The sequence below is a fragment of the Talpa europaea genome, assembly GCF_964194135.1.
Source record: "Talpa europaea genome assembly, chromosome: 6".
Classification (NCBI taxonomy): domain Eukaryota; kingdom Metazoa; phylum Chordata; class Mammalia; order Eulipotyphla; family Talpidae; genus Talpa; species Talpa europaea.
The window spans coordinates 13,931,929-14,049,485 of NC_140072.1; the positions used below are offsets into that span (position 1 = coordinate 13,931,929).

General features: G+C 51.8%; 2 protein-coding genes across 6 annotated transcripts; one reads left to right on the forward strand and one right to left on the reverse strand.

Annotated features, from left to right (window-relative positions):
• Window positions 1–8,833: 8,833 nt before the first annotated feature.
• DRC1 (dynein regulatory complex subunit 1) lies at window positions 8,834–40,490 on the forward strand (the record flags this gene model as incomplete). The annotated part of the gene is made up of 17 exons (XM_084236062.1): window positions 8,834–8,988; window positions 15,536–15,623; window positions 17,727–17,839; window positions 19,455–19,638; window positions 20,480–20,617; window positions 21,581–21,667; window positions 22,203–22,325; window positions 29,746–29,885; window positions 32,519–32,653; window positions 32,984–33,216; window positions 35,399–35,511; window positions 36,250–36,339; window positions 36,777–36,863; window positions 37,618–37,788; window positions 38,788–38,921; window positions 39,212–39,314; window positions 40,434–40,490. 17 exons carry the CDS (start codon window positions 8,834–8,836, stop codon window positions 40,488–40,490), a joined length of 2,151 nt encoding a protein of 716 aa, XP_084092188.1.
• A 1,348-nt stretch (window positions 40,491–41,838) lies between these two features.
• On the reverse strand, window positions 41,839–112,619 carry OTOF (otoferlin; the record flags this gene model as incomplete). Of its 5 annotated transcripts, XM_084236053.1 has the most annotated exons (47): window positions 41,839–42,019; window positions 43,550–43,650; window positions 43,753–43,931; window positions 44,034–44,275; window positions 44,413–44,511; window positions 46,210–46,298; window positions 46,681–46,823; window positions 47,484–47,644; window positions 48,178–48,348; window positions 48,442–48,569; window positions 48,895–49,032; window positions 49,377–49,511; window positions 49,629–49,765; window positions 50,599–50,665; window positions 52,620–52,754; window positions 53,084–53,113; window positions 53,922–53,992; window positions 54,498–54,660; window positions 54,774–54,935; window positions 55,396–55,515; window positions 55,699–55,860; window positions 56,508–56,642; window positions 56,991–57,115; window positions 57,225–57,414; window positions 57,789–57,941; window positions 58,278–58,394; window positions 58,544–58,634; window positions 58,751–58,851; window positions 59,405–59,525; window positions 59,611–59,791; window positions 60,259–60,367; window positions 60,732–60,955; window positions 62,215–62,401; window positions 63,007–63,193; window positions 64,001–64,160; window positions 65,090–65,174; window positions 65,599–65,661; window positions 68,923–69,054; window positions 74,387–74,441; window positions 74,902–75,028; window positions 75,892–75,965; window positions 80,576–80,620; window positions 84,529–84,710; window positions 85,604–85,703; window positions 89,506–89,594; window positions 100,763–100,821; window positions 112,541–112,619. In XM_084236053.1, the coding sequence occupies 47 exons, from the start codon at window positions 112,617–112,619 to the stop codon at window positions 41,839–41,841; spliced, it is 5,985 nt and encodes a 1,994-aa protein (XP_084092179.1). The 5 variants fall into 5 exon arrangements, with proteins under 5 accessions (XP_084092179.1, XP_084092180.1, XP_084092177.1 ...); XM_084236054.1 differs by lacking the exon at window positions 80,576–80,620; XM_084236051.1 differs by lacking the exon at window positions 80,576–80,620 and having other exon boundaries at window positions 53,922–54,052.
• Between the last annotated feature and the right edge of the window lie 4,938 nt (window positions 112,620–117,557).

Below are 117,557 nucleotides of genomic sequence, written 5' to 3' on the forward strand. Positions count from 1 at the left end.
AAAACTGAGCAATTAACTGTTTTTGAATACTATTGGACTCTGTTAGTGCACTGCCCACTGTTTCCTGGGTTGGCTGCCATCTCAAATGCATCGTGAAAGCCCTCTTTGTTGTGTGGGGAGAAAGCAGCCGAAGCAGGACTTGGTTCCAAGTAGCTCTGTGGGTTCATGTCATGCCACTTACCATAATATTTCCAAAATAAAAAAGGTATTTTAGGCTTATGCATGATGTTTTGGGGTGAGGTCACACCCCAGCCTTTTTCCTTGCATAAACTGAGCTGCATTTTGGGGAGCAGCACACATATTTTCTGTACATTTCAGAATAGCGTGCCTTAATCAGGCCAGAGGTTTGCTTTGTGTTTCTGCTGACCAAAGTTACCTAGACCTGTGAGAAGCTTCTTTTCAGGTTATGGTATGAAAAACGTCCTTTCCTGCTTGTCAGAAAATAATTTCCCTATATTCAAGGGGAGCATGGGATAGAAAACTCTAAAAATACCTGTATAGAGTGTGTTAAATTTTGCCCTTTATGATTCTTTAATAATAATAATTATGTTCTTAGTGCACTGCAGTTTTAAATGATCACAATTAGAATTGTCATTCTTCCGCTGGTGCAGAATAGATGTAGTCTATGGGTTTTAGTTTTCAGGTTAAGACAGTAACTTCCAACTAAAAAACGAGATAGTTTTCGTTGACATTTTAATAATATCATGATTAAAATACTTTTAATTTTAATTTTAAAAAGAAATTAATTGTTGATAATGGTCTAGAATGTTTTAGTACTACTACTGACAAATCATTTAGTGTAATAGTTATGGGGAGGAAGAGTAGATGCCTAGAGTTGCCCACATTCTAAATAGATACCAAAAGAGTATTGATGATGGCCTAGAGCTTGGGCAATGGGGAGTATGCAAAGAAAAAAAAATAGGCATAGTATCCACTTTAAAGGGAAGAGGAACTCCCCTTAGTATTCAGTGTCCTGTGAATTTGAAGGTCTAAGTGTTCATTTTTCAAAGAATTAGTTTATTTCACAGTCAGTCAGAAGTATTTGGAATATACTTTTTCTTTCCAGAGTAAACTTTGATTCTATAACATAAGAATGAAAAGATAACTGGAAGGTATTTGACTTAAAGTCTTCTTTTTCCCTTTATATTTCAACTAGAAGCCTTTTTGTAACTTTTCCTCTTCACCAGGGTTTTCTTTTAACTAGCCGCCACCTAGGACAGAGCTAGCCCCCTAGCTTTGTGGCTCTTAGATATTTCCACGTTTGAATAACCTCAATGGCCTCAGATCTCTTGTCTAGTCCAGGACTGGGAATATGCCAGAGAGAACAAAGGTAAAACTGGGTAGACTAGAATTTCTGACTTTGGGTCCCCACATAAGCCAAAGACAGATAAAGAAACCTTTGTGTTGATTCCTGTGTTGAATGAGAGTAGCCTTTATCTTGACCTCAATTCTAGACTCGACCGAGTACTCTAAGAAATTTGTGAAATCAGTCTAGAGTTTTCTTTGTCCTATGAGGTATCTTTGTAAGGTAGCATGCCCTTTCCTGAACACCCTGTGGGTGAGGAACTTACTGCCAGTACTTGAACCTTCCAGGAAGAATTTAAATTAGTATGCTGCATTTGAAGCACATTAACATGTGCATTTAAAGTGACAGTTTTAACAGTAAAATGGTATTAAGTTCATCATTGTGAATGTTGAAAGTGATGCTCTGTACATTTTAGGAAACAAGTAAATTTCTGATTTTCCTTTATTGATGATGTAATCCATGTGATTTGCATATTTTACTTTTCCTCTTTGACAGTGGTACAAATGGTGGGCAGTTATTTTAGGGTATTGGGAAATCACAGTTGTCTAAGTTTTCCAGAGAAAGGGGCAGTAGGTTTGCTTCTTCCTTACTTGGAGCTATGGGAAGTGGTTTAATTGACTAAGTCATCTCCAGTGTTTCTGGAATATAAAAGAAATGTAACCTTTTAAACTGCATGCTAGTTAATTTGCTTTGCTATTTAATAGAAAATATGCAAGGGATAGTAATCTAACTGAGTTAATATTTAGGGTAGCAGAAGATCTGTTATTTATAGCCCTCTCACAGGTGACCAGAGAGAGGTGGATATAAAACACTTGGTCAAAAAGGCTGGGATCCCAGAACTGGAAAGTGGCTTGACTCTGTAGGAAGGTCCATTTGGACATAGCAGAATCACTGTTTGTTCTTCCACAGGCCATTCATGTTGTCTTTTTTTTTTTTTTAAGATTATTAATGCATATAAGAGCTGGGGTACAGGCCAGTGATGTGGGGGGTGAGGGGGCCCACCAGAGACAGAGTGGGGAACAGTACAGGCAGATGGACTGAAATACACTGTGGAGGGGTACAGCCGGTGAGACAGGAGAGGTCTGCTGCGCCATGTGGGTTGCTCCCTGGCCGGGGATCTAACTTGTGCTGCAGAGGGTGTGGATTGCTTCATAGTGCGGTGCTTAAGCCCTTGCACCACCAGGGAGGCCCCATTCATGTTGTCTTATTTGTAACACTCATTATTTGAGAGCTGGGCTAAGTCAGAGTTGTTTTTAAAGCTGTTTTTAAATGCTGTTTTTAAAGCACATCAAGTGTACTGTACATAGAATCCCTGCAACACTGACATCAGATGGCTTTGGAGACACACTCAGTGCCTTCTGGCTCTTTGTCTAATTTCTTCTCTTGAGCAATTTCTGTGGGTAACAGTCAAAATTAGAATCGATTTTAGTTTTTCATTAAAACATAATTTACCATGAATTCTAGATTCTAATTTTCTTGACAAGCACTTTTTAATCTCTAAGGAGTAAATTCTTGATCAGGAACACACTTAGTCAGTACTTGATCTTACTAAGCAGGTTATGGGAGGAGTCTTTTAATTTTGCAAGATCTGTGAGTGCCGCATTATAAATTTCTTTGAATCACTGATATCATTCAATTATCAGCCTTTGAATTTAATAACTACTAAGGCTACCTGTAATATTAACTTATTTGTATGTGTTTTATTTAGATCCCATTAGAACAGCCATTCAGAAGACAAAGACCCAGCTACATGTAGTGACTTACTCATTCTGAAATGTGCCAAGAAAGCCAAATTCAGTATTAAACCCCAAATTTCAATTTTTTTCAAGCTATTTTTAAAAAATAGTTCTTTCTCTGGGTAAAGGGAAAGGTAGTAAATAATTGCTGGATGTATAAACTCCCTGTGGCCACTTTCTCCCCTCCCCCTCCCATCTAATATAATAGATGAAATTTGTAGCCAGTTGTAGAAAAAGAATTGATTCTTTTCTGAGTGAAGTTTAATGCCCTGAGACTAAATATAGGTGGCAGGAATCATGGCGGATCAGTTATTGGGTTGTTCAGCTTGGCCCTGTTGCAGTTTGCTCGCGCTAGAATTCTGAAACAAAAGGATTTCATCCCTTCTCAGGTATCTAGAAACACCACCACTTGAGCAGCTGGAATACGTTTACTAAAGTAGAATATATTAGAGAGGAAGAAAAAGAGGAGCACAAAAATCTTATTTTCCCTGTCAAGTAGCTTAATTGAACATACTAGTAATTGGGTCTGTCTAGGACTTGCTGAGATCATAGTAAATAATGTATTATTTAATCTGGTTTTGTGTGGTGTGTGTATATATATATATCTTTAATATGTATACATATATACTCTTTGCATATATATGTATGATATATTCATATATACATGCAGTCTACTCTTGATTATCAGCAAAGTGGTAAGGCCTCATTAGACTGTTTCTTCTTATTGACTTAATCTGCATGTAGCCCCTAACTCTGAAACCTCTTCCTCCTCTGGTGCCACTCTCTCTCCTACTTCCAGTTTATCTCAGTCCTGAAGAAATCTGTAACTTTCTATTTCCCTTGTATCAGGGATTGTGTGAGCCAAAAACTAAGCTTTTGAGAAAGATGGCTGCTTCCACCAGGGTTGAGGTTTCTGGGTCTAATGGACGACGGGGCCCATTCTGGCCAGAAGGCAACTCTGAGAGCCCTTGTGTTCCTAGCCTTGTCGGGGCAGAGGAAGCAACCTGACTTGCAGAAACCGGCTTCACAACTTGCTTAAATTCCTTCACTGGGATGTGTCAAGTTGTAGACAGTTTGATGTGCAAATAGAGCACACTATGCATTCCACTGTCCCTTTTTGCCTCGTTGGTATTACTGTTCCCCTTTGCCAACTCAGATAATCAAGACCTGACTGTTTCTTGCCACTGGATTCTGGAAGCCTTGTCCTTTCAACTGGATTTATGTTTATTTCTGCTGCTGTGAAACCCAAAAGTAATACAGTAGGTTTTAATTTAAAATTGTTTAATTCTATTATTGATAAATATTTATTGTAATAAAAGTAAAGAGTAATTTTTAAATCCTTTTAATTGTTTTCAGTTTGTCTTCTTTGTTTTTCCTTGGCAGATGAAAAAGGGGAGGGAGCTATGGGGAGAAAATGACCAGCCGCTTGTCTCAGGGTTGCTGGTTATTTTGGAACAAAACATGAAGAGTTTTTTTTTTTGTTGTTGTTGTTGTTCAGAAGGATCAGCTGCTGGGCCCTAGGTGCTATAACCTGTGACTTATTTCAGAAAGTCCTCGGCAGAGAGAGGACTTTGGCAGGTGTGGTTGTGGTTTTATTCAGAAGTTATTTCCCCATACAAAGAAAGTTAATGTATGGTGTTAATTTTCCAGGCTGATTCCACAAAATCCCAGGAAGCCCATACTTAGACCACCTAAACTATGGTTTACATACGAGCTCTCATTAAAACTCATTGTTTTATCTGTTTCTTACATTTTTCCTTCCTTTCAAAATTTCTCCAGTCTTCCCAAGCTTTTAATGCAATGCTTGTTGCTTAGTCATGTTCATTTGTGCAAGCTTTGACCCAGGATAAGCTGCTTGTTTCTCTAACCCTCAGTTCCCTCATCAGTAAAATGGAATTAATAGTATTACCGCCAGGTACTTGTTCTGTTATGAATAATGCATGTAGAGTACGTTGCACAGGGAGTGGTCGAAGTAGGTGCTCAGTTTCTACGAATACTTTGTTCTATATTTTTTACCTCTAAACTTTTCCTAAGCCACATGACCTGCTCATCCTCCACTCTCCTCTGCTCTTCCCTTGTACTTTTTATAGGCATGAAGGTGATGGTGAGGCTGCTCCAGTGCTAAGTAGAAATGAAATATAAGATTGCCTTCTGAGACTCTTAAGTAGAATTCATCCAAATTAGAAGATGATGGGAGTAAACCAAGAAATTGCCTAAATGTTTGATGGATCTGCACACTTCAGGCCAGGTGATTTGCTGTACCCACTTTGTGGATGTAGAAATGATGTGATTTGACTCAATATGTTAAACCTAATCACTTTGTCATTCTTTTTCTGGAAAAAACTGTAGTTGAAGGTAGATGGCCAGATTGTAGCATAGCAAAGGAAGCCTTATCTAACTAGAAAGTTTGCATTTAACACCCTAACTTTGCCCAGTTACAGGGGTGCCATAACCCAAGGACTCAACTTAGCTAGTTTTTGTGGCAAATTATACCTGATGTGGGCCTCTGGATGCATTATAGTCAATCATACCCCATCTAGAAACTTCCCAATCATAGTTTGATCCTCTTTATAGGTCAGCCACAGAGATGTGCAGGTCACAAGTCATACACATACAAGCCCTGTGTGACAATTGGGGTTTCTACCTAAAATTAGTGTGTTCTCTGCATGCTTCCCTCTTGAGAGTCCATTCGTGTCAGTTCTCAAAAGGCGATCAGCTTACGGAGTACTTCCTACAGCTAAGGACCAGACTCTGGAGACCGGTGGTCATCAAGGTGGACACCTACATCCTTCCCCAGCTCTCTCTCATATGTGACAGCCCTGCTCTTGCCTGCCACCGTCTCTTTCATAGGGTCTCCTAGTACCACTCTTCAAAAAAAAAAAAATAAATAACCTTTTTATTACATCAAAGGTGATTTGTGTGTTTTGTAAACTTTTTTATAGAACAGAGAATAAAAAATCACCCATAGACCCAATCCCCAGAGGTATCCACTGCTGGTGTTCATCCCCTGTTTTTCTTTCTTTCTTTTTTTTTTAAGATTTATTTATGCATACAAGAGCTGGGGTACAGGCCAGAGATGTGGGGGGTGAGAGGATTCACCAGAGACAGAATGGGGAACAGAACAGGCAGACTGATCAAAGCACACTGCTGAGGGGAGCAGCGGGCGAGTCAGGAGAGGTCTGCTGCGCCATGTGGGTTTCTCCATGGCCGGCTGCAGAGGCTGTGGATTGCTTTATAGTACGGTGCTTAATCCCTTGCGCCACCAGGGAGGCCCCCCTGTTTTTCTTGTGAATAATACATACTGCCTATATTTTAGATAAATCTGGGGTCATGCTCTATATTTTGGCTGCATCTTCCTTTCCTCGTGTCGTTTATCTTAGATGATTTTCCACATTACACATTCATTCCTAGTGGCTTCACTAGATCCACTTTTTTAATATTATAAATAACTTAAAAAATATTTGTTGATAAATATCGGGTATTGTGTTTGGCACTTGAAATAAACTGATGAAATTTTGACCCAGAGCTACAGTTTCACAGAGCTACAATCTAGACCTGTTGTCTCTCTCTAGGATAATTCTTTTAAGTAGATTTGTCTAGTCCATGAACATGCTCATTTAAACTATTAATAGATACTGGGAAATCATTGTAAAAAGGTGACTTTCCAGCATTGAGTGAGTTCTTTTTCATGCCTGCGAAAAGATTTATTACTAAGAAACAGAGACTGGTTGTGATGAGACAGGCCAGTGGCTGGAAAATGGCTGGTGAGACCCAGAAAGGAGACTGACTTTGGGCTTTTAGAGTGGCCAGGGATGGGGATGGCATCTGGGATGAGGTACTCTCAGCACATGGTTGGACTCTCCTGCCAGCACCAAAGGACACCGAGCTTTTTTCTTTTCTCTTTTTTTAAGATGCCCAGGTATGGAGCAGAGGCTAAGAACTGTATAAGGCTGAAAAGCTGTGAGCAGCACAGTTAAAAAAGGAGCCATATTCCTTACCACAAACACTGCCCAGAACCATGGTATCTGGGAACAGCATTAGCCCACCTCTTTGATCACCTTTCCTGGATTTTTACGGTCCCTTTGCTCTCCCACCCATCTCTTGTGCAACAGCTGATTCCCACTGACTTCTGGCAGCCTACTCCCAGCCATAGGAGGCACACACTTGTATGCGTTTCTCTTCTCACAATGGCTGGAAATGTGAGCCAGAATCTGGAAGAGTTCGTGGTCAGAACTACACCTTCTCTGATTCCATGTCCCCTAGGGAAGCTTAATGCTTGAGGTTACAACTAAAGGAGAGAGATTTGACAGAGGTCCCTGAAGCCCAGAAGCAAAAGCCCTACCCCCTGTCCAGGCTGGATGGAAGACAAGGATGCAGGCAGCTGTTCTGCTGTTGGTGGTTCCACGATTGTGGCACTCCTAAATTTCAGACTTGGTAAAATGAGTTTGAAAAAACAACTCCATTTGCCTCTGGGTATGTCATATTCATAAGGGGCTTGTCTTTTTTATCCTCACAATTTGCCTGTGATTTGAAATAGCATCACATAACAGCTGAAAAAAAATCATCCTCAAGAAGTTGTGGCTTAACCAAGGTTGCAGGGCAGATCCAGGGCCTGCATTTTCTTACTCCTCCAGTGCCCTGTCCAAGTTTCTCACAGGCCAGTGGGACAAGACCCTGGCAAATGGTCTCCGTGGTTTTTTTTTTGGTTTCTGTTTTTTAAGGGATGTAAGGTGATTCAACATGAACTTTTGTTGTTGTTGTTGTTGTTGACAGATACCAAAAACAAACCAAAAAAATTCAGGAAAGAGATCCTTTTTTTTTTTTAAAAAAAGATTTATTTTATTTATACAAGAGCCAGGGTACAGGCCAGATGCGTGGGAGGGTGAGAGGATTCACCAGAGACAGAGCGGGGAACAGAACAGGCAGAAGGACGGGAATACACTGCTGAGGGGAGCAGCGGGCAAGGCAGGAGAGGTCTGCGCGCCGTGTGGGTTGCTTTCTGGCCGGCTGGGGATTGAACTTGCGCTGCAGGGGCTGCGGACAGCTTCACAGCACTGCGCTCAACCGCCTGCGCCACCAAGGAGGCCCGAAAGAGTTCCTTTTCAAGGCACAGTGTTTCTTTGAGAGTTTGTGCTTCTGTTCTCTTAATTTTCAGGCCTTCCCACTCGCCTGCCTCTTTTTCCTCTGCTCTTCCTTTGCTGTTTCTCTAAGCACTTGTTGCAGGTGGGGGTGGCGGGATTGCCTAGGTTTCTGCTGCAGGCGACAACATCCACCTGCTGGACATAATTCCATCAACAGCGGGGCAGGTTCACTATCAGGACGCATAGGGGCCCGTCCACAGAGTAGGACCTCAAAAATGAGCGAATGACAAATGGAAGCAAAAGCTTTCCAAAGAAGCAACAGGCTCAGAGCGTACCTATCCCGTCCCCTCCAAGAGGGAAGGTCGCGCGCCTGGGGGGAGCTGGTCAGTTACACTTCCTGGGTATCATTTTAAGGACTATTCACTTGCTCAATGAATGATGGATTAATCACCAGGGTCGGAAAGCCAGGAGCCACAACGTGGCGCACTTCTTTCATCTTGGGGCTTCGTGGGGTCCCAGTCCGCGCCCCCCCCCCCCCCCCGTCGGCAGTGCCTGAGGGGGGAGTCGAGCCCAGGCCCGGGGGGCGGGGCCGAGCCTCGCGGCGGCGCCGGCTGCTGGTCAGGTGACCGCTGTTCCCTGGCAACGGCTTGTTGCTAGCAACTGGCCCCAGTCGGGCTGCGGGGTCAGCCTCGGAGCGTCAGGCCTCTGCCATGAATCCGTCGGGGCCCTTGGGCGTCCTGGACGAGAAGCAGGAGGAGCACGTGTCCACCCCCATCCTCGGGCCCTCCATAAACTCCGACAACCCGCAGGAGCGGATCCAGGCCCGGCGCCTCCGCATCGCGGCGCGCCTGGACGCCCGGCGGCGGTGAGCTGGGGCCCCCGGCCCGCGCCTGAGGAGGGGGCGTCGGGGCGGGGCGAGGCGGCTGAGGAGGAGGGTTCCCGAGGGTGACGGTCCCTGCGACCACGGCCAGCGAGCCCCGGTGTGAGGGGGCTGAGGTAGAGAACATTCCTTCCAGAAGTTTCAAGCAAAGTATGGGACCGTGGAACATTCAGCAACAGTAAAGTCAAAGATGGAAATAATCTTTTCGTTTTTATCGAGAAAATGTTTTCCTTCCTCGCTCCCTCCCTCCCTTCTCTCCATTCATTTAGTGGCCTTCAGCTGTCACTTCTGCTGGCCTCAGTGGCCTCTGCAAGGGGCCACTCCAGTGTCCACCATGGTGCCAGGTCTTCCCCACCGTGATGCGGGAGTCTCTCAACTTGCCATATGTTAATCCAGATTCCACTTTCAGGGCCAGACCAGGGTCACTGGCTGAGTCCGTGGACCCAGTGGCCCCCCTGTCAGCAGGCCTGGGCCCCTGCCTGCCCTCCGCTGCTGGGGGAAGGACGTGATGGTCCTCGGTGTCTGGGCATCTCCCCTTCCTCAGCTCCTGAGTCCAGCCCGGGAGCCAGTGACCACAGGCCCCTTGGGAAGGACGGGGTCAGTGAGGCAGCGCATGCACCATGATGTCGCAGGGACCTGCCACCTCGTAAGCCACTTGATTCTGAGTCTGAAAACTGGCTTAGTTCAGGCACTGGGCAAGGGATGGTGGCTTTCTGTCAGAACACCCACTCCCAGGCTGGTGTTTTTCTCTTGCTGTTTTCTCTGGCCAGCGTGTGTGAGTTCTAGGCATGCTGGCTGCGGCTCCACTTTGCCGTGAGCAATGTCATAATCTATTAACCATCTTTGAAAGCCTTTGTGAGTTAAGCCCTTCGGCTGCCCCTCTGACCTTGGCGTTGTGCTGGGGATTTGATGCCAAATAAGACAAAGATTGTCTCTGCCCTCAGGAATCTTCTATTGTAATGAAATAATTGCCTTCTCTGTTAGAGAGTGGTACATATTTTTAAAGTAAAATGATTTGTGGAGTGTTTTGACGCTCTCTCTTGTTCTAATGTCTTGCTTCCTACCTGAGATGTTTGAGAAATTTAAAAACAAGCATTTCTAACACTTCCCAGAGAAAAACTTCAAGGCAATTTATTAAGTGCAAAAAAGAAATATTACTTATGCGCAAGCATATTTTTTAAAAACACCTTGTGTACTGAAGCTGTCTTACATTGTACTATGCCTTTCTGCATGTTCAGTGTAATAGCTTTTATTGTCCACAAGCTTATTGTCCATAAGCTCATACCCCCCAACCCCCCACAGGGTAAATTTTCAGCTCTTATCTTTTAGCTCTTAAAAAAAAAAAAGCAAAACTGAATTAGAACTTGCATCCAGTAAAGTCATCTTTTAGTGTCCAGTCTGTTGGTTGTGTAACCGATCAATATAGAGCAGTTCTATCACCCCATTGCTTCCCCATTGGAGTTTGTCCCTCCCACTGTCCTCAGGCAACTGCTGATGTTTTCAGGCCCTCTTTTTATTTTTAAGTTTATTTTAAAATCCAGAAAAAAAAAAAAAAAGAATGGATAAAGACTATGGTCAAAATGGCACAGCATATTCAAAGGCCTGGAGGTAGAAGGGAGGCTCTTTGCTGTAGGAATGAGACCAGCCCTGTCTGGTGGAGTCCGGTGAGCTGTGCAGAGGATGACGAGAAGCGTGACGCTGCAGACAGTGGCCAGGTTGTTGACAGATGTGCAGTGTCCTGTAGGTGCAATGAGAAAGCGCTATAGGGGCTAGCCTCGGGAGTGACTTGACCTGTTTTGTACCATTTAGTTGAGTCTGGTTGCTCTTTGGGCACTGGTCTGGAGGAGCCAGGGTGACAGTGAGGAGACTAATCAGGAAGCACTTGTATCAGGGAAAGATGCAAGAACTCTCACCTGAGGTGAGAGATGAGGTTGGTTTGGATTAGTCAGTGGTGGATTTGGAGAAAAAGCAGTTGTACTCCAGACAGTTTAGAGTTGAAATTCACTGATTGATGGATATGCTGGTAAAAGGTGGGGAAAACAAGAATGACTTGGACAGCTGGAGAGATGGCAGTGCCTTTTATTGAGATGGTTAAGGCAGTGAGGTGGGCGTAGAGAGGCAAGAGTTGAAAATGAAAAATTTGGTTCTGGGAAAATTAAGTGAAATTGGGTTTTGTAAGACATTAAAATGGAGATGCCCATTAGGCAGCTGGATATGGATCTTAAATTCAGATGAGAATTATGGATTAGAGATATCAGTGTAAAGAGTCAGCAGCATTATGGTTATATTTAAAACCATGGGGATGAATTAAATTACTCTGGGAAAGAGGAAAAGAAGAAATAAGAGAACCCATGACCCACTTTGCACAAAAGACGCAGAAGGTTTGGAGAAAGTAAAGTGGAGGATCTATGGTTTGGGGCCTGCTGGGCAGGCGTGAGACAGTGACACAGTACCTGAAGCAAGGGTGTTCCCTGAACACATGCACACCTGCCGAGTCCCCGGCCCTGGAGTGCTGGCCCTTCCACCTTCACCTTCACACTGCAGGAGACTGGACGAATCTCTGCAGAACCTGCAGAGCCAAAAGAAGACCAGGCATCTGGGTTTGCCCACCACACAATTCAGGGGGATCCCCCTCACAGAAACTCCCAGTTGTTAACCACACCCTTGCATTCATTCACTGCCACCCTCAGCCATTTGCTCTTGTCAGGATTTCTAGCGATCTGAAGACAGTCTTTATCATGAAAGGGAGATGACAGAATGACCAAACAGAAAAAGCAATTTAAGAAGTTGAGACTATGTAGCAAGAAAAGACAACACTAATATAATAAAAAGATTATTAAGATCTTTCGAGCAATAAGAGATACTTCATCCATAAGACAGAAAAGATACTATAAAAAGGAGTGTTTAGAGAACCTAATAGGACTGTTAGCAATTAAAAATATGATAGAAATGATAAACAACAGAAGGGTTGATGGAATCGCCTAGAGGAGAGAAAAGAAAACAATAGAAATTAGGCCAGAAAAGAGTTTGTAAAAATTCAAGGACTAGTCTGGAAGATCCCTTTTCTAGATTCACAAGACACTAAACAAAGGGGCCTCCCTGGTGGCGCAAGGGGTTAAGTCTCAGGACTATGAAGCTCTCCTCAGCCACTGCAGCAGACCCTGGCCAGGGAGCTACCCACATGGTGCAGCAGACTCTCCTGTCTCACCCACTGCTCCCCTGCAGTGTATTTCAGTAGATCCACCTGTTCTGCTCCCCACTCTGTGTCTGGTGAATCCTCTCACCACCCCCTGCACCTCTGGCCTACACCCCAGCTCTTGTATGCATAAATAAATCTTAAAAAAAAAAAAGACAGTAAACAGAAGGGAGGAGGTTGAAGACCATTTCTCAGGACTGAAGATCATGTGTTTCCCGAATGGCGAGGACCACCTGCCTGGAAATGGTCAGCAATGGCCTGAGTGAAGACCCAGTCCCAGAGCACAGAGAGAAGGGTCCTACAAGCTTCCAGATGGGAGCGAGAAACCTGCCCCTCACAAAGATTTAATAAACAGAATGACTTCTGGTTTGCTATTTGTCATTACGCTCATGTCCCTATTCTGCTTGCACCTTCTCTTTGCTTTTATTAAGAAAACAAATTACAACACTGAAAAGTAGAAGCCACATCCTGCGGGAGATGATGGCCCATCTAGAGCTCTCAGCTCACCCAGACAGCCAGACAGAGTCCAAGGTGCCCAATGTTTTAAATCCTAAGAAGACTTTGATGGGTGGGGAGGGGGTTTGGGGAGATGCAGCTCCGCTTGAGGCCCCTGGTGTGGCAGCTGTGGGGAAGCAATTTCTCAAAAGAGGAATTCAGTCAAACCTGAGGAAAGGGGAGTGTGTGTGTGTGTGTGTGTGTGTGTGTGTCTGTCTCCCTTGGGAGAATGTGCTAGGTCAGTGCAGAGTAATGGAAATAATGTGAGCCACATAGGCAGTTTAACATTTTCTAAGAGCCATGTTTAAAAAAAAGTAAAATAAATTTTACAATTTCTTTTGTTGAATCCAGTGTATCAACGGTATTTCAACATGAGACCTATAGAAATCATGTTAATGAGCTGTTTCACATGGGGGGAGTGGCTTGAAGGTCTTTAAAATCCATCTAGCACATATTTTACACTCAGCACATCCCAATTCCAGCCGGGCACATTTGGGTAGTGGCTCTTGTCGAACGGTGCAGGACGAGGCGGTCAAAGATGACAGATGAAAGGCGGCGATGTGATGCAAGCTGAAACGGAAACAATTAGAACCTGCAGCACAGTTATTTTTCCATCTGAAGCGCTGATCTTTGCTCCAGGAAGCAACTAGAAGGGGCTGTTTAGATAAAATTGGTAATTAATTGGGGGGCTCTAGGTGGGCTTAGCAGGTCAGCAGAGGGAGTGCATTGCGGGCAATGATAAACAGCATTAGCTTGGCAACCTCTGAAGACATAGTAGATGGACAATTTGTATTTTTAGTAAAAGCAAAGAGTAAGTGTGAGAAGAACCGGGAAGTGAGCATGACGACTAGAGGAAAGGGCCGGGCTTAGGTAGGGAGTGGGCTGATCACAATTCCAAGTCTCACTCATGGCCGAACACGGTGGCCCCGCTGTGGCCCCGCTGAACTTTGAGCAGAGGGAGTGGGGATGGAGTGCCAGAGAAAGTCTAGAAAGAATGAGATAAAGGGATCTGCTTGTTTCGCTGTGGAGAAAGTCATGAGGTGGGGGGTTTCAGTTTCCCTGAGGCAGCACTGGGAACCCTCAGTCTGTGCCAGAGAGTAGACAGGCCTCCATGATGAGGATGGCAAGTGGGGGGGGGGGGTGTTCATTCCCCAGCGCCTGCTCCGAAGAGGCCCGCCATCTGGAATGTTATAATCCTCTCTGTACTCTTATTTTCTGATTCACACACACACACACACACACACACACACACACACACACTATTTGTAAAATTCATGCGCAACAAAAATGTAGAGAATATCAATCCTCGATGAAGTTTCGTTTCCTTAAATACTATTACCTGTTTGTCATAAATCCATCCCCAAATTTCCTTGTGTGTAGATAAGACTATTTTTAGCAGAAAATTTATATTCTACTTTGCATATTGTTTTACAGCTGCCTCCTTTTACTCAAATATTTTGACATCTTTCTCGCTAGTAGATACCACTTTATTCTTTTCATGGGTTGCAAAATATTTTCTTGTACTGCTACCTTCTGGTTATTTAACAGGCAGCTATTAATATTTGGATAGATTGTTTCCATGTTCTTGCTGGTATAGTTAGTGCTACAGCAATCATTGTTGCACTTTTTTTTTTTTTTTGAGATTATTTGTTTACGCATACAAGAACAGGGGGACAGGACAGAGCTGTAGGGGGTGATGGTGGTGAGAGGATTCACCAGAGACAGAGTGGGGAGCAGACCAGGCAGACTGACTGAAATACACTGCTGAGGGGAGCAGTGGGTAAGGCAGGAGAGGTCTGCTGCCCCACGTGCTCAGCTGCAGAGGCTGCGGATAGCTTCATAGTGCTATGCTTAATCCCTGCACCACCAGGGAGGCCTGTGTTGCACTTATTTCTTTGTGTACTTGTGAAAGCTTTCTGTAGAACATTCCTGAATGTTGGGTAAAAGGAAAGGCACATTTAAGTTGTTGATATATCTTGTCAGGTTTCCTTTCTTACCTCACATTCCCACTGATGGGAGGGTGGGCATGCACACCCTCCACTCACATCTGTTACCAGTTTTTTGTGTCTCTGATAGGAGGGTGATGTTACCTCACAGAGTTTTCAGCTTCATTTCTCAGGTTCTGTGTGAACTTGAATATATTTCCAAATGTCTCTTTGGCATTTTTGTATTTCTTCTGAAAAATGTTCATCCCCTTAGCCAGTTGTTCTGTTTGATATTTTGTTCTTTATTGATTTTTTTAAAGATTATTTATGTATACATACAAGAACTGGGGTACAGGCCAGAGGTGCAGGGGGTGAAAAGATTCACCAGAGACAGAGTGGGGAACAGAACAGGCAGAATGACCGAAGTACACTGCTGAGGGGAGCAGTAGGCGAGTCAGGAGAGGTCTGCTGCACCATGTGGGTTGCTCCCTGGCCGGCCAGGGATCGAACTCGTGCTGCAGTGGCTGTGGATAGCTTCGTAGATTGTGTCTTAACCCCTGCGCCACCAGGGAGGCCCTGTTCTTTATTGATTTTAAAGGAGATTTTTCTGTTTTACAGATAGCAAAATTTTGTCCAAAATCTTTTCCCAGTTTATCCCTTGACTTTCAAGGATAAAATTTTGTGATTTTTGGAAGTAAAATCTTTCAATCTTTTTTACTAATCTTGTTTTTATTCTAAGACAGGCTGTCTCCTGCATTTATTTAGAAGGGTTTAATTAATGTTTTGTAAAAAACGTTTAAATATCTGTCCACATGGAATGTATTTTTTGCCAATGGTGTAAACTACTACAGAATCTTTCAATGTAGCACTTGGCCGCTAGCAGTAACTTCAATTTCTCTGCCTTTTTCCATCACAGGGAAGCACTTGGAGAATATTTAGATGGGAAGAAGGAGAGTGAGGAAGATCAAAGCAAGAGCTACAAACAGAAAGAAGAAAGCAGACTAGTAGGAATGGGGCGCTGTTGGTTCTGTAAGACCAGCAAGCTGGGTCAATGTCATGGTTTTTGTATTTTGTATTTAGACAAGAAGAAACCCGATAGAGATGGAATGTCCTGGGAGATTCCGTGTTCCTGTCTCTAGGTAGAACTGAATGAGACTCTCTCCCAGCTCCTGAGCTCTCTGGGAATAACGAGCTTTCCTGCTATTGTTTCTTACATTGATGCTGTCTCACTTCTGCTCATAATCCTTTTAATGACATTCACCATTCTGGGGATAAAGTGCAAATAGTCTCCCTGCCACTTTCAAATGTGCGTGTGTGCGTGTGCGTGTGTGTGTGCAGTGTCCTGGGGAGCTGTAAGCTTAATGAGAGCGGGAGCCTCTCCGTGTGCCTGTGGAAGCACATAGTTAATGCTCAATAAACATTAAAAAGAAAATCATTGTTCTCCCGCGACAGAGCCCCAGAGTATCTGATAAAGTACTTGGGACGGAGGTGCAGGAGGGCTAAACAGCAGCTCAAAACAACAGCGGGCCCAGGGTGGCAAAGAGCCACATTTTGCTGGATGGATGGCGCAGGGAGCATGCAGGCACTGAGAGAGAAGCTCCCAAACTGGATCAGGGAGGTTATATGGAGAGAGTGGGATTTGAGCTGGAGCTTAGCACACTGAGGTGTGCTTCCTGGGAGAACAAATATTCAAATTAGTGAAATATTATTATAGAGCAGAGCGCTGTGGGGATCATTGAATAGCCTGTTCTGCACGGTGTCAAAGACAAAATATTCCACTGTGGTGGGGGTAGGTGGGGCTGCCGTGGACTTGTGATGCAGATCTGTTGCTTCCTGGGAAGTAGATGAACCACGTCACCCCCGATTTGTACTTAGGTTACCTTTCTAAAGAGTCGATCTTTATGGATAAATGGGATTTTGTATCCCTTTTATATTTTTTGCTTACACAATCTTGAAACTACTGACATAGAGTTCATCCTGAGCACTCTTTAATCGAGAATAAAACCAAAGAAAATGTTTTCATTAGCAGCTTTTAAAGATTCCTTTCACTTAGGACTAAAATCACAAAAAGTCGTGGTATTAAGGGGAAATATACTTTAAACATGCCACTATCTGCAATGTCAAGGGACTAACTACCACTTCTGCCCTGATTATTGGACAGGAGGGGTCCCTGCCCTTTGTCTTACACCTACCAATCATTTTTTACTTAATTTCATGTATTTATAGATATTTTGTGTGTGTAGAAGAACTGGGGTATAGGCCAGAGGGGGTAGGGCAGTGAGAGGATTCACCAGAGACAAGAGTAGGGAGCAGAATGGGTGGATCTACTGAAATCCACTGCTGAGGGGAGCAGCGGGTGAGCCAGGAGAGGTCTGCTGTGCCATGTGGGTAGCTCCCTGGCCAGGAATCGAACTGGTGCTGCAGTGGCTGTGGATAGCTTCACAGCGCTCTGAGACTTAACCCCTTGTGCCTCAGGGAGGCCCATCAATCTTTTTTTTATGGCACTTCTTTTTGTTTCCTGTTTAATCTTGGTCTACTCCAAGTGCCCGGGGGGAAACGGACCTTGGAGGATAACTACCACTATTTCCCTCACCCCTCCCTTCCCTCAGACTAAAACAAAAACTGAGATGCTCAGAAAGGACCCTGGCAGCGCCAGTTGCTGGGGTCTGCTGTCTGCTGGGGGATGGGGTGAGGTGTCTGTGGAAGGCCTGCCAGCACCTGGCCCACTGGCCCCCATTCTGGGAACAAACTAAAGCAGCGCAGGATCTCCTGTGCAGCTCGGCTGTGAACTGCCACACGAGGGGCGATGTGCCAGTGGAGGGAGGCTAAAGGGAAGCTGTGCTTCAGAGATTTAAGGTGTTTTTTTTTTTTTTATTCCTGTTTGGCTGGCTAGGAGAGCTGCAGAGAGCTGTGCAAGATGTTTCTAAGTTTATAAATTCTTCATGAGGTTGTAAATTTATCTCTCCCTCTATTTAAAGATCTATCTGCCTTTCTAAAGATGTATTTATATGGATGTATGTAAAGATAGGCCTCTTTGTAAACAATTTTAGAAATTTATGAACTCTTTACCAAGTCTTCTAACTTCGTAAATTCTTACTTGTTCTCAGAAATTGACGAAGCTGCTGCTCTGTGGCACGGAGCTGGTGACCAATATCCAGGTGGCCACAGACATCAGGGAGATCCACAGGCGGGTGGAGGAGGAGGACATACAGCGACAGAGGTAAGGCACCCCCAAAGCAAAGCCGCGGGCTCAGACCCTCCTCTTTGGGGCCCTCAACTCTCCTCAGTCTTTGGAAAGTAGCCAGGGGAACCCTCTTCTTGCCCCTCCTGAGCCCTTCCCTCCTCCCTCCCTCCCTCGCTGCTGCTCCTTCCTCTCTGCCTGAGGTGCTAAGGTCCTGCCTGTGCCCAGGAGGGTGGAGAGAGGCCTCTGCTGGGCTGTTGACCGTGTAGCCGAGGTAGCCACGGAAACACCCAGCCACGGCCTGTGTGAACAGGCACGTAGGTGGAAAGGGCTGTGGAAGCACACGTGAGCAGGGCTTTCCTTCTCCCTGAGAGACGAGAGCACTCCCCAGTGACATTTGAGTGGGGCTGTGAGGGAGGGTGCATGGAGGAGCTGGGTTTGGGTGGAGACAGCTGGTGCCGAAGCCTGAGATCCCGTGACTTGCGGGCGATGCTGGCAACGATGCGGGCAACGGCGCCATAGTAAGGGCGACTGGGCAGGATGGTTGGTGGTGGAAGCAGAGTGGAGGCTCACAAGGAGGGCTGGGCAGTCCTGGGTCTACGCTAGTGGGAATGACCGCACCCAGAAAGCCTGCAGGGTGAGGTGCAAATGTAGCAGGGAGCAGAGGATAGTCAGGGCTCCGTGCCTGGAAGGCTCCAGGTTTGGAGGAGTGACGGTGTAAGGGCCGGACTGGACACAGTGCAGGTTTTCTGATCCCATGCAGACCGGGTAAAGGAGGAGTCAGAGTCCTCAGTGGTTTTGCAGGTCTTTTATTGGGGTTCACCAGGCATATGGCAGGCAGGGGTGCTGGCTGGGGGGCTGGCAGGCCTCCCAGCCCCCAGCAAGTCTTTACTCTATCTGGGCTCTCTGGCGTTCTCTGCTTCTGCTTCGGCTTCTCCTTCAGGATCTGCTTCTGCTGGCTGGGGCTGCTGGCGTCCCCCCGTGACGCTGCCCTTAAAAGCACAGTCTTAGCTCAGCTGAATCCCATCTACCTATGCCCACACCCTATTCCAGGTGCCCGCCATCAGGCATGCATTCAGGACAAGGATCCATCATCTCTCCTGATGGCGGAAGGGCAGAAAAGCCTGACATTTTCCTTACCCTACAGACGGGAATCCCCCCCAGGCCCCCACTCCAGCCCCCACCACCCAGGCTGCACGCACACCATCCTCCCAGGCCTCAGGCTGCCCAGCGATGGAAAGCTCAATCAGCAGAGCGGCCCAGTTGTTACCAAATGTCAGCCAGGGGCTAGAGACTGTCGTCTTTGCTGCTTTACAGATGAGAAAAGTAGGGCTTGTGGAGGTCAAGCACTGTGTCTAAAATTGGGGGTCAGTAGCAAAGTCAGGATGTGAAGACAGGCTCTGTGACTCCAGTGACCAAGCATTTTGTCCCTGGGTGCCACCGTCATATCCAGAAGTATGTGACAAGCTGTGCGTGAGTGTTGCCCAGTGTCGCCTGTTTGGTCTCAGTTGTGTCTTGTCAGGCTCAGGGCCTGGTTGTCTAGGGTGGGTGCATGCAGCAGTGCTTGGCCCCCGGCCCTGGGCACCTGCCTGCTCTGTTGAAAGGCAGCAGCATGTGGGCTGAGCTGGCCTGGTTGGCATCGTTCTCTTTGCAGAATGGAAAAGCTGGAGAATGAAGTCAAGACCAGCCAGGACAAATTTGATGAGATCTCTATGAAGTGGGAGGAGGGCAAAAAGAAGAGGATCCCGCAGGACCTGTGGGACATGCTCAACGTGCAGCAGGTGCACTGTGCTGGGCTGATTGAAGATAAGAACAAGCTCATCAGTGAGCTGCAGCAGGCAAGGAGCTGGGGTGGCTGCTGGGTGACGGGTTTGCTTTTCCTGAGCGGGAGAAGGGTGGAGGTCTCACTTCCTCACTCAGAGTGCTGCACAAGGCAGGCGATACACTTCTGGCCAGAAGGAAAAGCTGGGTAGTAATTTTAGAGTTTCTGGCTACTTAGTAAGAAGACTTTTCATAGCAAGTGTTTCTGATTTTATGTTTTCAACTTAAGGGCTGGAATCTGGTCCACAGTAGAAATGAGCTCTTGCTGGAACCTGGACCCTCATTGTTTAGCTGGGTTGCCCAAGGCTTTGTGGGTGCTTTCAGGGGATTTGCAGCAGGCACTAGTGTGGGGGCTCACCCCACGTAGCCTGGTCAGAGCTTTGCCCCCAGTGCAGCACACTCTGCTCCACGCCCTGCTTTTTCTTTTTTCTTTCTTTTCTTTTTAAAGATTTATTTATTTTTGTACAAGAGCTGGGGTACAGGCCAGAGGCGCGGAGGATGAGAGGATTCACTAGAGACAGAGCAGGGAGCAGAACAGGCAGACGACAGAAATACACTGCTGAGGGGAGCAGCGGGCGCAACAGGAGAGGTCTGCTGCACTATGTGGGATCAAACCCGCACTGCAGAGGCTGCAGACAGCTTCACAGTAGGGTGCTCAGCCCGCTGTGCCACTGGGGAGGCCCATCCACTTTCTGCTTTTTCTCCTGGGCCTTCCTTCCTGCCTCTGAAGCAGCTTTCCCTTTGTACAGTTAATTCCTAGTGTTTACAGCGCTGATGAGAGGGGCCCAGCTGGTATGTGCCTGGCACCTCTTGTTTCTGTCTCAGCTGGTCACCAGCCTTTTACCTGCTCTTTTGTAGGAGTTAAAAACAAAGGATGACCAGTATGTGAAGGATTTGAAGAAGCAGTCAGATGACATCTGCCTGCTTGTGGAGAGGATGGAAGAACAAGTGAAGATGGCCATGAAGACCTTTCAACAGGAGCTTCATTACATTGAGGTAGAGGGTATAAAAGAGCTGCTTTCTGCCCTTGGGAGCCCCTGGGAGGGGCCAGGCCTGTCCTCGCTGCCTAAAGAGGGTCCCAGATGTCTAGGGCCTTTGATTTCTGACTCTGCACTAGTAAGTTATTTACTCATCTGAAAAATAGTCAACAAGTGTCAGCTGTGAATCAGGTACTGTACCAGGGACCCGGGATACAACCATGAGCAAAACCAAGTCCTCAGTGGTGCCTGTGTTCTTGTAGGAGACAACCAGGTGATAAGTAAATTACTAAATATATAATTTGACAGTGGTGATAAGTGTTTTGGAAGAAAATGAAACAGCAAGGGTAAGGGCTGGGGAGGAGGGAGGTTAGTGCTCCCTGACGTCAGGCATGTGTGAGCCTTTGCCCACACGTGAGTCAGGTAATGTGACTTACTCCTGTAGTCAGGAGGGGGGTGCAAAGTGGGCAGCCAAACAGGATTCAGGAATCAATACTTTGAATTTGAATGAAATTTTAAGGATTGAGGTTGAGATGGGCCTTGACAGAGTAGAAAAGAGCCGAAGGGAGGGGCCCTCCTCTCGGGATCACTGGGGACTCAGGTCTGCATTCCCAGGCCGCCCTCCCGTGCCCCCTGCTGCCTTTGCCTCCTGGGGACCCCACTCATAGCAGTGCCTCAGCTCTGGTCAAGGCTGAAACCCATGCCAGTGTTTGTCCTGGCTGCAAACAAGGGCGGCTCCCTGCCAGCGATAGCGGCTGAGCCACATTTCCCCTCAAAATGTGTGTGAAGCATTGATTTATAACACGGGTTTCCATGCACCTCCTTCCTCTGCCATTTGGTTTCATGAAACTTGGTGAGTCTGCTTTTAGCTTTGACCTTGTCCGTGAGGCTGGCCACTGGGACTTGCCACGAGTTCAATACTGTGGCCTGCTTCATCACACGGACACAAAGACACAAGAGCCTTTTCCTCCTTGCTGTGCAGAAAGCATTTGAGATGGAACGACACGAGCTCCTGAGCAGCAATAAGAAGAAATGGGAGTGGGCACTGCAGGCTCACAATGCCAAGGAGGTAAAGGGGTGGCGGGGGGGGGGGGGGCGGGTAGAGATGTGTGTATGTGTGCAAGCGCGCACACGCATCCTTGTGTACATGTGTGTGTGCATGTGAAGGGTGATTGTGGAGTCTGGGGTGATTTTTTCCCTGGTATTTACCCCAGTCATGGATATTTATTGCCCCAAAAGGTGTTTTAAGGCACATCCTTTAAAGAATGTGAGTTGTCTCTTTATTTCAGAGACAGAAAGTACAAAGAAATAACTGGACCAAGATCCAGTGGAATTTTTTTTGTTTTAAGGATTTAAAACATCTGCCTGCAGGGCCCACGCTTAGGTTCTAACGGGGCATCCTCTGGGAGCTTCTGGAGTGAGGACCCCAGGAAGCAACACATGCCCTGGCCAGGGAGTTCAAACCTTGCGTCCCAGGAGCTTCTGAGGGCCAGCAGCCCCTCCAGGGTCAGCGCAGTCTCAGTCCGTTCACTGTGTCACGCTGGTCAAGCCTCCAGAAGGACCGGGCAGGACCTGACTTGCCCCTTGTCTTCTGGTGCTCTTAGCTGGAGTATGTGATGAACCGCATGAAGAAAGTAGAGGAATACGAGAAGCAGCTGAACAAGCAGCGGATCTGGGACTGGGAAGAGTATAACATGATCAAGATCAAGCTGGAGCAGGACGTGCAGGTGCGACTTGTTCCTCAGAGGGGTGTCGGGGGTGGGGCGCGGCGGGCTCTCCGCCCTTAGCAGCCACCCACAATGTTCCAGCACCAGTCTGTTTGAGGAATATTTGCTAACTGTCTGATTTCTTTTAAATTACTGTATCGGAAGCTCATGCACATGATCTACATGGAGGAAGGTCTTGAATAAACCAGTGGGGAACTGCTAGCTGGTTTCAGTGCTGAAGGGGTCTGGAAACCTTGACATGTGAGGAGTCATTGGGAGGTTGAGAGTCTAGCTGGGAAATATCCCTCAGGAGGGTCAGAGGCCAAAGCTGGGGTGTCACCACGTCGTAGGCGCTCAGCACACGGTGTCTCCAAGTCTCACACGGATGTGAAGGGTGAAACCACCAGCCATATCTTATCTGTCGGGACGCTGAGGTCAGAGGCAAAGCTGCTTAGCTACTTAATGGTGAACCCCGGCGCCACCCCCGTTCTCTCTGGCTCCATCCCCACATCCTTCCTCTTACTCCAAACAGTCCCATCCAGACTGTCAGCCAGATTTTGCAGTAAAGCAGACTTTGATTCACCATTGGAAAGAAGCTTCTGCTAATTAGAACCATTCAATATAAAAAAAAGGTCAAATGAAGAGCCTTTTAGCTTATAAAGCATCAAAGGCTGAGTGACTTGTCTGTCTTCAGTGTGGAAGCAAGACTCCTGCGGTGGGAAAGAGGGCAGCCTTCTGGTTTCCTAAAGTTCTTTCCAAGCCTACAATTTTTTTCAACACCAATTTTTAAAAATATTTTATTTTCTATAATTCTAACATCTTTTTTCATTTTTGTACAATGTATGCATTTTCATTTTGGTTATATTCCCCATGCAATTGCACCTCCCCTTATTTTGACCCTAATCCTTCCTCTCCCCTCTGCCCCCCTGGTTTACAGTTGCTTGTTGATTTTGATTTTTACTTTGTATTAATTAATCTTTTTCCTGGTCCCTTACTTAGGTTTTCTAGATTCCTGCTATGAGTGAGACCATCTGGTATTTTTCTTTTTCTTTCTGGCTTATTTTGCTGAGCATGATCCCTTCTAGCTCCATCCACGTTGCTGCAAACTGCATGTGTTTATCTTTTTGATTGCTGAGTAATATTCCATGGTGTATATGTACCACATCTTCTTGATCCAGTCTTCTATTTTTGGGCATTTGGTTTGTTTCCATAGCTTAGCTATTGTAAATAGTGCCACTATAAACATAGGGGTGCAGGTGCCCTTTGGAATTAACTTTTCTGTGTTATTTGGGTAAATACCTAGGAGTGGAATTGCTGGATCATATGGAAGCTCTATGTTTAGTAGGTCCAGAAATCTCCACACAGCTCTCCATAGTGGTTGGACCAGTTTGCACTCCCACCAGCAGTGCAGGAGAGTTCCTTTTTCTCCACAACCTCGCCAACACTTGTTGTTGCTAGTTTTTTTAGTATGTGCCATTCTCACTGGTGTGAGATGGTATCTCATGGTAGTTTTGATTTTCATTTCCCTGATTGCAAGTGATGTTGAACATTTTTTCATATGCCTGTTGGCCATTTGCATTTCCTCTTTGGAGAAGTTTCTTTTTAGCTCTTCTGCCCATTTTTGACTGGATTATTTTCTTTGTTTTTGTTGAGTCTCATCAGCTCTTTGTAGATTTTTGTGATCAGTCCTTTATCATTAGTGTTGTGTGCAAAAATGTTCTCCCAGTCGGTGGGGTTTCTCTTTGTTTTGGTTATTGTCTCTTTTGCTGTGCAGAAGCTCTTTAGTTTGATGTAGTCCCAGCTGTTTATCTTTGCCTTCACTGTCACTGCTTCAGGTGATGTTCAACTCCAGTTTTTAAAAAATCACCTCTAATTACATTTGTTTTTATTTTTTAAAAGATTTTATTTTTATTTTATTTATTTATGCATACAAGAACTGTGGTATAGGCCAGAGGTAGGGGGAGAGAGGATTTGCCAGAGACAGAGTGGGGAGCAGAACAGGTGGATCTACTGAAATACACTGCTGAGGGGAGCAGCGGGCAAGAAGGGAGGTTTGCTGTACCACGTGGGTTAGCTCCCTGGCCAGGGGTCAAATTCAGGCCACAGTGGCTGGCAATAGCTTGACAGCGCTGAGGTTCAACCCCTGTGCCACCAGGGAGGCCCCTCTAATTACATTTAGATGTAATGTAGTTGCACCTCAATATTCAAGGCAGGTCTATTCATTTCAGCCTCTATCTGGAAAAACGGGTGAGACTGAAGCTTTTCCATGTAGCCTTTGGTAGGATTTCAGTTCTTACTCCTCTGTTGCCTTTATATAATAAGGTTAAATTAAAAACCCCATTAAGTTACAATTATTCTCACCAGTCTTGAACATCTCTCTGGGTCTTTCGCATGTTAATGTCATGGAAATGAGAGACTAAGAACACTGCAAGTCTGTAAGTTGGGCTTGTGGGTGTGTGCATTCCCCTGGGGCTGAGAACAGCTACTATTGAGTCTTCTGAAGTTGTCTTGGTTCTACGATCCTTTCTGTGCCAAAACTACATACCGTGGGTCCCAACAGCAACATAATGGAGCCTCATGTTCTTTTGCTGTTCTTTGGCTTTGTTTTTTCCTTTGGGTGGTCAGGGCACTTAACATCAGATCTACCCTCCTAGCACATTTTTAAGTATATAATACAGCTCTGTCAATCATAGGTCCTGTGTTGTTCAGTAAATTCCAGAACTTACTCATTCTGCATAACCGAGACTGTGTACCCTTTGATCAACACCTCCCCACTTTCCCCACCCCAACTCCTGGCAGTCCCTGGTAGCCAGTTCCACCCTCTGTTTCAATGGCTCTGACTATTTCGGATTCCACAAGTAAGTGAGGACATGTAGCACTTGTCTTTCTGTGTCTGACTTAATTCACTCAGCATGATGTCGTTTAGGTTCATCCATGTTGTTGCAAATGATAGGATTTCTTTCTTTTAAAAGTCTGGATAATACTCCATTGTATGTGTGCACTGCATTTTCCTTATCCACTTGCCCACTGATAGACATTTGGATGGTTTTTCCAAACCTTGGCTTTATGAATGAGGCTGAAATAAACATGGAGTGCAGATTTAGCTTCAAGAGTCAGATTTCTTGGGACAGGAAGTAGTTGTTTTTGTTCAGGCTTTTACATGCTCATTTAAAATTGTAAAAATGGTTTAGTTCAATGGTAGTGACCGTTACCTTTAGAATATCAATCACAAAAATTAAATACAAGTTATTTATTTGACTAATATCATGAGCTTACATTGTGGAAAGCACATAAGTTCCTGCCCTCAAGGAACTTAAAATCTTTTGGGTCAGAAAGAAAACTACATAAAAAACAAAAAAGAGGGCCTCCCTGGTGGCGCAGTGGGTTGAGTGCAACGCCGTGAAGCAGTCTGCAGCCTCTGCAGTGCGGGTTCAATTCCCGGCCGGCCAGGGAGATTCCCACAAGGCGCGGCAGACCTCTCCTGGCTCCCCCGCTGCTCCCCTCAGCAGTGTATTTCATCTGTCTGCCTGTTCTGCTCCCCGCTCTGTCTCTGGTGAATCCTCTCACCTTCCCGGTCCTCTGGCCTGTACCCCAGCTCTTGCATAAAAATAAATAAATCTTAAAAAAAAAAAAACTCTTTAAAAAAATAAAAAATCAAAAAGAGAAGGAAGGAAGGAGGGAAAGGAAGGGAAGAAAGAGGAGAGAGAGAGAGGAATTTATGTAAGTAATATATAAGAGAATAAATGATGGGGTAGAAAGGGGTAGTAAGCTAGAGTGCGGGCTAGATAGGAAATTGCTAGTCTGTGGCTGCAAAATGGAATCCAGGGGTTCCATCCCAGGGTTGAGATTGGTGATAAAGAGGTCCATTGGGATCTCCAGGGTCAGCAGAAGGCCAGAGGGAAAGGTTGTTTCAAATTTCCACTCTGCAGGGGTGTTGATGGCAGCTGGCACAAGCAGCTCCCCCCCAGGGAAAACGGCAGGAAGGTGTGTGAGCAATACCTGCAGCAGCTCTGACAGTGAAGGACAAGAACCAAGCCCTATGTGTTGCCATTAATCTTGGGAACATAAAGTCTATGTTTGGATAGTTGAAGCCTTTAACAAAATCAGTCACAATGTTTTAATCTAAAACAATATATAGTCAATATATGACAACCAAGGACAGCTTTATATTGAGACTAAAACTTGAGATAGAGTTAGTAGTGGAGTCATCAATGCTGGAATTATCCTTAGCATAAGGTGTGGGAGACCAATGAAAAGCTGGTGTAGCTCATGTATCATCTGTGCTAGACTCCGCTGTAACAAGTGTACAACTCCGAGGGGCACAGTGAGCAGAGGCTGGCTCCGGGCAGACCGAGGAGCAGGCAGCTGCCCTGTGGCCTGGTGGAGGCTGTCAGCCCAGGCACTACCATCCGCTCCTCCCTCCACTGTGGCCCCTGAGGCTCACACGCTAGCAAAGAGCAAGAGCGGGCATTTTCCACAGGAGGAAATCAAATCAGCTAACATTCAGCCACAAACACAAGCAGAGAAGTAAATGTAAATGAGAACAATCAGTGACAGTGTTTTTGGCTATGAAATCAGCACAGATTTAAATTCTTTCAGGTCACAGAGAAATAACAATTTAGAGTTTCGTAAACAGAGTTCAGAGTTTTGTAAGCCTTACCAAAAGGTTTTGTCAACTCTAATGTTTAACGTGGTGAGACACTAGGGGTGGTTTGATAAGCTGTTGGGAAAGCAGCTTGTGGAGAGCCTTAGACCTGGAAATTTCACTTCTGAGAACTACTTTAAATAAACAAACTCGCCCCCCTCCTCCAATTTTACATATAATTTTTCCCAGCATTATTTTTTTTAAGATTTTTTTTTTTTACTTATTTATGCATACAAGAGCTGGGGTACAGGCCAGAGGTGTGGGGTTGAGAGGATTCACCAGAGACAGAGTGGGGAACAGAACAGGCAGACTGACTGAAATCCACTGCTGAGGGGAGCAGCGGGTGAGTGAGGAGAGGTCTGCTGCGCCGTGTGGGTAGCTCCCTGCTCGGGGATCAAACTGGTGCTGCAGAGGCTGTGGACAGCCCCATAGGCTGCATCTCAACCCCTTGCGCCACTAGGGAGGCCCCCAGCATTATTTTTATAGTATTGAAAAAACATAGAACTGTACAAATGTGGGGAAATGGTGAAATACTATGTTTTATACATCACACAGTTATTTCAGAGACAATACATGATTCTCTAATACATCAGCACTGTGGGAATCATGTTCATAAAACCTTACTGACGTGGAGAATTTTTAGGCTGTGATTTCAGGGAGTCAAGCAGTGGAAAGCAACATGCCTGGTATGTTCGCAGAACTTGCCTCTGGGAGGTGGCATAACCGTCGTGTACTTTCTGAGCAAATATTACTTTCACCACCAGAAAGTTTTTCTGTGAGGAAATGCATACCAACTAGGGAGAGTAAATACAACTTGCACTAACGCAGAGACCTGGAGAGGAACAATGAGTTACCCTCCCCGTGGCCATGATGACTTTCCTGTGCCCGCAGGTTGAAGAGTTCACGTGGGTTTCTGTTAGGAAGGAGACGTCTGTATACTCGTCCCATAGCAGAGATTGAAAAAAGCTCTGGGACGATGAAACAGAATACTCTGGACTCGTCCCTAGGACAGAGCGTGGGGGTGGCCGGGATTCCACGTGGACCTTGGAAATGACTCTCCTTCCTTTGTTCTCTGGCCGCCAGCCCCGTCTCCTGGAGGATGACTCAGGCAGGGGTGGGGCTGGGGGACGAGATAGATGCCGGGACTCCCCCAGTTGCCTGGAGCCCCTTTCTCTTTGACTCCTGGGCAAGGTCACCAAGGTGGAGGGGACAGGAAGGAGGCTTGGAAAAGTCCTGCATGTTGGGCATCATGTTGCTGTTCTCAAGGTCTGATTACACTTCATTGCATTCTCTGCTCCTGCCTTTCTACCAAGCTTCTACCCAGAAAGGCGGGAGCAAACCTGTCCTTATTTGCCTTACCCAGGGCCTTACCCCTTCCTCATTTTCTCATTGTCTGAGTGATCTCCTTCTACTGCCTGGACTCATCGCCCCACTCCCTCCATGGCCTTCAGGACAAAGCTTTCAGGTCCTGGCCTGTGAGCCCTACTGCTCTGTCAACCTGAACCCCGACCACTCCCTGCCTCACACCTTGAATTGCTGTCCCCAAGCTCCTCACTCCTCTTGCCTCTCCTGGTGCTCACTCCCCACCCCTGAGTAACACCATCTGATTGTCAGGCTCTCAGATAGACATACCGATGCCCTCTTTTTGGGGATGCTGCTCTGGCCCTCAAGTCACAGGAAGTGCTCTCTTCAAGGACCCCATGCACACACACCCCCCTCACCCCGTGCCTTCCCATCCTTATCCCCTGATACTTGGCCATCTGTCCCTCTCCTAGTCAGGGCAAGGCTGTGCCTTTTGCATTCAGTAAATAACTGCTAAATGAATGAATCCAGCTAGTCGAAATTCAGAAAGTAGGGATGGCGTGTCTGTGCTGTAAAATGAATACAGCTTGCTAAACTCCAGCACCACCGACTGACAGGCAAGTGTGGGATGTTGCAAGTCTCCATGGTGATATTAACGCTCATGGTGTGTCAGTGGGGTTTACTTCTACCTCCAAAGGTCTGGAGCAGAGTGCCAGGGGGTGCTGGGCTTGAGTGCTCCAACTCTGTCCTCCCTCCCGAGTCCGCAGGCCTCAGCTTGCCACTGAATGGCTTCTGTTTTTTCTAATTTGCCTCTAATGATTTTCTAAGAATTGAAAATTCTCTGATGTGTCTCCAGAGAGAACTGCCAGGGACCCTGAGGCACCACAAAGCATGGTCAGTTAGTATAATATTTTTATTTTTTAATTAAAAAGTTAAAAAAAATTTTATTGTTGTTCATCTTTGTACAGTATTTGATTTCTCATGTGTAGTACCCATAATTCCCCCACCACTGAGGCACCTGTGACCATCACCATTTGATCCAGCAATTCTATTCCTGGGAATATACCCAAAGGTCACAGAAACACTAACTTGAAGGGAAACCTGCACTTTTGTGCTTATTGAAGCACTATTTGTAATAGCTAAGATATGGAAACAACATAAATGCCCCAAACGGACAAATGGATCAAGAAGATGTGGTATATAAACTCGGTGGAATATTACTCAGCGATCAACAAGAGATTACCTCATGCCATTTGTGGCAACATGGATGAAACTGGACGGGATTATGCCAAGTGAAATAAGTTGGAAGGAAAAGAAAAATATTGGATGATTTCATTTATAGGGGAAATATAGGGAAACCAAAAAAAGGATTTGGAAAAAGACAAAACTTGCAGGCAAAGCATAGATCTGAGGCTTACAGCAAGGGGTAGGGGTTGGGGAGAAGGGTTAAAACAGGGGAGGGAAGAGCATAAATATTATATTTTTAAACTTCAGATTCTTGAGCAACAGCTTCAGCAGATGAAAGCAACTTATCAGCTAAACCAAGAGAAGTTAGAGTATAACTTTCAGGTGCTGAAGAAGAGAGATGAAGAAAGTACAGTGATTAAATCCCAGCAGAAGAGAAAGCTCAATCGGTACGTGAGCAGACATCTTCCTCTTGGCCCTTCTATGCTGAAAGAGGAATTGTTTATATTTACTTGTTTCTCTGGCTCTCTATTTCCTATAAATTGTAAATTGTAACTACAGATTTATGGATTCAGTTGACACATTCTTGGCCAGAAAATATCATAGACCAGGGTGTGTACTTTATATTACTTTGTAATAGAACGTGCATTATATTTATCTGGTTGATCCATTGTTAGTAACATTTGGATTAGCTACGAATTAAGTAACATGTGCACGTGTCATTTTGGTAGTTATGGCCAGATTGCTCTCCTTAAGGATTGTGTTGATCTGAGCATCAGCAACATACACAAGTACCTAATTCCCTACAGCTATGGATTTGTGTCAGTATAAGTGAGAAATAGTGTCTAATGTATTTTTGTTTTGTGTTTTTCTTGTGTAAGAAATAAGCATAGTCTTATACATGTGTGAAAGATTTGGTATTTTCTTGTATAGAAATTGTATATTGTATATTATATAAGAATATACCTTTTCTATTGGGGTTGTTGGTCTTTTTCTCATCAGTTTTTAGGTATTCCTTATATATTAGAAAATATTAGCCTTTTATTATAGAAATTGCAAATATCTTAAATTGGTTTTCTGTTTGACCTTGCTTGTGGATTTTTGCAGATGTTTTAAATTTAAATGTTGTTGAATTTGTCACTGTTCTCCTTTATGGCTTCTGGGTCTTGACTCAGTTTACAAAGGACTTCTACCTTGTTTTCCAGAGATACATTTATAGTTTTATTTTTTGGCACTTAAACTTTTGATCTATTTGAAATTTATCTGAGTGTGCACATATAGTTCAAGGTATGACTCTAACTCTTTAATTTTCCCCAGATGGCTAAATGATTACCCCAGTATTACTCCTTACTGATAAGAGATGACAATCTTATTACTTAAATTTTCTCTGTATTTAGGTCTTTTCTGTTCCATTTGTCATTTCAGGGGCCAATACCACACTGTTTTAATAATTTGGTCACTATAATATGCTTTAATATCTTACAGGATTACTTTTCCCATGTTACTCTCTAAAAATACAACCAACTCTTTTTTTTTTTTTTAAAGATTTATATTTATTTATTTATTTATACAAGCACTGGGTACAGTCAGAAGCGCTGGAGGGTGAGAGAATTCACCAGAGCCAGAGCGGGGAGCAGAGCAGGCAGAAGGACCGAAGTACACTGCTGAGGGGAGCAGCGGGCGGCAGGAGAGGTCTGCGCGCCATGTGGGACCCTCCTCCCAGTGGCCGGGGAGCAGCCGGGGATCGAACCGGTGCTACAGAGGCTGCGGGCAGCTTCGCAACCCAGCGCTCAACCGCTGTGCCACTGGGGGGCCCTACAACCAACTCTTGATTCTTTATGCCAGTGACATACCTTGAACTATATGTACGCTCAAGTAAAGTTCAAATAGATCAAAAACTTCAGAGTAAAACAATGAACCTGTAAAACTGTCACCATCATGTCCTGCATACTGTTTCTGAAACCAGCCTGGCCTCCCTGCCTAGGTTTCCACTCCTCCACCCTCTCCTCTTCATCTCTAACTCCATCAGGACTTCTTGCTGAGTCTACCTTTGTTAAATAATTTTTGCATGTTATTGAGGATAAAAGTATGAATGATGAGTGTGTTTTAGGGTCCTTTTGACTTTCAGAATAATGCTTAAGAGGGAAATTTTTTTTTTGTTTTTAGAAATTTTAAACTTAAAATACCTCTCTATTTCTATGTAAAGAGGATCCTGACATAAGACATCTCTTCAGCAGTTTAAAGTCTGAAGTATGGTCCAGGTCTAAAACCCTGTGCCTGCTAATTTATTTCATAGATGTTTCCAAGCACAGAGCTCCCCTTGCCAGTGAAACAGGAGCTGTGGCATGTCTGAGCCATAGTGCAGTCAGCCAGGTGATAACTGGCTCTCACTGGGCCAGAAACTGCCCAATCCCCTCCCCTGAAAGCAGGGTAAGCACATGCCCCTGGTGCTCTGTGTAAACATCTGTTTGTTTTTTACACTGTGCTGGAATATTTCCACTTTTCATACTGTGCTAATCTGACTAGATGATGAATGCCTTGTATTCAAGCACATCCTTGTGTTTGTCTTTGTATTCAAATGTATTTTTGGTGCAAGAGAGACTTTTTGTGTTTGGTGAGTTAATGAGTGACCGAGTGTATGAATGATTGGATCTGCTGAGAGTATCAGCTCTTTGAGAATGGAGGACCCATGTATTATAGGCTTGTGGTACGCAGTTTTCATTTTCCCCTCTCTCTCTGCCTTGTTTTGAAAGTTGAGGTGGGTGATTTAAATAGGGGACTATTTAACCCTGGAGATGGGCACTGACCTGCGGGGCGCTGAGGAAGATTCAGCCACACTCTCTTGAGCAGGAGCCTCTTCGGCGGGTTGTACACCTGGGCCATTTTAAATGTGTTGCGTTCTGGACGCCCCGTGACCACCGACCCGCCTCTTTCCTGGATGGCACCTAGAGCTCTTTGATACATGTGGCGACTTTCTGTCCTTCCACCTGCTCATCCTGGGTCGTAGAGGAGTGAAGTAGGTGCGAGGAGCATACATCATACCTTTAGCATCAGACCAACGTTTTCTTCTTCTTCACCCCAGCCTACACGATATACTCAACAATTTGAGATTAAAATACGCCAAGCAGGTAAAGATGTTTCAGGAGGAAAACTGGTCACTAACCTCAGACTATAAACGCCTTGTGATGCAGTTCAAGGAGCTCCAGAGAGCCATGAGGTATTTAGGGGCGCGGGTCCCCGAGGCACATGCCCTTGACTAGAGGTTGTGGGTGGAGTTGGGAGCAGCCGTGTCTTCTTTAGATTTTGATGTCACCCACCTTTGGGGGACTAGACCAGGGCACTAGAGAACCCCTTGTGTTGTCATCCTTGTCCCTTTATTTGCATGTCACCTGCCTTGTCTTGAGACTTGTGGGGACAGTTTCTGGTCTCTCCTAGGCAAGGGTCAGTGACCCAGAGATTGGACCAGGATTTACCATGGCTCTGCCTCAATTCTACCCTGGCCAGGCCCTGGGGTCAGTTAATCATGCTCCCTAACTCCGTTTCACAGGCATTTTGCTCTTGTTGATGACAAGCGGTTTCGGGAAATCTGGCTGATGAATGAGGAGGAGGCCAAGGGCTTGATCCAGACAGCCTTTGATGTCGACAGGATCATCCATGTCCAGCACCTGGGGCTCCCCTGGACAGCCCCTGATTTCTGGTTCCTGAACAATGTGGGGCCCATCTCTCAGCAGCAGCAGAAGACGGCCACACAGATACTAGAGGAAGTGCTGATGCAAACAGGTGACTAGACTAGGGTCCCGGAGCCTGAGAGCTGGCAGGGCCCTCTGAGGTCACCTGGATGCCCCCTTCACTTTACAGATAAGGAAACTGAAGCTCAGCAGGGGTAGGAGGGCCGGAGAGCACAGCTGGTTGACCTGGCTTCTAAGCCTCCTCCTTACAGCTTTGCCTCTCAAACTGTTATAAACTGAGAGTTAGATCTAGAAGCTCGATCAGATTCATGTTCAGTTGGATTTTGCAGCCTCTGGTAATCGTAATCTAAGATCCAGTACTTGCATTAGTGATTGCAAAATGGCGGTATTCTAAACTCTGTCATTGTGTCTTCATTTATTTATTATTCTTTTCACACTTCTGAAGTGAGAACCGTCCCTTCATCAGCTATTTGTCACCCTGAGATACGGTTTTAGAGGGAAAAACAGGGCTTATCTTTTTCTACTTACCGCTTTTCAGAGTAGGCGGTTTGGGTGTCTAGTATTTTTCCAGAGGTGACTGATGATATTTTTTGTTTTTTTTTTAAGATTTATTTATTTATGCATACAAGTACTGGGGTACAGGCCAGAGGTGTGGGGGGGTGAGAGGATTCACCAGAGACAGAGTGGGGAACAGAACAGGCAGATGGACGAAATACACTGCTGAGGGGAGCAGCGGGCGAGTCAGGAGAGGTCTGCTGCGCCATGTGGGTAGTTCCCTGGCTGGGGATCGAACTCGTGCTTCAGTGGCTGCGGACAGCTTCATAGGTTGCGTCTTAACCCCTTGCGCCACCAGGGAGGCCCTGATGATGTTTTTTAAACACTGAAACAGACTTGGTGTGTTTGGCTAATTGCCGTTATCTTTGCCGGTGCTCATATTCCGTCTTTGGTCATGTCCCCTTGTGTTGGCTTCTGGGCTCCTGTGACACACCCCAGTAGTCTTTTATAGCTTCCTGGATTTCCAAAATGACCAGATAGCCTAGTCTCACATTAAGCTTTTTCTGCTTCAAGTCTGGAAACAGCCATTTCTCCCCAGAGCCCTGACCCCTACCATGGGGACGGTGTTTTGAATCCGTAGCCTGGGTGTTGGGCACTCATCGCTTCGCCACTCAGAAGACAAGTCGAGGGTGGATTATGTCTTAAAGATAAAATAAATCAGGAGTTCGTCCTAATAATTCCTAATCAACAGGTGCCAGGGTTTCCACCTCACCTCCTATCAAACTGTTTCTTTCTTTCTCCAAGTTGGAAATCTGTTCCTCTCACTGACTCCACAAGTATTACTCATATGTTTTTCCCACCAAAGACGTCTCAGCCCTACCACTGACAGTGATTATAAATAGTTTGAGCATTTTTTGCAGTTCTTTTTTTTCTTCGCACCTGCCCCATGATGGAGGTACAGAAAAGTTAGCATCTTTTAGCCACTTGGAATAGTTTCTGTGTGGTTCGGTCACCGCATTTAGGTCCTGTTTGCTAGTGAGTTGTGGGCACAGATCCTGAGAAGCAGGCCTCGGCTGGAAGAGCGAACGTGTCTGCAGTTTTGCTGGACACAGCTCTGTTGGAGATGACACCATTTTGCAGTCCCACTTGGCAATTTGGTATCTTATACCTTCCAATATCTTTTTTGATATTCTCTCATCTTAGCTTTTGAAGAGCCAGTGAAACGTTGGTAGAGAAATGGTTTTTATTCCTACTGGCAGATGAGGACTGTAGTGTAAACATCTTTAAAATTTTAGGAGAAAACGCTTGGCTCTGGCTGTCCGCCGCCAGTTCTTGTTGGTGATGGCCTCCTGCGAGCAGCTTTTCATTGACTTTCCACCCTTTGGTTGGCTGCTTCTAATCTGCAGCAGGTTTAGAAGCCACACAGCCAGAGTGCTAAATTTAGCCCTAAGATGAGAATAACGAGAGTCCAACTTCCTCCCACTTTCTGGTCACGGCTGGACTTTGGGTGATGTTTCCAGGTAGGTGAAATTCGGAAAAGTCAGGCGATAAGGCTGGCTGAAAATGGTGGAATTCTCCAGGTGGTTTCTTATTCTGACCCTAACCTTTCTTTCCCCCCTCATAGGAGGCTTTGTCCCACATACAGAGACTTCCAGGGGCCTTTTCAGAGGTCTGATTTCCCAGGGAAAGTCGTTTGGCTCTTTCTCAAAGTAAACAAGGCCCAGGAATTATCTTCTTTTTCTTTCCCTCTCTTGCTTCTCTCCCTGACCCATCTGCAGAAGAGGAGGGGACAGAAGAGGGTGTCTCAGAAGCAGAGTCTTACCTGGACCTGCCAAAGCAAGTTTCAGAGAAAACCACCAGAAAGCTACTGATGCTCCTGTGTGACGAGTCGGTGAGGCCCGCCGGGGCTGTGGCAGGGGCTCCTGGTGGCAGCTTCGAGGCTCCCTACCCTTGCTGCCTGATGGTCACGAGGACAGGCCAGCCCCACTGGGCAGGAATGGGCCACCCTCAGGGCAGAGCTGGGGCAGGACCCCTCTGACCCTCTCCCTGGGGTGGGACAGCTCACAGAGAGGTTGTGCCTCAGTGCACTCCCCTTGTGGGAGGGGTGGCTGCTTCCCCTGAGGGCAGCTCTTGCTGAGGGAGATAGCTGGGCGGCTCCCCTCACAGGTGTACTCCAGCCTTCCCTCAGGCGCTTCCCCTGAGTGGCCACCCAGCTCCTCCACCCCGACATCCTGTGCACCCTGTTCTCACTTCATGCCTCCCTTTCCTCTGGCCCAGTGCCTGCTGCTGTGTTCTGTAGAGTTTAAGGGCCAGCACCTGAGTGAAGGGGCACTGGGTGCGCAGGAGCCCGTGTCTGGGCTAGGTCTGGACCTCAGTGGGGAACTCAGGTGTTTACCCACTGGCTTCCAGGTGCGGTGGGTTAGCATCCTTCGGGGGTGGGGGAATTACAGCACGATGAGCGTTGCCTTCATCCCTGGGAATGGCTCTTAGGCACCCCGAGAGGCCTCCCTCGGGCCCTGTGGCTCTACGTCTTATCTGGGGGCTTCTGCTCCTTGGCCATCCTGGCTGGGCACACAGAGCACGGCTGCAGACCAAGGACTCCTCCCTGTCTCCGTCTTCCTGTCCTCAGGGTTTCCTCATAGAGAGCAAGCTGCTGAGCCTTCTCCGCCCCCTGGAGCAGAGCGAGAGCTATCTGCTGCGGCTGGATGCCATTTTCTCTGTGAGTCTCACCGGGCGGAGAGGACAGGCCGGGGAGGGAGGGCCCGCGCCTCCTAAGCCAGCCGCCCGTGTTTCTGCAACATTGCCTCGGCCCCGGGAGTAGATGTGGGCTTCCTGCAGCTTCCCTGGGCGCAGGTCCCTCCGTTATTCACTCAGTGTTAAAGAGTCACCTTTCTACTAGTCTCTCTCTCCTGGCCCCGCTCTCAGATGATAGGTTCCCGCCAAACCCTAAGCTCGGATGTGTGTTCAGCCCCCTCTAGCATTCTCACACCCATCAGGCCTGCAGGCAGGGGTCCTTACTTGCCGGCTTTTCCCAGTGTTGAAGGGTCTGTTCTGGGCCGGGCAGCGGCGGGGGCGTTGAGAGGGCCCAGCCAGGCCTCCCTGAGCCGGTGGACGCCTTCGTGGGAGATTTGAACAATCTTTCTGTTTCTCCCCCAGGCCCTTGGAATTGAAAGTGAGGATGACTTGTATAAGCTGGTGAAATTCTTTCTCAAATACCGAGTCCATCACTCACTGTCCGCCCAGGTAAGGTAAATGCAGTCAAAAGAGCATTTTGAATTCCCTCCCAGAGGGTGTTGCTGTCTTTGAATAATATTTCTGGATAAATAGTGAGGGTTTTATGCCAGAGATCACTAACTTAGCATTTCCCTTGTTACTGCTATTGTGTTTTAGTCAGTGAAGGGAAGAGCAGCCTGGGATGGGTAGCTGTTCTCATGCTGAGGCCCACGGGGTTCTTTCCTCAAATCCAGGTCTCACCGCTAGGGGATCCAGGCCTGCTAATTTTTAAATATTTTGATCTATCACCCCTTCCTGCAAAGCGGGGCCTGTGTATAATACGTCTCGATGGTAATGGGCTGTTCTCAAGATATCATCATGTTAAAAATGTTATAAAAATTTAGTTTAAAAATTTTTTTAATTAAAAAAATGTTTTTAATATTACTAATTCCAGAGTGGTGAGTATCCTGATATGCTTCTAGAAAGAGCCATAAAGGGGAAAGAAAGATAGATTTGATTACATTAAAAAATTCTGTTCAGTGGAAATCCCTATAAGCAAACTTAAGATAAGATGACAAGATCACTTTGGTAGAAATATTTTCCTCTTCCCGACTGTCTTCTACACTTATGCTTGAGTTACCCCTGCGCTGTAGTTACCCAGGTCCTCTCTCCAACCAACCTGAGCCTCTTGTCCCGCCAGGAACAAGGAAGCCTGATATCAGCAGTGGAGCCACCAGAGCAGACTGACCTCAAGAGAGAGGAGGAGGAGCAGGAGCAGGCGCAGGAGGGGGAAGGGCAGGAGGCAGAGGAGGAAGAGGAGGAGGGAGAAAGCCACGTGGGAGTGGAGCCGGGAGAGCAGGAGGCGCCCCCTTCTCCCTGGCTCATCCACCCCAACGATGTCCTCAGGATCCTGGAGGCCTTTGTCATGGGTCTGAGGAAGCCCAGGTGGGCTGTGGTGCTGGGGGGCTGGCCTAGGAATGGGGGATCTGATGGGACGGGAGCTGAGCAGGTGCTGGGGAGAGGAGAAGAGGTGCTGAGCAGGACCTGGGGCAGTGAGGAAAGGCGCACCCAAGGGAGGACTAGAGCATCACGGGACATTGTGCCGAAGGAAATGCAGTGCAGGCCTGATTTGCATTTTCCATTCGTCATTCACTTATTCATTCACTCGGCAGATATTTATCCGAGAGGGCTCTGTGTCTTTCCTGTGGGGAAACGCTTTGCGGTCAGAACAGTGGTCACAGCATCTGTAAGGTGCTCCGAGGAGGGGGCGTCAGCTCCACCTGGCATCTCAGGAGGCTCCAGGGGGAAATGACCCCAGACGTGGGTTTTCCTGGGTGGATCATGGGGAAGGAGCATTTCAGGTCGTCAGGATACGGGGAAAGAATCGCGACAGAGGGGTGGCTGCAGCGTCCAGGTCTGGGAAGGACAGCCAGGCCCGGTCTCGGCCAGTCCTGCCCATGTGCCCACGATGCTCGTCTTTTGTCCAGAGTTGGAGAAGGATCATCAGCAATGGGGGAGCCGTGAGGTGACTTGCATTTTAGGGAGGTCCTGCTGGTGACAGGGGGACGTCATGGGGGATACAAGGAGAGAGTCGTGGTTTGCCCAGGAGGAGGCGGTGAGACGTGGGTGTAGCTGCTGTGAGAGCTGTTTTGCTTGTGCTAGAGACAGAAAAGGGCGTCGTAATGAGACGTAACTGACTGTGAGAAAGGGGGTGACGGAAATGCCAGTGATGCTCTCACAAAGATGACAAGTTGGGGACTTGGGAGATAAGCCCCTGTGCTTCCTGAGGACCCGCCATAAACTGACCCGCTTGTATGGCGGAGTGGGGGCGTCAGGTGGAAAGCAGACAGCCTGTCTGTGCGGGCCAGGCGCTGCGGCCCCCACTGCCCGGAGGCCTGGGTGGTGCCCGGTGGAGAGGATGGTCTGAGTGTCCTTGACCTGCAGGGTCAGGCAGATGCTGGTGAGGTTTTGGAAGGACGAGCGGGATAAGTCGAAGGACTCGGAGTACTGGGAGGCCCTGGCCACGGTCATCCCTCAGTCCACACTGAACCTCTGGGACGCGCTGTACACCGCCTTGGAGAAGTACCAGTGAGTGTGTGCATCCTGGGTGGCAGGAGCAGCCGGGCGTGCAGGTGGGGACGGCCCCCGCTTGGAGTGGCCATACAGCCACGAGCTCTTTGGAGAAGCTTTGGCAGCTCCCGCCGGGAAGTACTATGGGCTGGCGGCCCCTGGCCTACCCTCCCTGTTCTATTCCTGCCAGCCTGGCTCGTTCAGGGCAGACAGGGTGAGGCTGTTCAGGGCCAGAGACACAGACTTCCCAGCCCCTCTTTGGTAGAATTTGGAGGACTCAGTGCCGCTAACTGCCTCTCTGCCCACAGCCAAGTCCTGACCCAGAGGGCCAACCTGCTGATGGAGAACAGTTCTCTGGAGCAGCAGAACACAGAGCTCCAGATGCTGCTGCAACAGTACCTGGAGTCCAAGGTGGGTGATGGGCCCCTCTGAGGAGGCCAGGGGCCGGGGAGGAGGTGGCCCTGGAGCCGGCATTAGGAAATGAGGCAGCCCTTGCCAGACGCAGGGGAGCTCCCAGAGATGACAGCAGAAAACCCAAAGTTGTACCCCCAGTCGAGGCAGTCACTGGGCGAGGGGATGGGCCTCTCTCGAAGACCCTCAGGACCTTGGGCCGTGGTCAGGTTGTTGGTTCCCGCGGTCTGCAGGGGTGGTGGCCAAGCAGAAGCTGTGCCATGGCCGGCAGCAGCTCGGCAGCTCTCGCAGCTCTTCATGCGAGTCTCGCCTTGGTCCTGAGAGCTGCTCGGTGAGGCAGCCGGCAGAAGCCATTCTCCCTCTTCACCAAGAGGAGTCCCCGCACGCAGAGACTGGGATTTGCCCAAAGCCCTGCTCTTCCTACTCTGCCGGCCCAGGTGGTCTGGCCTGTGAGGTGGCCTGGGGCCTCCCTGGGGTGTACTCAGGGTGGCATCCCCAAGGCCTGGCGAGAGGAGAAAGCACAAGTCTCTGCGCCAGAGGGAACATGGGTGCTGGCTCTGCTCCGCCAGGGGGACTCCCGCACCCCATGCTGAGGCTGTGGACAGAGGGTCAGGACACGCGGGGCTGAGCATAGGGCCTCCATCACCAGGGTGTATGGGAGAGGCACCCCACCAGCCACAAGCCCGGGCACTGGGCCATGTGGCCCTGATGTCTTGGGCCCCAGGCCACGCCTGAACAGGGGACATGTGAGCCTGGGAGTCAGGATGGCCTGGGACAGGGCGTGGGCATTTGGGGGCCATGTGGTCCATGCTCCCGCTGGTGCTGCTGTGTACAAGAGGAGGGGGGAGGAGGGCGCATCAGGGGCCAGCGGAGAGGAGGGACGATGTGGGATGCGTCAGGGTGTGGGCTTCGGATGCTTCCAGAGGCTGGAGCAGGAGCCCAAGAGAAGCCCCAGGGCGTCAGTTCTGAAGGAAGGGGGTGATGGGCTTTCCCAGGCACCTGAAAGCATTTGGGGAGGGCGTGTTTTGGAGATTTGGAGGCCTGTGGGAAAACCATCATGTGCACCTGAGCCCGAGGCCCTGGGGAAGCGTAATGAGCTTTTTTCTCTTTCTTTTCCAGATAAACTCTGAACTGCAAGTTCCTCCAACTCAGGTGTTGCGGGTACCCACAAAATAGAGCCAGACCTCAAAAGGCTGCTGTTTGAAGGCCAACACGGGTGTTGATGCCAGGGCTGGCACATATCAGCGGGGCTGCCTGGCCGCCCTCTGCGTCTCAGAGCTGCTCTTACAGGGCCTGTCAAAATAAGGTGACAGGCGTTCCCTGTACCCCTCAGTCATAATTAAAATTTTTAAAAAGTTGTGGCCGAGTCTCTGTGGAATGTCAGCTCCCATGCCATGGGCCCTGCCCCTCCCATGTAGTGAGGGGGCTTTGTCCGGCCTCGGATGTGGTGTGAGAACGGGCGCATCCCCATCTGTCAAGGCCAAGGCCGGTGGCGTGGGCTCTCTTCTTGTTTTGGTTTCTATGGACAGAGGCTGGAATTTTGGGGCTCTTGTGCCATTTTAAGCCTTCAGACTGTCCTTGGGTTTGAAGAATCTGTTAGGTGAACTTTTAGGACCCCAGGCCCATCCATCCCAGTGCGCCCCCTGGTCTGTGGTGTGAGACTTTTCCTGGAGTCAGGGCAGGTGGCCCTGTGCCTTAGGTCCATCTTGACCCCTGCGCCATGAGACCACACAAAGGGCCCCAGGGGGCTTGCCAACCTCAGAGTGTCCTCTGACCCTGCGTCCCACAGTAGTTCCCCCCTTCCTTGACCAAGCAGACTTGTCAGCTTCAGTCTCTGATTTCTTTTATTAAGAGAAAAATAACCACTCAAGAATGGAAAACAGCCAAGAGAAAGGAGCTCGCACAGGTGGGGCGGTTCCCCTGTGCAGACTCCTGCTGTGCTGCCCGGGGGGCTCACCCTCTGCCCTCTGGGCCTGCAGGCACCGCCTGGACAGAGGGAGCTCTGGGACAGGGACGAGGGGTGGGGGATGGCCCGCCTCTGCAGAGCAGATGCTGGTGGTGGTGGCTCTCCTCGCAGGCCCCTTCTGGGAGGGGAGGGCGACACTTTCGCTTGCTTGTTCTTTTTAAAGCTCTGGGCACTGACCTATAACACCAGTCTTGGTTCATTTCATTAGGGCCTTTAACCTGGACTGGAGGGCTTGGGGGAAGGTTTGGGGCACCTTCCTCTGGAGCCAGGGTCTGAAGAAGGTGCCTCAGCAAGGTGGGGCAGACCCCTCACCCCTTCCCACACTTCCCACGCTCAGGCAGGGCCCATAGAGTGGGGCCAGGCCCGCAGGGGGCTGGGCCGGGAAGGTTGGGCAGTGGGGAGTCCGTAGTCCAGCAAGCAGGGGACAGGCTCTTGGGGCCAGAGGCCAGAAGGGTGGACCTAAGGCTCTTCAGACTCCCCAGGGAGATGAGAAAGTCCACACCAAAGGAGGGGTGAACACGCAGGCCTGGGAGAGGAGTGGCAGGGGCCGTGGGGCCCTCACGCCCCTATGAGCTTCTTGACCATGTAGCCAGGGAGGCTGTACAGGAAGAGGGCCAGCATGAGCAGCCCCAGCAAGGCCAGCACGATCTTGATGATGAGCCACTTGTACCGGGTGCAGATGAGGTACTTGATGGACTTGAGGGGGTTGAGGAACCAGACGAAGGCGGTGTCGGGTCGGCTGGGGGTGGGGGAGTGGAGTTAGGTGGTGGCATCTCCCAGGGCACCCTGTTCCCTCAGCCCTTCTACACCCCAAGAGGCCCTGTCATGTCTCCAATCCTAAAAGTAAGGCCGGCTTCCATTGCCTGTCATCTCTGCCGGACTTGCTTGCACTCAGATCTCATCCCAAGACCGGGACAGCCTTTCTGGCATTCAGACAGCACCCTGCTGCTGCCTGGGCACGTGGAGGGCAGGTCCCTGCTGGAAGAGGCAGCCCCTGCCCCTGGCAGTTGGATCATGAGGCAGCACCTCTATTTAGCTATTCACTGTAGCAGCCCAGTGTCGCCCCGTGTTCTTGCTCAGAGGGGTCAGCCTCTTTCCCTCTCCTCTGAGCAAACCCTGTTCCTGCCAGGCCTGCCCACCATCAGGGTGGCCCACCACCCTAGCCCCCACTGAGAAGCGCTTGTCCGCTCTATCTCCCATCATTTCTTTGACAAAGCAGTGGTTTTATAAAATGCCAAGATATAAATTAAAGTTCTGCGATATGCTTTTTCAAACACCTGCCCTTCCAGCTGTGGGGCTGCAAAGTGGTAGTGGAGTCACAGGGTGCTGGGCTTCTGATCCCGGCTGTGAGAGGCAAGTCAGGTACCTCTTTTTTGAGCCTCAGTTTCCTCACTTGCATGATGGGGTACGAGTCCCAGTTCTAATTAGCTGTGGGGACCTTGGATAAATTACTTCACTTCCCTGGCCTAATACTGTGGGAAATACAAATATGGTGGGAAAGCTTGAAAGTAGCTGTGTGTGTGCATGCTTGTGTGTGTGCATGCTTGTGTGTGTGCATGTGTGTGTGCACATGTGTGATCTGCGTGCTGCCCAGCCCTAGAACCCGAGGTCCAGGGGGAGAAGGGCGGAGTACCAGACCCAGGACTCGCTGGGGCTCAGGCCCCCAGGATCTTCTTGACCAGGTAGCCGGGCACAGAGTAGAGGAAAAGGGCGAGGAGCAGGAGCAGCAGTGCGAGCAGCAGCAGTTTGAGGAGCAGCCAGCGGTAGGTGTGCCACAAGAAGTAGCGTGCTGACTTGAGAGGGTTCAAGAACCAGATGAAGCTGGTGTCAGGCCGACTGGAGCAGCGAGAGGAGCAGAGGGAACATGGAGAAAGGACACACGGAGAAAGGATACATGGGATGAGGGCTGGGTGTGGCCAGGAGGGGTGGCCCTGGGCTGAGTGAGTGCAGGCCCCAGCCCTCGGGGCTGCAAAGACACCACTGCAGCTACTGCCTTTGGCAAAACCCAGGAAGAGGATTGAATTCTGCTAAATGGGTCTTCCCAGGGTGAGGTGCCCCATATCAGTCCTGAGAGCCCAGGGCTCTATTTTCGAGGGAGGTGGTGGGTTCTGGGGGGAAGCTGAGCAAGGAGGGTGCTCCCCTGCAATGAGGCTGTGCCCCAGGAAGGGACAGAGTGGAGACAAGATCAGCTGGTTCTGGCCTCTCCTTCCCGTGCCAGTGCCCCAGGGGTCAGCCTGGCAGGGGTGGGAGCAGTGGGCAGGGCACTCACTTGGGTTTCTCCAGGGGGTCAGGCTCATTGCGGGCCAGGCCCACTGGATTCTTCTCTGCCTCCTCTGCCGTTAGTAGATGCAATTCTGCCTCCACCTTGCCCTGCAACGAGGAACAGAGTGGTCCCATGCCCTGCCGATGCGGGGCCCCCGGCACCCCAGCCTGACCCAGCCCTCGCTCTGCCTGCGCAGGGGCAGTGCCCACCGTGAGCTCAAACTCATCATTCTCATTGCGGGCCAGGAGGGGCCACCAGCCTTTGACGCGCTTCTGCTTGAAGATGGACACCAGGGGCACGTCCACCTCCCCTGTGGCCATCTCCATGGTGCACTGCTTGGCCGTCTTTGCGCCTCGTGGGAACCGGTTCAGGTCCAGCTCGATGGCCCCTGTGGCAACCTCAGAGTCAGCTCTGCGGATCATCGGGTAGGATTGACCCCCCACCTTTCGCTGAGCTGCGCCCTCCCGTGCCCCCGTCCCCAGGCCCACACCCAGGAAGTCGTCGGCGGAGAAGTGATCGGCGTCCCAGATCTGCAGGGTGAGCCGCGCGGGGATCTTGTATTCGGTCTCGTCCCAGGAGAACATGGACTCCTTCTTGGAGATGACGATCTTCTCCTCGGCAGCCAGGTAATCGAAGGGGAACAGGTAGCGCCAGTTGAAGTTGCCCTCGCCGGTCAGGGAGTGGTAGTGGACATCCGTGTCCTGCTTGTCCTCCTGCTGGCCCTTCAGCCACCTGCGGGGCGCCACCTGCTCCAGACCGGGGCCAGCAGGGGCACCGCACCTGACCCCTGCTCCCCCTTCCTTCCCTGCCTCCCGGGAAGCTGGGCCCACCCAACCAGCCTCCTCCCAGCCAGGGACCCGCTCACACACCCCCGCACAAAAATGTCACTGGACTTCTCCCCCGTGAAGAAGTCGTCGTCCTCCAGCACCACCTCATCCGTGTTCCACACGATGACCCGCAGCTCGTACCTGTGCGGGGGAGAGGGCTGGGGAGCCGCCTGGCGGTGATGGGGATCCTGGCATCTTGGGCTAGGAGGGGGCAGGGGCTGGAGAGGAGACGACCAAGAGAAGTCTGGACGTGGGGTGAGCCTGGGGCTTGGGCCGGGCTGGGGCTGAGTGTGCAGAGGCAGGGAGAAGCTGATATGGAAAAGTGGGGTCCCTGGGTGGGCGGAGGGGGCGGGGTTGGTGGACATGACGGTTGTGAGGAGAGCCTGGTGGAAGCGCTGGGCCCCAGAGTGCACTCCTGGGCAGGGAGGCTGACTCGGGCAGGCAGGGGTGCGGCTGGCTAAAGCCAGACCCCAAGAGTCATAATAAGTTCCCCTCTCAAGGCCAGAAGCTCTGCTCTGATTCTAACAGAAGTTTATAGTTGAGCCGGGAGCGGCCCCCCGTGGATGCCCATGGAATCTGGCGTCCATAGAATCCAGTAGCCTTTACATTCTTTTTTTTTTTCCTGTGTAGAAGTGGGGTGTAGGCCAGAGATGCAGAGGGTGAGGATTCACCAGACAGTGGGGAACAGAACAGGCAGACTGACTGAAATACACTGCTGAGGGGCGCAGCGGGGAGACAGGAGAGGTCTGCTGCGCCATGTAGGTAGCTCCTTGGTTGGGGATCATACACAGGCTATAGTGTTGACAGCCCTGAGACTTAACCCCAGGCCACCAGGGAGGTCTGCCTTTACTTTCTTGGCCCCAAAGATTTTCTCCACGTGGAAAGATTGTAAATGAGATCATTGCATTTCAACCTTTGGAAGTGCGGTTGAGTCATCCACTACAGACTGACGGGCACGTGGCTGTGGGTGGTGTTCAGTCCCTGGGGGCCCAGACTTGAGTGTCCCTGAGAAGCAGGCCCAGGAACAGCATGCCCAAGGCCTGGCATCTGGAGGCTGTTCCAGGCAGAACCGGCTGCGTAATTTGCAGAGCCAGTGCAAAACGGGAATGCAGAGACCCTTGCTTAAAATTGTAAAGAATTAAAAAAAAAAAAAGTTAGAAATAAACTTGGGGCTCATCTCTGAGTGTGGGGCCAGGGTGACTCCAATGCCCATGCTGTTGGCCCTGATTCCAGGTACTGAGGGTGTCAGAACTGGTAATGACTTGCTTCTGCCACTTTACACATGGGAAAGGAAGGATCTGGGAGGCAAAGGGACCTGGTCAGGGTCCGCTAGGAGAGGCGGGGGCTTGGCTGCAACTCCAGTGCCCTCCCCACTGCAGCCCCTCCGCTCTCCTCAGCACTCCTGCACACCTCAGGGGCATGCGCTTGAGATCAAACTTGGCAGAGCTAAGACAGCCTGGAGTGGGGACTGTCTGAGAGCAGAGCCGGCTGGCAGGGTGTCTGTGTGTGGGGTGTGTGTGTGTTGGTGTGGTTGTGTGTGTGCAAGAATGTACTTGTGAAGCTGAAAGTCCCCTGGAGGACAATGGGTGAGCTCACTGTCCTCATTAATTGCCCAGGATGGAAGTGGGGGTGTAGGGGATCTGGGGGTGTGACCCCTGTCATAGCAAAGGGAACTGCCATGGCAGCCTCCACAACGCTCTTGATGGGTTGATTTGTTTGCCCTATTAGGTCACATCAGGGGTCATTGGGGACACTACTGACCAAGGTGATCTAGGCCATGGGGGAGCAGGGAAGGGCGGGGAGGGGCGGGGAGGGAGTGGTGTCGGCCAAACAGCTCACTTCTTGGGCTTCCGGGGGGAGATATCCAGAGGCGTCCCCGGGGCCGGCATGTCCATGGGGAACATGTCCACCCACAGCTCCAGGCGGCCCTGAGGAAGAGGGAGATGGCAGATCTCCCCACGAACTCCTCCCTGTGCCCAGGAAGGCCAACTCTCTTCTCCCCCCAACCTTTGTCCTGTCAAGGACCCATTTCATCAGTTTTCAGTCGTGGATGCCAGGAATTCCTGACATCACCAGTAGCTAATCACAGCTTCTGAGGGAGACAGCCCAGGCCTCCACCCCAGCTGACTAACTCTTGTTCAGAGCAAGGTCATGCGCATTTGGGGGTCACCCTGAAGGGCCATGCGGGGCAGTGCCTGCCAGGCTTTAGGGGATGCAGCAGATGGCATGAGGATTTGTTTATGGGCCCAGGTTGGGACTCCCTGATGCGAAACACAAAACGCCCTCAGCGCCCGGCCAGGCAAGCGTCACCTGCTCAATGCCCGGCTTGTCAGGGTTGAGCAGCGGCCGCGTCTCCACGTGTTCCGGCACCAGGCGGCAGCCCACCCTGGGGATGTCCTCCCAGTGCCTCAGGGCGCACAGCGCCACGTGCTCCTCCGTGGGCTTCCTCTGACCTGTGGGCGCGGGGTCAGCTGCACGCAGGCTCGCAGAGTGAGAGCCCTGTGCTGGGCCGGGGCAGCGCGCCACCCCGCCTCTTTCTTATTGTTGGGCAAACTGAGCCACAGAGTGAGAAGTGGCTTGTCCTGAGGGCCTGGAGGGATCTGTGTCCTTGGGTGCCTGGGGAGTTTGGCCAGAGAATCCTGCGGGGCTGTAAGGTCGGGTGGGGTGGGGTGGGGTGGGGTGGGGTGGGGGGAGAATCCAGTCTGGTCCCAGCGTCTGAAGGTGGCCAGCACATGTGTCCAGCCAGACCCTGCCGGCGCTCTGGGAAGTGCCAGGATTGGGGAGAGCCTAGGGCTGGAGCTAGACAGGCTGGGGCCCACTCCCTCACTCTGCTCTTAAGGAGCCCAGGACCTTGGGAAGTCAATGAGAGCCTTTGGGTCTTGGTTATGTCCCTTATGGGAATGAGGCAGCCCTCCCTACCCGCAGGGAGATTGGCAGGGAGAGAGAAAGCAGGGAGCTGCTGGGCACTGTGGAGCCTGGGGTGGGAGGGCAGAGACTGGGGAGAAGAGCAGAGGGTCTAAGGAGGCCCAGGTCAGGCCCAAAGATCCCGCCCAGGGAAGTGTGGTCCTTGCAGAGACTCTGATACCCTCTGGCTGCACCCAGCTCCTCATTACCATTCTCATCCTCGATCTCCGAGGGCCCAGTAAAGACCCGATTGGCCACCTTCACTCTCCCGGGGGGCCCAAAGTGGGGGCCGTCCACTTTGCCCTCCTTGCAGAGGCGGGTCAGGATCTGGCTGGGCTTCATGGGATCCCGCCAGATATTGTAGCCGTGTCTGTGGGGGAGGCACACGGGCGTGGTGGGGCTCGGGTGAGGCTGCGGCTCCAGCCAGCTTTCTTAAGCTGGTATTTGCCCTAAGCTGGCAAGTGGCCCCATCCTGGGCTGCTGGAGACTGATCCTCCCTGGGGTCTGGCTTCACAGGCCAACGGCCCCAGCGATGAGCACCAGCCTCGCCGTGTAGCCCCCTCCTCCCTGCACCGTGCCTCTGCCTGGGGACTCGAGACACCCACGAGGAAACTGACAATCAAAGAGGTTAAGGGCGTGACAGGGCTCAGGCTGTTGGTGGCAGAGGGGACCCTAATGGCTGTCCTAGCGTGCAGGGCCGCCTCTGCTTCCAGCCTGCCGCCTCTGTTCTGGGCCCTGGCTCTCTCTGTCTTGGAATCCTGGCCCCTTAGGCTATGCCCACAGTGTGCGGAGGGGACGTCTGGCCTACGAGAGAAGCCATAATACGTCCACCTTCCCCGGCAACACTCTGTGAATCTTGTTTTTAGAGCGAGAGGCAGGGCCCTGCCCGCCCGGCCCACGCACATGGAGTAGGTCTGGGCGATGCCACAGGTGGCGTGGTGCTTGCTGTAGAAGCGGTTCTCCAGGTCGATCTTGGTTTCCCCGATGAGATCGTCGGTGCCCACCAGGTCCCAGTCGTACACGGCCACCGTGAGCATGGATTCCATGGGAAAGGAGGCCTCGATGTCAAAGGACCTAGAGGGCAGGGTGAGAAGGGTTGAGGCGGGGTGGGAGGTGGTCCAGGCAGGGACGTGGGGGAGGGGTGGGGAGGGGCACCAGGGCTCTTACTTCCCAAAGACAGGGTTGAGCTGCTTGGAGATATAGTTCTCCTTGTCGCGGATGTCCGTCTTGCCTAGCCGGATGGCAATGTAGGGGTCAGCTTTGCCATTGATGTCTGCAGGGTGCAGGTCTGTGGCCTGGGATGGGGGAGGGGTGCTCCTGAGCCGCTTTCCCACACCCTCCCCATCACTCAGTGCCCCTGCCCACTCTGTGAGGGTCCCGTGATGGGGTCGTTCAGGAGCACTGCCCTGGGAGCACTGCACTGGAATCGGGAGACGTGCTGTGGGGCCTGGGGCAAGTCGCTGACGCTCCCTCCCTGGACCCTAACTTCCTTTTCTCTGAAAGATAGGAACTAGACCAGATGACCAGCCTGGGCCTCTCAGTTGGAGGCTGTTTGCAACTGCTTCAACCCTTCCCGGGCAGAGCACTGGGAGACTGAGGTGGGGCGTGGGGAAGGCTCACCCGGACCACGTAGACGCGGACCAGCACGTTGATGGGGTCATTGCTGGGGATGCCCTGGAACATGCCATAGGTGGGGTCATAACCGGCTTCCCGGGACACGTCTTCTGGGAGTGGCACTTTGTACACACAGAGGGAGCCCTGTGGGTGAGGCAAGCATGGGTCAGGGTGCAGGTTCCCAGAGGCCCTGGCGGGTGGCACTTAGGAGAGCCAAGGCGCCGAGGGCGTGCGCCCTGCTGCAGCTGGGTCTCTGCCTTTTACTGCTGGATGTCAAGGTCCAGCTGTGGCGCTGGCAGTGGTGGGGCAGGGGAGGGGCCTTGGGAGGGACGCAGAGCAGAAGCTCTTTATCAGCCAGCAAGGAAGTATTTCACCAGCACAGCTGATGGTTCCACCTGACTGTGTGCCCGGGATTGGAGTGGCTAGACGAGCTGGCTGAGGGCTCAGGGTTCAGGGGCTTAGGGCCTGGGCCCAGCTCCTTGCCTGACCTTGAACCGGCCCACGATGCGCTCCTCCTCCGTGGAGCCGTCCTCGTCATCCCCCGTCTTGCCCCGCAGAAGGTTGAAAGTGTGCAGCCAGTCCTCAAAGTTGTCGAACTCTGACTCCAGCTCCTTAGGGTACACCTAAACCAGGCCAGGCCATCAGAAGGATGAGGCCTGTCTCCTGGTCTCCATTTTGACCCATCTGTCACCCTCGGCATGGCCCCAGGCTCCCACTGGGGTCTCTTCCCAAACCCATACCTTAAGCTCATCAATCTTGGTTTTCTTCCTCTCGGGGGCCTCAGATGCCTGGCTGGGGCTGAGCCCCTGGACTCTCTTCTTCTTCTCTTCCTTCGTGGCCTTTGCCTTGTCCTTGCCTTTCACCAGCCCCTTCAAAGCTGGCCAGAAACAGAAAAGGAGGCCCTAGTCAGTTTGGGGCAGGGAATGATCTCAGCAGGGAGGCTGGGGTGGAGCCCCAGCTCTGTTGCTGATTTATCTGCTCATCTGTGACATGGATGTCTGGATGTTGGCCTCACACAGGTGCAGGGCACTGGCCAGGGCCTGCTGGAAATGTGTACCAAGGTGTCCTTCAGCAGAGCGGCCACAGAAGGAGCACAGGTCTGGGGCCCGGAGGCCTTTAACTGCAAAGCACTGGACCAGCTCACTTTCTTTCTGGCCCTTTCCGGCCTACGTCTAACTCAGTCTACCTTCTGGATTAAAAGGGTTGTTCAGCAGTTTCCAACCTGCATTCAGTGGAACACTGGGTGTCGGTATACTTGGAATGCTTTTGGAGGAAGGATACTGTGGTCAAATAACACGGGGAAATATGTTCTGCTGTCTGGTCCTTTCAGAGAATTAGAATATTTTTTGCATATTAAAGGCACTAAGAGGTCCTGTGTAACCCATTTGAATACAAAGCCTCTTTCCCCTCCAGAATACCCATTAATACTGTTCCATGGAAGAGACTGGAAAATGCTGGATGGGATGCTCTCATCTTCTGTGCCTCTCAATGTCTGTCCATCACGGCGGTTACAGAACTGGTTAGGGTAGAAGCCACTCTAGACAAGGGTCTGAGCCTGCTCCCCGGCACCCAGGGTGACTGATATCTGCCTTTGGCCCAGGCTGTGGGGGGCGCTGGGAGGGGAAGAGAAGCAGCAGCCTCTGGCAGGCGGGGAGCTGGCCATCCAGGGGTGGGTGTGAGGAGGCGGAGAGCCAGGGGCCCCGGGCTCACCCTCGGTGCTGTCTATCTCCTCCTTCTCTTCCAAGTCAATTCCCGAGACGTCCTGCTGTCGCAGTTGCTGTCAAAAGATGAGTGAGGAGGGCAAGTGGGCTTCCTGGGGAGGGGTTGGTTGCTCCTGCCCTGTGATCTCAGACCAGTCTTAAATGCTTGGAAGCAGAAACACTTTTCTTAGTGGGTTTCAAATCCATGCCATATTTTGCTTAAGTGGGTTTAAAAAAGGATATGGTGTGTAACATGATTATATACTTAGGAATTCATGATTCTTTAAATTGTGTATCATCTAAAAATAGTGACCTCTAATGCTGTTTCTTAGGGTTATTATTATTTTAATGCAGAAAATATAACTGAGAAAATGTGCTTTATTTTCTTACACTTATTGAAAAGTAAATCACCTAGCTGTAACCATGGTGCCTCGGCCACCTGGCGGCAGTCTGTGCAAATGACGGGAGTAGAGATGAGACAAGCAGCTGCCTCTTGGAGCTGCAGCCTGGCCAACTTGAACCCAAGAGGTGATGAGGTAGAAGATACTACTAAGGAAGCCCCGATTATCTGCTCTACTGCAATTTGGAAGTTTTTTTCCCTGGGCACAGAACCACCTAGCTAAAGATTACATTTTCTATTTTTTTCTACCCCTTCTTATGCCCTGGTATTAGGAAGTGTTGGCAGCCATTGTCAACCACAGATACCAGTTACAAGAGGACATGCCTTAGTCCCTGACACCACAGAGTCATTCTACCAGCCTAGCCCCCACCCCCGAGACATTGTGGGAGGAAGAAACTTCTGCCTGTTCCACACCAATCTAACTTGTTCCAGCGGGTCGGTCCATGCTCTGACTAGTATGGGTGGCAAACATTAACACAGCATGGGCTGCAGAAAGGGCTTGGGGAGAGATAGTGGCTGGACCAGCTCGGGTCCTCCTGAGGGAACACCAGGGCAGTCACATGTCCCTCCTGGTCACTGGGTCAGCCGGGGACTGCCCCGAGGTAGGTAGGCAGTGTGGAGAAGAGACAAACACAGAAGAGGAGAAACACACTTTTTGGAACTTGGAATCTGGCTCAGCAGACAGAACCCACGTGCATGCATTAAGGGAAGCACATTTCACAGCAAGTGACCAAGATGTGTGGAATAAAACAGTCTGAAGATAAACAAATGCCACTGAGAAGTTATGGTTCCCTTTTGGCCTCTAAGCACCTGGTCTCCTCTTCCTCAAAGGTCACCTCCCCTGGGAAGCCTTCCCTGGCTCCTGCAGGCATTGATTTGTGCTGTATCTGCTGACAGGCCCATTTTGCCCAGTAAACTGAGGGCTGATATGGCCTAATCTTTTGGCTCCCATAACGCCTAGGACCCATCACATACTCAAGAGATGTTTGTGGAATGAGTGAAAGCGGACTAAAGAAAACCAAGTCAGGACAGGTAGACTGGATGTAGGGTACGGGAATTCATCAGGCTTTTTGCGCCACTAGCCTCTGTGGCCATCACCTACGGCCTTGACGGTGTTGATGCGGAAGGCGCTTGGGAGTGTGGGTGTGGGGCAAGTGTGCCTGATTGTGGACACCTGGAGCGCGGGTGCAAGCATGCGTAAGTGTGTGCACCTGGGCCTAGAGGCCGGGCTAGAAGGGCGTCAATCCCTCAGCGAAAGGATGGCTACAGGAGGATGAGTGGCTAAGGAAGAGGTGAGATCACGAGAGAACGCCAGAGCGAGCCCAGAGAAAGAGTAAAGATTTGCTGGGGCTGGGCGCCGGCTTGCTGCCAGCCTCCCTGCCCCCCAGCCTGCCTGCCCCCCAGCCTGCCTGCCCTGCGCCAGCCTGCCCTGCAAAATGGGACCCTGAGGATATGGTGAGCCCTGAACTAGAGCCCTGTGTGGGAGAAGCCTGCTCCGAGCTCACGCTCGTGGAGTCAAGGAGGCAGCTCTGGTGTGGAGGGGCAAGAAGCTGGAGAGGAGGGGCTGAGGTGGAGCTGAGGTAGAGCTGGGGTCGCCTTCCCTGCTGGCCCAGCCAGGCCGGTGGCCTCACCTCCTTCATGGTGTCAATGGAGGCAAAGTACTTGGACCACCAGTCCAGCATGCTCTCGTCCGGCTCCTCCTCCTCCTGCTCTTCAGAGCTGCCTTTCTTCTTCTTCTTCTTCTTCTTCTCTTTCTCCTCCTCAGCCTGGAGGGTATGCCAGGTCCAGAGTCCCGTGTTCATCCTGAACCTGGACTTTTCCCAGAACCCTGGGCAATCTGGGGTCCCCCCTCCACTCTGACCTCTGCTCCCAGGGAGGCCCTGGGCTGCTTGAGGATCTGGGGCCACCGAGCCGGGGGGGAGCATGACTGGGGAGGGTTGTGACCAGCCAGTGCAGCCTCTGGCCAAGGCAGGGCTGGCACCAGGGCCCTGCTGCCCACTCAGCTTTCTCCCCTGGTGCTGGGCCCCTTGGCCTGACGCCCTGGGGCCACGTAGGGTCCTCTCTCTCCAGAGGCCCGGACGGCCCCTGCACTCACCACATCCACCTTGATGACAGCGTCAGAGGTCTGTAGAGGGGAACCAAGGAGATGGGCAGGATTAGTCACCTGGGGCCTCAGCGGTTGGCAGCAGCCAATAGGGGCAGGGTAGGCAGGAGAAGCTCACACAGGGACCCTTGCTGGGTGCAGTGAGCTCCTGAGCCTGTGAGGCCAACTCTGACTGACGAGCACATTGCCAGTGCCAGGGGACCTGCCCACAGTGGACCTCACAGAAGTTTCTAGCCCGGCTGCATGTTGGAATCATCTAGGCAGCCTTTAAAGGTAATCAACGCCAGGGCCCTGCTGAGCCCACGTAGGGGTGTACCAGGATAGCTGTGAACTCCCCGGTGACTGCAGTGGGGGCAGGGTCATGAAGAAGAGCTGACACAGCATAATCTTGGAGAAATGAGGTCAACTTCAACCCACTGTCCCCCTCACAAGCGCCCTAGAAGCCGAGTAAACACACAGTTGCATAGCTGAAGAGGACTGTGGGATGCCCCACCGGAGCCTGGGGGCTGAGGGACAGTGGGAAGGCTTGGACCAGGGCCGTCCTCCCCGTCTCCAACACGGTGGCCTGAAGTGAGGACACCTGCCCCCCGCAGAATCAGGGTCTTCAGGGAGGAGATCAGAAGGTGGAGCTGAAGGGGAAGAGGGGACGGCTTCTGCCTGTGCCATCCCAGGGCCTGGTCTGCTGCTCTTGCCCGAGAGCCATGCCCACTGCTGACTCAGTCTGCTGGCCGGGGCTCTCCGGGGTCAAGGATTCGGGGCCAAGGGAAGGTCACTTTTGACCAAGCAGTGGCGCCTTCTGGGCCGGCAGACACTGACCCCCGTGACTCACCGCATCCAGCTTCACCATGGTCTCCAGCTTCTTGACGGGCACCTCGGGCTCCATGCTCACCACGACCTCCCCTGTGGGGTGAGAGGAGGGGCCCCCTTTGCACAGCACACGGCAGCCCCGGAGGAGCCTGACTGGTCAGAGAGGGACAGACGGGCAGACACAGAGAGGAGCAGGAGTAACAGTAGAGTCAGAGGTGGCCCGAAGGACCCGAGGCCTAAAACTGATTTTGAAATTGAGGGGAGAGGAATGGACGGGGCAGTAGAGGGAGAAAAGCTGGGCGTGAGAGGCAGAAGGTGAGCCAAAGAGCTGGTGAGCTGCAGGGGAGTCAGGCAGGGGGTGCTGGGCCTGGTCGTCGCCAAAGTGGCCCAAGAAGCGTCTAAGGACATGTCCAGTGCTGGCCCCTTGTGCTCCTGGGCAACCTTGGCCTCAGGCTAGGACCTCCCTGCTGGCCACCCCTACACCCACTTGGGGAGGCCCTTGGGGAGGCAGGCTGGTAATTGTGTGGGCTGGACTGTAAGTTGGGGTCCGTCCATGGCCTGAGTGGAGTCAGGCCTGGACCTTGGGCTGTGGACCTACCTGTGGTGGTCCAGTTGGGAGCCGAGTGGTCCGGGGGCCGGTAGATGAAGCGCCGCAGGGAGCTGACGGCATGGGAGCCCACGAGGGTGTAGCGGCCGAAGGCCCGGCAGTCCACCACGCGGATGTTCAAGGGCGGGTGCAACAGCTCGTTTTCAGGGAGGTCCTAGGGTGTTGGCCAAAGGGAGCCTGTGCTCAGCGAGGGGGGCCGAGGAGCTGGCCATGCGCAACTGCACCAGCCATGCCCAGTTCTGCCCGTTATCCCGGGCCCACACCCACCACTTCAAACCACTTGACGAGTGTGTTGAAGTTGGGGTTCTTCTTATAATTGTGGATCAACGATGACTGCACCCCCTTCCCTGCACACTCGATGTCTACCCGTGGTCGGTCCACTTGGGCCAGGTTCACCCGCTTCAGGTCCCGCAGGCCCCAGAACAGCACCTGTGTGGGAGGGGGGTCTCGTGGTCAAGGGAGCGGCTGTGGGTGGCCGGGCCACCTGGGAAGGACCCGGGCAGTCAAGAGGCAGGCCAGGAGGGCTGACGAGGGCCAGTGTCCTCGAGGGGCTGCAGGGTGAGGGTGGGCATGGGGTGCGGGCAGACGGGGAGGCTGGAGAGGTGCAGCAGCGGGCCTCAGTGCAGCTGGGGGCAGGCCCGCACTGGGGGGGCTGTTTCCAGGGTGACCTCGGGAGTGATCTCCCCTCCAGGACCCTCAGTCTCCTAATCTGAAAAATGAGGCATGGCCTGAGGTGGCCAGGACCCCTGGAGCTTGTTGCCAACTGTGTTACACACTTGTTTGGCCCCTGATGGGGAGGAAGTGAGGACCCAGTGGGGCCTGGCAGGGACGGGTGGTGGCGGGGTGGGGTGGGCAGGGACAGGGGTGGCAGGACGGGGCCCTCACACACCTCGATCCGGTACTTGCTGAGCACGGGCCGGATGCCCACGGGCACGGGCATGATGGGGCCTCGGTCTACATCCACTGGGCCGTTGATGGGCGGCAGGTCGGCCTTCCCTGCCGGCCCAACCTGGGGAGCGGGGGTCACAGTGTCACTCCCAGGGAGAAGGCCTTCCCTCCCCAGGAGTTATGTCATGGGAGCTGGAGAGACAGGGAAGGCTGGGCCTTGGGGAACTGCACCCCAGCTTTGGTCAGAGGGGCCTCCCAGCAGGATGGGAGGGAAGCGGCCCCGGCCCCATTCCCCTGGCCCCACCTGCAGCAGCTCGAAGGCAGCCAGCAGGTCTCCGGCCGTGGCGTTGCCGCGGTAGATCTGGTAGTACTCCAGCTGGGGCGGGAAGCGCGGCGGGCAGTACGCCTCATCGGCCATCTTGACCAGGGGCTTGGCGAAGGTCCGGCCCATGAAGTCAGCTTTGCCCTGACGACAAACAACCAGGGTGGCTGCTCAGCAGCACTTGAGTTCACCAAGCTGCTCTCACTTGGGATCATCATCAGTCTCCCCCAAAGCCCGTGAGTAAAGGGGGCAGGTGTGGTCACCCCTTTCTCACACGGGGAACCTGGGCCACAGGGCCCGGTACAGACTTGCTCGAGACTGTGGCAGAGAAAGGCAGGTGCGACCTAGGACTGAAATGACGTTCTTTTCCCTCTAGGCCAGGGCCCTCTCAGGTACCCCAGGAGCAGAGGTGGACCCCCATCTCTGGAGGGGCCACCCTGATTTCGACTTCCCTACTGCAGCGCTCCCATGGGGAGGCTATTATGGTGGTAGGGTGGGCAGGGGTCCCTGGGGTGGGGGAAACTGGTAGCACATCTGAGGACTCTGGGCCTGGCTGGAGGAGGGGTGCCCTGGCCTATCTCCTCCCCAAGACCCCACAGTATCCGGAGGGTCAAGCTGCAGTCACAGGGCAAGAGACATCTGGGGTCGCCTGGAGGGGCTGGTCAGCAGCTCAGACCCCCAGCTTCCTAAAAGCGCCCTGGCCAAGGAACCGTGGGGCGGGGGGCGGGGTGGGGAGATGGCCATTGATGCAAGGAAGAAGGCGTAGGCCCCCGAGCCAGAGCCCACCCTACCATGGCGTCCTGGTCATAGATTTCGATGACAATGATAGGGGGATCATCCCGCAACTCGTGGGCTTCCCCATACAGCTCCAGGTTGTCGAACACCAGCATCTGGTCCCAGGTGGGGCACAGGGTCTCATTCAGCACCTGCAGCATGCGGTGGGGAGGCAGGTAATATATAGTGGTGAGTGGGCAGATACATCAGCAGAAGTCACCCCCTGTCACTGCGCTTCCCAGAGGACTTGGGGTGCAGGAGCATCCTGTCCCCCGACTCTTCTGAAATCTTGAAGGCTAATATGCGGTTGCTCTGTGGCCCCTGCCATTGCCTTTCCTGTCCTCAGTGTTGACTATAACCATGACGACAGCCTTTACCGGCGTGGCCTGCGACGCTCTGCAGGATCTGGTGCCGGCTGATCTATATGTCCAAGTCCCACAAGCTCACAGGCCCCCCAGTGCTCTCAAACGGAAGCCACTCCCTCCTCCCTGCGACCTCACCTCTGTGCACTGACTCTGGTTGATGAAGAAGACGCGGGCGAAGGGGTCAGAGAGGCCACTGCTGTCGGCAGCAAAGAGGCTTCGAGCCTGGTACATGTGGGCGCGGAGCTGGAAGGCCTGCTTCTCTGCAGGGAAGAGCCGGCTGAGGCTCGGGAACTGGTGGCCCCACCGATGCCCATCCCCCGGGTGACAGCTAGGAGCCGGGCCCACTCGGGCCCAGCAGCCCTCACTCACTGGTGTAGACCAGGCTGATGGGTGGGAAGGAGTGTAGGCCCAGGCCCTGGGCCGCCTTCACCTCCTCGAAGCCGCAGGGCAGGCCACACAGGAAGTCCTTGCGCTGCTTGCTCAGGCCCAGCCACAGGTAGAGCTCCAGCTTGGCCTGCACCGTCCAGCCAGCAGAGCCGAAGCCTCGCTTCCCCGGCAGCTGGGGTGGGCACTGGGTCAGCTGCCAGCCCCATGGGGCCAGGAAGGGGCAGGGCAGTGGAAGTCTTGCTCTGAGATGCCTCTGCCCCTCCATAGCCATCCCACTGGGCTGATGGGGGCAGGGCCGAGAGCGAGAGCGCAAGCGGGCAGAGGGTAATGGGTAGTCTGGGGCCATCCTGTGCCCCTACCCCCTTCTCCTGTGCAGTCCTCTCTGAGCACTGCTGCTTGAGGCTCCGTCCCCTCAGCGCAGGCCAGGCAAGACCAGGGAATGCAAGAGTGGGTGTGGGGCTGGGTGTGAACTGCTTCTTCCAAGGGGCGGCTGACCCCCTATCCTGGCCACCTCCCTCCCCTCCTGGCTCCTCTCCCTTTTGGCACCTTGAGGAAGAGCGTCTTGACCTTGGCGCAGTCCTTGCCCAGCTCCTCCTCCACGATGGAGAAGAGCAGGTCCTTGGAGGGCACCCGCGCGTAGGCGATGCGCTTGTTGTTGCTCATCATCCAGATGAAGACGTCGGGGATGCTGTGCTGGGGCTGGGGTTGGACGGGGAGCCAGTAAGGGAAGGGCCAGCCTCTTGACTGGGGCCCCCGGCACCTGAGTGATCCCCAGAGTCCCCGTTTCAGGCCCAGAGGTCCAGGTCTGGGGCTGCAGAAGGAGGGACCCCAGATCACGGTGGCCCTCCACCTCCACCTCCACCGGTGGAGCGGGAAAAACACAGCAGGATGCAGGCCTTCTCATCCTGTACCCCCATGGCCTCTGGAGCAGGAGGGGCCTCCTCCGTGGCCAGCCCAGCCCCTCCTGTGCCCCACTTTGGTCATCCTGGCTGGGGCCAGGCACCTCCACCCCCACCCCCACCAGCAGGGCAGCACCTCATCTGCCAGGAAGCGCAGCTTCTGCAGGAAGTTCTGGCACAGCCGCAGCTTGTCCCGCACCGTGTGCCGCTTCACCTGAGCCCGCAGGGTCTTCGCCTGCTGCCCCATGCTCTCCTGCGGGGGCGGGGGTGTAATGGGGCTCAGGCGTGACAGAGGGGGCTGGCCCTGGGGGGCTGGGACCTCAGAGGCAGATGTCCCCACCTCAGGTTCCCCTTTGCCCCTCCAGATCCTCCCCCGTCCCCGTGCCGTCCACGCGTCCTCACCAGCTCCCGCATGCAGGACTTGAGGCGCTCCCGGTCCAGCCTGGTGCGGGACGAGTGTGCCTGGTCCTTGTCAGCCAGGGAGAGGAAGCGGCTGGGGGCGGGGGAGCAGGCTTAGGGGACCCACCCCAGCAGAAGGCCCTGCCAGCCCAGAACTGGGTGCCCTTTGTCCAGGCCTCCACTTCCCGCCCTGCCAGCCCTCCCTCTCACTGGCAGCCACAGCTGAGCTCCTCCAGGACACCCCGCAGCCGCCGCTCGGGGTAGGACTTCTCGGTCTTGATCATCTCCTGTACGTCATTCAGGCCTTCTTCCTGGGAACCAGGAGTGGGGGTGCACACTGAGATGCAGCCCTTCCCCTCAGCCTCCCCAAACGTCTTCCCCCATTCATCAGGGGAGTGAGGGGCCAGGCGCCTCGCTTTAGCACCACCCCCAGGGTCCCACCATCACAGGGAAACCACCAACTTCCCAGGTTCTGTTCTCAGAGCCTGGGGCATTCAGGCCCTGCAGAAAGCAGCCACCTCTGGGCTCTGAGTTTTGGTGCTGATGGGGTCAAGGGGCCAGGCAGAACCCAGGGCTAGATGGGGGTGTGTGCGTGCAGCCCCCATGCAGGGCTGGTGGTCACCCCCAGGGAGCCCCAGGACTGGACGCGCCGGGATTCCTGATTATATATATTCATGGTCAACCCTTAGGCCCTCTGCCCACTTCTGGGACCTGGGAACTGGAGGGGAGCAGGGGTCCTTTTGGCCCCTCGCCCGCAGCGCTCTCCCCGCCCCTGCCCCAGCAAGCCACCGGGCCTGCTGCATTGTAGGGAAGGTTCTCAGAGGCACCCCAGTGCCGCCCTTCCCACCCCAGCCGGGCTCTGACCAGCTTGTCCGCGATGTGGTCCATGATGTTGGCGTTGTAGAGGCGGCGGCGCTGGTCGGGCCACCAGCTCTTGATGTAGATGCAGGGCTTGCGGTCCAGGTAGGGCAGGTGGAAGTAGTTCCTGGGGTGGGAGGTTGAGGTCTGGGGCCCAAGAATCTGGGAGGCACAGGGAGGGTCTCCCAGGTTCCTCCGTGCCCCTGGCTCACCTGTCTGTGATCTGGGGCCTCATGGGTGGGGTAGAGGAGACTGAGGCCAGGTCCCCACCCTCTTCGGTCTCATCGTCACTTGAGTTCTGGATCAGATCTACTTCCTCCTCGTCCCCTGGCTCCTTCCGAGGCCGAGGCCGCTGGGGTCGAGACAGGCCATCGACTTCATTCCCATAGTTGCCTGGAGGCAGAAGGGGACACGAGGGGGCCTAGAGTCCTCCCCCTCCCTCCAGTCCAGGTGTTGCCTTAGGCCTGTGGGAGGGTGGAGGGAAGTCAGGGAAGGTGCTGGGTGTCTGTGCTATGATACGACAGTGTACTGGCCAGAGGAGGGGCCGCATGCGCCCACCCCGCTAAGATCTGACCGGGGCCCTGACAGCCGAGGTAGGTCCAGCCCAGGCCATGGCCAACATTCCCTCTCTCTTCCCCAGCCCAGGGCCTCTCTCCCTCCTGCTGGATGCTTCCTTCCTCCCACGCCTCGCACATGCCCAGCTCTGGAGGTGGAACCAGGGTCCACCGCCGTGGGCCTGTCCCTCATGTGCACACTGCGTGCTGCGCGGGTGCCTGAGGACATGCAGAGGAAGTGGGCCCAGCCCCTGCCCCAGGGCCCAACAGGGACTACCCAGCAGCCTCTGGGAACCCCGCACTCACCTATGGTGACCTCAAAGGTGATGGGCTTGTCTCCGTTTTTACGGTCAATCATTGAAGCCTCTAGGAAGGCCCCAAACAGGAAGAATTCTTCCATCTTCCCTGTGCAGCTCTGTGAGGAAGGCGGTTGAGATCATCTCAGACCTGAGGAGGGTTGCTGGGCTTCCTCCTGCCGCCTAACTGATGGGCCCTCCGGGTTGATGGTGAGGGGCAGCCCATCCAGCTGTGGAGTTAGGCAGACAGTCCCTGAAGGACTAGAGGCCTAATTCCCTTTGCCGACCAGCCTGACGTCCTGGAGGAGAAGAGCTGAGGCTCCATCTTGGGACCTTCAGACAGAGTGGGGGGCCTCGGAATCTTGGGGAAGGTGGCCTCACCCTGGGGTCTGGCCCCTGAGACAAACAGGACAGCAGCAGGCAGAGGCCACACCCAGGCTGCCAAGGCAGGAAGGGGGCTGAGCTGGGTGGCCTGGGCCTTACCTCCGAGACGGGCGTGGCCTGCTCCACCTGCACTTCTGTGGAGCTGGTGAGCTCCGGGTTAGAGGTGTCCAGGATCTCCACAGCCAGGCCCAGCATGAGGCGGGCACGGAAGGACACACCCTCACCCAGACCCTCGTTCAGGTCCTGGTGCTCGTCCAGCAGTGTGTAGTTGCGTGTGGAGCCGTACATGTTCACCCAGGCTGGGCCCAGTGTGGGCAGGAAGCCTGTGGCCAAGGGCAGGAGGAGGAAGGGCCTGCGTCACACCCCAGGGCTCACTCAGGGTAGAAGGACCTCTTTGGGGGGGGGTCCTGATTGCTGGGCTGAGGACCCCAGCCCTTGTGGGTGACACATTTGCAGCAGGAGAAGGGTTCTGGGTGGGCTGCAGAGCGTGTAGTCTGCTGTGTGTGGGCAGGTGTGGGTGGCCTTCCGCCGCTGAAACATTCTTTCGGGCCTGCTTATTCTGCAGGGGCTTGAGCTGGTTGTGGGGAAGCAAGGGCATGCTCCCTGCTTCCTGGCACTTGGAGAGGGGGCTGCCTACACTCTGGCTCAAGGATAGATGCCAGCTCCCCCCAACTCCTTAGCGTGCCTTTGGGCCCTTTGCCATCGGTGTAGATGCCCCTCCCACCGCAGACCCTCCTCTCTGCCCTCCCTCTGCCTGTTAAAGCTTCTTTCTCCATGAAGCCTTCCCAGTTCCCTGTCCCAAGTGACTGCTGCTGTGGCTGGGTTGGGCCTCATGTGTAGCTCATATCCAATTCAGCATTATGTGTTTCGTTCTGCTTGTCTTCAAAAAAATTATAGCATTAAAAAAATCGCACTAATCTTCATATCACATAAAACGCTCCATTTTGAAGTGTGACCGTCAGGGGGTGTCAGTGCACTCACTAAGTTGTGCCTCGGGCACCTCGTTGCAGAACTTTCCAGGCCCCCTGAAAGGGGCCCATGCCTGCGAGTAGCCGCACCAATTCCTCTTCCCGCAGCCCCTGCTGCTGCTGCTCTGCCCTGTCTCTAGGGCTTGCCTATTCCCGACGTTTCATGCAAATGGGCTCAGACTGCATGTGGCTTTTTGTGCCTCTGCCTGGGGCGGGAGCATTTGGCAGCACATCTGTCTCCCTGATCCTCCAAGCACTGGGCGCACAGGGCTGGATTTGACTCTCCTCTGCGTCCTTGGCACCCAGCACAGTGCCTGGGTCCTGGAAGGGGTCAGTCCCCAGCGCAAGGTGCTGTGGCTGCAGCACACACGTGGGATATGTATGTGAACCCCCACAAGCATCAAGTCAATATTTCCATTTACAGATGGGAAAATAGGTACAAAGTCCACACAGTTACTCATGGTTGGAACTGGGTTCAAATCCAGGTCGCCTGGCTCAGGCGGGCCCAACCAGCTGTGTGCGGGACCAGAACCGCAGTGGTGGGGCTGCTGACAAGGTCTCGCAATGTCAAGTTGTGTGTGTGGGGGGGGCCCATTGGGTTTCCTGCTGCTGACCTTTGTCTCCATCGTTTGAAATTTTCCGCAGGTCAATGAAGTGGGTGCCAATGGCCACGTCGTTGACTTTGTCTGAGTCCCGGATCTGGACCTTCATGCGCTTGCAGAGTGGGGGGAACAGGTCTGTAAAAACTACTTGCTCATTCCACAGTGGCTCGTAGCTGCTCTTCTGCACTGAGGTCTTGCCCTGGGGGGAGAGAGCGAGGATTTGGTTTGTGGATATGGGGGTGTGTTGTTGTGTGGGCCTGTATGTGTCTGTGAATGTATGTGTACATGTACACACAGGGGCACGTAGTATACATGTACACACATGTGTGAATATACATGCACAGATGTAAGAAGGTGCATGCATATTTATGTGTGCATGTGTGTGTGCACCTGTAGGGGGGGGTGTGTGCATGCATGCATCTGTAGGGTATGTGTGTATGCGTTGTGTGCACCTGAAGGGTGTGTGTATGTATATTTCTCCTCATATGCCTGCCTCTCAGAGGCAGCCTCTCAGACCCGCCTCCCTTCCAGTGCTTCTCCTCAGCATTTGGTCTCTGGGGCCTGGAGGTCGAGGATTCCCTCTGGCCCATCTGCAACTGACCTTACCTCCAGCTGCTCTCAGTTGGCCCTGCCCTCACCTCTCACTCTCCCCACTTCCCTCGTGAATGCACCAAGGCAATCAAAGGCCAGTCCTAGCCTTGAGGCTCCCCATCTTGCCTCATGTCTGCCCCCAGGCTTCTACAGGCATCATTTTTCACCTCTGATGCCCGTCACCCCAACCTCCTGCACTTTGTACCCCAGTACCTTCTGGCCAGCAAAGAAGACTTGCACGTAGGGATCCACCAGGTCCTTGTTCTCACCAATGAAGGCCTTCTTCACATTGGCCATGAGGCTTGTGTTCATACGGGGCAGCCCCTCCGCTCGGTAAATTTTCACATAGAACCGGGCCCACTGGCGCTCCGGAGGTACCCCCTCAGGGAGCAGCAAGTTCCTGCAGGCATGTGCAAGCACAGAGAGCCAGGACTGATGGCCAAGCCTGGCACCCCAACTCCTGCCCTAGCATCTGCCTACCCTGGGAGCTAGGACAAGGCATGAATGATGGCTAAGAAGGCCGTGCTGGGGACTGCTCTCTTGGGGGACTCTAGACAAGTCTCCCCACCTCTCAGAGCCTCGGTTTCCTCTCCTTTAAGTTAAGAGTAAAAATATCCAGCACCCAGGAATATGATAATATTTGAATAGGTTCAAATATGTGAGAGCTTTGTAAATTCTCTACTTTCTTGGCTCCATGACCCCCTCTCTGTCCCGCAGACTAAAGCTCACGAGATGCTGTGGTCTCCCCGGCCTGCTGCTGGGAAGATATGATTCATGGGTCCCAGCACTTTCTCCCACTGAGTCCACACAAGGTCGCAGAATATCTCTGAAGGGCCACTGTCAGCTGCCTGGCATTGGTGCAGGAAGTGAGATCTCTTTCCTCTCCTGGCCTGGACTCAGCGCCCAGTAGTGGAGGCTCCGCTTCCTTCACGTTCCTCACAGGTGGTCTGGATGTCAAAGGGCTGTCTTCTTGACCTCCATCCCCCCGAGCCCCATCCCTGCCACCTCCAAACTTGCTCTCCTGTGAGGAGACCCTGGGCACTGCGGCTGGCCCTTTCCAGGAAGCCCTGGGCTTTCGGCAGGAGGTGGAGGGGGGCAGGAATGGAGCACAGGGAGATGGGAGGTAGGATCTCTGGGCGCAGCCCACTCTCAGGCAGACTTTGGGGGAGGCAGGTATCCAGGGACTGGGGGGAGATGGGAGCCTCACCCCTCAATGTCATCCTCGTCTGTCTCGTTGGCCTTGTGGGGCGTCTTGATGTTGTCTCCCTTGCCCACCACGGCCACGTCGCACTTCACATAGCCCTTCAGCCCAGAGGAGATGTCGTCAGGGTCCGACAGGATGGCCCACTTGTGGTGGAACTGGTGCTCTGTGGTTGGAGGAGGGAGGCCTGAACCTGCCGCCCCCCCCCCCCGCTTCCTGGGGACCCCCACTCCTTGGTCCTTACAGCCCTGGAACCTGGGACGACAGCCCTGCCAGCCTCTGAGCTGGGGGAGATGGGCCTGCCAATGTCATCCCAACCAGTGCCCCCCCACCCCCAGTGTTTGCCTCCTGGGGAGCAGCAGAGCGGGGGTGGGGCTTTCTGCTTCCCTCAGCATGAAGGTCTCCGGGCCACCCCACTAGAGACTGAGCCCACAGCTTGTGCGGGGCAGAGGGAAGGCATGAGCCAGGAGTGTGGAGACCCGGGTTCTGCTCCCAAACTTGGGGCAAATCCCTTCACCACCCTGGGCCTCAGTTTCTCCATCTTGCAGAGATTGGACTAGGTGTTTTTAAGATCTCTTGTGCTTCAAACGGCTTTGTGATTTTTATGTGCGTAGTCTTGGGGCTTGGACTTAGACTTCCTGGCCTGAATCACAGAAGCGGCACCAGTGGAGTCTGTTAGGTTGAACTGCCTCGGACACCCCCATAGTTTAGGGCCACCTCCAAGCCACTTAAAACCTTTGGCCTCATTTATCTCACTGTGAAATGAGAAGGAAGCCTACCTCAATGCCTTGTGAGGGCCAAATGTGACAGTCCGGGCGAAATTGTATTGTTACTGTCGTGAGGCCTAAGGGGGTCATTACTGTACCCGAATAGCAGGTTCACTTCCGGGTCTGGGTGTGCACAGTGGTTCCCGAGCTGGCCCCGCGGTCAGTGGGGGGGTCTGTCAGCCTGAGGCACCCCCTCAGGGGGGATGCCGCATGCCCCGAGGCTCCTGGAACCCACCCATCTGCATACCCAATGGCTGTGTCCTCACAGCCCCAAGGGAGCCCACCGGCCTGGCCAGGCCCAGAGTTGACCGGTGGGGCAGCCACTCACCAGGCTGGGAGTACACAGTTCCCACGTCCATCTTGAAGGAGCCCACCAGGGTGCCGCTGCGCAGCAGGTTCTTGGAGTGAATCACCTTCCGGGCAGAACCCCCAACAGCCAGTCAGGCTGGGAGGGGCTGAGGTTCTGTGGGGCGGGGCCAGGCCCACCCAAGGTGGCACCTTCTTAGTCTTTCTGGGGACCTGGGCTCATAGTTAAGTGGGAGGACTTTTGGCAGTGTCTATGTGTGTGTGTGTGTGGGGGGGCTCACTGAGCATCAGCCCCTCTGGCCTCACTTGTGTTTTGCTGCCTGCCAGGTACGGTGAGTAGGTGGACACTATACAAAGGTACCCGCTGAGGAGGTGAGAAGGCCCCAGAGTCAGCCTGTGCCCTCTTGCCCAGTTTGGGGTCCAGGCACGGTTGTCTTTTTGTGGGTGGCCACACAGAGGGGTGCCTTTCAGATCTGCACAAGGTACAGTTGCAGCTGGTGGCCCTGCCTGGGGGGACTGTCACCGACTCACCGAGATCTTGATGATCTTGTCGAACATGACGTCAGGAGAGACGTGGAAGTCGAAGACGAAGTACTAGAGAGGGGAAGGATGCAGACTTGTCACCTGGCGGTCAGTGTCTGCCAGCCTAGGGCAGTGCTGGGCCCTTCCCTCCCAGCAGTGCCTGTCTGCACCCTGGGCCACTTCCCCTGAACCCCAAATTCTTCAGATGAGCAGCAGAGTCAACCACTGGTCCTCTCTGAGCCCGGGCAGGTGGGAGCTGTGTGACCTTGAGCTGTGTGACCTTGACTGTCTGCCTCCCAGCTTCCTGCGGTGTAAATGGGGAGGAGGGCACCCACTCAGCCTTGATATGGGCCTGATGACCCACAAGGTGTGGGGAGATGCCCCGCAGTGACTCGAGCCACACAGACAATGCCACGAAACCACAGTGCTGCTCAGAGACACGTCCCAACTTCAGAGATGCTGAAATGTGAGATGAGGTCGCCCTTAGGGCTGAGGAAAGACGGGGAGGAAATCTGGAGCCATGGGTGGGAGCTGCCGCATTTCTCGTGGCTTGGTGCGTGGGTGCTTGGTGCGTGGGTGCGGGGCAGAGGGCAGAGAGGGACAGGGAGAGCTCGTGGGCAGGGAGAAGGAAGAAATGGTGCCAGAGTGCTTAGGCAGAATGTCTGAGGAGGCTCTGTCCCCGCGCCTGGAGGCTCACCCTGAGCACTGAGGCGCAAGAGCTGGCCTTAGACCGACAGACGGGCCAGTCCCTTCCTTTCCTGAGCCTCAGTCTGATGTGGGGTAGGGGCCACCATGTTGAACTGCCACAGGGTCACCATGCACAGGGGAATGCCAGGGATGTGAACTTCAGATTGTTCTGGGAGGGCAAAGATCATCACACACAGACAGGCCTGGAGGGAGGAAAGGCCAGGCCTGGAGCTGTGCCAGCTGGCTCAGCTAGACTTCGGAGCTGTCTACGGGTATATTTCTGTGCTTCTGAAGTGTTCTCACCTCCCTTTATTATGATGATGGAGCCTCAGGGAGGTTCTCACCCACTCAGAGAATTAGCCAGAGGCAGTACGCCCAGGGAGGGGGATAGACTTCAAGGAAGAGGAGTAGAGCATGGAGAAAGAAGAAAAGAAAGGGAAAGAAAGCGCTAGCGTTCCTGGGGGCCAGGAGATCATGGGAAGTAAGTTCAGAGGGGTCGCTTAGTGGTGTTTCTCAAGGGGGGGGGGGTCTGATTTTAACCCCTGGGGAACATTTAACCCCTGGCAGCAATGTCTGGAAACATTTTCAGTGCTACAGCTGGGCGGGGCATTGCAGCTGGCATCGAGCATGTAGATCTAGAAGCCAGGGATGCTGCCCACCACCCTACATTGCATAGGACAGTCTCCTCCAGCAAAGAACTTTCTGGATTAACTAGCCAAAAGGCTCAATTTGGAAATTTTGGTTTAGAAGAAACAGAAACTGAACAAATCAATTTGGGATTGTAAAAAAGAACAAAAATGTAACCAGGAACAAATTTAAGATGGCCCAGAGAGAAGTAGAATAAATTATAAATGGAGGTTAGACAGTGGTTTGTAGGCTGGAACCAGGAGACAGCCTGTTAGGCAGACACTGTCACCTTGCAGCCCCTTGTCACCAAGCGTGGTCCTGGTGCTTGGCAGTTGTTTTTTTTGGAGAAGCAGCCCTTCAGCAGAGTACCACCCAGCCCTCCAGCACATGCCAGGCTCTGAGTGGGGCCACAGTAGAGCAGTCTGGAGGCCTCCAGGCTACGAGGGAGGCGACACCCGAAGGATGAACAGCAATTCAGGGACATTATTGTCATGGAGAAAGGAGTGCGCTGATCTCTAACCTAGAGTGCAGGGAAAGCTGCTCAGTGGAAGGATATCTTAGCTGGGTCCCGTAGGGTGGGTAGGAGTTTTCCAGGAATCCAGAGTGGGGAAAGCAGCTCTATTTGCTGGGGAAAGTGGGTGCAATCTGAATGAAACCTGAGGTGCAGGGCCTGGTGCAAGGTGAGTCCTCCTGTCAGCCACTTGTGGCTTTGCCACTATCAGATAACCATGGGAGGCCAAGGGTGCCTGCCTCCGCATGCCTCAGGGGAAAATACATGCTTATCAGAGGCTTTTCCACGCAGGGATGTTTCCTGACTTAACTCAGAGATGCAGAGTCTGAATTTCCTGACTCCCCAGGAGGCTGCCACACAGGGCTGGGTGGGAGTGGGGTGTTCCTGAGTGTCCCAGTCCTGTGAGCTGTGGGGCTAGGGGTGCACCTGGGTTTTCTTCATGGAGGCACACAGCTGCCTCAGAGATGGCCTCCCCCAAGTCGCAGAGGGCACCTCAGCCCTCCCCACTCCTCAGGACAGAGCTGCCCTCCTTGGGTCAACCTGGCAGCCCACACTACCTGGAGCTATGCGGGGAGGCAGACTAGTGAGGTCAGTGACTTCTGGGTTGCTCCAATGTGTGCTCAGACATTTGAGGGAGATAAGTGCTGATAAAGACTGGCTCCCCTCTGGAGCCCAGGGGTCAAGGTGTTGTGTCTGGTGGGGAGGAAGGCATCCAAAAATAGCAGACAGAGCTCTGAGCCGATGTCAGGTGGGCTGGGCCCTGATTCCTCAACCCCTTTGTGATCTGGGGCAAGGCCCTGCCCATGTCATGTCCTCAGTCTCTTCTGCTGTAAGATGGGGAGATAGAACTAAATGGTCCCTGAGGGTCTATGACCTTGTTGTGACCCCAAAAGGCTACAAAGAATGGGGCTATACCAGGCCTTTTCTCTCTCACATCCTGAGAGTCAAGCCAGTGCCCTGGAAGGAGCCCCACAGGACTCCTCCAGCACCCATGACGCAGCTGAGCAGAGAGGGTGAGCACAGAACCCCAGATTCTGACACTTTCCCCAGGAGCGCCATTGTCCCCTTGTGTGTCATGGGTTAATGGTGACAACCCCAATAGTAGTGAGTTGGAAAAGGGGTGCCCCTCAGGCACTTAGAGAGTAACTGGCAGTGGTCAGGGCTCGCTCAGGGGCCGATGCCCTAATGGGCCAGGGCTGGAATGAGGCAGCACTGTGCAGGGACTGCAGGTCCACTCAAGAAACTGGGGGAGGGGGAAGGCTGTCAGGGAGGCTGGTCTTTTTAGATGGATGTCAGGCTGGGCTCTAGACTCGGGCTTCAGAGGATGGAAGTGCATGTCGGTGTGCACGGGGGTGTGACAGCGTGGGCCCAGGTCACCCCTGCTAGTAGCCCTTTGTGCCCCTTCACTCCCTCCTGCTCCTCCTGTTGGGCCTGCGTGGGACTGGGGCCCTGCGTCGTGCCGCATTTTGGGAGGCTCCTTTCCCAATCTCAGACCCCGGGCCACTGACCTCATTGTAATAGGGGCAGTTCGTGGACTCCTTCATGGACGTGTACTTCTTGTCGTCACCCACCTCCACGCACACCACAGGGTCCATGTTCAAGCCCACCAGCTGCCGAGCCTCAATCACTGTGATGCTGACCTGGGGGCAGGAGAGAGGGTGCCAGAGGGAAAACCACGTGAGCCTGGGTCTGGGCCTGCTGGAGTCAGTGGGAACACTGGAAGGTCCCTGGGAGCTGCAGGAGGCCCTGGCTCTTTCCCTGCAGGTGGCCCTGGTCTCATTTCTAAAGGAGGGTCTGGGCTGGATAACCTCTAAGTCAGTGTGAACTAGGCCACACTCCAGAAAACCCCTCCAATTTCAGGGGTGGGGTTGAGCTGTCAGTAATTTTAAAGGCCCCAGAGGCTCTGAACTGTGCCCAGCACGGATGGCTAGGCCCTGTAGAGGGCTGCAAACCCGCTTTCCAGGTATCATGCACTCGGCAATCAAGCTTTTTAAGTCTCTGTTAATGTGCATTTAATTTCCAGCTCTGGCATTTCTCATCTAAACTCTGCAGGCCTCTGATATGTCTGTGTCTATCTGGGGTGTGGTTTCCCTTCCCATAGTCCTGTGCCCTTTTGCTTAATTTTGTTGGTGTTTGAATGTCTGGGTGGCTCTGGTGTCCACCCGGCTCCCTGGGCTTGGTGCCTGTTGTTTGTGGGCTTCTGAGTATTTCCAGAGTCTCCCAGGTCTCCTACTATGCTGGGGAGCCCTTTTTCAGCTGTTCCTTCATTCAACAAATATTTGCATATTTACACAAATACACGCAAATGATTTGAGAGAGGGGTGTGTGTGTGTGTGTGTGTGTGTGTGTGTGTGTGGAGGGGGATGTGGGTGGGTGTGGGAATGTGGGTGTGGGAATGTGGGTGTGTGCACTTTTCCTGAATCCTCATATTTAAGCCATCACCTCTTGCTTTGGATTTGGAGGTGTCAGTCCCCCCTCCAGCAGTCATGATAAAGAGGCCCAGACTTGGGGCTGCTGCCCTGTTCTTGAGCCCCAGACCTGCCACATTCTCAACTGTGACAGCAGATGACCACGTCGGCTCACTGAGCCTCAATTTTCTCAGCTATAGTGGAGACCCCCCCGACACAGGTTTTCTGAGGGGTGAGATAACATGCATGAAAGTGCTTCTTAGAGAACAGCAAGCTCTAAAACATGCGAGCTCTTGTCATGAACGGCTTCTCAGATAGGATAGTTGGTGAGTGGCTCCCCAGCTCTGTGGGGCACGTAAGACGCTCACAATTGTTTCAGCTGACTTGTCAACTTGCATTTTAACAAAACAACCTTCCTAAGCTGGAGTTAGCATTCACCTCAGCACATTCTTCTAATGAAACTGCGTTGTTCTTTATGCTTCTTATCTTGGAGACTGGGTATTTTAATTGCTGGGCTTTGATGCAACTTCTAAGTAGAATTTTACTCGAGAATTATTTTCCCTTTTCATTAAAAAATAACCAATGAAAGTCCATCCACTGTATCCATCAACGACTTATAAATCTTCTGAGGGCCCAGAAAAATCTACACATCAAAAAACTAATGATGTTAAGAAAAGTAGCAACTCTGATGCCAATGAGAATGTTGTAGGGAAAGACAACTAGAGATGGGAAACCAGCACTTCCTAATTGGGGTAACACTGGGACCCTGGCTGTTGCAAGCATCTCTATTTCCAGCTTGAAGCACCAAAGAGAAGAGCTCAGCATCAGGAGGAGAGTAAACAGACACTAAACATCCTTCCAGAATATTCTCTGTGTAGTAGTTTATATATTTTTAACCTCTATGAAATATTTTATATAAAAAAAAATCCATGCTATTTTCCCCACCAATAATCCATACCCTTCTCCAAAATAAAATAAAATAAAATAAAATAAAATAAAATAAAATAAAATAAAATAAAATAAAATAAAGGCTTTCTATAACTCATGATTGGGAAGTAGACCAACATAGCTTTGGTATAATAAGGTTCAGCAGACATGTCATCAGGAAATTAACTTTTTCAATGTGAGCGGTTGGTTGGTTTTTGTCTTCTGTCCAGTGGCCTGACCATGATGATATTATTTTGTTCCAGTTTCTTTTCAGGAACCAAAGTTTCTACTTTCCCTCACCGAGTGGAGCCAGCAATGGCAGACAACCCTGGTTGGAAGCTCTGACACCCAAGAGGTAGGAAGTGGAAAGGGTAGGAGGGCAAAGAGGGATTTGGGTGCGGGAAGAAGCTCCAGAGGGCTCTGTTTGCTGGCTGAGGGGTGACCTCAAGGGGAATCCTGAAAATGCAGGATTGAGGTCACTGCATGGTGTTGCTGGGTGGGGGATGCCATCCCTGCTGCCCCCCACTGCCCCAGGGCTCAATGTGAGAAGTTGTAACAGTTGGATTTGAAATTGAAGTAAATCTGAGGGAGGGGATCAGTCATTCTTTCCTTTCCCTGCACCACCATCAGCGGGGCACTTGGTTTATTCAAGGTGCAAGATGAAGAGGCAAATAGAGCCACAAAGGGACCTACTCGCCAGCAGGTGGGGGAGACAGTTGACTGTTGCACCCTCTCCTTCCAAGATAAAGGACGTCAGGCCAGGAGGCTGTGTGAAAGCCGTTACAGGGAACAACACCAAGGGGAACCCTACACCTCTGTCTTGGAGAACCAAAGAGCAGTGGTGCTTTGTGACCTGCTTCTGAAGGATCTGATCATGTTGCAAGAATGCCAGCTGGGAGCTGGGGTGAGGGTGGTGGGGCTCCAACCCTGCTCTTCTGAAACGTCCTTTGCCTTCCCTCATCTCCAGAGGTGATGTGGCAGAGGTGATGTGGCCATGCTGCACTGTGGGAAGATCCTCAGGGGTGGTGTAGAGGATGGAGTGGAGAGGCAATAAGAGGTCAGGGAGACCAGACAGGAATTGGGTGCAACCCTGAAGTCGAGGTTAGGGGTGCAGGGTCAGTGGAGATGACATGGAGGTGAAAACTGGAGAGATGTCAGAGGTAAAAATGTATTCGTCTTGGTGGCAGAAACAGAGGGCAAGGAACAGACTGAAGACTCCAGAAGCATCTCTGAGCTTGCAGGGGAAACCCCCACAGTCCCAGGGAGGAGACTGTGGCATCTTGTTTTTGAGATGCCAGTATTCAGGAAAGGGTTTACTCATTGCATATGTTCTAAACAGAACACAGAGCTGGGTATGCCTTTGCCTTTCCACTGCTGGACTTTCTCTCAGTACCACCCAACTTTCAGGATGGTTCTGGGCCCTCGGGAGCCCAGAGGTCAGCTAAGTTCCCTCATCTCACCTTCTGAGGTCTTTCTAACTCAGCAAAACCAAGTTCTCCAAGAGAGTCAAGTCCCTTCTGGTAGGCTTTCTTGCATTATCTGTTGCATTTATTGGAAGCAAGAATCACTTCACATTTGCTTCTTCATAGTTCTCACTCAAAGTGTGTTAACACTTGCAGCTGAGATGTGAATGAACGAGTCAGGAAATACTGTGTTATCAGGTTAAGTCCAACAACTTTTTTGGTTCAATTCAAACTGTTTACAAATCTCGGAGGAAAACTGTCTGGTTTACTTAGTAAAAGTCTCTGAGAGGAAACAGTTTTGAAACAGTATTTGGAAACACGCAGCAGGGCGTAAGCTAAAGGTGAATGGGGTCCAGACTGTCTGTAAGGCTTAACTGGAGAGAAATTATTGACTGTGTGCCAGGACAAACTTGGGCTTGAACCCTGGCCTTATCTTTGAATAACTGTGACCAGGGGCAAGCTCCCCCCACCTGGGTGTCAGCTTCTCACCTGTGAGATGCAGTAACTCCTACATTTGGAGGTTGTACTGTCACACTAATAGGAAACACACCTGCTGCTACTCTGAGCAGTGCCCAGCACATAGTGAGCCTTCAACGAACAATAGTCATAGTAACAGCAACAACAATGTCTGTTTTCTGTGACTGGCTGGTGCTCTTGCAGAGGGAACGTATCTGACCGTGGGGTGTTTGTTCGTTAGGGTTTTCCTGTTCTCAGCGCAAGAGCAGAAAGCCCCGAGCCCATCCCCTGCAGTAGGCCTCAGTTAGGACTGTGTCTCAGTTCTGGCAGAGAGGTGAGGGGTGGCATTCCCACACCTCCTAGGAGCCCAACCACCGAGGTTGTCTAAAGCCACGGGCAGGGCCGCTTGACCCCGCCTGGAGCCATTTTTCGAGCATCTGGGAAGATGGCCATGGGCTGAATGAAAACATACTGAACTGAGAATTAAGGGAGACTAGGTGTGTCCTTCAGAAAACATGGCCAGAAATGCCGGATACAAAGAAAGGTGCCATCTAGCTTGTTCTATCACCACCTGAGTGAGGAGAGTGGGGCTATTCTTAAAGAAGGGGTAATGTGCACAGGGCCTGGGAAGTGGGCATCAGAGATAAAGCTGTAACTGGGAGGAGGGCACACTCAGAGTCTGGCAGCCTGGTATTAGTACTTAGGGTAGAGAGTGCAGTGGCCAACAGGTAGGGTCTCCTGGAGGCTTGTCCCCCTGAGCAGTCAACATTCACATTCAGTGCTAGGAAGGCCCAGCAGGTTTTTAATTTAAAACATGTCTCAGCCCCAAGGGAAGTTCTAAAGTAATGGATGGTCTCTGGGTTCTTTCCGCTTCCTGTTTATAAGTAGGTATCAAGTGCTTTGGGCCTGTACATTAGTCTATTATGAGTTGTTTTAGTGTAACTCAGTCTCTCAGGCTCTGATTAGTTCTGGAGAGAAAAGACTGAAGGTGTAGCTTTGCAAAGAAGGATCAGGCCCCCCAAGATGGAAGGGCAGTACTGGGGTACAGTCACCCTGTTTGGCCCTGTCCTAGCAGCAGACAGCTATAAATTTCTATCTCAGACACGTGGTCTCCAATTTTAGAAACGTACAAACAAAAAATTAAGTGTTAGTTAAGGAAGATATGGAGAATCAAAAAAAAAAAACCCCAAAAACCCCACACTCATATTCTCACCATCTGTAGATAACCAGGACTGACCTTAGTTCCAGCATTAAAATAACGCAAAATGATTTTTAAAAAATATACCCAAAAACCCCTTTTTAAAGAGGTTCTTATGTTAAGTGTTGGAACTTTCTCTCTCTCTCTCTCTCTCTCTCTCTCTCTCTCTCTCTCTCTCTCTCTCTTTGTGTTTGTGTGTGTGTTGGTTCTGCTTGGTTTCTTTATGGCTTTTCCAGGCACCTCTTACTTCACGAAGGCCAGGGCTACACAGCCCTGGCTGTGCTCTGGCCAGCACCAGCAATGTTCTCAAACTCTCCTTTGGGTATGTGCATCCCTACGCATGACCTTTTATGAGTGCTTCCCAGGCATAAGCTTACTTTGGGAACTTATACTCAGCTTGTGGTTCTGTATGACCCTTGATCCATGCCCCCACAGAGCTATCATGCACGTCTGACCAGACGCTCCCCACCCCAACTAGAGCAGAGTCTGAAAGGTGTGAGTCTCCAGGTGCCCCACCTACCTGGTAATCCATGGGCCGCCCTGCACTTGGCTCCATCTTAATGTCTGGCTTGGATCTGAGGAGCAGAATGTACTGTCAGGTCTGGTCTAAGCGGACTGCTTGCAGCAGGGAGGAGGTGGGCTTTGCTTAGAACTTGAAGAAGGACAGGAGGACAAAATCACAGTCCTCAAACACTCTAGGCCTACTAGATAGATGGGGATTATTTGTTCTTAGAGGCCCCAACAGAGAGGACTAACCAAAGGCAGAAGTAACAGGAAACAGAGATTAAACCAAGAGGCTCCAGTGCAGCTGGCACTCTGTGAGTCGCCTGGGCCTGGCGATGTTCAGTTACCTAGGGACAGGTCTGCAGCTACTATGCTCTGCCTTTGCAGGAGAGAGGTGAGAGCAAAGGGGCGGCATTAAGAAGAAGCAATCCGTGGGCTCTGATTCTCTCTTTTCAAATTCCAAACATGACAATCTGGGTCCTCCCTGACGGGGTGGAGACACATGGGGCTGTGGGGCTCCCGCCTACTCACCGCTTGTTGGAGACATTGGTGGTGAGAGCTGTGACGGAAGCTAGAGAGACAGAGTCAGGATCCAGCCCATCCACCAGCCGGATGGCCAGCCGGTCAAGGTCCTCCATCTCCAGCACCGCTGGTTCATCTGGGGAAGAAGCAAACCTGGTTAGGTGGACTGCATGGTGGGACAGTGACTGTGTCTCCTTCCTCCTTTGCTTTAGTACCTACATATTGAACTAATTCCAGGTTTACTTGGTAGCATCTCCATAGAATATTATGGCCTGTATATATGCAGTATTTTCTACCTAATATTATCTGTGATTTTCATTGATAGTATATCTGGTATTGCTTTTATATCTTTCATATTTTAATTGAATGTAATGCTTTCATTATCACTACTTTATTAAGCACTGGATATTTTTGTGGAAGAAGGTAGGGAATAAAGAATCCATTCTCATGTACCTCTGGTAACAGTGCTATGGTTTACTGAGGGTCTACTGTGTGCCAGACACCGGTGTCGCAGAACACTCCAGTCTCCTAGGGCCCACCCTCTCCACCAGAGAGAGGGCTCGGGGAAAGGTAGAATGGTGATAGCTGCCCTTGAGCGTTCTCTGGACTCTGGATCCCCCCCAGAAATGGGGAATTGGCCAAACAACAAAAAAGGAATTTTTTTTTTGTTATTCCCTCCACTAATTCAAAAAAGGTACTGTTTTGTATGGAGAAAAAAGATGGCAGGCTGAGCCTTTCAGAAACTGAGCGGGCTCTGCTCAGTTCTGGGACAGACCCTCTCCCAGACCCCACCCCAGACACCGACCCCCACCCCGGATGCCTGCCCAAGGCCCACTGTCACCTGGGCCCCTGCACCAGCCCCTGGGAAGTGAGGCTCCGCCCAGGTGGCCCCGCCCGCCAATCATAGGCGAGCTTTCTGGGCACCGCCCACTGGGGGCGGGGCTTGGTGGCGTCCACGAGGGCCCCCGGGACCGCTGTGGTCAGCGCACACGCCGGTACCTTGTCTCTGGGGCTCCTCCTTGTGGGGCCGGTTCTTGCCGAGCTTCATGGCGGAGAACACGCTCCTCCCGGCTCTGTGCGGGGCACCCGAAACAGGTAGAGGGAGGTGGACACAGAAGACACAGACACAGGGAGGCAGAGCCCGAGAGAAGCGTCAGGGACGCGGGCTCCACCCCAGCCCTCCCCCGCGGGCCTGGGATGCAGCAGGGCCGGCTGAGCATCCCCCACCAGGGCCACAGGGCGAAGGAAACCCCACCTCTCCCTCCCCCAGGCTCAGGGCCCTGAGGAGCAGAGAAGGTTGCCCTCGCTGGAAAGAGCACTTCTGACTGGAAGCCCCCAGGGGCCCTGGGCCGATCCCAGCCCCCCTCAGTCCAGTCTTCTCAGAGCTCCTCGCTCTGCCAGCACCCAAGCTAGTCCTCCCTGCCCCTGGAGCTCAGCTGAGTGGAAAGAAAACCAGACGGAGAGAAAGCATCAGAACACAAGGTCAGGGACAGGACTCAGCGACAGAGACCGAGGAGGGGTGCGAGGTGTGGTTGAAACTAGCTGCCCAGCTCGCAGATGGCCGTGGTGCTCAGAGCCCGCCTTGCCTTGCCCATCCCCTCCTCGCCTTGGCACTCTCCTTGTCCCCAAGGACAAGATAGGTCCTTTCCTACCTGTCTTTGGTCCTGGCTTTGCTCCTTCTACCTGTCCCCTCTCACTGCCAAATCCCCCAGCCTTCAACCCCCAGGAACATATGGCAGACTCCATAGTTCCTACCTCTTCCTCCGGCTTGATGTGGCCTTGTGCCCTCGGGCGAAGGACCTTGCAGTCAGGGGGGCTGAGGGAAGGGGGCAGGGATCCTCCCTCTCCAGTGGTGTCCCGCAGCCGATCCTGTGGTCCCCGGTGCCAGGAGGGACCAGGAGTAGGATCAGCAGGGGTGATGCGTGGTATTCCCTTACCCCATCAATATTGTATGCCTGGATACCTGACTCTCCTCTTCCCATTCTCCCTCCCCCCAGGCGTGGCTCTGTCATCCCGTAGGCCCAGGTGGGATAAGATACAGGTTCCAACTCTGAGCTCACCTTCGGGGAGCCTACACATCGTTGGGTCATGCATTCTCACGGGGAGGCATGAAATGGTTCCCAAGACCCACTGCTCTTTACACTGGGGAGTGTGAGCTTGGGGAAAACCTTTCTGTCACCGTAGAGATGACTCCTCTACTTGGGAGTGTGAACCAAACTCATCCCCCAAGTCTGGCCCTGTCCAAACCCCTGGCCTGTTCTTTACTCTCCATGTGCCTCGTGAGACATGGAGGGGTGTGTCCACAGCCCAGTGAGGGAGCCACCAAGAGGCACCAGTTTAGGAAATACTGGTCATTCATGAGTTCCTAGAAGGCCCTAGGCAGGCGACAGGATGCCCTGCATTAGCCAGCACCATGGGCGAGGGAGCCATGGGACAGGGGGTGCTCTACAAAATAAAAATGGCACCTTTGGAATTACATTTAAAGGGATATAGCCCCCCTTCTAATAAGGGCTATATTGCACACAGCAACCACCAAGAGGATACATGTTATTGAGAAGCATGGGGACCGACGGCTCTCATGCTCTTTGCTCATTTCCTCTTCACAGCAGTCGTGGGAGGGATCATCTGCTTCCCTTTCACCCCTTGAAAGGCTGAGGCTCAGCATGGGACTGAAGCATGAAACATGAGTGTCTGAGGCCAGCGACTCCACTGTGTCCTCCATGCCGGGGCACTGTACTTCTCTGAGTGTGAGCCCCACCCTGGACAGGAATCTCCAGGTAGAAGTGCAGGAATGGGCATGGACCACTCGGTTTGCCAGGGCTGGTGTCCTCTGTGATGAGTCCCATGGACCCAGCCTGTGTTTACTGAGAAGGGGCCCATCCAGAAATAATCTGAGCATCAATGTTCTGGAAGAGACTGCTCTGAGGATGGCAGTACTGTGATGAAACATCGAGCAGGTCAGTGACCCCACGGGACACAGTCGTGTGGGGGTGGAACAGCACCGTCCCGCCTAGCTTACACCTCACCACCCTGTGGGTTCTCTCTCTGCCTGGTAGCCTTAAGGGCAGTGCCATGGGTAACTGGCACCCTGCAACAGGAAGAGGGGCCGGTGTGGGCCTTACTCTGCTCCCTGCCTCAGTCTTTGGATGGCCCTTCTGCAGCCTCTAGCCTCCCTGCAGTGCCCAGGAGTCTCCTGGAAGGCCGTGCTGGACTTGCAGAGTTACCGCTTGGCCACTTCTGGGCAGTGCCATCTTTAGAGTCCCCAGCCCCACTCCATAAATGAACTACATGCTGCACAGGCCCCTCCTCTTGTTTCCCCTGCCCTGGCCTCCCGGACCCTCACCCCAAGTACTCTGAGGTGGCAGGTCCAAGCCATGTGTTGGTTGAAACGCCCTGCCTGGAGAGGCCAGCTGCTGTGTCCCCGAGGCCTGACCTTGCTGCCTGAGGCCCAGACAGGCCTTGGGTCATAAGGAACTGTGACTTTCTGAGGCTGGTCCTGAGGACCCATCCCTGTGAATAAGGGCTGGGGCTCCCCATGGGCTGTTATGATCCTCAAGTTCCAAAGCCACTTTATTCCTTAAAACAAACTTATTTGGAAGTAAAGACATTTGGAAGTAAAGACACCCAACCATTCTCTACCACACCCTGAAGCAATTTGAAGGAGAAACCCTTCTCCTCAAATCCTGAATAGTTTTAAACATGTCAGGGTTCACTGGCGATACCCCTGTGTGCTTGGGGAGATCTCAGAATGATGGTTTCTCTCTTTGGGAAAATGCAAAATGTGTAGGTTGAACGTAATTCCCAGAATTCTTATGATAGACGCTGTGCCTGTTTCTCCCAGACCTGCGTTCAGTCCACCCTAAGGGAGGGCAGCAGAGCGTGGCGTCTCTGCCCTTTGTAATCTGCTGGTGGGCGACACACAGAGGTTCCCTGTAGAAAAAGCCTTTTCTGCCCATCGCAGCACCAGTCCCTGGAAAGCACCAGTCCCTGGAAAGCCTGTGTCTCTCAGCAAAGGGTTACCTAGTCAGGGAATTTTGAAGATTATACACTTGTATTAGAGACTTAGTTTTTTCAAAAAGTAACTTGTTGATTAAGTTATCTATATCCTGAGTTTTTAAATTTAATCTGCATTTGTGCTCATTGGATGCTGCAATTACTAAAGATCGAAGGCAGTGAGAAACAGAGGGGACGAGCCAGAGGCAAGCTGGGTGCAAAACAACTGTGCATCCAAGGGCTCCTTCTCGTGGCTGCATGAGGGCAGGGGACAGAGGGCAGCAGAGGAGGCCTCTCTGCACCTTGGGGGTACAGGGCCACATTCGGGGCCTCCCTGTGAAGCCTCTGAGGGGCAGGTCCATGCCATGTGTCAGAGTGACGCGCACTGCACCTCACACTGCCGCTGGTTTCCAGAGAACAGGCTCTGAAGTTAGTGTGCTCATTGTACGCTCTCTTTTCACTTATGGATCCACCGACTTCCCTGAAGGATGTCATTGTGGTTGGGTGATGGTCCTTGGGGGCTTTGGGAACATTTGCCAAACTGTTTCTCGAGCTGTGTGTTTCACAAATTCAGGTCAATATGTTATTCTGGAGGTTGTGACTTAGAGGTTGCGGCTGGGATGGGCAGAGTTTGGGCAGACCATGTCTGCCTCCATGGCTCCTGAGTTTAGGCCTCAGGGGCTGGGTTGTGGCGTGCCTGCATTCCTTACAATGGCCAAATTGTCAGAACATGGAGCATATTCTTTAGGAGGGCCTATTTCTCTTATTTTCCTTGCCCCAGGTACAGGCAAGTTCTTAATTGCAGCTTACAGTCATCTTCCCAAGTGCATTGAATTTCAGATGGTTGCGAGTGTCTTTCCACATCTGGACAGGACCTGCTGACCCCTCAGACAAGAACCTGGCTCCAAAGGGCTCTGTTTGCACATGCGCCCAGGGGGCTTGGGAAACCCTATGTATTTAGCCCCTGGTTTGCCGGGGATGCTGACTCCTCAGCTCTCCTGGTGGCATAACCCCTTAGAAGGTTAAGCAAAAAGTATCATGGAATTGATTTTCCATCTTCCCAAACCAGCCTGACTCAGAATCTCCCTTGCTCACGGGGAGCACAAGTTCTTTCAAGGCTCGAGCCTTAAGTTTTCTCACTCATCAGCCCCAGGCCTTGAGCCCTTCTAGCCCCTTGTAGCTCACCTGTCCCACCTGGGGTCGCCACCGCCTCTCCTCTCCCAGACAAGGAAGACTTTTGGGGACAGAGAGGTGGTGAGGACTGCCAGAAAGAAGTCCCCGCTCTCTAGCTTTCTGGGGCTTTATGCTCCAGTCACGCTCTCTGGTGGGTCCTCCTGGACTTGTTGGGGAGGCGCCATTGGCTTCTTTTGACTTTGGTCACATCCTCCTTCACTGGGAAGCCTCTGTCCGTGACCACAAGGGTGGGGAGCTGAACAGGGAAGTGGAGGAGAAATCAAGACACTGAAAGGAGGGAGGAGGGAGTGGAAACCAGAGGCCTGGCCACCTGCCGCCCGCATCCTAACACCTCCCTGGCCCTCGCCCCAGGCCGGATGGAGTGACCGCCCTTGCCCTGCCATCCTCCAGTGCTGGCTCCCCCGGACAGCCTGTGCTTACCCCCTGGGACAGACCATTGGCACCCTGTGGGGAGGCGCCTTTGAGCGCGGGCTCTGCCCTGGCCTGGGACACCTACTTGTGTTCGCCATCTCGGCCTCCCTTGGTCTTCTCTCTGCCTTTGCTGAGTGGGGGGAAGAAATGAGGAGACAAGGGGACATGGGTGAGAGGGTGTGGACCAGAGATACTTGCACACTTACCCCTCACCCTGCTGCCCCCACAATCCCTGGGGCCTCCTTGTCCCAGGGACCTCTCACCCCACATCCTATCACTTCAGCACCCCTAAGCCTCCTGGACAGGGATATGCTGACTGGGCTCTGCCTTGGGGCAGGAGGAGAGGGCTTGCAGGAGTGGGGCTGGGTGGCCACGATCCCAATGCCAAGCCCAGGAGAACCTGGCACTGTGGGGCGGAGGGAAGCCTCAGGGTATCAGCTAGTCTCTGTCCCCAGGCCTGGGTCTTGTTATTTCTGAAAGTGGGTTGCAGCTTCCCAGGGAATGCAAGGTTAGGTGAGCCTGGGGCTGGGCCATCTGCTTCTCCCCGCTTTCCAACCCCTCCCACAGAGTGGGGAGCTCCTAGGTTAGAAGGGTCTCTGAGAAGAAAGGGGGCCAGAAGATTCTGGGTGTGTGTCAGTAAGCAAATACCACTCCCGGACTCAGAGCAGGGCAAGAATGGTCCTCTCCTTCTCTAGAGAAGTATCCAGAAAAATCCTCTGGAATATTCTCTCAATGCTTTCCTAATGCTGTGGCAATCAGGATGAAGAAAAGAAAAGGAATTACAATTAGCATTTTTGTCCTTCCTCACACTCTGTCCTGGCACAGACATTGTCCTGGTAGATGAAACTCTAGGCCCAGCAGCACAGGGCCGGAAGGCTGGACAGGCCAAGCTTTGGCCACCTAATCTTTCCGTTAGGCAAGCTGGTCTTTCAGTTCTTTCAAACAAGTGAACATTATTCAGGTCTCTAACAAAATCAGCTGAGACCATTGAGAACAGCTCACTGTAGAGACAGGGAGATGGTCTTAGCAGCCCTGCCCTGCGCCTGGCTGTTCTTGAGGGCAGGCCAGGCCTGGGACCCATTGGAATCCTCTGCCCCTGCACTAGCCCTGCGCCAATGAGGTTTCAAGAACTAAGGGCTGAGTGGGAGGTTTACTGGTCCCATTCTCTGAGTCACCAATCCAGGTTTGGGCGGGAGTTTGTCTGTCTAATCTCTGTCTACGTATGCACGCATGCATCTACCCACCCACCAACCAAAAAGATCTGTGTGACCCTGAAAAGTCTGAGAATTATTGCGATGAAAACCAGAATGGGAAGCGTGTTCCCTGGGAGTAGGCAGGGTAGGGCAGGAGGGTGAAATTTGTGTACTTGAATACTAACAGGAGAGGCTCTTTTCTCCTTCCCTTTGGGCTTTGCTTTGAACTTGCCAGAGGTGTTAGGTGGGCCTGTTGGGGGACTTCTCAGGCACACAGCGGAACAGGGCACAGCAGGTGCCTGCAACCTGGGCACAGCACACCATACACCCCTCTGCGTACGTTCCAGGCCTCTGTGTTCGCAAGGGCCCACACACAGATGCACACTTTGAGCGTGGAAGTGGGCCAGGGAGATGGGAAAAGGACTGTAGAAAATAATACTCTTGTGACTTTGGCTACGAGCACTGTTTTGATGACTACCAACCTTACTAACAACGGCAAGACCCTCTGCTGAGAACTGGCCTCAGCCTGTCATATCTCTGTGTCTCACAGGGTGGATATCATCATTGTCCTACTTTCCAAATGGTGGCGCCAAGGCTCAGCTTCCCTTCAGCCACTCAGCAGCAGGTGGATTGGGGTTTGACTTCTGGGCTCTTCTGGCTCTTAGGGGACCTCCTGTGAAGCCCTGGATGGACTTGATTTCCCTCCCAGCATTCTCTCTCTGTTAGCCCCGCCCTGGGCCTTGGCTTCTCCGCGCATCTTCCTCAAGCTGTCCTCCCATGCCTCCCTGGTGCTGGGAAAAGCAGCCATGTGGTGAGAGGTTCAATATGGTGGCCTGCTGGGACCCTGGCACTTCCCCTGGGCATTCAATGCTGGGGAACTGGTGGGAGGGGACCCCCAACCTCAGGTGAAGTGGCTCGGTTAGGGAAATGTCTCCTGAGTATCACTTTACCCCGAATCCCTGCCCCTGGCTCCTCTGGGCTGCTTGCCCTGGAGCTCAGCCAGGTGAAGGGAGGTGGGGGAGGGACTGGGATTTGATAAAGCAGAACTCTGGGGGCGAAGCTGGGTGTCCTGACCCCATGCACACCTGCCGATGCACAACTCTGGCTCATGCCCTGTGGCACACACTCCACGTACAGCTCTGTGGGAGAGGTACTTGTGCCCTGCTCCCCCTGACCACAGGCATAGGAGGGAGGGCGCTGGCCCCCTGGGTCTCCATGGAATGGAAGATGATACATAGGAGAACAAGAAGAGTGCTCCTCCCACCTTTCCCCAGATGAAACCCAGCAGAGAGGCCCAGCAGGAACCTTTATATTCCCAGGAACACCAGAAAGTGGAGATGGGTAGCAGAAGGAGGTGGGCCCTGAGGACAGGAGGGACAGGCAGGAGGAGAAAATGAGAAGGAGAGAGGGTAGAGGGGGGCAGAATGCAGGGAATACTCAGGAAAACCCCAATCTCTGTAGTGCAGCTGCAGGATTAAAGCTGGGGCTCTTTTGTCCTTTATAAGATGTGCCTCCCCTACAACCGCATGGCAGCAGACCCAGAAACCAGTGGTGTGTGCCACTCGCTGGCATCATGCGCGTGTGAGTGTGTGCACGCACTGGTGTGTGCATGCATGTGCATTCAAGGGCACGGTCTCCTCTCTCTTCAGGGACGGGGTAGATGTATACTGACATGCAAGGGCCCAGAACCCTGATCCTGTGCCCCTAAGAACAAAACACCACTGGGGTTAGTGATTCACCCCTTCTCTAAGGGGAGGCTGAGCTGAGGTGCACCCTGGGCTTCCTGAGGCCAAATTGCACATGCTGTGCCCTACCAGGCCTGAAGTCCCGAGAAGACGGGCCCCAGGGTGGCCTGGCGATGCTGCCCGTGCCCCTGCTGGCCTGGTGGCCAAGGGCAGCATCTTCGCCCTTATTCCTATTCCTCCCTTCACCGGCTTCTCAGGTCTCTTAAACTTGTATCTGTGTGTTTGGGTGGGTGGGGGCGGGGGAGGGGTTCAGGTGCAAAGAGGAAAAATATTTGCCCAATCCAAAGGTATCCATTCACTCACACTGATTTAGAATGTGTGTCTTTTTCAGAGCAGACACTGCATTCCCTGTACTTGGAAAGGACAGGTGGCAGGAGATTGTTGGGAGATGATTCAAGGGGAGGGGAGCGCCCTCTCCTCTTAAAACCTGCCCTGTCCTTTAGCTGCACCGTGGACTTACCTGCATTCCTCACATTATTCCCAGCCACCCGCCAGCCTAGATTCCATGTCTCTGGCCTCTAAGGACTGTGCAATTGCATTTTCTTCTGGGGGTATGAACAGTGCGTGGGGAGTGGGCAGGCCTGCCCAGCCCCTGTCCCCGCGTGTGGCAGGACATTTGCAGTGAGACTCTCGACACAAGAGAGGCTGGTCAGAGCAGGGCCTTTGGCTTCCCCCTCTTGGGCCTTCATTGGGTCAAGGTGGAGGCCAGGCTGCCTGGGCCTGGTCTGGGACCAGAAATAGAGAGGAGACAGGCCCCCCTCCTGTCTGTGCCTCCTGTTCTCTGAGGAGAAGGAGGGTAGCCTCTTCCCCGATGTTAGGGCTCAACCTCACAGACTTTGCTTCTCCTGGTCGGGGTGAGGGAGATGCCTGACCCATCAGCCAGGCACAAGTCTCCCTGCTCCCTCCCCAGTGAGCTGCAGGGCCCAGGGCCCTCTTGGGGGCACTGCTACAGAAACCACTGCCCCCTCTTATGTCCCTTAGAACTCAGCCCTGGACTCTGGGCCAAGACCACCCAGAGGGGCCTTCTGGGGGCCCCAGGGCCCACAGATCCTCCCTGTGTCTTTGGGGGCAGTGGGCAGTCAGAAGGCCCAGCCTGTTACCTGCGGAAGCTCTTCTCTCCTGGTGGCCGGGAGCTGGGGCGGGAGCCGGGGAGCAACCCATCTGTCTCCTGGCTGTCCTTCTCCTCCTCTTGAAGGGACTCATCCCCCAGGAAGTCCCCGTCGTCCCAGGACCCCACCGTGCCATCTGTGGCCTGATACCGGACCACCATGCACAGGCTGGTCTGGAGGGAGAGAGGCGGGGAGTGAGCAGCTGGGGCTGCAACAGCAGCCATGACCCTGTGTGCGCTGCTGCTCACCGGTGGTCACTGAGAGCTTTTAAACCCCCTCCCATTTTGCAGATGAGAAAACAGAGGCTCAGAAAGACTGACATGCTCAGACTCAGTCAGTTAAGGGGCTCTGACTCCAGATCCTGGAACCTAAAGGGGTGTGGTGGACTCTGAGTCCACTGTATACAGTCAGTGTCTCCAGGGAGTAGACCACCCCCTTGTCTGACCCGGGGCTGCCTGCGAAGGTGAGGGCTGGTCTGCCTGAAATGGGCTGATCACCCCTCACTCCTGATGCTCACTGGAGATGTGAGGGCATGAGGCTGCCCAATGGAGAAGAGCCAGGCCCTGAGTGCCCTCCAAAGGTGTGCGGTCAGCTCTGTCTAGGGGACCATGCCTCAGAGCAGAGCCTGAGGTCTGGCATCCAGGTCGGTTTATTTCCTTTGTTAAAACGTGTTAAGTGCCCAGAGACTGTGCATCACTCCTTGTGCTCGTGTTGAAAGTGCAGGAGGGGATGGGACGAGAGGAATAGAGGTCCCCGCCCCTACGGAACGGCTGGTTAGGAGCAGCCCAGGCCGTGTTCGAAGGTCACGCCCTGGAGCAGCCAGCAGGGCTCAGTGTGGCCCTCAGATGATGAGAAGCCTCTTTAGCGATTCCTGAGCAGGCATCCAAACGGAAGGACCTCTCGTGCCCCCTTTGCTCTCCTCTTGCCCATCCCTGCAGGAAGAGCTGCTGTGTCTGCCATTTGACAGCAGACCCTGCTCTGCCCAAGCCTCTAGGCTGAGCCTGCATGAAGCAGGCCCGTGGGCGACCATGATGGACAAGAGCAGGGGCTCTCGGGCCACACCCACCTTGATGATCGCATTGTTGTCATCGATCAGCGCGTCGGTCACCTCCACGTGGTTTTCCTCCACCACCTTCTGCAGTACCATGCGGAAGGTACCGATGAGCCTGGGGATGGCAGAGGGGGCGTGGCAGAATGAGGAGCAAGGCTGACCTCCCAAGAAGCTGTCACTGCCTGGGCTGGAGAGAGGGAAGGCTCGCTCCGGCCCCAGGCTGGCCGTGGGGTTGGTGACCTGGAGCCAGGGCTGGTCTGCCGGGGCGGCAAATCCAGGATGTTAGGTGAGCCTCCAGGACTGTGAATGGTTACAGGTGTGAGACTCATCCCTGGGAGCACTCAAGGGCAGTGAGGACCCCGGGGGGGTGTACGCATTGGGGCAGGGGCATGACGGACCTTGGTGCTTCTCAGACCTAGCCCCTGGAAGCCCCCTCCCAGTTGTAGCTGCATCCTGGCCTCTCCCCCTTGGGCTGTGATTGAGAGAAACACAGGGTTAGGCCAGGGGACCTGGAGCTGCTGCCCCAGTCTCACCTTGCTGCAGAAAATGAGGGGGTGGACGCATAGCTTCTGCAAGGTGGAGACACTTGACAGTGGACTGGGGTGTGAAAAACACACTGGCCTGTTCATCTCTCTCACTTAGTTTTGTTCTAAATCAGTGGTTCTCAGACTTCAGCCCTAACAGATTCATCAGGAGGGCTTGCTAAGACACAGATGACTGGGACCCACCGCCCAGGTGGCGCTGGGAATGTTTCAGGACTGAGTCGGAGAGGATAAGGGTGGTGCTGACTTGCAGCTTCCAGCTTATAAATACTCCTGCCATGGCCAAGGTCAAGCTTCCAATGTGAAGCCACTGAACTCGGAGTGGGGACAGATGTGCACATCTGCTCCTGAGGGCCGGGGGTCTGGGCCAGCAGGTGGGGCAGCAGCAATGGAGAATGTGTGTTTTTGACAAGTTTGAGGCGATGCTGATGACACTGAGCACACTTTGGGGAGTCTTGTTCTACTGCTGTCCTTTGCCGACTGCACCTTCAGGCCTGTTAACCCCAGCAGACGCACTAAACCTCTGCGAGGCATCTAGAGGATGCCCAGGTGTAAGGAGGGCGGTGTCCTTGGGATCAGCTATTGATGATGAGTTGGTGCAATGTGACAAGATGCCCCCAGGGGGCAGGAGGTAGCTATTCCCCTGCAGAGAAACGCTCAGAGAAACCCGGTACCTTGGCTTAACTAGAGTCAGTGTCTCAGATCTCAGATTTTGGAGGGACTTGAGGGAGCCCCTCACGCAGTCTCCCTGACATGGCTCTCAAGCCCCTGCTAGACGCCCTGCGATGGGGACGTCTCTCCTTCATAACTCCCCTCACAGCTCGTCCACTCTGCCACTGCTTTAATTCCACATAAGAGGAGGTCCTGGCAAACCCCTGCTCTGCACACCCTGGTCCAAGCCCTACACACACAGGCTAAATATCACCCCAACAGGAGGCAGTGTAGACTGCAGAAAAACGCTGGAAGACCTGGCTCTGGCCTGCTTGGCCTCCTTGTTTGTAATCTGGCTGCAAATCAGGGGTCTACCTATTGTCCCTGCTCCTCCTGGGTGGGTCATTGTGCCAGGGCTGCAGGGTTGCTCAGGGCAACTGAGGAAGAGGCTGTCATGCCCCATGGACAGCAGGGTCCTGTCCCTGGAACGTGGAGTGCGAGGCTATTCCTTCTGCAGGAAGGAGTGCTGCCCTCCAGGTCAGGAGGTCTGGGGTAAGAACTTGGTTCAGTCCTCACCCTGCTGGGTGACCTGGGACAAAGGCCCTCTCTGGGCCTTAGATTCCCCCGGGTTGCTAGGTGAGGGGACCTAATTTGTCCTCTGACCACCTCCTTTGTGTGACCCAGCCAGGCCGCAGACACAAAAGGGCAGCCCACAGTGCCCATATACAGTGGCTGGGCAGGTGCAGGATTGCTGGGTAATTAGCCAGCAAGGGGTGGAGGTGGGGGCTCAGGTGCAGGGGGAGGGAGGACACAGACTGACTTCAAAAAAGTGGCAACCAGGCACCAGGCCCTGTCAATAATTTATCCCCTGGGAGCTGGTATCAAGTGCCTCAGGCCTGGCTAGGCCTCCCTTGTGCTCCTGGTTCATGAATTATTCAGGGACCATAGGAGATGGGGTGCCTGCAGCAGGCCATCCCCCATCATGGGCCCTGGGGAGGCCCCAGGACAGGTGGACACCCAGGATAAGTGGACGTACAAGATCCCCTGGGCCTCACAGGGATACCCAAGGTGCCTGAAAGAGGACCTCATTCGAGGCAGGCAGATCGGGGGTCTCCTGGTCCCTGATGAAGACACGCTTCCCTTCTACTAACATCCTGTCCTGGGAAACCCCAGAAGCGGTGGGTGAGGGGCAGTTTCTAAGCTGCCTCTAGAACAAATCCCTTTCTCTGAGATGGATGGTGATGGGATCAAGCCCATAGGTTCCAGTTCTCATACCAGCCGCCTTTACTTCAGTTTCCCCAAATGACTCAGTCATGCGACTCAGCTCTCACCCTGGAGTGCTCTGAACTCTCCAGAGAAGAAGGGCCACTGGGATTCCTGCTCCCAGACCTGCCCACCCTGTCAACTCTGCCTCCTGACCCACAGGGCATTTACTCATCCCCTCACGCCACAGACACAGGGGTCTGCTGGTGCCAGCACCTCTTCCCCCGGCGCCCTGCCATGCAGCAAGAGAGGCTTGGCTGGTAGCTAAGCACAGTGCGAGCCCCAGAGGTTTGCCCTCACTTAGCTGCCCTGTGAGAAAGACGGGTCACTGAGCCTCGCCTTGCTGGGCGTGGAGGGCTGTGACCTTGCATGGAGGGCTGTGACCTCAGCCGCCTCTCTGGCCTGGTCCAGGCAGACACCAGGTGGGTCTTTTCTAAGGCTCTGAGAAACAGAGCCAAGTTCCACCTGACTCAAGCACTCGCCTTCTATCCCCTAGCTGTGTGTGTGTGGGGGGGCCTCTGCTCGCCACTCCTTTTTTCCATTCCAGCTCCACAGTCAAATTGGATCTCCAGCCAGGAAGATACCCACATGGCGCAGCAGACCTCTCCTGGCTCCCCCGCTGCTCCCCTCAGCAGTGTATTTCAGTCATCTGCCTGTTCTGCTCCCCACTCTATCTCTGGTGAATCCTCTCACCCCCCTGCACCTCTGGCCTGTGCCTCAGTTCTTGTATGCATAAATATCTTTAAGGAAAAAAAAAGAAAACTAATGTAGTCTTGAATGTCAGTATAGTCACTGTCATGGTAGTCAGTTTCCCAAACAATTTGTTCATTATAGGAGTTTTGATGCTTGCAGGGTGCTGCCAACATTTCGGTGTTGGGGCTAGCGGCTTTCATTGCCAAGGATTTTCCAGTCTTTCCCCCATCCTTGGTTTCTACCTTCACTGCTCATTCACTCTGGTTTCTGAGAGCTCAGGATTCGGAAGGGGGAGAAAGACAGGTATTGGAACCCCAGCCCCCCACTGTCTACCCATGTGGCCTTATGTCCTCTCTGAGTCTCGGTTTCCCCATCTGCACAGAGAGTGGGCCGTGAGATTGTGGAGGAGCCAAACTACATGGGATCCAAGCATTCTGCAGCTTTTATTGGGAGCCTGAAAAATCTCGGCTGAGTGTGGGATGTGGGCATTTTAGCGTTTTTAGGGCAGAGAGGGTTCCTTGGCCCTGCAGGAATATGGGATGTGGCCAGGCTGCAGTTCAGCCATGACCTCCTCTAGCTTGTATAAAGCAGGTGGTTTTGGGACTTAAGGCAGGACTTTATGTTAGTTAGCCACCATTCCATACCGTTCCAGTTCTTCGGAGTTCTGCTTGCCACCCAGAAAGGAACCCCCAGTAGTAACAGTGCTCACATGGTAAGGCAGCCCAAGGACCGGGGCAGGCCTGCAGGCCCTCTGGACCCCACGCTTACTTGTTGCTGAAGACTTTGCTGTAGTTGAAGATCTGAATCTCGAGCATCTCATTGCTGTCAACGCTGCTAGCCACCGGCCACCGGAAGGTCTGGGGACAGAGGGACAGACATGGCCTTAGGTAGAAAGGACGGGGGGAGTGTGTGGGGAGTGGGGGTCCTTAGTAAGGGGGCCCTCACATTGGCCCTGCACTCTGCAGGGACAAAGTTCCCTCCTGGAACGTCCAGCGTGGGTATCGCGGCCCACTCCTCTGCAGAGGCCTGGCAACCAGCCCAAGGCCAGGGTGCAGAGGGGAGGAGGGTGGAAGAGCTTTCGGCAGACAGGACCTCTGAGTCTCAGCTCAGTTCTCCTCCCACCACTTCACAGGGGCCTTCCCATCCTGGGGGGCCCTTGTGAATGGGTGTTGCCACCAGGGTGGGGCAGGCTCCAGGGCAAGGTTTTCGGACTCTGAGCTTGGTCTTTGCTCAGTGCGAATGGAGGTGTAAGATTCCGGTTCACTCCTGTTAGGGTCGTTCTGACCAATTCAAGCTCTGTCTTGAGTGATGGCCTCAGACTCCCCCATTCAGGTCACTCCTGGCCTCATGCATCACACTGGCCATGGGAACACTGGAGACAGATTTTAGCTGTTAAGTGAAGTGTGACGGGGTAGGCCCACGGACCGCCCGTCTCCCACCCACCATCTCTAGGTTACCCTCACCACTTCTGTCTGAACCAATAATAACATAAATAGGAAGTTGAGTGGGACTTTTCCTGACTCCCTAGAAATGGCAACAAGGGCCCAAAATAGGGGTCAAAGGTGCCAAGTACCCCATCCCTTAAAAGAGACCTGCCAACAGTTGCTACCAGGTGAGGGGTGCACCTCCCTCGGGGCTTCCTCAGAGGCCTGCCACCCCCAACCTTCCCTCAACCCTCCTCCCGGGAATGAGAAAGAAGATGGGGGCTGGGGGGACAGTGAAAAGCGTCACATCCGGGCACTTTCTTGGGAGATGAGCTCCAGGCTGAGGCACACACGGGTGGGGTGGGGGCAAGGTCCCAGTGACCTTTCCCTGGGGACTCGCTGTCCCCTGAGCCCAGGCTGTCCCCTGGGCCCTGTCCTGCTCCCTGCCTTGAGTCACAAGTGAGATAAGGGAGTCTGGGCACAACAGGATGCCAGACCAGAGGAGGCGGCCCTTCTACACTGGACTTCAAATAACTGAAAATGACCAGAAAGCTCTGAGGTCTGTTCAAGATGCCATTGAGAGACCATGGGGGGCGGGGGCAGAGTGAGGGGGGATTGACAAAGCAGGTAGAAAGGAGTGACCTTTTAATTTTAAGCTTCATTTTTAGTTCTCACCGAATTCCAACTGCTTAGCAGACTGGTGACCAGTGATAATGATAGTAATAATGACGACATGTAGTATGGCTGCCATTTATGGAGAACACTTCTTAGGCAGGAGTCTGAAGGCTACCTACGTTACCTACTTTACCTGCGTTAACTCACTTAGTCTTTACTGCAGCCCAGGAGGCTGGGATGTGTTCTGCTTGACAGACAGAAAAATTAGCGCTCAGAATGTAACCTGATTCAGAGGCTCAGTGGTGGCTTAGCAGGTCCTGGGGAGGCCTCTGAGAGCCCACCCTACAGGTTGCCGTTTCAAACCTGTACTTCCTTCTCTCAGACTTCAGGGGTTTGGAGGACATTGGGCAGCCTGGCAGGTCACTGTCCCATGTGGGCAGGGCCTATCTCAAAAAGATGGTGCTCATGTGCCCTCTTTGCAGGCTGGCCCAGTTCCAGGAGGCCCCTCAAATCCAGGATGGCTCAGCTGGAGGGGGCAGGTGGGGGAGGAAGAGGCAGAGGGGGGTGAGAGGGTGAGTCCCCCCGCCCCCCAGCCTGGCGAGCTGGGCAGTCCTGGATGCAGAGGAAGAGGGGAGGGATGAGGGGCACTGGGGGGAGCAGGGCAGCCCTGGTGGCTGCAGACCTCATTAAACAGCTTGGCTCCTGCTGTCTGAGGCCTCCAGCTCAGCCGAGTGTGTGGTTTTCTTAATGAAGTTGCTTCTACTAGGCTTTGGGGAAATAAACAGCTCATGAAGGCCTAACTCATTAGCCATGTGCTGAGGGGAGGGCTGGGAGAGCAAGATTTTAGTTTCTGGGGATGGAGGGGGCAGAGGGGTTGATCCACCCGAAGGTCTGTGTGTGGGCTTTTGGCGCTGGAAGGAGACAAAGAGTCAGAGGAGGGAGGTAACAGTGGAATGGCACGTTAGAGGGCTAGAGGGCGTGGGTGTGGAGCAGCGTGGGTGGTGGTAGGTGAATGCAAAGGGACAGGCACCCACAGAAGGGAGCTGCTTGGGCTCCTGCTTGCCCAGTGCCGGGTCACCGCCTCTTCTGCCTTGGTCTGGCAATTTCCCATTTCTCTTTCATCAGAAAAATTTCACTTACAGTCTCCTTATTTTTGCTGTTGTTTCCTTTCCACCAGTTAAAGTGATGTGCACAGACACTGGCAGGGGATGCAGCAAGGCCAGATGGGCAGGTTTGGGGGCTCAGGAGCTCCTGGGGCCTCACACCCCCCCATCAGAACCCAGAGAGTACAGCTGGGAGCACATCTGGGCATAACTAGGTACTTCTCATGATACACGAGTGTCACAACCACATGGCAAGATGTGATCATTTGTAAGTGGGGAGCACTGAGGGGGTGATATTTCTCCTGGAGACCACAGCCTGTGGTGAGAGGCAGGATTTGAACGCCAGTCTCTGGATGCTTAGCTCAGGCTTAATTCACTACGCGGGACCCTCTCCTGAAACCAGGCTGAATTTAGAGGGGGAGTGCAGCTCAGGCCCTAACTGTCCTTCTAGATCATCGGCAACAGGAACACTTATTTCTTGAGTGCTGACTAAGCTGCAAGACACTGGCACTTTACATATATTATATAACTTAATCCCCACTTTATAGGGTGCTCAGGAGGGATTTGCCCAAAGAATAATTAAACTAGTTAATAGTCTAGCTTAGTAGTTAAGAGCCAGCCCCTCTGGGAAGTTAGTTGTCATGCCCAGGCAGCCCTGCTGGAGAGGCCACAGGAGGCCCAAAATGCTCACTCAACAATCAGCGCCAACTGAGCTCCCTGCTGGTTGCCCAGCAGAACTGCCCCACTGAGCCCAGCCGCAGAATCAGGAGTAACACTACAATGTTGTGATTGAGGCCACTGAGTTTTGGGGTGGTGTGTTAAGAGCACTAGATCACTATGATGTCCCCCAGGCTGCCTGTGGCTCTCTCTGGATCAGAATCCCTTTGGCAGGGCTGGGTGGCAGGCATCTCCTTAACATAAAGCAGTACCGTATGCTCCATTTCTTCCTGTGTTCACGCCAAGAAAACTCCTCCAGGGCCAGCTTGATGGTGGCTCTCAGAGCAATTCTGGCATGAGCAGAGGTGGCCGGCCCGGCTCTCTCCCTCACCGATGTCCTTGCATCTACACAGTGCCTAGTATGCAGTAGGCACTCAGCAAAGAGGGCTCAAGTGGCACGGGGCTGCTCCTTGCTGGCGGTGTGAGTTTGGGCAGGTTGGCCCATCTCTCACACCTCAGTGAAGTAAGGGTGATGGCCACTGGACTGTTCTTGGGGACAAGCACTCAGCACGGGGCCTGTCACAGGGCAAGTGCTTGATCAACATGGTAGTGCATTGCAGTGCATTGTAATGGTTCTTGTAGTTCCAGGAGCCTGTGCCCTTGGGGACAGACACTTATAAGGATGACAGGTGGCTTTTGGGGACAGAGGTCCTCTCTCTGAGTGATGTGATTCTCTTCCTGAGGCCACAGCAGCTGAGGGTTTGCCCTCTATTTCTAGAGGTGCCCTGAAAATCTGTGGCCTAGAGACTGGGCCAGGAGAACCTGAATCTCATCTAAGATCTGATTCTGCACCAGCCTCCAAATGCTCCAGGGAACTAGGTAGTAGCTGAGCCAAACAAGTCCCTCAGGTTGTCCTAAGCAAGCCCCATTCAGGGGCAAACGTTCTGTGTGCCAGGTTCTATGCATGACACTGTGGCCCCAGTGTTTCCCAGTCCTTTAGGAGCTTCTGGATTGTTCTAGAGACCTGAAATTGCAGCCTGTGACAGGAATATTGTCAGAAGTAAGGCAGCTGACATTAGGGAGGGAGGAGGGAAGAGGAACCTCTGTCTGGTGGGGTCTGAGGAGCCCTGGGCACATAGAGTCATGATGGGTCATGATGGGGTTCACCAGCTCTTGGCCTTGTTCTGGCTGGTGCTGACAGGATGGCGGAGTTCTGTACCCTATCAGTGCCACAATCTAGAACTCCACAGAAAGCTTTCCCTGTTGCAGGTTGGAGAATGACCTGGATTATTTTGACCTAGCTCATTGACTGGGTCTAGAACCATCCTGCTAGCAAGACAGCATCCTTAAAGGGACAGTCCACAGGGCCTGTCTTAGAGCTGAAGGTAGGCTTGAGGCTCAGTGTGTCTGTCCTGGTGTCCCCAGGACAGGGGCCTCTGCTGGCTGCTCTCTCTCTCTCTCTCTCTCTCTGTCCCTCTCTCTCCCACCCACCCTCCCTCCCACTCTCTCTCATTGTAGGTTAAATGTAGGATCTCAGGTTCCAGCCTCTGGGAAAGGAGACACCACATCCAGGCTCCTTTTCCACCCATTGTTGTTTGGAGCATTGTCTTTTTTCCACAGCCTCTTCCTCCCCACTCGGGTTCCTCAGCCTGGTCAACAGCAGTCCCCTGTCATTCCGGTCTGAGTGGTGGAGGGAAGGACACCTGCTTTCATGTCTTTTAATTCATTTTCGGCCGTGCAGCAGTCCTGCAGGGCAGACAGAGCAAGACGTGTATCCCCAGTTTGACAGAAGGGGAAGCCGAGGCCCAGAGAGGCTGAGTGACCAGCCCAAGGCCACAGAGCTGGTGCATACTTCAGTGAGGACTGTGGCCCAGGCCTCAGGACTCCCGGGAATGTGCTGTCTACCTCACTGCGCTGGTCCCTGCAGGCCTGGGCACGTTAAGGGAAGGACATGCAGCCTTCTGGGAAGCCAAGAGACTTTCCTTTAGAGGTTTTGCTAGGGGAAGAGGAGTTTCCTTTTCTGAGTTTGTTCTGGACCCGCCTACAGACTGGCTTTCACTCAGAGACCAGACAGGGAAGTTTAGGGCTTGTCCACCCCAGGGGGATACAAGTGTGAGCATGGGTGCAGTTCCCAGCTCAGGGGAGAGGCCCCTGGGCCCCTGAGCAGGGAGTGGGAAGGTGGCCTCCCCTGCTTGTCAGGGGGCATCCTGCAGGACAGCGGTGACTAGGCTGGACTGCTTCTCTGAGGAGATGTGGCAGCAGGGTCATGCAGAGACCCCAGTGAGGTCTGGCGGGCGTGGGCCCAGGAGCAGCTTCCACCTGCTGCACCCAGAGGGGGCCTAAGCACACACACTTGCCTTCTGGCTTAGCCACACACAGCTCTGTCTCCTGGGGAAGGACGTGTGCTCCCTAAGCTGGAGTTTCATCTGTGGGTTGCCCGGGAGACTTGCTCGCTCAGGAAGCAGCACAGATTGCTGCTGGGAGCTGCTGTCATCATCTCCTGCAGGCTGCCCAGTGGGTGATGGGCATGTGCTGTGGTGTGGGAGGGCCTCAGCACAGCAAGCCATTCCTTGTCCCCACTCCACTAAATGCCTATGGGTTCCCGTCGTGACAATTGGAGACTTCCCTGCCAGCCAGCCGGTGCACAGAGCTCTCCCCAGGCGGACTCTGCTCTTTCCTGCACTCTGATTCCATCTGCTTTTTCTCCTAATGTCCTGGCTCCTGCTCCTTCCCTGGTCTCTGGCTGCTCCCCCCGAGGCTCCCCATTGCCCAAGTTCCTGCGCTGACCCTTGGATCCTCGTGTGCTGCTGAGCCTGCTTCTCCCTGAAGCCCAGCACCCGGCACACAGTAGGTGCTGACTCTCTACCTGCCCCGTGCTGAGCAGCATTGGGAAGAGGGAGGACACCGTGATTAACTTGGAATGTCATGTACACCTGTGGCTCAGGTGTCCGGGCGCAGTGAATGGAAAGGGGTGGCATGCCCTTGGAAGGGGCATCAGGTTGCTCACTGGCAGGAGGCCTTGGTGGACATGTCCCCAGGGAGACTTGGTGACATAGAGGAGCCAGACTTCCTGCCCGGTTAGGGGGAGAGGCACAGGGGGACAGGACTGTGAGAGAGAGGGCCAGGCTGCCTAGGCTCCAATCAGCCCTTCTGGCAGGTTGTTGCATGGAGGCCTGAGGCCAGGACAGCTGGTTCAGGATGCAGCAATGTCTCTGCCATCACCACAGCCCCGCACTTTGTTCATCATTTGCAGACAGACTTTATACCCATCATCAGCCCATTTGACAAATGGGGTGACCAAGGCTTAGAAACAGAGCAGAAAGTCATGCAGCCAGATGGGGAGATGTCTGGACAGAGCCCTCCTAGCTCTGGCCACTCACTTTATTTATTTATATATTTTTGAAGTTGAGGCAAACTTTATAATAATACTTCCAATATGACTCAGGAAAACAAATTTCCCAAGCAGCATTCCTGACAGCATGCCTTCAGAAATAGGTTTCATAACTTTAGGATCTGTGACTTTGGAACCAAGAAAAACGATAAAACAGAACTCATTAAAACTATTTTACATTGTAGTAGCAAAATGTTTTTCAATTAAGTTCAAAGCTTCTTTTAAAACATATGGTAGATATATTTAAGCCCTTCTATGTTACCAGACATAAAATATTGGTAATTATCAAAATATGTTCCCTTTACTGGTCCTGACCTTAAAATTCACTCCCTTTAAATGGTGAGTTTGAATGTCCCCTGAGCTGTGGGGACACCGGAGGGAGGCAGAGCAACTGTGTCCCTGGGGTGCAGAGAGGAGCGCCAGTTTGGGGCTGCAGTGGTTAACAGCTGCTCCTTAGCCCAGGTGAGAAGGGGAGGCCTTGCTGCCCTGAATCTGCAGCTCCCACAGACCAAGTGCACTGTGTGATGGGTCTGGGGGTGGGGAGCAGCGTGGCCCAAGCCTCCACGTGCTCCACTAAATCCCAGCTACAGAGGGAACAGTGGCCCTTCCCAGCCCCAACAGAGCCAGATGAGAGGCAAAGCCCAGGAAAGGAGGGGTCAGCTATTCTGCGGGGTCACAACAGATGTGAACGTGCCAAAATGTGACTTAGACTGCTGGTTCTCACCCCAAAGTCGACACTGGAGAAGCCAAAGAAAGTATGTGGATTCCAGGAAGCAACAAGCTGACAAACATACAAAGGGTAGTGAGAAGACTGGGGGGCCAGGGCTGTTGAGCTGCTGTTGGGTTATGGGGGGTTGGGCAGGGAGGGCAGGGGAGAGGCTGCTCAGCATGGGCCAGGGCTGAGTAGAAGCCGCAGGGGTAGAGCATGTCGGAAGAGATCTTTGTGAGCTCTGCTCTCCTTGGGATACCTTGGGGCAACCATTGCCAGCGCCTTTATGGATAAAATAGTGACAGTAGCTCTGGGATGAGGACTGATGAGAACTGAAAATAGGTGTTGATGAGCCAGCTGCTCACGCCTTCTACAGCTCACTTAGCCCCCAAAGCTAGTTTGCTAAAAATCTAGACTGCCTTCTATCCAGTATCTCTCCTTAAAGGCTTAGAGATGACAGGGTGACCGGGTCTTGGGGGAGGTGGGGGGCCTTGCTGCTCACGCCTGCCCTTCAAACCCTAAGAACTGAGATAGACAGTCCTTTGATGTGTCCCCATACCTGTTACTGGACAGAGTAGCTGATTCCGGGGTGTTTGAAGAGGGCACAGTAAAAAAAGATGCATGGACAGAAGCTCTCCCTAGAAGGAAGACAGCACCCTGAACAGCACAGGCCAGCTGGAGCAGGGTCACTAGATGAATGGACCACAAAGAAATACACTGGCAAAGCAGGGAAAAGGAATCATAAGAAAACAAAATGGCAAAAATGGAAGATCAATTTGAAGACAATAGCAAATAGGTACTGACATCTGACAATAGGAGTTGCAGAGGAAAGAAAGATTTAAAAGGCAAATGAAAGGGATGTTTGAAAAAAATGGAGATAGAGTTTTCTATAATGAACCAAAGATGAAAGACCTTAGATTTGGAAGGTCTCAGAAAATGGCACAAAAAGGGGGAAGATAAACACATGATAATAAAATTTAAGAATATCAAAGATAAAATCATGATACTATTTTCCAGAAAGAAAGAAAAGATCCCTCCCAAACTTAGAAGAATCAGATTGTCTTTAGACTTTTTTGCAGCAACGTGGAATGCTATTTTTGAACTTGTGAAGGTACAATTCCATGTCTAGAATTTGAAACGTTCAATTTAAAGAAATAGGAAAAATATCCTCAGATTTATAAAGCTTTGAAGGTTTGCTGCACATCACCCAAATTAAAAATGTTTTTGGAGGAAGTATTCAAATTAGAAGAAAAACAATACCAAGAGATACTTCAAAAAATATGAGAAGTAAAGCAAAGATGGTTGTTGTCTTTTAAAAAAAATAAAATGAGTAAGACAAATGAAAGTAAAAGTGAATACATATTCAAAAGAACCTAGCATTAAAATTCTAACTAGACAATATCAGCATGAGGATGTTGACTGAAGTGGGGAGATCAAAGAGGCAAAGAAGAATATTAAAATAGTAATTGTTAGAGACACAATAAAAATTAGGGAGAAACTATAATTTTTGATTCATTTGGGGATGTATAAAGATAGTCAGGGTGACTACTCTAAAAACAAAAATAGAAATAAAATTTTTACAGAAGAAAACCCAACCTATCTGATGGCTTGATAGGAAGGAGGATTAAAAAAAGACAAAATGTATAGTAAATGGAAAATATAAAATAAGATAGTGGTAAAAGTAAGACAATAGTAAAATTAACTACAATAGATGTAAATGGATAAAACTAATCAATTAAAAGAGACTCTCATATTGGGTAACAAAGTAAAATCTATAAATAAATGCTCTAAGATGAAACATGAATTTAAAAGGTGCCTAGAAATGTTGAAACTAAAGACATGGAAAAAGATACTAAGAAAATAAAAAGATTGAAAATAATGTAAGTAAAAATGGACCAAAATAAGCTGAGATAGCACTATTAATAGCTGGTAACCTAGAAATGAATGTAAAAAAAAAAAACCCATCATAAATGACAAAGATATTAAATACTGATAAAAGGAAAAATAGACAAGATAACCATCATAAACATATGGGCAACTAGCAAAAATTTTAAACTACATCAAGCAACAACTATTAGAACAGGGAGAGATATAAAAATCAGAATTATCCTTAAAGATTTTAATACAATTACTTGAAACTGATAGATCAAACAGAAAAATAAACAAAATTTGAAGAATTGAGTAACATAACTAATAAGTTCATACTTAGATTGCACTATTTATAGAACTCGCCACTGAACGTATCTCTTTTCGGCAGTGGGAGCATTTATGATTGTGGATTAGGCATTATAGAAGTCTCAATAAATTCCAAAGGATCAATATTCTGGACTATGATTTTTGATCATAATGTAGTAAAACTAGATAGAAATAAAATAAGGAGCTGAAAAAGTTATATAGAGTTCAATATAACATTATTATATAGCTCAAGTTTAAAAGAAAAGTCTAAAAGAAAATAAGAAATGTTTAAAAGTAAATAATAAGGAAAACCATACAGAAAATGTATGTATAGCAAAATTTATAGTTTAAAATACACATTAAAAAAATGAGAGAAGAAAAGAAATAATATCTTAGGATGCAACTCAAGAAATTGGTGGTGGGGGGAACCCACAGAGCAAAATAAAATAAACAGAGAAAAGGGGAACAAGTAATCAATGAAATGGGAAGCAAAAAGAACAACAGAGATTAATGAAACCAAGAGCTGATTCTTTGGGAAGATTAATGGGATACAGGCCTTTAGCAAAAATGACCAAGGAAAACAGGGAGAAGATACAAATAAATGAAATATGGAGTAAAAAGGGGAATGACTATAGGCAGAATAAAGATTTGAAACTCTTAAAAATGTCATGGCCAAATCTGTGCTCATAAGTTTTTAAACCTAAGTGAAACGTAAAATCCTTAGAAAAACATAAAAATCCAAAATTGGCACAAGAAGACAAATTCAAAAGGGCATCAAAGAGCTCCTCTCCCCAGACTATCCAGATGAATCTATTTTTACATTTTATTCTTTCAAAATGTCAAAGAAGAGTAAACTCCTATTCTATGTGTGTTGTTTCGGAAAATTTTAGGTCAAAAATTTTTGTGAACATTGCTGCAAAATTCCTAAATAAATACATTTGCCAATTGCGTTTAACAGTATATTAAAAGTAATACATTACACGATATACTAAAGAGTGAGATAATAATCTGAATCCATTCAGAAAAACTTTTGATACAGGTCAACAATCTTTCATAATAACAACTCCGTAAATTAGTAAGATAGCGTTCAATAATAAGATCCTACTACAACAATTGTGTTCGATGAGAAACCGTAGACACATTTTGTCCCTTTAGTAGCAGGAATATGGGAAACATGCCCGCCATCCCCACCAATGTTCATGAAGCAAACTGTTGTGTGGGAAACCAAAAGAAACACATAACACAAGCCCATTTAAATGAACAAAAATTATATGCTCCAAGACAGCAAGACAAATTTTGTAGGAATACACGGGAAATCAGAAGAGACACATTAAATACATTTGAATGGAGGGAAAGAAATAGAGGATAAAAGAAAACACACACACATCCCTGCAAGCACACGTACTTAAAAACAAGAGCAGAGCCTATAGGGACCAAACGGATAATGTGCCCTAAATTGAGATAAACGGTTTATTCAGTCCTATGAGCTGATGGCTTAAAAGAAGAAAAATTTTTGAAGATGATACAGTGGAAAATTGACCCCAGTCGCTCTTAAAGAGAAAGGGTTGAGGGCCACACGAGACTGGCTTTGCTGGAAGTCCAGGTGGGGTTAGCCTGGGTCTTTCACTGCCCCGGGAACCCCTCTCCTCTGGCCCTGTTGGACCCTCAGCTGGTGGCTTGTTCTCAGGACTACAACACCGCACAGGTGGGGGCAGGCCCTTGCTCCCAGGAGCACAAAAGACTCCCACAGGGCTGTGGGTTGGTCTGGACAGCCCTGCTCTGTGTGGTTCGCGTCACAGGGGGGTCTCTTGTGCAGAAATTCCTAAGGGGCAGCACGTGGAGGGGGAGCTGGAGTCTCCTCCACACCCTCCCGTCACCCATGAAGCAAACCAGATGGGTGGGGGCAGGAGGCAGGGAGGGCACTGCTCCCCGCCTGCTCAGGGCATCCTACCTCGTCGAAGTCAGCCACATCCTCACAGTTCTCTAGGACCCGGGAGTAGAAGGATTGCCCTGTGGGGGAAAGAGGACAGTTTTGAGTCAGAACTCCCTGGACACACACGTGGGGTCAGAGCTCTCTGCCTGGGTTTTGGGTTTCCAGCATTTGGGTTCATGCAGCACGACTATGACCCTGGGAGCGTGTGTCTTGGGCAGCAATGCCAGAGGGGGCAGGTTCCCATACTGTCATATCTGACCCCTCAGCAGCCTTGTGGGGCAAGCAGTTCAAAGGCATTAGCTCCACTGCACAATGAGGATCCCAAAGTGCCGGGGGCACCAGGCTGGTCCGAGACGGAGTGGGGCGGCCTCTTTTCTCCAGCATGGCTCCCAATGGCCTTCTTGGCTTTCTCTGCTGTCTATGGGCCTTCCTGGTTGTAGCAGCCTGTGCTAGCACGGGGGTGGACCCCTGCTGCCAGCCCTCTTTCTTTGACCCTGTCTGCTGCCAGGCCCCGGTGCTTCCCCAGCCAGGATCCAGGACAGTCAACCACACTTGAGCTTTCTTCCAGGGAATCAAGACCCTCCCTTCACACTCGCAATCGCTTTTCCGTCAAGCTTGAGTTTTTCTCCTCTGGGGCAGGTAGCCGAGAATGTGATGGGACACATGTTTCCAGACCCCTTCACCACTCACCTGCCATGCCACCCACCAGGACAGACATAAAGTTGCTGCCTTCCTGGCCCATCCTGTGAGAACTGGCCCAGGTTGCTGGGAGAACCTGAGTCAGGAGAGGAGGAGGCAGGTTGGGGTGGGGGAAGTGGTGGCAATGAGAGGGATGCCTGGGCCAGTCCAGCTCACTTAGAGAAGGCCCACTGACCTCCGTGCTGAGGACCACGTGCCTGGGACTCGGGGCAGAGGGGTGGTGCATGCACAGGTGCCTGCGCCCAGGGAGCTTCTGGCCTGGGAGGGCAAAGCAGGGGGTAGCAGGTCACCTGTGCAATACATACCCCAAGGGGCAGTTTTGCAGGAGAAGGAAGGGTAAATACTGGTTTGGGGTGGGTGGGAGCAAAGAGGCAAGGGTTGTAATTCTACGAGGAGAAATCCAGAGATGGGATGGGTTCATTTTTTTTTATTTAGAATTAATTTATTATCATCTGTCAAGTCTACACTAAAGAGAAAGGAAAAGAAAAAGGTAGCTTCTATAATAGGATTCTCTTTATAAATGCACCCCAAACCACAGTTGTTTCACATGTGAATAGACAAAGACTTCAAATACACCCCAAAACACAATTGTTTTATATGTGAATAGACAAAGATTTAAACTCATAGCTATTTCTAGGCAAGAGGAGTAAGAAGACATAGAAAACAGCATACTTGGATGTTTTGTTGTAGACACTCGAATTTGCAGTTTTTTTCAATGACCCTGCTTTGCTTCTGTAATCAAAAGAAAAATGCTTTCAAGTCCCCTCCAGCCTAAATCAGCAGGTCATCCACTAAACAGTTATCTCAAGGTCAAACTCAGTCCCATTCTTAGGGTTACTTTGGGTTGTTGCTGATGAGCAGGCTGGGACCCAGCAGAGGACTTGGGGGCCACACTGTGCTTTTCTCCCCACAGAAAATCTGGGAGACCCACTAGGACTAGCCCCAAGCCAGGGAGGGGCTGGAGAGGAGCCCACTGGGCCCTCATGGCAGTGGGGCACAATCCCCCTGGGGACCACTTGTCTCCTCTGGCCCCTGTTGCCTCCCCAGGCAAGAGGCCTGGGCTGACTGCTTCAGGGCCTGCCAGGCTCTCGGGACTCAGGAGCGAGTCCCAGTTGCACAGAACTGCCTCCCGATGAGGACGCCAGGGGTTTGAGGCAGGAGGAGGGTCTGAAGAAGGGTGTGTGTGTACGAGTGTGTGTGGATGTGTTTGTGTGCACAGCTGTGTGTGTTTGGAGGGTGGCAGCCTGTGGGTGGGTGGGGTGCATCCAAGAAAATGAGGAAGAAGCTGTAAAGCAGAAGCTGTACACATGGAAAAGAGATGTGAAGTAGACAGATGGGCAAGAAGGACTCTTTAGCACTAGCCGGGGACAAAACAAAACATCTCAACAACAAACCCAAAGCAGCCAGAGGAAAAGAAAGAAATAGGAAAGATGGTGCCTGCGCCCCTCTTGATTTTCCCCACAGGTGACACAGTGTAGATGGAGACTCAGGTGAGCATATTTGTGCGTTGAGGCTCCCCTAGGACCTGGGGCTCGGAATACCCAAGGGTCTTTTCCATCCTGCAAGACCTGGACCAGCCTGGGTCTCCTGGACTGAACACTAAGCCACCCAGCCAGGGAGGGGAGGGAGGGACTGTCCATGATGGCGTTAGCAGTTCCCTGGAGCTACCGAGACTGAAAGCCGGCCCTGCTTGCACATGTCCTGGCTCCTTGTTAGAGACGGTGTGAAATGCAGTGAAATTATCCACTGTGCAATTGATCCATCAGGGCTCTGTCTTGAAAAGCAGGAAAACCTCATTGCCTTGGGTCATGGGTATTTAAATGTGGTGAATGTTGTCAAACAGGATGAGCCAAATTTTAACTAGATACGAAAAAACAAATCAAATCAATTGTACAGAAACAGTGCAAAAGGCAAACTTATTAAGAAAACAGAATGTCCTTCTTAAGGGTTTTTGAAAAGCTACCTTTTCAGAGGGATTGTATGGCCAGGGCAGGGTCATTCAAGTGTCCTTTTCTGATCATCAGGACAGAGCCAGGGTACCTCTCTCACCCCTTTCAAGTTAGGAGGGGATTGCTAGCCCCTCTCTTTCCACTTAACACCTGCTCCATGCCACACCAGTCTTGTTGACATTTCAGCTGCCTTTTAAGCGGCTTTCAGACAAAATCATTTAAAAATCTCCAAATCCAATCCACTTTCAAGACACAGAGAAGACCGAGAAAGACTTGAGAGAAAGAAAATAGCCTGTTCTCTGCAGGGGAGAGGCTGCTGTGGCAGGAGCCCAGGGATGAGGTGAGGCTGCACCAGCTCTCTCCTTCCAGGGGCAGCTGCTCATGGGAAGGCTGAGCTGTTTGAAATAAACTCCCTGAGTCAATAAATGCGGTTAGGACAGCAGAGTCGGTGCCCACAATGGCATAAGGGCCAGGCCATCAGATTTACCCCAAAAGAGGGGTTTGGGAGCCCAAACGTCATAGTAAGTTTTGAGTCATTCTCCATTTTCAAATATATGCAGAGCAGCCACCTCCCAAGATGATGGTGAGCTCAGCTCTGCTCCGCCTCACACCCAGGATGAAGTGCTGGCTTATATGATAATGTAACTTAAGGGAACAAATACCTCATTTGCACTGACAGCTCCTCCTCCAGACAGTTCACCTGCTAGAGCTGGACTGGGGTGGGATGAGGGGTGGACAGGTGGGTAGGGCGGTGTTCAAAGCCCACTGGAGCCCGGGTGAAGCACAGGCTCCTGCGGTACTGTCGTAGCTGAGTCTGCTCTCCCTCCCACAGCCAGCCGGCTCCTCAGGGGGGCCCTGCGCTTCTCATCCTCCCAGTTCCCCAGTTCATGTCGCCCTGTTCTTTTTGAAAGCTGCTCCAACAAGCACCAGGAAGCAGGGCACAGGGCTGCAGGAAAAGAGGCGGCGCCCAAGAGGCCCAGGCCCAATCAGGTGTGGGGCCTGGGATGCAGCTCAAGGGCTGGGGGCCTGGACCTGACCGTTCAGTCCCTTGGGGTCTCCCAGTCATCATCTGTGACTGGGGGCAATTATGGTGACCAGTACTTAGTGGAACCACCGTAGGGGTCCGTGGGACACGCTCAGTGAAAGCGGCTTAGAACATCTGGCAGGGGCCAGAGGGCTGTGGTAAGGTACTAAGCAGCCCGGGGTTCAAACCCCTGCTCTTCCACTTGCCAGAGAAGAGACCATCTCTTTGCCTTAGTTTCCTCACCCATTAAATGGAGGAAATGACAGTTCTTAAACTCCTGTTGCATGGCTCATTACCCAATGAAAAATGACAATTAATCTACGAAGGAGGAGTCCTGTTTTTCCTTTTGACATTTATGTCTTAAATACAAAAATGGTCTCCTCTATTATGAATGACATTTTGTAGCTTATTTTTAGTAATAGGTAATCAGGAACAATTTTCCCCCTCATCTTATATAATGTTTTTTCCAGTTTTAGGTATTTTAGGTATGATGAGCTCTTTTTTTAATGAGGTAAAATTTACCCTTACAGATCTTAAGTGAACAGCTCAATGAGTTTCGAGAAACACATTTCTAAACCTATAAAATCACCACACAAACAAGATGTAGACCCTTCCCATTCCCTTAAAATGTCCCTGGTCCCCCACTTTCCAACTGATCTCTACCCCCACCCTCAATAGGCAACCAGGGCTCTGACTTTTATCACCAAAGATCAGTTGTGCCAGATTTAAACTTTACATAGATGGTTTCAGACAGAAGGTACTTTTCGGGTGTCTCGTTACTTCGCGTCAATGTAATGCTTTGTGATTCATCCCTATAGTCGATGTGTCAATGATTCATTCACTGCTGTTTTTGAGTAACGTTCCGTGCTATGAATGACGAGACCACAACCTGTTGATACGTTGGGAGTTGCTTCCAGTGTTGGGCTATTACTAGTAAAGTTGCTGTAAACATTCTTGTGAAAGTATTTCTGTGGACATAGAATTGCATTTCTCTTGGGGACATGCCTGAAAGCAGGTTCTCTGGGACCCAGGGTAGGTGCTTGTTCAATTTGATGCGAAACTGCCAGTCCTCCAAAGCGATTAGACCTTTTACAAATCCTGGCCACAGTGTAGAAGTTTTAGTTGTCCCACATCCTCATCGACATTGATTTTTCTATTTTAGTGCATGTGAAATAGCATCTCATTCTGGGTTTGCTAACAACGTGGATGACTTGTGTGTATACTGATCATTTGTATAATTACTGGAGAAAATACTCAAGTCTTTTGCCTATTAAAATTCTTGCTCATTTATCTTTTTTGTTATGCATCTGTAGGGGTTCTTCATGTACTCTACTAGTCTTTATTTTTTATTTTTTTTTTTATAGAGGCATGTTTTTATTTATTTATTTGTTTGTTTGTTTTGTTTATACATGCACTGGGTACAGTCAGAAGCGCGGGAGGGTGAGAGAATTCACCAGAGCCAGAGCGGGGAGCAGAGCAGGCAGAAGGACCGAAGTACACTGCTGAGGGGAGCAGCGGGTGGCAGGAGAGGTCTGCGCACCATGTGGGACCCTCCTCCGGTGGCCGGGGAGCAGCCGGGGATCGAACCGGCACCGCAGAGGCCGCGGGCAGCTTCGCAACCCAGCGCTCAACCGCTGCGCCACCGGGGAGGCCCTCTACTAGTCTTTAAATGTGTGTTTTTATCTGATGCTTTCTTATAGTCTTCAATGTGTTTATTAATGAGTAGGTGTTTTTTTAAGATTTATTTTATTTATTTATGCATACAAGAGCTGAATGGTAGGCCAGAGGTGTGGGGGGGTGAGAGGATTCACCAGAGACAGTGGGGAGCAGAACAGACAGATCTACTGAAATACACTGCTGAGGGGAGCAGCGGGCTTGACAGGTGAGGTCTGCTGCACCATGTGGGTCAACTCCCTGGCCAGGGATCAGGGATAAAACTCATGTTGCAGTGGCTGCCGATAGTTTAATAGTGCTGAGACTTAACCCCTTGCACCACCAGGGACGTCCAAGGAGTAGTGTTTTTAATAACTCCAAGTTATCAATTTTGGCAAATTTTATTTCTTATACTTTTTGCTTTTATGGCTTCTTTAACAAATCTTCGTCTAATCCAAGAATTTAATAGAGATATTCTATATTTCTTTGATTTAGTTTATAATCCATCTTGAAATAATTTTTGCATGTGGAATAAGATAGGACTCTGATACTCATTTCCCTCCCATATAGGTATTTATTCTTCTAGCTAACATCTAAATTGAAAATCACTTAACTGGGTGGGGGCGTTTCCTGGACACTTGCTTTTGTTTCTTTGATCTGTATACCTGTTCTAAGGTTCATGACACACGTCTTGATTCCTATTGACATAATCGCATGGTTCTTCTCCTTTATTATGTTGATTTGGTGATATAGCTTGATTGATTTTCTAATTTTAAACTAAACTTGCATTTTAGGGATAAAACTTTATGTGCTATTCCATTCATATATTTCTACTTAATTGACTAACATTTATTGGCTAATATTTTGTTAAGGATTTTTACACATATCATCATGAAGGATATTGGGCTCTTATTTTCTTGTTGTGTAGGATCTTTATCAGGTTTTGTTATCAAAACCTCTTTCCTCTATTTTCTGAAAGTTTGTTTAAAATTGGTATTATTTGCCCCTTAAATGTTTTCTGGAATTCACCAGTGAGGTTATTTAGACCTGAAGCTTTCTTTATGGGAAGGTGGTGTAGTGTCATTACCATCATCATAATGGTTATTACAAATTTTATTTCTTTAATAGATATTGAACTCTTCCCATTCTGTATTTCTTTTTGGATCAGTTTTGGTAAATTGTTTTTCAAGGAATTTGTCCATCCTGTGGGAGTTGTAGAAATTGAGATAAAGTTATTTATAATATCCCTTTGTTTTCCTTTGAATGTGATGTTATTCCCTCTCTTGTTCCTGATATTGGTGATTTGTATTTCCTTGTTTTTGTTTTTTTTCTCTTGATCAGTCTTCTACAATTTACCTAGTCCCTGCCCCCGCCCCCCGACAAGTACCAACTTTTGGCTTTGCTACCTTTCAATGTTGTTTTTCCTCTACTTATTTTCTTATACTTGCCTTGGATTTAGCTTTTCTTAGGTTGTTTTCATTTTTATTTATTGAAATATAACTCACCACTATCTAATTCCAGAATATTTTCATCATCCCTCCCCCATCAAAACACCCATACTCATTCGCAGTCACCCCCATTCTCTCCTTCTGCCCCTGAAACCACTAATCTAATTTCTGTCCCTATGGATTTGTCTATTCTGGGAATTTCATAGAAATGAAATCATATAATCTGTGGTCTTTTGTGTTTGGCTTATCCACTTAACATTATGTTTTCAGGACATGGGTTTAAGTTGCTCCTCTTTTAGCAGGTTCTTAAGGCAGAAACTAGATCATTGATTTTATACTTTCTTTGTTTCTGCTCTAGGATTTAAAAGTAAGGATTTAAAACTATAAATATTGATATGTTGGACTTTCATTACCATTCAGTTGGAAGTGTTTTATATATATATATATATAAATATAAATATATATAGGGTTTATATATATATATAGGGTTTTTTTTAAGGTTTATTTATGCATACAAGAGCTGGAGTACAAGCCAGAGGTGTGGGGGGTGAGAGGACTCACCAGAGACAGAGTGGGGAACAGAACAGGCAGACTGACTGAAATACATCGCTGAGGGAGCAGCGGGAGAATCAGGAGAGGTCTGCTGCGCCATGTGGGTTGCTCCCTGGCGGGCCGGAGATAGAACTCATGCTGCAGAGGCTGTGGACAGCTTCACAAGGTTGCGTCTTAACCCCTTGCATCACCAGGGAGGCCCCCTGTATATATTTTTTTGTCTTCTGCTTTCACCATGATTATTTAGAAGGATATTTATTACTTTCCAAATATTTGGAGGGTTTGAATAACTCTTATTGCTATTAACTTCTAATTGAATTTCCAGTGTGATCAGAGAGCTTACTTCATAAGATGTCAATGTTTTGAAATGTACTAAGACTTGTCTAGCACCTGGCATATAGTACATCTTGATGTGTGTTCCATATGCATTTGCGAAGAATAGTTTTAGAGTGTAATATACTAGAAAAGTCAGTTAGGTCGAAGTGCCTGTCCTGTCTCCTGCCCAGTAAAACTTCCTCCTGGGCCCTGTACTCTTCTGCAGAGTCATGTCCGTGGCTCCAGGGCGGCCAGCTCCTACCTCCCTTCTTATGCTCCCTTGTTATCTGTTCCAAGGAACCCTGATCTCGCCCCCTGGTCTTGCTTGCAGACCTCCTGCTCTGAGAGATCTCCTCTGCCTCCTGCTGCCATGCACCTGTACCTTTCTTTTCAAAATGCATGTCCCACTCATGAGGGTTTGTGCAGTGACTGTCTGCCCCCGACGGCAGGGACCACGTCTGTCTCATTTCCCACTGCCACCTTAGTGCCTAGAACAGTGCCTGGCACATAGCTAGCCTGAAGTGAATTTTATTACCTGGATAAATGAAAGAATGAGCAAACAGGTGACTAAATACTTGACTCAAAAAGCACATCGATGTGTAGCTTTAAAATGAGTTGGAAAAAAATTTTATGACATTGCTGAGGCAGTTAGAAATTTGATCACTGACTAGATATTTGATAGTATTACGGGATTGTTGTTACTTTTTAAAGAGTGATATATGTGGGCTTTTTTTAGTATTTGTCATTTTTAGCGATGTACTTAATGTTTACAGATGAAACATATGGTGTTTGGAATTTGCTGCCAAATAATTTGGGATGTGGGAGCAGGATGGAGTGCAAATGAAGTAAGATTGGCCAATACTGCATAGGGGGAACTTGGGGGCCACTGGACTATTCTCCTTATTTTTGTATATATTTAAGACTTTCCATTTAAAAGGGCCGATAATAAGACACGGGTTGACCCCAGGGGTGGGAGTAAATGAGAGGGATGTAGCTTTGCTGTCATCAGTCAGGGTGGTAAGATCACCAAGAGCTAGTGATTTCTTCTCTGCCTCTCGCTGTCTTGCACCTGTACCCTGGCAGGACCCCAGGTTTGAATGGAGCTGAGCACCAGATAGACGTTGGACTAGAGGAACCCCAAGCCCCCTCCTGCTCTGTGTTCCGCAGCTCTGTGATCTACGCCGGGAAGTACAGACCCTAAGCCAATACTGCCTCCCTGTGAACAGCAGCCAAGGCGGCTCCTTCCCAGACAGCCCTCTCCCGGTTCTGGCTGCAGGCCTGTGAGCTAAATGGGGACTGTTGTCTGCAACAAGTTCCTCGGAAGCGGAGGCACCCTGGCCTTGTGGCCTGCATGCCCCAACTGGAGTGGCCACCTCACCAACATATCAGTCCTGCCCATGCTCTGTCCTCAAAGCCTCTGGTATCTCTGTCTCAGCCAGTGGACCTACCTCCTGCAGGGCAGGAATTCCCTGTGGTTTCAATGGGTGTTACCAACATGCCCATTAACAAATGTGGAAACTGAGGGTCAGTAAGGTTAAGTATGTGGTGGAACCCAGGGCTTCTGACCCTGTATCTAGAACTTTCTTTACCACAGCAACATGGGCCTCTTTTCAAAGTGACCCAAGGGACTTATCACCGAAAGTCAAGTTGTATTTCAAACAGCTGATCTGGTTTACCTGAGAACACCACCACCAAGTACATCTGGCCTAGGGCTCCCTCAGCCCACCTGACATTGAACTTCAAAGGATTAGAGAAACTCGGGACCAGCATCTCCCTCCTACCTTCACCAATTCCTTATTTCTCCCCACAGCACATTTGGTTGGGCACCTGTGGTTGTGTGTGCCAGGAGACATTGGGGAACATTCTAGAATAGACCAGTTCTCTGAATTGTTAGTGTTGGTCTTTGGGGGAGCCTGTAGTTGTCAACTGTTGGCTGCGGCGCTGAATGACGGAGACATCTCTGGTTGTTATAAAGTACACTTTCTGGAAACTGCTTGCCACGTGCCTGTTCCTGCTGCCTGACCACCCTCCCCAGGAGCTCTGCCTGTGGCCACCAGCCGCAGATGCAGAGCTTGAAATGGGTCTCTCCGCTCCGTCCAGAGGGCAAGGCCACAAAGAGGCTAGTCCCCGTGTGATCAGCGGAGGCTGCAGGGACAGGCTGCTCAAAGAAAAGCGTGGACAGCAGACAGACCGGGGCTCACCCCACATGCCCTGGAGGACAAAGGGGGTTTTCAGGATGGAGCAGCCAGGGCCGGGGTGAGGTCTCATGAGCTGGGGTCGCTGGGCCTCAGCCTGTCCACTAATGCCATGCACATCTCCCCTTGGTTCCTCTGTCAGCCTTGGTTTCTCTGCCTGCAGCGGGACTGCGCTTGCAGCCTGGAGCTTCCCTGTCATAGTAGAAACAACATCACAACCTGCAGCTGAAACACCACGCACTGTCTGTCCAGCACAGGGACAAGGGCCACAGGTGAAAGGATGCACTTGCTTTTTCTAAATTCAGCACAAGCCGGCAGGTGGCGCCTGGAGCTCCAGGTGCTGCAGAGGAAGCAGGTAAGGTGTGCAGAGCTACCGCCTGGACTGCGCCTTCCTGTCCGTCCTGCAACTCATTCCTGGGATGCAGAGGCACCCAGGCCTTGTGGCCTGCGTGCACTACAGGGACCGGCAGCCAGGCCTTCTGGTGTCTGTCTGACCCAAAGGACTGTCTGTCACTCCTTCAGGGCAGGGTCTGTGTCTTCTTTAGCCCCGTGTCCCAAGCCTGTCCACAAATATCAGTGTGCTCAACAATGAGCAGCCTGTTGGGGCCATAAACCCAACAGGCCACCGTGTGGATGACTCAGGGCCTCCTGCCCAGAGTTGGCCCCACTGAGGGGTGATGTGGGCATCCGGGGCTGCTGCTGGAGGGAGTAGGCCGCCCGAGGCCTCACCTCTCCCTCCTGGCACACCTGCAGGTGTGTGCCCAGCCTGGGCCCTGAGGCTCATTTTGCTCTTAAATCTGGTGGGGCTCTCTCAGATCCTTCCTACTTTGCACCCCCACCCACCCTCGGATTCCTCTCTGGGAAGAAGTGTCAGGTCTAGTGAGGAGTAGCCTGGTCTTTGGAGAAATGTTGCCAGAGATGCCCCTGGCCCAGACGGCAGCCCTGGCCCAGGGCTGTGCTAGGCAGAGAGGCAGAGGCAGGTGGATTAAAAAGCAGAGCTAAGGCTAGCCCTGCCTTTCCCTACTTAAGACCTTTGGGGGTGGCCTACTCTTCATAGGGTAAAGGCCAGCCTTGCCTCTTTGGCCCTGCCTGTCACTTCCATATCAGCTCTCGCACCCATTTTTGTTCCTGAGTTTCAGCTCATCTCCCAGCCTTGGGCATCCTGTCTCCTCTGCTGTTCTGTCTCTACCTTGTTCCCTCCTGCTGGTCCCCTGGGTTTCAACTGAGGTGTCACCTCCTCCTGGAAGCCTTCCTTGACTAGCCTGGGTGACAGTGCTGCCTCTGTAGCTTGCATGTTCCCCCCTCATCCATCACATTCCTGTCCTATACTGGTCCTCCTGCCCCTGAGTGTGGACTCCTCTAGGCAGAGCCTGGGTCCTGCTCAACCCCCAGCCTTGGCACACAGATCATATGAAATGTCACTGGATGCATGAGTGGGGAGGAAGTTAGGAAGAGAATGAATAGAAAGGAGGCTAGTGGGGCTCGTGGATCCTTGCACATGGATAGAGCTACAGGGAGCCAGTAGCATCCCTATCACACCGGGGCCCAGAGATGTACTGGCTTGCCTGGTTTCTAGAAGCCCCCTTGGGTATTCCAGACTGAAAACCCCACCCCCACTCTGTGCCCAAGGAAACCAACTTGGTGAAAGGAGAGCGAGAAGAGGGGGACAAGAAAAGCTCTGCATGGCTGCTCCCCCGCCTGAATTCAGGGCTGGGGGCCTCCCTTCTGCCTCTTCCCAGTCCCCCCATGCAGAGGGCCCCTCCAGGGAGTGCAGCGAGACACACACATGCACTCATGACAACACAGGGACCCTTATTTTCCAGCAATCACAATGTCCAGTCAAGCCAGGGGCAGATGTGAAAAGCTTCATCACCCCAACCCAAGCTGGAACTTTCCCCACCCACCTGCCCTATCCCAGCCAGCCCGGAGCTGGGGTTCCCCTAAGGCAGGAGCATCCCTACCTCGGAAAGTCACTTTGGCGATCCGATCACCCCTGCCCCTCAGCTCCGAGACTGTCTTGAGGTGGACGAGCAGGGCCATGCTGGCGTGGAGCGCTGCAGGAGCAGCGTGGAAGCAGCGAGGCGGATGGAGCACCGCTCACACACCGCTCCCTGCTCTGCCTAGCGCAGGCTGCCTCCTCCGGGCACGCCTCCTCCGATGCTGCCCACAGAGACCAAGGCAACCAAGCAGCTGCTCCTTCCAGCCACTCACGGAGACTCGTAGCCCTGCCAGCCCCCGCCCCTCCGAGTGTCAGCCCAGTGCGTGTGTATGTGTGTGTGTGCTGTGCGTCCAGCGTGCAGCCTGGCGGGGGTGCAGTAGAGTCGGAATTCATTATTTAGCAGCCTCTGCCTGCTTCCAGACAAAAGCCCTGTCCAACTTCAGGTGTCTCCCAGCTCCTGGTGCCAGGTGCCTGCAGGCACCCTGGTAGGCAAACAGGATTCTGCCACCAGGACTGGGCAGATGGGAGTGGCCATGAGCCTAGAAGGGTGGGTATGGGGCTGGGGGCGCCACCCCCCCTCAGCGGGGGAGGAGGAACTTCATCTGTGTGCAAAAAAGCTGGACTGTTGCATTGGTGTTTTGGGGTGATCCACAACTGCCTCTGCCACAATCAAGTTGGCCACCAGGGTTGCTGGTACCCACGAGCTCAGGGGGTCTGGCTGCTCTGGGGGGGTCACACTGTGGCATCTAGAAATCCCCACCCAGAGCCCCACAGCTGGAAAATTGGCATCCACTAGGCAACAGCAGGGCTGTCCCTGCTGGCCGGTCCCTGGGAAGTGAGAAGGCCGTGCACGTCCCCAGCCAGCACTCAGGGAGACGGTGTCTGCAAGAGCCTGGGTCCTGCCCCCTGTTCTGGGATCCCTGGATCTGGGAAGGTGAGGCGCTGCTTGAGGGAAGCAGCTAAGCCTGACTGGAGGGGACTGTGAAGGCCTCCAATGCTTAAGGTCCAGGCACTCACCGAGCTCATCCCAGGGCCTGGGTGTGCAGAAGCGGGGAGCTTCTCCGTCCTGATCCTCCGCTAGGGGTAGCAGAAGGGATGTCTGCAGCGGAATTTCCAAGGACCAGCGGCCTTTCTTCCAACAACATACCCCAGGAGGGGCCCAGAGAGAAGGGGCCCCTGGGAGCCAAGACTCTCAAACTTGGAGTGTTTTTAGCGCCCCCTCGCCCTTGCTGTTTGCTTGTGTGCAATGCCCGACCCCAGTCCTGCCTTCACCAGTGCTTCCCGGAGGCGCCTCTGCACCCCCACCATGGCCAGTTAGGGTTCTTGTCTTTGCTGCCCCCCCCCTCACTGTTTCACCCGGCTGCGCCACTGGGCTCCTCCCACGCCAGGCTCGGAGCAGGCACCTTAGCATCCTGGAGACCTGACTGGCAGCCTGTGGATGGCCTTGCCGCCCGTGGATGGAAGGCTGCCCGGGAAAGGCTGACAAGATAAAAGGGTGAGCTCGTGACCTATCTAGAATAGCCTACAGGTTCAAAAGGAGAAATACTCAATTTCCAAATTAATTTTCCAAATTAAATTTTCAAAGGATGCTAACAAGAGGTTACTCCCTTTGAATTCCATGGTCCAAGTGACCACACGATGTCATACGGGCCTCCTCCCCTCCTTCTAGATGCTTCCTTTGCTATGTTGCCCTATTTTTCTCTAGTTCTTTCTCCCTTTTTTCCTTCCTCCTCCCTTACTCTTATCTAGTCATATTGAATTAAAAAATATTTAAAAAATTGTATTTATCAGATACAGGTGTGTAAGTTTTTTAAAAACCAGGTAAGTTTAATGTCACATTAAAAAAAAAAAAAAACTAAATTCATTACCATGTTCCGTCCATCAAGTCATTGAGTGTGACCGTGATACAAAAAAAAAAAAAAAAAGTCCACCTCCTCCCTAGGCCCTGGAAGTTCTCTGCTGCAGGGCCTGGGCTTCATGAGGTCACCATAGCCCTGTGCATCTTTCGGGAAAAGCCCATGAACTTCCGCTGCTCAGGGTATTGAGCTTTGCTCATGTCACTTTCCACAGCTATAAAATGGTTGCAGCCCCACCTGGCAACACAGAATACCCCTCAGCTGAGCCTGCTGACCATCCCAAGCCTCAACCGGACCCAGATTTTTTTTTTAAAAGATTTATTGATGCATACAAGAACTTGGGTGCGGGCCAGAGGTGCGGGGCATTAGGGTGGGGTGAGAGGATTCTCCAGAGACAGAGTGGGGAGCAGAACAGGCAGATCTACTGAAATACACTGCTGAGGGGAACAGCGGGGAGACAGGAGAGGTCTGCTGCGCCATGTGGGTCAGCTCCCTGGCCAGGGAGCTCCCAGGTCAGCTAACTCATGCTGCAGTGGCTGCCAATAGCTCCATAGTGCTGAGGCTTAACCTCTTGCGCCACCAGGGAGGCCCTAGACCCAGCTTTTTAATTTCTACTCCCCTATCATCCCTTTCAGTAACTCATAATGTATAATTTATTCAACAGATGTGTGCTGAACGCTAGTGCCAGGTGCTGGGGATTCGGGGGTGAATGTGATACGCTGTGGGGTACAAGCAGAGGAGACAGAAGGACCAGGACAGACACACAGGGTGGGAGGTCATTAGGGACGCCTTCCTGGAGTGAGGCACCCCTGAACTGGGGGCTGTTCTTTTATAAGTTTTACTCAGGCTTTTCTCAGTTGCCCAAGTTCGGGCACACGGAAGTGGCTGCCTCTGGAAGGATGGGCGCGGATTCCTTTCACCTCTTTTGCAGCCGCTCTGTTACGTCCAGCTCCTCTTCCTCCCCAGGCCTCAGGGTTCCTGCTCCTGTGTCTCTTGGTAGCCTGTGGCTCCCCACATTCCAGTGTTAGTTGTCGGAGAGACTTTTGAATTCTGGCTGCAGCAGCAGCCCGGGAGCTCATTAGCTTCTGGTTTATCAGCTTCCGGTCATCACCATGTACAGACGCAAACTGCGAAGATGACACCTCTCATCTTGTAGAAATAAATTCTAGCCTTTTACCCAGGCAGAGGAAGAACAAGAGGTACTTCAGGAATGGTGAGGTCAGGGGACGCTTTAGTACTCATGCATGAGGTCCCAGACCTGGGGAGCCCCGTAAGGTCTGAGCACCCGTTTAAAGACCAAGGGTCCCTTTAATATTCAACTGTCTCCATATCTGTTGCATTGATAGCATCGTTTTTCAGCAGGCACAACCATTTGCCGCAAAGTCCCCAGACAAGGGGTGGGGGGGGCAAGGCAAGGGGGGCAAGATGCAGGCATTTGGGGATGGCCTTGGAGAGAGAGAAAGACCAGCTTGGCCGGCTGCCCGACCCTGTAGATAAGAGTGCTGAGGGCCTGGCCATGAATCTTGAAAGGGAAAGAGCTGTAAGTAAGCAAACTTGTTAATTATGCCTGCGTTGGCGTGTTCACTGCACCTGGGCTGGAAGTTCTTCTGGACTCTTTATTATATTCATTTGCTCAATAATATATTTTCGCTTCACTCTGACCACATAGAATCAGACTGCAAGGGACACGGGAAACCTTTCCACCTTCTTACTGTTCTTACTGATACCAGGATGCTATGGGGTGAGGGGTGGGGAAGCTAGGAGGCAGGATGGCCAAGTCACAAAGAGGTGGAAACCTGGAAGCAGTCACCCTGCTCCCTGCCCGCCCCCCCAAAGACCTAAGCCCTGCCCTGCCCTGCACACAGCCCAGAGCAGCCTTGTGGGAGTCATCAGAGGAATCTGGATGTGGGGACACTAGTTAGAGGAGGGAGGCATTACTACAAACACCTCCTCTGGGCCGGCCCCAAGTTTGTTCTCTGGGGTAAACAGGCCAACCCTGGGGATTTGCCCACAGACCTAAGCTGCAAACTTTGGGTAAATGTAAAACACACTTTTCCACTATATGCTTTTTGCCCCTCTTTTTTTTTTTTAATACATTTTATTTTTATATTCCCCATACAATTGCAACCCCCTTATTTTGACCCCAATCCCTCCCCTCCCCACCCCCCACCCCCCATAGAGTGTCTCTGGTTCATAGTTGTTTGTTGATTTTGATTTTCACTTTCTTATAGTTACTCATTTTCCTGGTCCCTTATTGAGGTTTTCTAGATTCCTGCTATGAGTGAGACCATCCGGTATTTTTCTTTTTCTTTCTGGCTTATTTCGCTGAGCATGATCCCTTCCAGCGCCATCCATGTTGCTGCAAATTGCATGAGTTCATCTTTTTTGATTGCTGAGTAATATTCCATGGTGACCTCCTTCTTATGAACCACGCTGATGGAGTAGTTTGAGGGGCGAGACAAGGTGACAAGGAATCTCCCAGGAAGAGGAGAGAGAGTACTGAGATCAATGTTCCCCTGGGAGCTGGAGAGCAGCTGTCAGCCTGGAGGTGGCGCCTCAAAGGGGCTGCTGCTCTCTGCGCGGCCTCCAAATCGAGGGGTTCCCTGCTGGTCACCATAAGTCCTGCAGCAGCCAGGACACTTAGGGCGCACCCAGCCCACCTTCCAGAAGGGTAAATGAAGCTGGTGAGGCTTTTACGCCACTGGCCCCTGCTTTCACCTGCAGCCTTGATCTTGTTCACGTAGCAGGCGCGTGGCTGTGGGGCACGCGGGCCTGATTATGGGCACCTGAGGGGGGGGGGTGCGCATGCGCAAGCGTGCACACCTGCGCCTAGGAGGGAGGGGGTAAAAGGGCGGCGTCAGCGGGTGGGAAGGGGGCGCAAGCTGCCGCCGCTCTGCTGGCTTGTGCCCCCTGCTTTCTTACCACTAAAACCTGTGAAGACGAAGCTAAGGGCCCCAAAATTCTCTTTCAAATCGCTATGGCTCAGAGACCTCTCTGTCCTGCTGCTCCCCTGAGCAGTGTCCAGTCAACCTGTCTCCTGCCCCCCACTCTGTCTCTCGTGAACCCTCTCAGCACCTCCCCCACGTCACCTCTGGCCTCCACTCCAGTTCTACCCCCCCAAAAAAAAAAACAAAAACGGGGTGGGGGGCGGGGAAGAAGAAAATGACTATGAACCTACCGGGC